At 38.2% G+C, this 101,334-nt stretch overlaps 5 protein-coding genes across 13 annotated transcripts; 4 read left to right on the top strand and 1 right to left on the bottom strand.

Annotated features, from left to right (window-relative positions):
- Positions 1 to 6,274: 6,274 nt before the first annotated feature.
- rfx1a (regulatory factor X, 1a (influences HLA class II expression)) lies at positions 6,275 to 31,605 on the bottom strand. 7 transcript variants are annotated; one of them, XR_008365794.1, is made up of 21 exons: positions 31,477 to 31,605; positions 29,696 to 30,032; positions 28,377 to 28,486; positions 25,676 to 25,771; positions 24,325 to 24,413; positions 22,401 to 22,773; positions 21,274 to 21,473; positions 21,040 to 21,159; positions 19,381 to 19,511; positions 19,059 to 19,177; positions 18,765 to 18,874; positions 18,347 to 18,498; positions 16,895 to 16,992; positions 16,579 to 16,728; positions 15,233 to 15,441; positions 14,229 to 14,382; positions 14,018 to 14,063; positions 13,782 to 13,859; positions 11,209 to 11,441; positions 7,982 to 9,053; positions 6,275 to 7,930 (listed from the first exon to the last, which is right to left on the bottom strand). XR_008365794.1 is itself a non-coding variant. In XM_053514597.1 (18 exons), the coding sequence occupies exons 2-18, from the start codon at positions 30,009 to 30,011 to the stop codon at positions 13,705 to 13,707; spliced, it is 2,628 nt and encodes an 875-aa protein (XP_053370572.1). In that variant the 5' UTR covers positions 30,012 to 30,032; positions 31,477 to 31,605; the 3' UTR covers positions 11,465 to 13,704. The 7 variants fall into 7 exon arrangements, 4 of the variants coding, with proteins under 4 accessions (XP_053370575.1, XP_053370572.1, XP_053370573.1 ...); XR_008365795.1 differs by having other exon boundaries at positions 6,275 to 9,053; positions 11,205 to 11,441; XR_008365793.1 differs by having other exon boundaries at positions 6,275 to 9,053.
- A 4,048-nt stretch (positions 31,606 to 35,653) lies between these two features.
- rln3a (relaxin 3a) lies at positions 35,654 to 36,981 on the top strand. Its single transcript, XM_053515197.1, has 2 exons — positions 35,654 to 35,919; positions 36,467 to 36,981. The coding sequence occupies exons 1-2, from the start codon at positions 35,757 to 35,759 to the stop codon at positions 36,760 to 36,762; spliced, it is 459 nt and encodes a 152-aa protein (XP_053371172.1). The 5' UTR covers positions 35,654 to 35,756; the 3' UTR covers positions 36,763 to 36,981.
- A 936-nt stretch (positions 36,982 to 37,917) lies between these two features.
- il12rb2l (interleukin 12 receptor, beta 2a, like) lies at positions 37,918 to 59,320 on the top strand. Its single transcript, XM_053514716.1, has 15 exons — positions 37,918 to 38,514; positions 39,387 to 39,668; positions 41,581 to 41,713; positions 46,084 to 46,238; positions 46,360 to 46,505; positions 46,671 to 46,821; positions 49,675 to 49,745; positions 49,855 to 50,173; positions 52,187 to 52,381; positions 53,495 to 53,596; positions 54,343 to 54,480; positions 54,873 to 55,013; positions 55,389 to 55,467; positions 55,630 to 55,717; positions 57,750 to 59,320. Exons 1-15 carry the CDS (start codon positions 38,436 to 38,438, stop codon positions 58,080 to 58,082), a joined length of 2,412 nt encoding a protein of 803 aa, XP_053370691.1. The 5' UTR covers positions 37,918 to 38,435; the 3' UTR covers positions 58,083 to 59,320.
- A 5,838-nt stretch (positions 59,321 to 65,158) lies between these two features.
- On the top strand, positions 65,159 to 83,616 carry smarca4a (SWI/SNF related, matrix associated, actin dependent regulator of chromatin, subfamily a, member 4a). Of its 3 annotated transcripts, none has more exons than XM_053514617.1 (34): positions 65,159 to 65,269; positions 69,346 to 69,612; positions 70,074 to 70,206; positions 71,468 to 71,932; positions 72,145 to 72,243; positions 72,413 to 72,668; positions 72,761 to 72,887; positions 73,072 to 73,245; positions 73,442 to 73,615; positions 73,705 to 73,872; positions 73,959 to 74,006; positions 74,339 to 74,469; positions 74,693 to 74,747; positions 74,978 to 75,090; positions 75,212 to 75,359; positions 75,456 to 75,619; positions 76,452 to 76,518; positions 76,628 to 76,738; positions 77,251 to 77,493; positions 77,596 to 77,709; positions 78,081 to 78,188; positions 78,268 to 78,354; positions 78,540 to 78,586; positions 78,685 to 78,851; positions 78,979 to 79,142; positions 79,253 to 79,480; positions 79,657 to 79,734; positions 80,785 to 81,003; positions 81,203 to 81,465; positions 81,635 to 81,740; positions 81,993 to 82,094; positions 82,202 to 82,334; positions 82,418 to 82,557; positions 82,841 to 83,616. In XM_053514617.1, the coding sequence occupies exons 2-34, from the start codon at positions 69,391 to 69,393 to the stop codon at positions 82,871 to 82,873; spliced, it is 4,887 nt and encodes a 1,628-aa protein (XP_053370592.1). In that variant the 5' UTR covers positions 65,159 to 65,269; positions 69,346 to 69,390; the 3' UTR covers positions 82,874 to 83,616. The 3 variants fall into 3 exon arrangements, with proteins under 3 accessions (XP_053370592.1, XP_053370591.1, XP_053370590.1); XM_053514616.1 differs by having other exon boundaries at positions 73,956 to 74,006; positions 81,638 to 81,740; XM_053514615.1 differs by having other exon boundaries at positions 73,956 to 74,006.
- Positions 83,617 to 87,110: 3,494 nt separating this feature from the next.
- Positions 87,111 to 100,446, top strand: ldlra (low density lipoprotein receptor a). The gene is made up of 18 exons (XM_053515198.1): positions 87,111 to 87,339; positions 90,760 to 90,882; positions 91,007 to 91,129; positions 91,219 to 91,593; positions 92,991 to 93,113; positions 93,214 to 93,336; positions 93,416 to 93,535; positions 93,626 to 93,751; positions 93,849 to 94,020; positions 94,590 to 94,817; positions 94,914 to 95,032; positions 95,135 to 95,274; positions 95,423 to 95,564; positions 95,714 to 95,857; positions 95,994 to 96,194; positions 98,328 to 98,399; positions 98,502 to 98,665; positions 98,767 to 100,446. The coding sequence occupies exons 1-18, from the start codon at positions 87,282 to 87,284 to the stop codon at positions 98,797 to 98,799; spliced, it is 2,586 nt and encodes an 861-aa protein (XP_053371173.1). The 5' UTR covers positions 87,111 to 87,281; the 3' UTR covers positions 98,800 to 100,446.
- The last annotated feature ends 888 nt before the right edge of the window (positions 100,447 to 101,334 follow it).

Genomic DNA, 101,334 nt, shown 5'->3' with positions numbered 1-101,334 from the left:
GAGGCTGGCAGACAGATGGCACAGACCAGCGGGCAGGGCTGCGACCATTTTCTGTTCTTGTTGCAGGTTGTAACTTTGCTTTTTTTTTCTTCTTTCAGTAAAGCTCTTGTCTTTCCTCTCTACCAGAATAATTGCACAGGTTAAAGGTTTCTACAGTATCCTCTAAAAACTGTTGTTTGTTTGTAGAGAATACTTGGTGAGTGGTGTCTTGGCCCTTTCGGATTACAGCGTCCGGTTGTAATCCTGCGCCCTCGTCCACTACGTGTCAGAGCAAGGGCTTGTGAGCCGTAATCATTATGTCGTAAGGATTTATCCTGCATGTCCCCACTACTCCACTCCACCCTACCCCACCCCACTCCATTCCTGCTCTGTTCCTCTCTCACTTATCCTGTTCTCTCTTCTCCCACCACGTCTCTCTCTCTCTCTCTCTCTCTCTCTCTCTCTCCCTCCCTCACAAAAGTCCCACACTGTGGTTCTTATATTTCTCAACCTCACACACATTCGATGCACCTCTCGTTTCTTTCATGTTAGGGTTCTCTTTCATTCTATCGATAGAATAGAGACGCGTCCTCTCTTCATTTTCTCTTTCATTCGCCCTTGAGATATGCCACTCATCAACAGGTCTAAGAGACGATGCTGTTCGAGATGTAAATCAATTCTCTAAGACACACACTTAGTCCTTGAAGCTTTATGGTGATTATATGGAAAGAGAAACAGTAGGCATGATTGTGAACACGCTAATTATGGACGTCGAACAGGTCTAATTCGCTTCGCCGAGCTTCCCATGTCTATTTCAAACACATCCCGTTTATCCTGCGGCTAGGACGCTCTGCACGTGGCTAAATCCGTGCATGCAGCAAGTGAAACTGCTTACAGCTATTGATTACATGTCAGAGATTTGGGCTAAGGGAAGGAAAAAAAACAACAACAACAACAGGCTGGAGTAATGACACAAAGCAAAAGAACAATTTACTTTTTCAGGATACGCTATAAATATCAGGCCCTTGGCAAACGTACATCATCCATGGCCAAGATTTTTCATGTGACAGGATCATAAAACCACAAGGTTGTTATTCAGATTCATCACCAAGTTGTTGTTTAAGACGAGCACCAGATGGAGAAATGAGCGTGCGCTTTATTGTCGGGGATGTCTTAGCGCTTTTAATTGAGTTGGGTGTAAATCATATTGTAGGCCCATCTAAGTATCTGCAGTCATATATTGTCTATCCTATATCAACTTAGAATGACTTATAACTTTTAACTTTTTTAACCCTCTTAATTTCCCTCTAAGAGCCTAAATCTTTCAACACCTTGCTTTGCCTAACTGCACAGCTTATCTGTTTTCTGTTCCCTTCTCTTATTTTTTCTAAAACTGAATATTTTTATGCTTGGTTTTAACTTCAGGTGTGAATGTGGTAGGATGTCAGTACAAATTGGTGTCGAGAACTCGTGACAGCCTTCCAATTTAGCTCTATTGCAGACCTGACTGCTTTATGGATGTGTTACGGATGTGCAGGTGATGATGTTTTTTTTTCGAAAGGAAGTGCTCGATTTTAGTGTGATAATGACTATATTAAACTTGATGCTATTATAAGGCATACAAATGCTATTTTCTGTAGCAGCAAAGACACCGAAAGCAACACATTTACCACAACGCACCTTAGATAAGAAGAAAAGCATTCATTATGTTGGGAAATATGGGCTGATCTTCTGTGCATTAGCACAGCTCCAAGGGCTTTGCTTCGTCCTTCTGTCACAGGTTAGAGGCATTAAAAAACCTGAGGGGCCTGCAAATGATTTCAACCCTCTGCTTCCCACACTACAGGCACACAGGCACACAGAAGCATGAACAATCGCTCACGAACCCGTTTTTCTCTTCTTCACACAATGACACATGCTCACATAAATAGCCTTCACCTCACACATATTCTCACACTTGAAAATGGTACTTATGAAAAATAATTTTTAGCAATATTACTCTGAAAACAGAAGGAAAATTAAGAAGATCTACAGTACCTCTCGTAGAATTCTTATACGGACAAGGGTTCAATGATTAACCAGGTGCAGAACAATTAAACCGATCTTGCCCCTCCCATGCAATGATTGTTCTTCACCGGGCGTTTTTCTGGTGTAAAGGCCGTCATTCGTAAATTATACATATATACGCTGCTGTGATTTTTATCCTGTTTTGTCTGCGATGAGAAGTCATGGTTTACGTGTGCCGACTGCTGGGCAGATGTTCTCAATGACCTCATTAGTGATCACTGACAAATATCTATTTTACTGATTTTCACTCTAGGGGACTTTGATTTTGGCTCAGTGATAGGCTCCTTGTCTGGCCATCCAGACATCCTGGGTTTGCTTTCTAAAGAAATTCCCCAGTCCCAAGTCCAGATAAAAATGGGAAGGTTTTGTGTCAGGACAGTAAGTACATTGAAGTGTTTAGTAAGTTTGTCATTAATTTCTCTGATAAGTTAGCAATCGGTGCCTATTACTTATTAATTTGTGAAGAAAGAAAATAATTCACATGGCAGAAACACGACTTGTCATGTTAGCAAAGTACGAATCCATCCATCCATCCAGGAACTTTTTTAGTCCAGCTAGGGGCCGTGGAGGCCAGTGGTAATTACTATTGCATGTATTCCCATTTTACGACCGTGGTAGATTCTCCGGACAACATTCACATGCGTATTCACACACTACCGGCTATTTGGGAACACCAATTAGCCTAATCTGCATGACTTTGAACTGTTGGAGGAAACCAAAATACCTGGAGAAAACTCACTAAGCACAGAAAGAGCATGCAAACTGTATGTACACAGACTCCGAGGTCGGGAATCGATCCCGGACCCTGGAGGTGCAAGGCAACAGTGCTAACCACTAAGCCAAGGTTTTTTTTAGATGAGCAGCTCTTTGCATAATGTGGGAAACCAAAAAAGACCAATAATCCAGTAAAAAAAAGTTTAAACCAAATAAGTCAACTTTAAAGCATTTACACAATTGAAGAGCATGTGCTGATTTATATATGTTAATATATATATGTTAATATGCCAGACAGTTCAGTTTTTTTTTCTCTTTAAACAGGACTTATTATGCAAAATTCACATTTTAGTCATTTTTGAAAACATTCAGATGGTTCTCCAGAGTGTGTAAACAAATGAAAAAGTGAAGAAAAAACATTCCCTGTTTTTGTCCTTTTTATTTTCACTTTTATATTGGCTGGGGCTTAAACGAGGCAATTAGATTTTCCCCTACTGTTCCCTGCTGTTCTCTGGTGGACGTTGCTCAGCAGGAGCTCATTTACATAGACACTGAAATGGTGCATTTTGAGGAGGAGGAAAATAAAGGAAGTTTAAGATATGAAAAAATGCATTATCTGTGGTGTATTTCAGCTGGACCATTAACTCACAAATGAAGGTGCACCTTGTCCAGGGTGTATCCCACCTAGTGAACAAAGTCTCCTGGGACAGGCTCCAGGCCCATGTCACCCTGTACACAGGATAAGCGATAAAGAAGATGAAGACTAACACACTTTTGGGGGATCTTTAAGACCTGCGTTAACTTTTTAAAGAAATAATAAAATTTGGGACCTTTATTAAATGGCAGGTTTTAGTTAAGTAAATTGATAACTAATCAGGAAATTAAACTTTTATTGCTAATGATTCGGAATATGGGGATGTTATCATGACATTTTTTTTAATAAGGATAAAAAACTCATGCACGATTTCATTCATAAGCATTCTGCTCTTTCTGAAATGAAGCCAGATTTCTAAATACGAACCTTACTCATTGCAATGTAGATGGGGTTCTACTGGGTTCTTATTATAAGTCAATCATTATTGACTGTGATAATTAATTAAATGTAATAGCTTTAAATAAAATTTCTACAATGGCTTCAGAACTCGCACTGATAAGAAATAGATTCCGCCGGGAATCTCATAGGAAATTTTTCATTGACACAATTGGAATCTAAAAGAAATAAAAACTGCGATTAAAACATGTTTAATCTTTTGTTAACTAAGATGACTGATCGCCGCTCAGTGCAACATATCCTGTGGCCTAATTGGCTGATTAGTAGTGTTGTCAGGTTTGAATTGTATTACACTGTACTTTCTCCTGATCTGTGTTGTAATTCAAACTGCAGCCAAAACAACTGATGTTTGTGGAGAACTTATTTGCTGTCTGATCCAGTTAGCCTTTATTCAGTCTCTTAGGAAGAGCATGTCTGTCTCCAGGGAGCGCTTCAGCAGTTGTTGCCAGTCATCGGCATTGATTACAGCCGTTAGCACGTCAGCAGTGGCTGCTGGTAACTCTTAGCAGATTAGCACCAGTGTTAGCACGGGCCTTGCGGGAACAGGTGGACACAAGGCAGAGGAAGCCACACATTTCAGCATGGCAAAGAGAGAGAGCAGCAGCATATGTTCCCTCTCCACGGTGCGTCACATGCCAAAATGCCGGAGAAGCACATCAAACAGATAGCTGAAAGGAACCGAGTGGAAATAATAAGAGAAAACAGTAAACAGAGGGCAAAAATAAGAGTGTGACAAGAAGATGGCATGGCTGGCATGTGTGCTGAGGTGTTGATGTCTGAATACACTCTTCTTGCCATCTGTGAGCTGACATTATTTTCTAGTTCTTGTGATAGAAACCAGGGGAAAGGAGGGAGAAAGGCCAAACTCTGCACTAGGCAGACCTCAGGGGAGCCGCCAAATATAGCCAGACGTCTCGGTGTATTGACCAACAGCAACTCGGCTTACGTCCTCAAGCCTGTCTTTTCATCCAACTTACTCCAGCACTTCCTCTCTCTCTCTCTCTCTCTCTTTCTCCCACCTCCTGCTCTTTGTAATTCTTTAAAAAAGGTCAAATGACAGGCTATTGCCTAAACTGAGCAATATAGGGTATTGCTCCGTGATGTATCAACATAGTAATAGATTTGACTTTTAGCCATTCTCTGTTAGGTAAGGTCAGGTACAATATATCCCCCCACCCGTATCACGTGTACCATGACACAGAGTGGTCCATGACTATATTTAGCTCACTGGGAATAGACTACTGTTCCTGTTGGCAATTACATGCAAAGAGGTTATTGCTTGATACCAGCCTTTTGCTGGAGAGTATAAATGAGTTAACATCATTTAGGAAAAATGATCAATATTTGTCTGGAGAATTTTCTTCATCAATTTAATTGAATTATATTATATTTGTACAGGGCTTTTAATAGTCATTGTCACAAAGCAGCTTACAAAAAATTAGGGAAATTATTATGAAATGTGTTCGAAAATGTGTACCTGTATGAATCAGATAGGAAAGTAGGGGAAAAAACTCCCCGAGGTGGTAATAGGAATAAACCTTGAGAGGAACTAGACTCTATTTATGGAGAATCCTCATTTATCAATCACACCGCTGTCATTTATAGGGTAACTACTTGTTTAGCACAAGTTTCATTTTGCATTTTTTTTTATTTGTCAGTGTGAAAGGCTGCAGACTGTAATTTAAGCTTTACATGATTTAAAAAGAATTGCCACACCACAAAATCACTTGACTCACTCTCTGTAACCTTTTGGAGATAACCTTAATATACTGTAGAATATATAAACCTATAAAAAATACAGTATAATAAAGTGTATGTAATATATAAGAATTTTCAATACAGAATATACTAGGTTGTTAGGCTCATTTATAATCTAGTGTACATAGATGTGTGATCAGAAGTTCACATACACTCACTATAAATATAACTTTTATGGCAATATTGGGCTTGCAATGACAGGGTTGCTCTCAAGGCAGCAGTTACCTTGATGGTTAAGGCTTTAGCCTCATGATCAGAGGGTCCCAGGTTCAAACCCAAACACCACCAAACAACACTGTTTTCCCTTGAGCAAGGCCCTTAACTCTCAACTGCCCACAGGTATAATAAGGTCAAGTGTATGTATGGGTGTGTGACAAATGCAGAATTTTATTACATTTTTCTGGGTCAGAATGATTTTACAACAATCAACATAGTCAAAATTATACATACAAGACATATTAACACAGCACCATTACTATTTTGATGTGCCCCTTTGTAAGTTTCGCCTTTAGCAGATGCAGATGCGGAATTCTGGTTGGACACAAATTTTCAGTAATTTCGAGGCTACAAAAGCTTAAAGTTAGCCTGTTTTATCTATTGCAAAAACCAGCTTTGGGGTCATTCTCATGTTGGAAAACTCAAAAATAGATGATTCAATTTATGCTGTAGAATTCGAAGGTAGTCCATCTATTTAATAACCCATTTTGCATTGTATCAGTTCTGCAGCAAAACAACCTGAAAGTACCATCATCAGTTGATACAGTGTTCTTGAGATCAAATGCCCCCAAACATATCTTTGTGATTGAAGTTGTTGATTTTGAAGCACTGTTTGTTTTCCCTCAGATCTCAGCCTTTCAGTGCAAAATGGTGATGTAAAATGTGTTGACTGTTGATAGTGACACTGGTGTTCCAGCAGCTTTCAGTTCATGGCGGACCGTTGCCTTGCTGGTTCCTCTGTTGTTCCTGACCATTCGAACAAGTTTCCTCTCAGCTGAGGGTAATAGTTTGTGTCTTCTTCTAGACCTTGGCTAAGTGGATAAACCTCCCTAAAAACTTGTACTTGCATACAATTTTTTCATGTTGGCACAGAGAAGCTACCAGCTGTAATTAATTATCACTAACACGTGTCAATATAATCAATAACAAGTTGAGAGGCCACTGGCTCAGAAAATTATATTTTTAACCCTGTATGTATATTTTAATTTCAGAAAACCCAAAATAAATTTATGAGAAGAAAAACTGCATTTTTATTTATTTGAATTAGTGTCTTCTTGTTACCAAGACATGTCACAGTAAAAGAGAATTAACATATCGAATATGGTCCCTTTTGATTATTTGTAATAAACCTAGGGGCCCAAAAATGTATACACACTTCAACATGAAAAATAATATATCTTTTCTGACAGTCACATGATAACATTAATGATGGTGCAAAGATGGCTTAAAGGTTCAAGTCCTTGGTCTGTGTGTGAGAAGTTTGCATGTTCTCCTTGTGCTTGGTGGGTTAACTCTGGGTACTCTGGTTTCCTCCCACAGTAATGCAAAGACTGCAAAGACATGCAGATTAGTTTTTTTGGAGTTCAGAGGTTTAATAGATTGACACCTTATCCTGGGTGTATCCTCTTTTGTGCCTAAAGTCTCCTGGTTTAGGCTCCAGGCCCCCTGCAAGCAGTGTACAGGCCAAGCGGTATAGAAGATGAATGAATGAATGTTAATAAAACTATACTCCTGTTAGAAAGATGACGGCAAAACAGAAAAAATAAGACACAAAATCTGCAAGAATAGTTACAGAATTGTTGAGCAAACTTAGAAGTGTCAAACTGTCAGACTGTCAGACCGGTCTTTTTTTCTGTGTATGATGCATGTTGCTGCAGGGTAGGAACTATTTTATATCAATTGATGGTTGATGTTTGGACACACAGCACTTCCTATCAGGCTAGTGAGGAAGAGAAATTTACAGCTTGGGAGTAGTTGTGTCAGGTTGACCAACACCAGATCCAATTCAGAGGTTTCTTTTAATGTGTCATCCTTGTGAATATATGTGGATAGAAAATTGACCTTTTTAATATTTGTTTCTATCATGCTCTATTTTTGGTGTTTAAATAAGCCTCAGATCAGAATTAAATGAATAACATAAAATAGAGAGAGAGAGAGAGAGAGAGAGAGAGAGAGAAGTCACAGATACTTAAAAGTCCTGCAAATAACTCAAAATTATTTATCCTTCTTGAACATTCCCATGGAAATTATTTAATTTAATTGGGCTTAATGTTCAAGTTAAAAATGAGTGCAAAAGGTTTCTATAGGTAAATTGATGCATAAGTGATTGTGTATGTATTTACCCCTGTTTCGTACTGCTTTATCCTGTATACAGGGTCGCAAAGGGTCTCAAAAGGGCACAAGGCAAGGTACAACCTGTATACAGCCTAATTTTCACTGTAGGAGGAAACCCACCAAGCACGGGGAGAACATAAAAGCTTGATTCACACAGACCTGAGATGGGAATCGAACCCGGATCCTGGAAGTCCAACAGTGCTTAAACCTACACCACCATGCTGCCATCCCTGTTTCTGTGAACCCCTCAAATTGTTTTAGTTAAATGTAGTTTAGTAAAATTATCTTACCACACCTGCTTCTGAAAGACCAACAAGCTATCTAAAAAGGCATGGGTTAACACACACTGAAGATCCAGTGTGTACTTTCTCAAATCCAGAGTTTCAGGGATTTCTTATCTGTCAGATTCACCTGTCGGAGCTCAGAGAAACACCTATGAGCTAAGATCTGTATCTGTGTGTCAGACAAAGTGTTTGTGCTGAAAGACATTTCTTCTGACATCAGACTACAGGGAGCCACTAGGTGGCGCTTGTACATTTGAATAATTTAATATCCTATTTCATCAGAAGCATAAACATATGCAGAGTGCCTCATTTAGACTTTAGAGAATAGATCTGATCGAAATTTGAGCTGATTTTATTGGATTATTTTTTTTAATCAAGACGGCAAAAAAATTGACAGTGCTTTAATTTGAGCAAAATAATAATAATAATAATTTAAAAAATAAAAAGTTGTACAGTAGAAATCCTCAGCAGTAAGCCAGGCTTAGGAAGCTGTTCATTTGATGTAACTCAGTACTGCTCTATAGATGCATGCTGATTTGATTGACAGCAGACTCCCCATGTAGTTTCACCTCCGCCAGTGTCTATCTTCTTGTCTTTCTCTCTGTGTCTGCTTTAGAGATCAGCACTTTGAACCATACTTTGGATGATCAGACTTCATTTTAACATCAGTGCTATACTGCCCTCTTTCGGTGCATTGTGAGCATCACCCTGAATTCATCCATTAATGGGAAAAAAAAATCCACACAAATGGAGATGATCAGTAGGAGTGTAGCCTTAAACATTCTTAATCCAGAATTCCAGAATTGCGACTGCTCTCTCGCCATTTGCTCAGGGGTAGTCAGTCGCACTTTTCCCTCTCCATGACGTCTCTGTTGATAAGCAAATAGATATTTTGTTACCAAAGAAAACTAGCTAACTACCAACTAAAGATAAACCTTAAAAAAACAGAATGGGCAAGTATGTTTGAGTTTTAATCTTGCCTGTTTTTCCATGGACAAGATTCATTATTTTCGCTTTGGCTAACAGTGTCCTACACTCACTCACTCATCATCTATACCACTTTATCCTTTATAAAGGGTAGAGGGGGGCTGGAACATTACCCAGGAGATTTAGGGTACGAGGCGGGGTACACCCTAAACAGGGTGCCAATCCTATACACATACACGCTTATTCACACACTACGGGCAATTTGGGAATTTCAATAAGCCTATAAATTTGGGAATTTCAATAAATCTACATGTCTTTGGACTGAGGGAGGAAACCGGACTAACCGGAAGAAACCCACCAAGCAGCAAGAATCAGATCCAGACCCTGGAGGTTCAAGGCGACAGTGCTAACCACTAAGCCACCGTGCCGACTTAGTGTCCTACAGTATCAGGCAAATGTTTCAACACAGATTTAAATTTATTTTCTACATTCCAGAACAATACAATAAATTGATATTTGTTTCAAAACTATGAAACAGTACATATGACATTAGATAATTAAGTAACAACAACAGTCAGTTGTTATTTTAAGACATGAAGGTCAGCTGTTCTGGAATAGTTCTTGTAAGAACAGTATTGTCAAGTGCAGTTGCAAAACCCATTAAGCACAATGATGAAACTGGTTCTCATAAAGACCTTTGCAGGAAAGCAAGACCAAGACCTACTGCTGAGGAGAACAAACAGTGCCTCAGCTTAGAACCGTTATGAAGGCTTTACAGTTTATAAGTAACAAATACACCTCAATATCCACTGATCAAAGCAGATTATTGCATATTTGGGATGCCTTCAGCATTGTCATTGTTAGAAGGTGTGTTCAAAGCTTTGACTGGTAGGGTATGTTATCTACAACGCCTATCAGATCAGGTTCCAAAGCTTCAAAATTTACCTCAGAGTTGCTACTGTCTCTGGCATACAGTAATTCAGCACAACTACTGATGACAGTGATTGCTGTCTCTGCACTTTCTACTTCAGATTTTATTGATATATAAGAGAATTTACCTTGTGTTTGTTTTTATTGGCTATGTTAGCTTGGTCTGAGAGTTACGGTGCAAAACTAGTAACCTTTCAGCAACGAACCATGCTCTGAGCTGAATTGTGGAGACGCAGAGGTAACCTCCTGTTGAGAGAGAGGAAGGAACGTTTTATGTGACTTCCTATTGTGGTCAAACGGAAGTCAGTAACGGAAGTTACCGTTGGCTCCAGGAACAGCAAAAGGGGTGTGTTGGGTGTGTGAAAAACATCCTAAAAATTACACAATTTTTGTTTATTATTTTATTTTTATAACGCTGCTGAATTTTCCTAATCATATTTTTTATTTTCATTTACTCATCTACTGCAGCCAGTCCTGTATGAAAGTTTTTTATATTGTGTAATACAGTATGTACAAATGCATAGTATTGCACACTGATAAAAAACCACATGCCATAGTGTTACCTGGTAGGAGGTGACGTGTTTATAACATTGCTTAATCAATCTGTTTCATGTTGACATAGGCGTGTGTCACTATCGCTTGAGATTTTGTCAGCTGCGTGTTCGTTTTGTGAATCTCTTATTTTAACACATTCCAAAAGTCTTGTACCGAGCCTAGATCTGGTGGTGAGTGGTGATGTCATTACTGAACTTATTGTCTTGTTCATGAAATTATGCTGTATGACATGGTGTGTTATCACCATGATGGAAGTAGCCATTGAATGATGGATAAATTGTGTCAATGATGCAATGCTATTGGTATAGGTCATGGTATTTAAGCAATGCTTGCTTGATATTTAGCGCCAGCCCGGTGTGATCCAGGAAAACAGTCTTCCTACTATTACACAACCCATGCACCTCAAGCCCAGGCTAAACTGCTGACACAAAGTAAGGTAAGTGGAGTCATACTGTTGGACTGTAGGAGATCGCACTGGAGTATCTGAAACACTCAATCCAGTGTATGTATTCAGGGACTGTACACTTTACATATAGCCTACTACAGTAGCATATTCATTATATACATTACATTCACAAGGATAAAACACATGTCTGAGAATAGTTTACCTACTTGCATGAATACTTGGTTTCCGGTCTGTGTTTTTCAGCCATCCTTACGTGGAACCGACGCAGTCTTCTTATTACCAACTTCCTTAAAAGATGTAAAAGGAAACCACAAAAGCAAGGGGTGCACAAAACTTTTCTCGAAATCGTCTATAGACACAAACTTGTTTTTCAGTCAGGTGCCATCAGAGATGAGGTTTGGTTTTTACAGGAAGCACGTGTGCAGCTAAGCAACACGACCTATAAAAAAAAAAGCCACCAGTTCAGATTTAGGCATTTGGCATTTAAAATACTTGTACACTTTCCAAAAGTACGAGAGACAGAACAAAATGCTGGACACATTCACAGTTTTAGAAATTCTTAATTTATTCATATCTTAAATTAAAAACATTTGAATTCCATTTGATTACTCCAAAGGCACAATCATCCTCATAGTTTAGAAGATTAATAAAACACTGTCACTCTTTTTTTAATCTTCTTTTTTTTCCTTTTTTTTTTGTTAAATAAGAAACTGAAATGACCTTAAAAGGGAAATTCTTGAAGTTTATGAAAATGGCTATTTGTACTGAAAGGCTTTTCAGAACCACTTGTGATATGTCTTTTTGTCTTTGTATCAGAAGATCATAAGTGAGGGAAAGAAAAGTACATGCTGGTTTGTGTTTATCAGGATAAGTAAACACGAGTGCAGCCAATGTTGCTTCGGTATCTCGCAAAATATACAGTCTAATAAATAATGCTGAACATGTAGCTGAAGAAAACAGAGATCTGAGATGATGGATTGTAAGATCCCACAAAGAAGAAGAGACGGGTTCGAATTATCATAAAGAAGTTTTCATTACATCACAAGGACAGAATCAAAAAGAGGGTTGCTCAGAGGAGTAGGAGTAGGAAAGCTCAGAAAAGTTCAATCGAGGCATTAGAACTGAAGAGCAATGCTTTACCAAAACAACACTGCACTTTCCCATTCATTACTGCCTGTCCACTTTGCATTAAATGTAGTTATCACACCCTTTCTCTGAGTAAAATAGTGCGTAGGCAGTTTTTTTTTAAGAAAAAAAAGGGGATGGGGGCTTTTAAAACCAGAGTGGATTGAATACACATACCAATATACCATTAAATGTGCACAAAACAGTGCAAATCACCAGTCTAACACAGAGAGAAGGGCTCCACTTTGTGACTCTAGTTAGACAACACTGATACTATCAATCCTATACCAAGTCTGAAATGGTACACCAAAACCGAACAACCAAAAAAGTGCAAAAAGACAAAAAGTCAAAAATGAAAGAAAACATGAGGCAGGTAATGAGAAGTAGTAAGGTTGATGAAAACTCTCTTTAGGCTTTAAACAGAATCTTAACTTGGTAGTGTACAATAAAGGCAACAAGAATGACCCAAAAAATGGAGAATGAATGCATGGAAATATCCACCAACAAAAACAACTACTATCATTTCTTAAGAACAACATACACACATATATACACACACACACTCGCGCACACAAAAGTACCACCTTCACTCAAATTAGCACGGCAAGAAGGCCCCGGTCCACCCACAAACACACAGACAACACACAGCAGGGCTGCCGCAGGAAATACACAGCACACACACACACACGCAAGCACACACATACATGTTTACAGTCATTCTGCTGGCACCTACTTGCTCCCATTTTTACCCTCACGGGAGTTTAATAGACAGAAGCTCACGTGGCTCTGTGGCTCCATTCCGTCCATGAACGAATCTCCAGTGTCTCATTGTCCATGCTTTTCTCGTTCGCTTTAACACGTCTCTGTGTCAGCACAGAGGTGCAAAGAAAAATCATCTCCAAACCCACCCTTTTCAGATCAAAGCGTGTGTTTAGCATCGGTCTGGATTCGAATCCAGCTCTCTATCACGCCGATTTAACAGTAAAATCGTGCCAGCGATTGTTTCTTAGTCCAGGAGGAATGCTCCAGAGTTTTACAGTCAGATATCTACACATCTGTAGTGTATGTGTGATTACACTAAGAATCCTTTCGGCATATTTCCCTGTACTGATAAAAGTGTATAACTTAAAAGCAACTCATATTGGAGGGCTAAGGGTAGGACACAGGGCAGTTGATATAAAGGTTTATATCAACTTTATGGATTTTTTTTTCCTGCCCTGAGACTTCCATTATAAGTGAGTTTAAAGCAAACAGTAAACTCTTCTTTTCTCAGTACAAGGAAACGTGCCAAAGACTGGCATAGGCACATACGCTACAGATTTAGTCGATAGAGATTGGTTTAAAAAAACATTACATAGTTCTTTAAAGGTGTGTGTGTGTGTGTGTGTGTGTGTGTGTGTGTGTGTGTGTGTGCGTGTGTGAGTGAGTGTGAGAAAGAGGAAGTATATATGTAGAAAGTTATGTGAACTGCAGCATGTTGTAAGTATGTGTACATAGCGAACAACATTTGTGTGTGAATGTGCTTGTGTGTGTGTGTGTGTGTGTGTGTGTGTGTGTGTGCGCGCGCATGCTCGGTCTCAGTTCTCTGTGTTACTGAAGAGCACTCTCTGGTCGGTTCGCGCCAGCTTAGCAGGAGGCTCCAGAGATTCCTCACCGAGAGCGGCTCCATCAGCGGGCAGAGCTAATTCCTGACACTCATCATCGCTCTCCTCTTCCTCCTCATCCTCCTCTTCTGACAATTAAACACAGACAAAGAGTTGCTTTACAAACACTGATGTGAGAGTAGGAGTTTTAAGTGTGCATCAGTGTGTAAGTGTGTGTGTGTGTGTGTGTGTGTGTGTGTCTATGAGACAAAAAGAGAGAAAGCAGTGTGATGGCAAGACGGAATACCTTTATCAGGATCCAGTGGGTTAAGACTGCGACCAAGGCTGGCAAACTAATGGTTAAAAGCAAAAAGAGAGAGAAGATCATCACTCTCAAAACCAAACTGTGATAACCTTTTGCTGCACTTGAAAATTTTCCTTTACAGTAAACGTGATCTGGATTTCTCATATTGTGCTTGATGACACATGCCTGTGTGTGTGAGTGTCTGTGTGTGTACCTCTCCCATGACAGCGATAGGGGTCTCCCCTTTGGCCTGAGCCACTCTGTGCTCTATTAGGTAATACATGTACTCATCGTACAGCAGGCGGATGAGATGAAAGGAGCCAAAACTGGCTGCGCTGCGCAGTGTCAGGTCTCTGATTACCATAGAGCTGCAAAGAGAGAGAGAGAGAAAGAAAGAGAGACAGAGAGAGGGGAAAGAGAGAAAGAGAGACTCTCTATTATTTAGAGAATGATATATATTGCTATATTTGTAACCAGTCTACCACCAATATTTAGCCATCATCCATTCCCTACTCTCATAAATACACCAGGCAATCAGCTGAGAAATAAAGAAGTAATTAAAGGTGATATCAGGGACAATCTATTGGTTTTGTTCTAAAAAGAAAGTGGTCCAGAATGTATATCCCGGAGATACCTGATTGTATTGCTTTTTTTAACAATAAACCAGGAGTGGCGATTACTATTACCTTACCTAAAGGTCATTATAATTATTATTATTAAGTTATTATAGTTGTAAGGCTATCTGTCTAATTCGTCAATAACCGGACACAAGTATAATTACTGTTAACTTCAACTTGATTTTTAATGAAAGCTGTAACACATCTGGATGTCTGGAAAAAATCTAGAATGAAAAAAAGTAAATGGTAATTAATATGAAGCTACACAGTAAATGTTGTGATTTAAATCTATTACTCTGGAAAGCTGCTCCATCTCTCCACTACATCTCTAAACATTGCAGAGGTTCTGACACCTCGTGTTGACCCCGCTGCTTACCGAAACCTTATATGTGAGAGTTGCACAGATGCAAAATACCTCATACAGCAATAATGGAAATTATGCAAATTGAAAAAAAGGGCAGTTTATCTTGATTATCATGATAATGATTAAATGGAATCATTTTAAATGGAATGTAAAAATAAAAGTTTTAAACTGGAACACGCCAACCAGAGACACACTAAACTCTTTTCTTCTTCACGTGGGAGCTGAAGGACGACTCACCTGTAGAAGCTCCATCTAAGCAAAAAGAGTTTCGCAGCTTTAGGAAAGGCAGAGCTGGCCTGGTAGGGCTTTAGGACCTGGGAGACTACGCCATCCAGCCAGGCAGCCCACTGCTCTAGTGAGTTCTGTTGCTGCAAGGTGAGCTTAAAGTCCTGCTCTAACCGCTGCACCACACGGTCCTCACACCTGCACACCCAAGAGGCCTGCTCCTGCAGACAGAAAAAGACAGGCAGATTATGCATGTTGTTTTATTATGTCGTTGGCCATGTTAGAAATGACACCTATAGTAAAATGAAATGTCAGCAAACACTCACGAGACCACACATACACACACATGATGGCTTGTCAAAGTGTGGCAAAGCCCTATGGTTTTATCACTAGGCAAACTAGTCTTTAATCTGTCCCACACATAGCAAGTCTGCATGTAAAGTCCTTCTCAGCACCAGTAATACAAAAAATCATCGTGTTTACACCACACACACATATACACACATAGACAGAAGTCACAAGGTGTTATCTAGAGATTAGACAGTGATTGGTTGGTCACACTCTCAGACACACCATGCCAGACTCTATGTTTGGTTCTTCGCCATTTATAATTAAAGGTCCTTAAACTCCAAGGAATCATCAAGCAGATCCAGATGTACATTACTTATTTCCTTACTCACGCCATTACTACACACCATCCCTGATTTTAGCACCACTGACTACAAGGTAGATATTGAATAAACATGTTTCACATTTAAAAATGTGATCGAAAGTAACAAAAACATGTTAATTTTTATTGTTGTGACAGACTTGCACCCCTTGGGATAGGCTCCAGACATCACGGTATAGAGAATGAGTGTAATGATATAGGGACATTTCTTTAAAGGAGATATTTCTTTAGCCTTTTAGAAGGAATCCGGCATAGTTTTCACGGACATGGTGGTATAAAAGGAATAAATCACTGTGGTGTGTGCTGTTACTGGAAAATAATAAACTTTGGTGTTGAAACAGCTTTAACAGCATCAAAGCCACCAGTTATTCACTTCACACATAACGGTTTGTGTGAAATGTTTTATTCTCATCTACTCTATTCTACTCCCATCATTTAAATTTTTGCTTATCAAACAATTGCACATCATTTTTCTAAAGTATTTTCTGTATTTTCCAGGTTATTCAAAGTTTCCAGTAATATTCAGTACCTACAAATGTACCGTAAATGGAAAATATGCTGCACTCCACGAACTGCCGGTCCCACACCACAGCCCACAGAACCCATTGCGTCTGCCTGAGCATCCACAGCCCCCTGTGCACTCTACAGTCTCTCTTTCAAGTAGGCAAGCGAGACCCCGTGCACAAACCTGTACGTTTGCAAAATCAACTCGGTTGAGGTCACTGAGCATCTGGTTGATCTGCGCGGTGTTCTGCAGGACGGCACGGGCAGCCTGGGCCAGGTGGTTCAGAGAGGTGTATCTGCGCAGCGTCTGTGCAAACGCATTCGCACACGTCACCTGCAAACACGGTGAAAAGTGGTCAAACCAAAAAAGTCAACATCTCTTTGCTAGGGCTAAAAGGTGCACAATTTAAGGTGCACACTAAAGTCAAAGTGCCACATAAAGGTCTTGGTACAGGATTGCTGCAGGATGAACTATGTTTTTAAGTATACAGTTGTCTCACTTTGATTCGGACCATCTCCTCGGGAATGTTCATCATGGCGTTAGTCAGCCAGCTTTCCAGACTCTTGGCAAAATTTCGAATGGCTTGAGTTAAGGCACCTGAAAGATGAAAGTGAAGATGAAAGAAACTGTTGAAACCGCTGTTTCAGGTAAAGTGGATTCAGTTACAGTGTGTTTATGGGATGCCTATTATGGGTTGCGAGGCAATGCCTTTTTTCTTTATACATAAAAGCATTAAACAAAATTTTTTTTTCTTTTGTTTAGTAATATTTTAAATCTGTAGGACATGTGTGAAAACCACAGATGATGAGCCAATTTCCTTGTAGTGAGAAAACAACAGAAAAACTGTTTTTTGCGTAAAAGACCTTTGCGTAAAAGACCTTTGCGTAAAAGTTTGCAAAACAGCACAGCAGAAGTCTAAGGGCAGACGTTGGCGCAATCACAGCACATTTAGCAGATGGCAGTAGGAACACTTTACATCAATGCGGAATTGTTGGTAATCGTCTCCCCTATTGGGTCTTAGTGTGCGTCTCTTACTGGTATAATCAACATCCGTGCACGCGTGCACTGTTTACTATAAGACTGTGACCACGTGTGTGTGCGTAAAACATATTTTATTTTGTGTTTGAAAGCGCATGTGTACAGCGAGCATGTATTGTCTTTTATAACACGTATGTGCGCGCGTGTAAAGCAAAAGAAAGTCTCATTAGATATTAAAAATTTATTTTCTCCCTCTCTGTCATGTGTGCGTTATGTGTACGCGTGCATAATTCGACACCGTGCCGGTTCACACACACTCTCTCTCTCTCTCTCTCACTCTCGCCCTCAATGTGTGTGGGTGTTTTTGTGTGTGCAAAGCACCCCCTCACTGCTTCACAAACACACACACAAAGTCTGCTCTACACAGAAACACTGCCCTGTCGCGATTCCTTTCAAAGGTAAACAGTGATTCCATTAGTATGCGCTCACACAAGTGTCATTAGCGATGTTCCTTGCTAATTTTTCCAACAAAACAGTCTTTCCGGTATGTGTGTTTGTGGGAAATTCAAACAAGAGAGAAAAAAGGTTTACTGTGTAAGATGAGAAGGGGAAGACAAGAGTCCAAGGGTCCACTGTATTTCTATTTCGAATTTGTGCTGCATTGGCTTTTCTGGGGGATCAGAACAGACAGGCTGGCCTTTGGTGCCCACTGGCAGAGATGAGCTTTGGGTGCACATGATCCTGTCACCAGTTTACAGGTATATAATAGTTAATGAATGTTATTCATTTCACCTTCCGATGGTATTTACCAATGTCATGGCTGATTTATGTATACAAAATGCAGATTTTAATAAAGTTTTGAGGCTATAAGTTAATTAAGCTCAAGTGATCACTGAGGTTCCGCCTGATGACACAGGAAGATTGCAGAATTTTACAGGATTCTAGTGTCCTAGTGTTTGAAAGGCTAACTCACTGGGTATAGGTCTCAGTACATCTGGGATGAGGATCTCCACCAGGCCCTGGTACAGCGTGTTGTCACAGTCACGGCTCCAACGCAGCGCCGGCTCATACTTGCACAGCAGCACCAGGCATGACTTGGGCAGCCGCTTCTCTGACTCATCATGACTGAATAAGATTGAAACAGAGAACAAGCTTCTTTTACCAGCTTCCTTCCAAAGGCCAAGTCCACTCCTACAGTTTCTCTTTTTGAGCATCTGTATGGTTTGGCTTTGCCACAGCGTGTTGATAGTTATTGATAACTTCCCAATAAATGTGTGTATATAGTATACATTTTCAACCACATTAGCCACAGGACTTCTTTTTGTTGCCTTCATTGTTTCACTTTTGTTTTTAGACATGACATCATGCATCAATGCCTGATGCGTACTCACACAGACAATGTATCCGGGTCTCCCGCCTGGCTCTCGCTAAACCTCCAGAATGTTTTCCAGAGCGTCTCCACTAATGTGAACTGCAGGTTCACCATGACGTCCAGGATGGCCTGAGGGAACGCAGAAAGCAGCTCACTTACACACAACATACCCACAGTCTGAACTGTTTAAATCTCAAATACAATCAAAAAAGAAGAGATCAGATTTAGTGTATAAAGCCTGGGCTATAAACGGTTTTGTCTGGGTCTCATTCAGATACAGATGCGGACTGGAGACAGCATATTGCTAGGTTACCTCGCAGTGCTCTCTGTAGAGTAGCTGAAAGCTCTTAATGTGTTCTAGCTCAATTCCCTCCGGCAAAGGTTTGCCCTGCAAGTCAATTTCAGGGAACTCGGGGAGAGCACGGGATGCATCTGCACACACAGGAACACAAGAGATCAATAAAAAAAACTGAGATAATTTATTTGGTTTGCTTTCACACTGTTATATATTTTATTTGTTACAAAATATTTAGCTCATGCACATTTGTACAGACTTTACTATTCAATTTTATATTTTAACTTGTAAACTCGCTTGTTAATGATCTAGGCTGAACCGAATCAAGGTGTGTTTTTACCCAGGAACTGTTGGTACTGCTGCACCTGGGCACTGATGTCAGAAAGCCCTGAAGTCTGTTGCTGCTGCTGTTGTCCTGCCCCTGACGACATCCCATTAGTCATTCCTTCCATCTTTTGTACTGGCTTCAACCTAAAAGGGTGTGACATTAGGGGTAATTGACTGATAATAAATAGAAAATAACACAATGATATTGTGATAAGGTCTTACACACATGAAATGCATGTTTGTTGTATTTTTCTTACCAACAAATCAAGTCATTACACCTATTTCCTACCTATTTTTGCTAATACTCGTGTGGTTGCTGTGTGAAAAATCAGAGTAAAGTGGCATGTTTAATGTGTGTCCCCAAAACTGTTAGCAGTTTGAAAGCTGGAGCGTCATGGATTAGACATTATAGTCCAGCACATCCCATAGATGCTCCAATGGATTGAGATCTGGAGGCCTAATCAACACCTTGATCTATATGTCATGTTCCTCAAAACATTCCTTATCCTGCTGAAAAAGGCCACTGCCATCAGGGAACACTTGGTCTGCAAAAACCTTTGGTATGTATCACACTTAGTGTCAAAGTAATGTGCATATGAATGCTAGTACTCAGGGTTTTGCAGCAAAACATGGTCCTGAGCATCACACTGTCTTCGCTGACATGCCTTCGTCCATAGTTCAAGCTGGAAATAATTGAGTAAGTGGGCACTCTGACCAGTCTGTGACTGCGCAGCCCCATAAACAGCAATCTGATATGCACTGCCAGAAATTGTTGCACTTTTTCGTTATATTGTGCTATAGTAGCTCTTCTATGAGATTGGCCCAAACTGGCCACCCTTGGCTGCCTATGCAAATTAATAATCCTTAGACGCCGATCATTACATGTTCACCAGTTGTTCTTCCTTGGATTTCTTTTCGATAAGTACTAACCATTTCATACCAGGAACACTTTGGAAGACCTGTTTTGGGGATGCCCTAACTCAGCTTTTTAGCCATCAAAGTCTCTCAGGTCCTTGTGCTTGCTAATTCATCCTGCATCTGAGACTTCAACTTTGAGAACTGACTGTTGACTTGGTGCCAATGTACCTCATTATTTGAGAGGTGTCAATATAAGGAGCTATTCATTGTTACTTAGTGTTTTTAATGTTATGGCTGATTGGTGTAAATCTGATACGTTTACAATTGTATAACATCTATAATTCCATGAATGCATACATGAGGGTTCTTGAAGTGCTTTCGATTGTCAGATTTGAATCTGTTTTAAACGCATCTTGACTTTCTTTACACCTGTATATTAAATTCAAGCAGGGGTCAGGTTCAGTTGAAGGGATGCAAATCAACCTCTTCCATTACACTTAATAAATATTGCAAATAAGTTTTGCCAACCATTATATATAGTTGTGTATTTAATTTTAAAATTTTGTTATTTTCCGAATGGTTTGTGCTGAGTTTGAGACCTTGTCAACATTTTTGCTGTGTTCTTTGAATATTCTGTTTTCACTACATTTCCTGTACTGTATTTTGTATTTTATTGTCTGGATTTGTAGAGCCTCTGCACATGGATCTTAATTCACTCTTTCAGTCTGAGTGTGATGAATCAAAGACATATTTTCTCATGGACAATACAAAGAATAGAAATAAATTAATTAATAAATAGACAGATGAAGATCACCTCTGTTTTTGAGAGAAGGGCTGCTGCCTCATTGCCAGGTGTTGTTGGTCTTCCATCAGCCGGAGCAGAGAGGAGCTGGCTTTAATCCTCAGCCCATAGTAGTGATATTTCGAGTTCCCTCTAAAAATAAAGCAGTTACGTCTCTGCCTGTGCATACATGTCTAAGGATAGAGGTCTGAGTTTTGGCTGCTTATGAATCATCTATGTTTTTTTCTGTTTTTTGTTTTTTTTTACCGAGTACCCAGGCGCCTCGTCCTCAGGCCCATAAAGACGGAGCGGATGAGTTTCCCGAAGGATGCAGCGTTGACGGGCTCCAGCTTCTGCTCCTGGCAGTGCAGCAGGTAGTGGCAGTAGAGAGTGGAGCGCGGCAGGCTCACACCCTCCGCCGTTTCATAATTATCCAACAACCACTGCACCTGAGGGCCAGAGGACAGCTGCAAGGATGAGACACACACACAGCCACACGCACTCAGACAGAGAGCCCAGGGTTGACCTGACGCACACACGCAGACAAGGACAGGACAGATACAGAGACATGTTCGCATGCACTTTCCCACTCGTGCATACGCATGCTGACAGAGATATGTCAGAATGACATGACATGTGAAACCCAACTGATCATATATGAATTTATATGCCGATTACAGCTTTAATTTATACAATATCACCATCCCGTGCTGTTTACATAAATCGATGCAGTTACATGACATCATGTACGCACACACACACACATACATACACACACACAGACATGCTTATCAGTCATAACTTTCAGCGTGCCGTCGCATACAATATGGGTATGCAACAACATGTAACCAATGGGATGCCTGCGGCTTTGTGCGTTTCTCCTCACAGCCGGGTTTGAAGGCGTTTTGAGTGAATATGAATATCCAAGGTGATTCTCTTCTCTCATGCAAATCATGATATGAAACGTGATGAAGTCATGATTAAATTCTATACTTGAATTCGATGAACATGACAGCACAGTGAAAGAAGGAAATCTGTGCTATTGCTGTGGCAGAATATATTTGAATTAATGAATATTTTATGCTTCAAGAGACTTTGTTTTTCCACTGTAATAAACTTAACAGGTTTGATAACTGCAGTAAATTTCATATTCCATTGCACCAAATGGCAGAGGGTCAGGACTCCCTCTGCTCTTTGACTGTGCTCTCTGATGCGTGAAAGGGAACGATGAGCACATCATCGTTCTGATACTGGAACAGGTGAAGGTGGCGGAGTGAGTGACAGGTGCAGTTGAGCGGTCAGGCTCCGCTCTTTTTCTTGGTGGATTTTTTCCGCGGTCATACCTTTTTGTCTGCAGACGGCACGCTATTCTCCTCTCCCTCGCTAATACTCACAGTGGCCGGGGAGACGCGAGCATTTTGTGAGTAACTCTGGCCGTTTCCACTGCTGCTGCTGCTGGAGCCTCCTCCGCTGCTCAGCATGTAGCCTCCTTGAATCACGTAGCTGCCACTGCTCCCGTTAGCCCCTCCTCCTCCATCTCCGGAACCGTTAGCGGCCGTTCCTGATACTGCGATTACAGCCGTGGCTCCACCTCCTGTGACAGGCGTGCCACTGGTCACAATTTGCCCCGTCCCTGTCACAAAGCCCGTATTCACAGGAGAGGCAGCCTGGGAGGCGGAGACACTGACACTGGTGCTTTCATAGTACTGAGCACCGCTGGTCTGCGTGTACAAGGGACTGTCAGTGTACACAAAACTGCCGGAACGGCTAAGAAAAAGTGCATAAAAAAAACAGGAATTAATATCCACAATTATTTTTTAATTAGCAATTTGCAATTACAATATATTGCATTCTCAAAAATGCCCTTTATAGCTCATTCAAGCTACCTTTACTTGATCCATATTAAAGAAGCAATTAGTGATTTAGAGCCCTCTACTGGCTAGGATGCAAATTACATCCTGCCTTAGGAGTTGCCTTTTAAAGTCTGATAATTCCTTCTACATCTTCGTAACATAACTGCTTGTTACATGAGTGTGTCCAGTAGGGGGCAGTGTCACAATGCACAAACTACAAGTGGCATTCAGTCAAACTGGAAAATTCTTGTGGACAAAGGCGTAAAACCGATTGTCATTTACAGAAGACTTCAAGCACAGTACGGTGATAAGATACTTAGCTGCAGTAAAACATTTGAAAGGTGCGAATGCTTTAAAGAACGTTTTAAAGAAAGATATGACTGATGATCCTGGCCAAGGTGTCATGGAGTGGAATGCTCTCAGAAAAAAATGGCCTGTTTTGCAGGACACTGCACAACCTCACACTGCCCACTGCACCACAGGAACTCGGTAAGGAGTTATAGCCACATTATCTACAGTCCTGACTTTACTTCAATACAATTCCATATGTTTGGCCCATTGACGGAGGTCCCAAGACATAAAGCAGGCCGTCCCATCATGGCTCTGGTGTACTGAGAAAACTTTCTACCTTGGTCTACCTTACAATGGTAAAAACTGGAATACATGAGTTTAGGGAAAGTGTAGTAGGGAATTATAAATAGAGAAGGAAACTAAAAGTTGATTTAACTCTCATAAGTGTGTTCTGTTATTCTACACAATCAAAAGTCTCAGTTTGACTTGAACACAACTGTGCTCAGTAAAGGTCTGGATGTAATGAAGTTGAAGATATCTAGTTGCAATATTACCTAGAAATATGTTATCTATTGCCCTATTTCTCCAGGGAAAACAGTCACAGATGCTGTAACTTTTTTTGCAGATTCGCAACATCAGTGGTAAATGTGATGCAGATACGCATACAATACATGTAACCACGTAAAAGTATAAATCAGCCTGAAGCAAAAAAGTGTGATTGCCATTGCTGTTGCCGTTGGGGGCAGAGTTAAATTCCATTCTCACTCACTCATTGTCTATACTGCTTTATCCTGTATACAGAGTCGCAGGGGGCCTGGAGCCTAGACAAGGCGGGGCACATCCTGAACAGGGTGTAATATTTTGTTTTGTTTTTGGAACAGTCTAGCACAGCTAGCTAAACGCCATACCATGAATTTATTTATCTATCCTTACATTTCAGTAGTTAATATTAGCCTGAAACATTATATCATTTTAAATGATGTTTAAGTAAGACTGTGGTGAATAACGAGGATTATTTTGCTAATGACCCGGAATGAGCCAAAAAGGAAATTATGTTTTCCGCTTTATATACTGCATATTTTTTCAAATTGACTTGTTTTTTTTCTTTGACATATTTTATGTCCTCCCGTGTCCCTCTGTAAGAAATGAGTGTACAAAATGTCCTTAAACTTACATTGTACTGGTAGCGTAGCTTGTGTCTCCACCCTCCACATACTGGACTTGGTTGGTGTACACATGCTGCACGGGAACTTGCTGCAGTTGCTGCACATCCAAATGTGTTGTTGAGAACACGCGCGCACACACACACACACACACACACACACATAGAAAAACACACTGACATTAGAACATCCCGGCTGAAATAAGAACAATTCTCACTTCCTTCCTTGATGCTTTACTTCCTCTTTCTAAGCATTAGGGTTATGAGGACATTCTTACCTCAAGGCTCAAGGCTCTTCTTAACAATGACTACCACATATACACTACATGGACATAAGTATTTGGCCAGACCTGTTAATTATTACATTTGCGTATTTCAATCAGGCCCCTTATCACCAGTGAATGAGAATCTTAATCCTTCAGCATACCAAGACATTTTGGACAATGCTATTCTTCCAACATTTTAGGGAAGGCTCTCCTCTATTACAACATCACTGTGCCCACATGCACAAAGCAAGGACTATAAAGACATGGTTTGATGAGTTCAGGGTGGGAGAACTTGACTGGCCCCAGCACAGAACCCTGACCTCTACCCCATTGAACACCTTTGGGGTGAAGTGTTATGGAGATCGCGAGACTTCTTCTCATTCAACATCAGTGCCTAACCTAATAAATGCTCTACAGAATGAATGGCCATGAATAGAACAGAATAGAATGTCATTGCAGGTTTGGTCAAATACTTTTGTCCATATAGTGTACTGAGTTTGGAAGAACTACAACCTACAGTATGAACCCCTTCCTAGTAAATCTACCTACTTCATGGTCAGGGGGCACCTCAGACTGCTGGGAATATGCAGCGATGGCTGTGGAGGAATCAGTGTAGAACAATTGCTCTGGCTTCCAGGCCAGAGCGCGAACAGGAACTAAGAAGACACATACTGGCATAGCCACAGGCTGCCTGAGGGTTAAGATGGGACACAGTGTGATGTTTTTCATCATGCAGTCTGGTCTGCTGCTGACTAAGTGAGCGTGAGCATCCACATATTTTCCTGCATGTGTTTCCTCTATCACTGCTCCTTCTGCCCTGCTTTCCTTCCACGTGTCTATCTGTCTCTGCCATTCCTCTCTCTGTATGTCTGTCTCCCTCATTCGCTGTCTACGAGGACTCTGGAAGTACACATGACAAAACTGCATATTTCTCCAACTACGCTCCTGCTGTACTAATGGAAAGCTCAGACAGTCTGTAAGCATGTAGGAGAATGTGTGAGGTTGAATGTAGAAGTATGAATATTTTCTTAATCATGTTCTCGTGAGTGAGAGCCAAAGGAATAATGAGGCTTGTGCATGAGAGAGAGAGAGATCACCTCCTGAGTCAAGTGTACAGGCTGTAGGTTGGTGACGCTCATTTGTGTGCCCTGTTCAGTCTTGGTAGGCTGAGATGTGGCTTGGACCACAGACTTCTGTGGGCAAAATACAGAGAAGCTGAACTCTCTTAAGAAAAGAAACAAGCCTTCACAGGACTGTGCAGAGTGACAATATTGTCAAATAGCATCACATCCGGGCCAGCGTGAAAAAAAAAAGTTTTGCCCCATTTATCACGCCTGATAGTAGGTGTCAACTGCTATATGTGTTTTCAGGGCCGATGCAGATAACGATCGCTAGTATTTAATGAGACCTATAGCCGATATATGAAACCGGAAGGGTTGTGCAGCGAAAATGTAATTCTTGGAGTCAAAAATGTTGAATGACACAAACTGCTACAAAGGACTTCGCTGAAACGCCTTTAAGCACATGTTTATTTCAAGGAGAACTTTTTGACATTATCTTAAAATAAAAAGTAAACTATCTTTTTTAAGGTTTATTAAGTAAAAAAGTACAAATAAAATAAATAGCTAAATTTACTGAACCTGTATTTATAAAATTCAGTTTAATTAAGAAAAATGTGATTGATAGGCTTAAGATTATATAACTGGTATGTGGTGCGTACCTTTATATATAGACTATCAAATTTAGGCTTTTATTATCATTATTATTATCATTATTTCAATTACATTAATGTTTTCATTTATTTATCTTCCATACCGCTTTATTCCGTAAAGGATTACGGGGGCCTGGAGCCTATCCCAGGAAACTTAGGGCTCAAGGCGGGATACAACCTGCACAGGGTGCCAATCCATCACAGGACACACACACATTCATTACAGGCCATTTGGGAAAGCCAATTAACTTAATCTGCATGTGTTTAAACGGCGGGAGAAAACCAGAGTACGCGGAGGAAGCCCACAAAGCGCAGGGAGAACATCCAAACTCCATGCACACAGACCCGAGGCTGGAATCCAACCCTCATCGCTGAAGGTGCGAGGCCATAGTGCTGACCCATACACCACTGTGCAATCCAGTTACATTAAAATCAACAACGTTGAATAAAAGCATTCTGACAATCTGTAAATTTATATTAAATAAGACGAGCCATTCCATTAGCACAGGTCTGCTCTGTGTTAATGATACCTGACACACTACAGTGGCTGAGATACATTACTAGAAGATTTAGCGTATTAAGTCGTGAAAAGCCATTCTTTTGCTCTTTTACTGATAAGGTTTTGTTCCAGTTCTTCATGAGCTTCTTGTCTGTCATGAACTAAATGTAAATCAGCTATGCCACGAACGCACTTGATAAGACAATGATCAACACATGCATGAGCACAAAGAAAGAAACAGCTTCTAAAAAAAAAAACTAAACGCGCCAGAAATTTTAATTTGGTTTGGCCTACAAATACAATTCACTAAAATATTCATAAAAGCCCATTTGTGCGTGTGTAGAAGTGTGTGGTGTATGAATTTCCATCCAAATACTAGTTTGTTCATTCTTGTGTCTAAATCACATTAATTACAGGATATCAACTCAGAGATTCTATCAGAGCTGTTCATCATCTTGGGTGTTTCTATGACAACGCACAAAGCAGATACACTGACCATTATAATACAGTTGACTCTATAATTATTTTCACCCTTAATAACAAATACGTATAAAATACATGAAGATATGTAGTGAGTGTTATTTCGGAGTTGTAAATTCTTAATGCAATATTCTTTAAAATATTTTTTAATAAGTGGAATTATTTTATTCCAATCATCCTTCACGACTTTATTATTCACATTGTACAGTTTCTCTAAGAGAATAATATAGTTCTGGGTTTAATAGTTATTTCTGATACTTGAAACGTCTTGAGTGTCCAATCTTCAGACAATAATCCTTAGGTTTTATTATGGCCCATTGTGAAGTGTTCGTGAAATTAGGATTAAGAGTGAACTATATACAGTTTCAGATGCCAAGCACAAGCTCTGAACGACTTTTGTTTTAAACAGCTCATTTCAAAACTAAGAGTTTTAAAGTTTGTAGTTTACAAATTGGCAATCCGATAAGTCTATTAGTGGTATCCCGTCAATCTACTGTGCTGCTTTGCTGACAAAGTGCAATATAGACACACCAATGACGATTATGTGAATAAATTCATTCATTCATCTTCTATACCGCTCATACCCTAGACAAGGTGCCAAGCCATCGCAGGGCACACACACACACTACCAGCAATTTGAGATCGCTAATTAACCTAACCTGCATGTCTTCGAACTGTGGGAGGAAATCCACCCACCACGCACACAGACACAAGGCAGGAACTGACCCTGGATGTACCAGGCCATCCATCATTATTTGACATTCGCTTTCAATTGTGAAAAAAAGGAAGAAATCCTGAAGATAATTAAACGTAGTTTCCCTATAAATTATAACTAGGTGAAAGAAGTGTGTAAATGATTCTTCACAATATAAAGAAGTCATGTCGGAGTAGCTTATATTTAAAGATGCACGCAGATTAGACACTTTGTGGTTTTGGCTTGTGATTGATTAACACAAACTTTTAATGTATTCAATATAAACAATAACCATTTTATTATTTTTTCAAGCTGTGGTTTCTATAGTCTTTTTCAGTTTAACTGTGTGTGTGTGTGTGTGTGTGTGTGTGTGTGTGTGTGTGTGTGTGTGTGTGTGTGTACGTGTGTGTTTACCTGTTGGGCTGACTGCACCTGCTGTACCACCTGAGTGGGAACTCCGGTCTGTACAACTGCTGGTGGAGGGCTGGAATCTGAAACTGAGTCACTAGAATGGATAGATCCCTCTAAAGAAAAAGTGAAACAAAATAAGTCAGAGGTGGCATAAAACAGGAAGCTGAATTATCAAAATTGAAGGAAAGTACAGTAAAACCTCAGATTGCGAGTAACGCGGTTTGCGAGTGTTCCGCTAAATTTTTTTTTTTTTTTTTTTATAAATTTTTAACAAGTCTTGGTTTTGACGCCGAGCGTCACGTGATCACAACTTAGCCAACGGTTTTATTCTCTCTTGTGCTGCGGAATTGTCGGTAATCGTCTCCTCTGCTGGGTCTTACTGCGCACCTCTTACTGGTATAATTATCATCTGTGCATGCGTGTACTGTTTACTATTACACTGTGACTATGTGTGTGTGCGTAAAACATATTTTATTTAGTGTCTGTATGCGTGTGTGTACAGCGCACATGTAAAGCAAAAGCAAGTCTCATTAAAGAGGTTAAAGATCCATTTAATCTCTGTTCAAGGCTCAGCTTGCTCTTTGTGTCAAACACACACATGCACACTCTTTCTCTCTGTTCTACACAGAAACACTGCTCTGTCGCGATTCTTTTCAAATGTAAAGTGCAGGTTAATTTGTTTCATTTTTACTTTACAGCAATGATTCCATTAGTATGTTGCTTAATCAAGTGTCATTAGAGAGATTTCTTGTTTATTTTTCCGATAAAACAGTGTTTACGTTGAGTGCTCGCGTGTGTGTGAGAGTGGAAAAAGGGTAACTGTGTAAGACGAGAAGGTGGAGAGGGGAGCTTACTTTAGAATCACACACACACACACACACACAGCGCCTGCGCGCACAAACAGAAACACTTATCTGTCGTGATTTATTTTTACTTTTTTTTTAAAGGCAAAGTGCAGGGTTTTTTTTACTTTATATTTTGTTTTAATTATTTTTATGTATTTATTATTTTGGGCTCTGGAACTGATAATTTAAGTTTCCATTATTTCTTATGGGGAAATTCGATTTGGTTTACGAGTGTTTTGGTATACGAGCCCACTTCCGGAACGAATTATGCTCGTAATCCAAGGTTCCACTGTATACAAAAGCCTGACTACAATCACAATACAAATATATGATGTAATTATAAAATGTCTAACAGTTTGTAACCTCTTGTTATAATGTAGGTATAATAAGTATATAACAATAAGTACATAAGTGTAGGCAGTGTATAATCAGTATTTATTATTTTTATGTTTAGCCTAGGGCGGCTCTACACCTTACCTGTAACCGTCACCACGATGTACTGCGGCGTGTTCTGGGCATTGTTGGATTGTGTGGGGGAGTTCTGCATCTCAGTTGGCACATACTGCGTCTGTGTGGGTGGGGGTTGCGTGGGCGGGGTTTGTGCCGGAGGGGGAGTGACCTGGCCGGGGGTTGCTGAGGCCGAGACGGATGTCACGGTGTTTTGTAGCTCCGACAGGTACTGCTGAGGCGCCGCTGTCGTGACAACAACAGGCTGGCCTGGTGTTACGGTTACAGCTCCTGCTGGAGGCTGAGAGGTCTGCTGCAGCTCCCCGACATAGGCTGGAGTCGCCATCGAGATCGCCTGGCTGAAACGCTAACCAAACCAAAAAGAGCGTTTCAAAACGTGACCTTATAATGGGGCAGCAGGTACAATTGTGGTTTCACAGCTCCTAGGTCATGGGTTCAATCTGATGGTTTTCCTCCCACCCCCCAAAAACCCTGGTTATTGTAAACTTCTGTATGAATATGTGCATGATGCACGCTGATATATCCATAGTGTATTCACCTACTCACGTACGCACTCACTCATACTGCTTTATCTGGCATACAGGTTCGCGGCAGGCCTGGAGCCTACTGGATGGGGTGCCAATCCATTACACACACTTACACGTTCATTCACACACAATGGGCAATTTGGAAACGCCAGTTAGCCTAATCTGCATGTTTCTGGTCTGTGGGAGGAAACCAGAGTACCCGGAGGAAAAACCACCAGGCATGGGGAGAAAATGCAAACTCCATGCACACAGACCCCGAGGCGGGAATCGAACCCGGAACCTGGAGGTGCGAGCCACAGTGATAATCACGATCAGGAAATCCCTGCCCTCAGGTCTTCCCTTAGGAGGCAATATATTGCAGTTGTTCTCAAAGAGAAATGAATATCAGGTAGAGGAGTTGGTGTCCTGTTTGCTAGTAACATGATCGCTTTGTGCTCAGGCTCGGAGCTTGCACTGAAGGACTGAAAGCGTTTCTGAAAGCTTAATACCGCTCAGGAAAATGCCACTTCCTTATTCTGCTATTTATAGTTTCACTGTCTCCATAGACACACTTTTTTTTTTCATATTAGAAAGCAAACCCCTTGGCAACACCACTTCCCTTTATTAACTGAAGTAAATGTCTTTATGTATAATGCCTATTTAATGAAGAGAGATGGTTTCTTTGGGAAAGTGAAGTAAAACCGGTTCAGTAATAAGGAGACTGAATCTAAATGAACAGATGCGTATATTTACTCACATATGAATGTGACGGCTTTATATTTCCATTTGAACCGCAAATATTTTATATTAGTTGTATTTAAATAAATATCTATATTTTTCCCTTCAGCCGGAAATAGTGGATCCGGTGTAGCTATGCCAACGGCGTTTATTTGGCTACCTAGCAACGCTCGCGAGCTCCTGAGAGTGAGCCAAGGTTGCTGTCTCGCGCTGGCTAGCTAGCCCAATGTGCAGACTCGCGTATCCGCGCTAACAACCCGCCATTTTGTACAATCAGTGTAGCGTTTGGCATCGCCATAACAACGAGCAGCTCGTACGAGGCCGACAGCAGTTTTGCGTTGCGCTCGCAAGTGTTATTTCGCATCGCCGCTAGCCCGCGCCTGTGCCTTGCGCCGAGCGCCTCTCTTAGCAGGGCAAGTGCAAATAATGGCTCCTGACACATCACATCCAGTCTAGGGTTTATATATAAGAAAACAACCGCAATCGTTTCCCTTTCGTTCGTAATTGTGATTTGGAATGGAAAAATTAAAAAAAACAAATATTCACCTTTTTAATCCGATTGATTTTTCCACCGCTATGTTTGATTTTTTTTAGCGTTTCAGTGAATCGGGCTGTTGTTGTTGATTCTTGTTGCTGGGCTCTTGTCGCCAGGACTACCGTGGCTATGGCGCTTCGTCCTCACCCGGGCAACTGTTGCTACCCACCCGCTTACATCCCGCCCCCTTTGTCATCACTGATTGGTCCAATTGGAAACACGATGCTGGAGTCGTGTCTCTCCTATAGGGCCGGAGAAAGTGGCAGTCTTGTCTCCAGCTCGTTATTCGTCCGGATTTGGCGTCGGTCATAGCTGTGAGCAGCCTTAAAGGCGCACGAGCGCGGAGCCGGTCTTCGTTCGGTTTGAAATAAAATGGCAGAGAATGCTTATAGTGGGGGAAAATAGTCATTTCGTCCAATAAATTTCCTTGTGAATGTTTTAACACGACATTAGTAGTCTTTAGAATTGTTCTTCACTTCTTCAACTTGTACAAATGTTGTACAATAACCATAAAAAGCCAACGCAGCTGGTCAACTGTTAACCAAATGCTAATGGAACAATATATACATTTCCCGCGAGGATTAAACTAAATAATTAAATTATAAATAATACTTTTATATGTGTGTCTGGAAATTTGAGGAGTATTTTATATCTTTGGCCCTTCACAAACACTGTGAGGATATTTGGTGAATGTCCCTCAAAATGTCATGCCGTTTGTATTATTATCAGAATGCTAATAACAAATTCATTTATTCGCCTGTCATTTGCAAAATTGGAGACCTTTGTCTGTGTTCATTAAAAGATAGGTGGAATGTGTTATCGCCTTTTTGAAAATGTCAAGCTCTCTGCATCGTGTCTGGCTTTCGACCTCGTCCCCTCCCGGCCTGTGACCGTCAGCCCTGCTCACCTCTCTCATACTGCTGTGGGTTCTGTGAATGAATGTAAAGACACACACACACACACACACACAAAGATAAAACACCAGGATTAGCCCAGTGGAAATATTGTTGCAAAAATAATACAAAGAAATTAAGAGTTTTGATTTATACACAGTGGCTACTCCATCAGTCCAAAACCATGCACAGTAATTTAATTGGCATTTCCAAAGTGCAGAAAGTATGTGATTGTGAGATTGTTTGCTTGTGCCATGCAATAGATTAGCACCCTGTCTCTACCCCTTGTACCCTTAGTTTTCTTATAGTGTCTAGTCCCTCTTCCACCCTACACAGGATAAGTGTTATACTGTAGATAATAGATGGATGGATTTCTGCACAATTATTGCCTCTTTAATTTGCTTCAGGTTGCAAATTTTTAAAGGCGATCTGTTTAATTTATGACTAGTGTAGGTCTCCGTTGTTGATGGGAAATGAGTTTGTAGAAATAATTAAAAAGTTACAGCTCAAAATAAGATGCTCAGCTTTAATGTAATCCATCCATCTAGGAACATTTAGAGTCCCACTAGGGACTGTTGAGGCCAGTAGGGACCATTGTATTTATTCCCATTTGTACGACTGTGGTAGGACTTCTAGTCAACATTCACACGCTCATTCACATACTACAGGCAATTTGGAAACACAAATTACCCTAATTTGCATGTCTTTAGGCTGTGGGAGGAAATTCACCCAGCATGGGAGAACATGCAAACTCCATTCACACAGACTGGACGCAGGAATTGAACCCGGGACCTGGAGGTGCAAGGTGACAGTGCAAGGACTAAAGTCAATGATTATTTATATTATTATTGATATTATTATTTTTTGAAGTTGAAGCCCATGTACATGTGTGCCTTTCTTTCTGTATTGGAGAACTTTCTGAATTACTTATTAATACAAAGAAATACAATATTATTAGGGTTGAGTATCTTCGCCAGCCAAATACGCTTTCTGTTTAGTAATCGGAGAGTAAATCACAGATGAGGAATCAAAAAAATAGGATGGATAAAGATTAAGTTTTGTCTTAGAACAACTCCAGCACATTAAAATTCACTTTTACTACTTCAGTGCTGTTATTTCAGAAATTAAGATGTTCAGTTTGGATTTTCTAATTAATCTCTATTGGTGCAGGTGTTTTTTTCCATTGACTAAGCTTATTAGTAGTTTATTAAGTAGATTATTACATCCATCATATAGTTGTTCATAATAACACTTTTAATAAACATTTTATGGAGCAGGTTGAACATCAGGCAGATGTTATTAATTACTGCTTAAGTTTCATTAAAATCTGTACAGCCATTTTTGTGTAATTAAGTTGTAATATATATTTTTTTAGTGATTATGAAGAGGGTAAATCCATGCCAGGGGGGCATTTTAGGGGATAACACTGCACTCTCAGTTTGGGTATTTTTACATGCCCTCATCTTGGAGTGCTGCACATATGTTTGCTTTTAACGACCCATTTTATCTCATAGTTGTGCTTCACATTACTACTTTTTACTAACAACATGGTTTCAGAACATATGAGACAAACAGGTTTTAATCTTCTTGCAGGAGGAATAAACATAGATTGATCTGTCCATTCATCTTCGAGGGTTCAGTTCATATACTGTACTTTCCTTTTTTTTCTTTTTTCTTTTTTGGAGTAAGTCATGCCGTGTTGTGCTTTTGCTTCTGTTTCTTGAGGATTTTGTGTCTTCCGCATACTCTGTCTATATACAGTAAAGTATCGTGTTGATTGGCTCGGTTAATACTACCACACCCACCTTGAGGATAAAAACGCTAAATTGAAATAAAAAAAGGGCTAGATTCTGTGATTGTAACTGCTCATAACTTCACTTCTACTTAAAATTTTTATTTAATTTAAGGTTCAGGTTAAACTTCAGGTTTAACTACAAATACCTAAGTACTGCCAAAGTTTCATAAAATTTTGTCCAGCCAGTTTTACATGATGCTGTGCAAATTCTGGCAGGACTGACATACCTACATACAGACAGGCAAACAAAGAAAGAACACTTTTTCTGGTTTCAGGTGCTCCAATATATGAAACATAAAGATCATTAAAAGAGCAAGCTCTGACCAATGTACTGTACAGACATAAACCATCTTCAATTTATATAGATATAGAGGTGATTGACTGCCAAATGTCAAATCACGTACAAAACACAGTGACGAACTAAAATCACCACAGCACATTACATTAGGTCACTACAGTACAATCTACAATGTCAATCTGACATGGAGATACAGGATATAAGACAGTGAGAGGAAATCAACAAAATCTTATATTTGTGGTTATGGTAAACCAGGATATACATGTGATTCATAGTTTATTGTTAATATGTTGTCAACTTAAATTACGAATACTTACTTAAAGGTTAGATTAGGTAAGTATGTAAATGAAGAAAAGCCTTGCTAAAGAAAGCTAGAATATTCAGAGGAAATAACTACTCCTCACTATAACAAAACATTTGGCATTAAATATTTTTTTCTAGGGTAACTAGATAACAGAGTGAAAAGGTGCAGTGAAGTTTTATTTGATTTTATCTTTTGTTAAAGTAATATACCATGTCTAAATATCGGAGAGCATGTGATGAATAAGGATCAATGCATTAAGTTTTCTGATAAATTTGGTGTCTAAAATTGCAGGTTTTTTTGTTGTTGCTGTTTTTCAGTTTGTTAATGCATTTTGCACTTACACCATGAACACCATAATAATGTGTATTCTGAACCAGAATATTAAGGTGCAGTTTTGAACCTCGCAAAGATATCTTCTCAGTCTTGCAAAATAGTTGATTTGTCATGTTTAAAAACATTTTTAGCGTAATAACAGTAACTGGAAATGAGGCTTTTTGGGATTAGTGAGTTCTGACTAACATGACTAACATATTGTAGATATCTGTGTCCGCTTTAAGTAGGTTGGGGAGTAAGTGGGGTAAAAAGCACCAAACAATGAAATCCAAACAAAATCAAATGCCAAATGTGTTTACGTACATAAATGTTCTTGTTAATCTACTGCAACAGATTCTCTTGTTTTTCATTTTGGGTGCTAGTTAATTATGCCTTTTCAGGTCACTTCTTTGTCCACGGAAAGGTCTCTGGTTTTGTATCATTGGGTTATCTATGACTCTTCTGTCAGGTACGTCTGTATGACGAACACTGTGGGGGTGTGTGTGTACTTGTGTATCTGTCACACTCCGTTATAAAAGAGATGTGGTTTTAGGGACAATCAAAAATCTTTTCTCCCAAGAAAACACTAGCAACAGCTAGCATTAAGAGACTTAATTTTAAAAGATTAAGAGATTTACTGCCAGCCTTTATTTAGGTCTTATATTCTCTAGACTTTATCCAACTTTTTCATGATGTTGAAGGCCACTGTGCTGGCTGTGTGTATGCTACTAGCTGAAGTGAGGGCATACGATGGACCATCATATGGGGTGAAACTGTGTGGTCGTGAATTTATCCGAGCAGTCATCTTTACCTGCGGAGGCTCACGCTGGAGGCGATCCATCACAACCGCAGGTAAGATAGCCCAACACTTGCATCCGCATGTACATTAATACTAGTTAAATTATGTTTATATTGGAGATAAGGAGTTAACATCCTCTTTCATAAATCTTTCTCTGAGGAATGTCTTCTTCATACCAGTTCCATTTTTTTCTTTGACATTTTGCTTCAACTGGGGTTACATCCTCTTTCATGTACATCTGCTTGTATACTGACTTCTCTTATTAGTCACGTTATACAGACCAAAGTCCAACAAAGTTTGTCAAAGTCACCACTGTAAAACATCTACTAAGCCCCAACTCATGGATTGAATCAGGTATTTTTAAACCAGGAAATCAGTGTCCGGTGCTTTGTGACTAACTGGAAGTGGAATGCATCTGATGTAATTTCCCACCCATTGTTTAATATAAATAAGAATATTAATAAATAAGAATATTATTAGATCAATTCTAAATATCTAAGCAATGAGTAAAACTTGCATAACTGGCTGAACGAATGCGCTCAGAAAAACAATGAAGTAAGCAAAAACCCATGCTGATGCTAACCCATGCTTTGTCTACAGATGACCTGAATCTAGACCTGTTTGGCTTAGACATCAGAGATACTGCAGAAGGCTTGGTGCTGCCATCTCACCCAAAGTTCTCCCTCCAGCATAATACAGAACCCGGGGCTCTTGAAATGGTGCGAGGAGGACAGGAAGCCTCTGAGTTCATTCGGCCTGCCCGCTCCATTATCTCAGATGAAGTACTGGAAGCCCTGCGCACCTCCAGCAGGAAGGGTCGGGATGTGGTAGTAGGACTGTCCAATGCATGTTGCAAATGGGGCTGCAGCAAGAGCGAAATCAGTTCCCTCTGCTGATACCAATCATGCCAACTCCTGTTTGTGATTGTGTGGGTGTGTGTATATTCCTTCCTGTTTTTGGAAAATCATAGCCTATTATTTTGCATGAATCTAGATTAACATTTTTCCACAAAACTTTTATTTCTATCAGTCTGTATCAGGACAACAAATGTTACATTCAGTTGTATTTTATTGTTTTTGTTAACTAAAATCTTGAATAAAGACTATGTTAAATCATTCTCCACCCTTTTCTGTACATGTAGAAAATATAAAGAATAATTATATCCTAATTTTAGACCTAACCAGTCACAAATACACAGGCACAAAAGTATCCATTTATGTCCAGTTCTCAAAAATACTGATGATATTTCTGAATTTCTGGAGGTTGACTGGAATATACAGACATGCAGGAAATAAGAAAAGAAGAAGAGCAGACGCCCACATTTTTTATGATTCACATGATCAAAAACATTAACATTGACTAACAATTATATTAATTGATTTACAATTATATACCAGTGAACTGATCTAAATTCACCAGATCTGTCCAATGTGCTCGACGATCAAGTCTGGTCCATGTAGGCCTGACCGTGCAACTTACAGGACTTTTTTGGTGTCACAAGGGAAGGCTATATAATATTGATACATAATATTAATATCATAGATTTAATATTGGGCATAATATTTAAAGGTTTTAATCTGTGTAAAATGCATGCACCAAAGTTGATTGCATGATTAGTATGACTATTTGTCACCCATCTTTAAGCACATGTTGAAATGACAATTTTAAAGAAACTATCCCAGAGACAAATATACAGTATATAAACATTGAAATACTTCCTTTTAACATTTAATGAAATGTTAAGTAAAGCACACAATATTACGAACTAGGCCATGTGATGTGAAAGTCGTGCAAACCCTCTCCTCAATCTATCTCCTTATTGCTCTTAAAGCCTTAAAAGGGAAGTCAACAAAGTACGTATTAACAGCGTGTTATGGTTAAACAGCTAAACAGCACTGGCTCCAAAAAAGAATTGGTTGCGAAAAGTTTGATCTATTTACGTCCTGCAATTTCAATCTCGCGTTCTACGTCAATTTCCGTAAGAGCACTGACGGAAAGCCAAGCGGCTCTTCGGGACAGAAGAACTTAGTTTGGCCTGAATGTGAAGGGTTTCACGTCCTAAACGTCGTCTTTTTAAACCGTGAAACGCCTCATGTTTCTTAAATCATTTGACTGTTTGGGATTACAACTGTAATAACTAAACAGGTATAAGACGATAAAAGTGCTTAGCGGACATCATTTGCGTGTAGAAGATAAACGCTGCAGGTCAATAAACCCCGGAAATGTGTTGATTGGTACAGGCGGAAGTGAACGCGTGTAAACATGCGGAGCGAAGAATACAGAGCTGAGAGAGCGGGCTGGCGGTGGGAGACTGACCTACTTGAGTCATTTACTTGAATGAAGGAAACTAACTTTTTCTTTTCTTTTTTCTTTCTTTGTAGCGACTTTTCAATTGACGAAAAGAAAAAAAAATTGCGTGTAGACAACTTTACATATAATTTCCGGGAAAGTTTGAAACAGTTTGATGAAGCGGTTGTGAGCGTGTTGCTGGTGTGAGTGGAGAAGCTGCGCTCTCGGGAGTAACAGTCGAGTCAGTTATGCTGGTTAAGCGAGTGCCATGCTGTGAGTTATGATGGCAGTATGGCAAACTCAAACCCTAATCCTAATACCTCTCCTTACTGCACACATCATTTGGATCTTTCCTCATGGTGAGTAAATAAGTAAATATTTATTTTTTTTGATTGATGTTAAAATATGACGTACTGCTGTATCTACGTTACTCCGAGTGGAGTGGAGTGGAGTGGAGGCTGGGTGTTTCCCATATTGCGTTATGCTTTTAAAGTTACAACTTATTCATTAAGTTCGTCACAGCTTACACTACATTTATATCTGTTATAATCATTTATAATCATTTAATACTCTGATCACGGTATCAATTTAGCAACCGTCATTAGTAGTTAATTAGTTATTCTTCATCTATTAACCATTAAATCTCAATGACACTGGTTTTTGAGTTTGCACCTCCTTTTTTAATCTTATAATATAAAACTCAATTAAACAGGAGTCCTTTATTTTACCCACAGTTTAGAAAGTAAACGCAATTATTAGAAATCACTTTCCCATAAACAAGTATATAATCATATATACTTATAATTAGTATCAGTGTATAATCAGTATAAGCATATAAATCAGTTGATAGTAAAATATTATAATATGAGTATACTATAAGGTTATAGTAGTATTCCATGTGAAAATAATAGAAAAAATGATGATGATGATGATGAAAAAATGTATGGGAAACATGATATGGTTTGTCAGGACCAGCAAGACAGACCTGACTATGTACAGTATGTACACGCACACACACACACGCAGACATGTGTATATATATATATATATAATCTGATAAGTCACACAAACAAGGGGATTTTCTCTGTGTGTGTATGTGTGTGCACGTGTGTGCGTGTGTGGTTTTTGTTGGCTCTCAGCCTTCCTGAAGTAACTTAGCTGCAGACACTTCTGTTCTTACCATTTGCTTTTTTTCATGCTTTACACATTTCATTGTCTGCTCTTTATCCAGGCTCATACGGAGTTTCTGTCTCATGCCGGTGGCATAAAGTTTCATCGCCCACTTCCAATGTGTCCATCGAATGCCAAGCAGATTCTCAGGAATCCACATTAAAATGTGACTTGTGTCCCCTTCTTGTGCCCTTCCTTGACCCAGCGGCGCACGTCTCTCAGACTGAGTGCAGTCGTACGAATGTGAGCTTTAGCGAGCTTACAGATGGGCATGACTGTAAGCTGCTCTGTCCAGGACACATGCCAGAGCACATACCTTTGTCCTGTATACTACAGGAAGTCTGTGAGTATTAACACTGCTTTATTGAGTTTATGGAACTAATCCTGTGAAAGAATCTTGAGAAATTATTAAGTAGGTGAACAATGTATTGTTGTTGTTTTTGTTAAGCAACTTTGTGAGAAAGATTTCTTTCAGGTGTAACTACACTATTGTGTATCCTGACTATGCAGGAATATCTTATCTCATAAATGGCTATGGAATTAGTAGTGATGATTAATGAAGATGTGTTATGGATTGTTTTCAACATATATTAAAGTCTAAATATCCCCAATGCATGAAGTGTACTGCTTGAGCCACCATAAAAGTTTTTTCAAATGTGACCAGTGGGAATCCAATGATGTATCAGTTCACAAGCCCTAATTGTTGATAAACTACCTAAAAGAGTAGAGTCAGAATTTATTTATAAGTAAGTAAAAGTATATAAGACTTGTAAAATATAGATAGCATGAAGTGTCTCATGTGGGGTTGAGTGTTTTGCACGAATCCATACATAATAGTTCATGTGTTAGTCGAGTGGCTAATTTTCACTAAAACTACTGTGACTAAGAAAGGACAGGAAATGTATAGGTCAATATTTGTAATGAAATCAAGAAGGTAAATCAAAAGGCCACAATAACCAAAAACGTTTTTGATTCATCCCACTCTAAGATTGCACATTGATATCATGGACATTTAAGTTTACAGTATGTGTAAAGCTTGATACAATGACACATTTGACAGATCACAGATTTGAACTCTTGGTTTTCATTCATTCTTTCACCTGAACAGATGAAGTGAAAACTCTGACAGTCATCTCTGGTTGATTCAGATTTTAGAAAAGATTTAAATAACATTTAAGGAATACAACACTTTATTATGTGCTTTACTACTGTATGTAACATGGAAAATATTATAGGAAAATAATCACCAATTAGATTTAATGAACAATACTAGAACTTTAAGATGTAACAAGTTAGTAAGTTAGTTATAGCAGTTATTGCAGTTATTATGCTGTATATCTGTGTTTGTTATATAACTCCAATTATGGGAGTGTCCGGCATGAATGTCCCCAAAGAAGTTGGCAACTTTACAGGGAGCACAATGATATAGTAAACCTGAGATTTGAATTACAGCCAGCACTACTGTCAGAGCAATTTAGCATTACTATGTTACTATGTCTATATGTTAAAAGTAATGATACCTTTGGGTCTGCTTCACTTGTCTAAAAAACCCAAATGCACAGTTTGTCTTGAGCCAACCTCATCGTCACTCTCTGGCAGGACTTTTGTATGAACAGCTGTTTTTTTTTTTGTTTTAAATCGATCATTGACCAGTGCAGCGTTGCTAAAACTGATCCATACAGCTTGATTTTTGGGGTTAACCTTTATAAACGATTGTTGTAAAACTTTGTACAGAAAATATAGAATGACTCATACTGTTTGTATTTGGTATGTGCATGGTTCATGTGTTGTGTGTGGCTAAAAAGAAGGAAGGAAACACTTTTATCAATGTAAAACAAAAAAATAACACCAAGATAAAAATGACGTTATGCGAAATAAAGAAAGGCCTGGGCACAGAGGACATAGAGGACAGTGTAAAACAACACTACCAAGCCTGTCAGTCTTTAGAAATCTATATTTTGTAATGCGTTCAAAAATATTGACACACCAGAGGTGGTTTTGAAGTGGAACAGTTGTTTGGGTGTATTGAGTGAGCGCGTGCACACTGAGATGGGCCTGTAGTTTGCCCACATAACACAACTTCCTGTTCGACTGTGTTGTGCATGGTCTGCAGTATTATTTAACTTTTATGTGGGAAGGGACTTTCTGTCTTCCTCCACTCTTATTGCAACCCACCTGTTACTTATACATTGTTATAATTATACTTCTAACGCTCCCACCAATTCCTATCTACTATTTTTTTTATGTTTTTGCAGATCCCCCTCCTACCTGCTTAATTCCAAATCAGGATCTGGACAAAAATATACATTGCAACTGGACATGGTCAAGTAACCCACTGATCCCAACCGACTTCACCCTACACTGGACAGATGTTGATGATGACCCTAGGTACAATTCTTTCATGTTGTCATGGTATTACTTTTCATGCCATGGTGTGAAGTTGCAATGCCTTTAGAGGGAAACAAGGATATACAGCACTAGAAACGTTAAACATCTTAAATATAAAATGTGTTAAAGAAGCTTTTGATAGTAGCTAATATTAAAATTAATTATATAAATTATAGTTATTTATTACAGATGTTACAAAACTACTAAAGATACTTGTGTATGTATTGTATTGTTTATTGTACAAAAAATCCTGCATATCATATTATTTACTTTATTTTTGGCTGCAGTACATCAGACTTTTTACTTTTCTCCAAATATGGATTAATGAACTAAAAGATCTGATATTTTTTCATCACAAAATATGGTTTATTTATTCAACATTTGTATCAAATTAATCATTTATATCTCAAAATAGTAACTTTTTCCCCTTAAAACTATGATTTAATTTTATGTTGAAATATGTCATTTACTTTAGTTACAAAAAATATATAAATCCCAGACTTCTAAATGCAAAACGTATTATAAAATAAATAAAATTATTTAAGTTAATGAATTCTAAATACTGTCATTTATAAAGAAACTATTGTGGTTGCTCTTGGTCTTGAGACATTGATTACTTAGCTGTACCTTTTATTTACAGGAGGAAAGCAGTTGAGGTAGTATCTGGATAGTGTGCAATGGTGTTGGTACTAGACTTTTGAGAACCGTTCTATACCAGCATTTTTAAATAATTAATACTTTTATGCGTATGTCTATATGGTCTGACTAATAGGGATCAGTCTCTTTAACCACAGTGCTAATAGCAGTAATGTGAGTGTGAAATACAGGAAAAAAACTGACTTTGTTATGAGTTTGTAATCAGCCATATAAATAAGTGAGTCATGAGGAACAGTAGTGAGAGCGGAGCATTTTTTATTTTTTTAGTTTTATTCAGAGACTTGTCTTGAAGGGATTGCTACGGTAATAAGGTTGCCCAAATTAAAATATGGAGATATTTCAGTTATAAAGTGGGTGGAAAAGATAAGCCTCTAATCACAGCATCACCACTGTACACACTCGGTTTTAAAGTGTGGGAGAGCTGGTTTATGTATGGGCTTGCAACTGCTCAACAGATGCGTTTTGTCAAGTTGGCTGATATCGCTTTTTTTTTTAAACTGGTCAGTCTTTATTAAAGACGTTGATACTTACACACTGCAAGAAAATGTAAGTAAACAGTGCAGCTGAATAAAAAGCCTTATAATGTTTATATTTCTCAAATAATTTTATTTATGTTTTTCAAAGATTTATGATCTAACCCTAACAGCACACATACTGTATATTGTGTCTGACCAATGTCAACCCTGTATACAAACTTTCGCCAAGATGTAACACTACAAGGTATCGGCAATATGTAACACTGAGAGCGTTAGAGATGTCTTCTCCCTTTTATCAACAACTCTACACCATCCTCCCAGATAATCATTTACGTCACTCGCTTCCTTGTTTAGTGGCAACCCGGCAAAGATCGAACCCCGACCATCCAATCAGCAACCCAGAGCCTGAATCACTTTGCCACCATATATTTATCGTTTTATCTGTTTCTTTTAGCCAGATTAATAGCTTTAGTCTTTGAATGTCTGGATCTGTCTGAGTTTGTTTTGCAAACAGCGTGTACAGCACTGCTCGTATTGGCCATCACATGTGATGAACCATTCTTTAAAAAAAAAAAGGGCTGGTTACCAAAATGACTGCTGGCTGGTAGATCAATCTATATAAGATCCAGAAATCCAAAGACTAAAGCCCTTAACATGGCCTAACACATGATGCATGCAAGTACGCGAATGCAGACGCTTTCAGCTCCGCATCGCTGGTTATATGCGTCATTGCGTTCACGCGTGACCTGAAAAATCCGTAGTCGCTAGGCATGTATAGCATAAAACAACACAAGACATTACTTCTTCTTAAGTTAACTTCCCTTTGGAAACAGTCAGATCTAAAGTTCTTTTTGCATCGCAAGGGGAAGTGGGACCATCTAATGCGAAGGATGATTCGTGAGAATGGTGTAGAGAGGAAAGTAAAAGGGAAAAAATGCAGAAGCTATGTTTAGATGTAATTTTTTTCAACTTGGATAGTATTATCTTTGATTTGTCACCCAAAAATTGTCTAGTGGGCATTTTGGATTAAATGCAGGCATCGCAGCGGCATATTGCAAATTAACAAACACTCAAATATGTCAGCAGCATATTGTGGATGCTTGTCAGACGTTAGTAATAGGAGACGGACGTGCTGTATGTGTGCTGTCTGGGTATAGTAAAATAGTTTTATATTTAGCTACTTAGAATCTTGATAGTTCGGCTATAATCCTTGCCGGACACTCAGAAGAGATACAGGATTTATTTACTTTTTCAAACATATGAATTTTGTTGATTATAGTTCTGATTATTGATGATGCATATGTTTAAATGAGTGATTACACATATAAAATCAGTGTGCCTCTCAAAACACAAAATAGGCTGCTGTTAGAAAGTTTTTACTGCTACTTTTTTTCTGCAATGAAAAACTTATTTTATTATTTTCACAATGCCATTCTTCCTTCCAAAGACAGCTCAATTTTGAAAATAATTTTACAACATGACATAGGGAAGGCCTAGATGATGATGTACAGTATCTAATGAGTCTCATCAAAAGTACACTATCTCACAAACTAATTAGACGTCTGATATAACACAAATAAGAAACAGCAAATAACAATTAAAAAAATGACAGATGACAATAAATGTTTTTCCCAAAAAGTAAACCAAGTTTTGGAAACCAGATGAAGGAAAAATAGTACACCCTCCCCATGTCTACAATCATTAAGAGTGTAAATAGCAGTCAGCATTAATAACAAAAAGCACAACCTTAGTTAGTCAAGTGTGATTACTTCTATGAAAGCAGAACATTTGGCGGTTTGGTTGTCTAGAGCACTCATGGGTGTGGGTGCATCATGCTAAGCAGAAACAATATGACTCATGACCACAGAAAAGCTACTGTTAGTGCTTATAAATCTGGGACTGGTTATAAGGCCATCTCCAAATAATTGGAAATGCATCATTCTACAATAAGATGGATTGTTTTCAAACTAAGGGCCTTGAAGGCACATGCATGTCTTCACGTTAGAGGAGGTCACAGTAAATTCAGCCAAAGGACAGAGATGTAGCCAAAGAACAGTTGAATGCAAGCCCCAAGAGCTACATCACATGACTTACAGGCCTCTGTAAGTACACTAAAGAACAATCAGATTTATGACCTTATGGAAGAGTAGCTGCAAAAAGTGTTCTCTTTAGCAAGAGTATAGAGCATGACCTACTCTAGATAAGCAAACTTGCATATAAACAAATTGTATTAACACTTGAAGTTCTTTTAGACTGGTTAGATGTTTGCTAACCATGGCACTGTGCATGATGATCTAACACAGCATATCGTCACCAACCTCATAACCTCATAACAGCTGGCGAGCTTGTTTTGTAGACACGTGAACTGTAAAACATGCAATCATAGACCCAACAATGAACTCAAAAAATACATATATAGCGTCTTAAGCTGCAGCACAATTGGGTCATGCAACAGGACAATGATCCCAAACACATCATTAAAACAACATTTGGACTGCTAAAGAAGTTTAAAAAAATGAAGGCAAGTAAACCCTGTGTAGAAGATGTGGGTGGATCCAAATACAGCTGTGCATAAATCAATGTAACTGAAAAAAAGATAAAGAGATGTAAGAGACTGATAATCACCTACAAAAAAAACTTCCAGGTTGCTGCATGTTACTGAATTAAAAGTTGAAGTTTTTTTTTCCAGCTGGTTTCCAAATGTTGATTAACTTTTTCTCCTTTTTTTCATTGAAATATTTCTTTTTTTTTTTTGGTTATTTGTTTGTTATAGACGTTGGTGAGGACTACCCAATTATCACTGTTATTTGAGCCAGGCTAACTAAAAACAGGAATTGAAGTTGAGGGGACTTTTTTTCCATAATCGGATAAGTCAGAATTACAAGAAGTCATAACATGTCGAGATAGTTATATAATGTTTTGAGATAAGTCAAATGTTTGAGTCAAAACGTTTCGAGATAAGTCGGAAATAATACGCGAAATGTTTGCATATTACGTTGAAATTAAGTTGTAAATTACGAAGAACTGATATTTTTGATTATAAGAAACCAAACGTTTGACCTTAACCAAAAGTCAACTCAGATTATTTTTAGTTTAAGGTACAATATGATATAATGCATCAAATATGGGTTTTAAAGTGGACATGTCAGTTAATGCAAACCAAATTACTGTTGCAGATGAATCTTGTTCTAGTGTGTGTACTGTATGTGTGTGTTAACAGTGTGCATTTTAATGCAGGTACAGTGGCTCTATAAACGTAGGGCAGAAAGACAGAGGCATTATTCCACGGGATAAATACCCATCTCATGGTGACATTAAGGTGTGGGTTTCCGCAGCAAACATTTTGGGGAAGATCGATTCAGAAACCCTCATAACCAACACCGAGAGTATCAGTGAGTTCTTTGAATATAAACTTTCATCTGACACTGGTTTCATTTCTAAAACATTTTACATATAATTTAATTGGTTTATTTGTACTTTATTTGTCTCCTTCTCTCTCTCTGTCTTTTCCAGGCCAGCCAGCACCTCCTTCCATTACCCATCATGATGCTTCTGAAGCTTTGGAGATTTTTTGGAACTACAAGGACCAAGGATACTTGTCCAATCAATGGCCGTGTAAGGTCCAGTACAAGAAGCAGTGTGACCAGGCCTGGACAGAGGTGAGTCAGAAAGGGGCGGAGAATAAAAGAGTTTTTTCAAAAACTAACTATTTGAATTTAGTCTTTGTTTTTGAATTCTAATTTTAATTACATTTTATTGTTTAAATAGGTGGTGATGCATGTTTTATTGTACTTTTTGTGTGCATGTTTGTGTGATTTTTGTAGGTTGAGGACACTTTTGATACAAGCTTTTTATTAGATGAGGCCGAGCCTTTCACCACATACAACTTTCGCATCCGCTGTAGGCATGTTTCTGACGAGAGACCAGTGATGAGTGACTGGAGCTCAGAGTACACTGCTAAATCTCCTGCTGCAGGTCAGTTATTGAAAAAACAAATAGCAATAAAGAGAGAAAATGTCTTTAGAATATGATGGACTTTAGTCTGCAGTTCTTGTTCTCGTATAGAAAGTTCTGGGTTATGTCTAGTAGATTTAGTGTCTTGTTGTAAGATTGTTGTACAGTACCGGGACACTATGAGCCTGTGTTGACACCAGTGTTTTAGTGTCTGTCACATCTCTGAGATTAAGGTACTGTCAGAGGCAGAAATCATAGACCACACACTGGCTGAGAGTGCTGGCATTTTTACACCTGTTTATATACATATATATATATATATACACTATATACATCTTTGCATTGAGTGATAGATACAGTAGGTCAGGTCGTCCATTCTGTCATCTGTCTAAGCTTGCTATTAGCACTGCAATCGTAAAAATTAATAGCTGAATGTTTGGATAATTTATATATAATATAATATAATTTTAATCAGCAATTGACTCGATTAGGAATTCAGAATTGATTCAAACATGAGGAAGGTCATGCTAAGGTCAAATATCTGAAAAAAGCTTTTCTACTATAGCGTCCTTGCTGTTAGACATGTGAAGTTGCTGCTGATCTGCTGTCAGTCTTTCTGTGTGTCTGTCTCAGATTCGAGATTTGCAATAGCTTGATATTTCAGGGACAAGTGGTTGAATGTTTGTAGGATTTCTATGACTTTTCTATTTTACTTTAGACTAAAACTGAACAATTTTTTTAAGGTGGTCAATAAAGTATTCACAATGCCAAGCCAAATAAAAGTCACAATTTTAGAAGGGCCTGTATTAAGAAAAGGAAAACAACTAAGAAGATTGCCAAAAAAAAAAAAGGTCAGAGGTTATTTAGATGCTTGACCAAGTTTTATCATAAATATTTACAGTAAAAATCACAGTTATGTTTAATAGAGAGAGTATGAGCATTTCCACACACACACACAAACACACATGCACACTGTGTCAAGGACTGTCATTAAACAGCTATGTGACCATAACAAAACTACTTTTTAGTGAAGACAAATCAGAAAAAAAGGATTGAATTTGTTATTAATGTAAAGACTGGACTTTGGAGAACTAGAACTAAACAACAGACAAGGTTGACCCAATTCCAGTATGATGGGAGCATCAGAGAAGGGAAGCGAAGCTCATGGAGCAATGCACCCATCATGCATAGTACCCTCTGTACAAGCCTCTGGAGACAGTGTTTTGGGCTGCGTTTCATTCCGAAGTGTACTTCACACTTTGTTTGTAGTGAATCTCTGTGAATAGAACTTCCCACAGCAAAACTCCACCATTTGGAATACCCTGCGAACTCACCAGCAGTGAGGTTACTTTCTCTGTGCGTTACCATGGTGACATAAGCACCTCGGATACCTGTTGCTGCTGCTGTGGAAATTAAATATAGAATATTTATCGATACAAAAACTGATACTATTATAAAACGTATGATTTTTAATATGATGTCATAGATAAATAAATCATTTTTCGAACTTTTTTTCACGCTCCAGTGAGATGCAGTGACTTATGGGAAAGTTTTCATTCCCTTTTCCTTTTCTGTTGTTTACTCATTCCCAACACCATTTCCCTTTGAACTGAACATTGCTTCCCCTACACCAATTCCCTTTTGAACTGAACATTTTCACTCCCTGCGGTTTGGAATCACACTTAACATGGCTGAACACCCTTTGAAGAATAAACGTGAATTGGAACGCATCTCTAGTTTGGGTAGGGTAAAAAAAGGTAAAAAAATGTTGCTCTGGCTTTAAAATCCGGCAGGTGGCATGCTCCAAACTATTTGCACAGCACAGCACCCTGTGTAGTAGGAGTGAATTATTGGCTAAGTTTGTTTAGAATTATAACAAAATCTGAAAAATAAATATTGAATATTCATAAAATTGTAATACAAGAATCGCAATATAAATCGAATCAAAGCCTAGGTATCGTGATAATATTGTATCAACTGGTGATTCTCATCCCTACAAATGTGACGGTAAAAGTGTCAAGTATTTGTAGCTAATAATGAATAATTAATTTTTCATAATATGTATTTACAGTGATGTCCTCAATATAAGTTTACCATATGAACATTCAATTCAATTCAATTTTATTTGTATGTATAATTTAACAATTGTCATTGTCGCAAAGCAGCCTTACACAATCAAAAGAATTATTTAAGTCTGTATGGAATGTAAGTGTGCATGAATCAAGATGAGCAGATTGTCCCAGAAATTGATCTGCATTTATACAGTGTGTTAGATGGCAGGCAGTTCAGCTATACCAGTTGATGTTAATTGATGTAAATATGGAGTCCAGGTAGTTATTGGAGACAATTGCAATCTTGTCAATCAACTATTGGGCAACCGTAGCCAAGTCAAGTCCTCAGAGAAACAGCTGTCAACACCAGTTGAGGCCAGAACCGTCTTTTTGGTAAAGTGAAACCATCCCCAGACATCAGACGCATTCCAAAGAGACACACGGGGCATCCATGCAATGAGATCTCCAACCAGAAGCGGGGCACCAGGATGGGTCAGACAGATCAGAATATTATACAAACTTAAATAATTCTTAATAATAATTCTTTAATAATTCTTTTGACTGTGTAAAGCTGCTTTGCGGCAATGAAAATTGCTAAAACGCTATACAAATAAAATTGAATTGAATTGAATTGAGATCCGGAGGGCAGAGGGAGTCTGGATCACTGGCAGCTCAGGAACGACATGTGTAGCTCGACAGAGAGAGGGAAGAGAGAGAGGGGGAGAGAGGGAAGAGAGTGGAAGAGAGAACAGAATAGGGGAGAGCAGAAGAGGGGAGATAACAGTTAGATAATATGAGTTTTCTTTTGTAACCACTTCCTCAGCGCCGACGGGAACGCTTGATGTTTGGTGTGACTGCGATTCTACTTCAGATGAATGCACCATCCTGTGGAAGGTATATTTCTACCACACACTATGAATACACTGTCAGCATTTGGCTTTCAAATTCTCACTCTTTTGGAAGATCCTGACACCATTGTGTTGTTTGTGTTTTTTTTGTCTAGGAGTTGCCCAAGCAGCAGGCTAGAGGGAACATCAACAGCTACGAGGTGTCTATGAAACTGAGCAATGGCTCTGTGTTGAACATAACTGAATCAGCATACACATCTGCAGAGACGTGTGCACAATGCAGAATGGATAAATCATTAAACCTGGATCCACAAGCGCAACAGAGCTATGTGACATGTCCTCAGGAACAGGAGCAAAGCTGTTTTCATTACTGCCATCTCAGTGTTTCAGTTAAGCAGGTGACGGGCATTGGAGTGACTGCTGACGCAGCAGGGGGCAAGTCAAGTCCCGCACATGTTGCATTACCCAGAACTGGTGAGTCATTGAGAATGAAGAAAATGTGAGGACGCTAATGCTGAACGCTTACTGGTCTAATTTTAGCATTTAGCTATTGCTCTTGTGGTTTTGTTCATAGCATCTACGATTTTCATTTGGTCAGTAATCGTTCTGTTAGATCATCAGTGCATTTTACATCATCCAAAACTTGTCTTAGTGACATTTTAAAAATGTTAATTAATGAACAACACAGACATAAGCCCTCATTTTACCCACATTGCAAAAAAATCCAGATGATATAAAATACGCAAATCAGCAAACATGCACCATATGAATGAACTGTTGTTTGATCATTTACTTTTGCATATTGAAACCTGATAACCCTTGCCAGTAAAATGTTAAATGTTAGTTCAGAGTTCTGATAAGGCGTCAAAACCACAGCAGTGAGAGTACTTTAATCTTAAAGACTTGAATAATCCCCCAAAACACCCTTTACAGAGAAAGGGAGATTCAACAGTCAGTTTGAATTTTTTTAATAAATAAAAAAGTTTAGGTGTTGAAGCATTTTTATTTTATTGCCAAGTCATGAATTTTTGTTGTTTGATATTTCTAAGTGGAAGAAGTCTTCCTCAAAGCCCAAGGCACTAGACTTGAAAATTTTAGACTTTAAAAAAAAAAATTTAAAAAAGGTTTAAGAAAAATGATACATTTGTCATAGGGGAGGATTTAATTAGTTTGTAAGAACCCTATAAGATATATACTTGCCTATTTTATTTGTGTCTTTGTACTGTATGTATGGTAAATGGTACATATAACAGTTTCAAAATTCCTCCAAACAAACTAGAATGTTGAATTACATAAACCGAACAAAAACTGGTTGGAGTAAATACGTTTGAATTGTTCTGCATTGCAATTTGATCTGAATGAAAAAAAAATAAACATTTATAATGCTTGAAATTCTCAACGTGTAACACGTTTATGTTTAGTTCATGTAATTCAATATGAATTCAACATTCTATTTTGCTTTGAGGAATTTTGGCACTGTTGTACTTCTATAAAATGGCCTATGGCCAAATTACTCTGTATGCATGTGTGCATTAATGCATTCCTGTTATGATGACTTGTTTCTTGTTTTCTGGCCAAACTGCAGTGAAGTGACAGTCACTGACATTTTCTTTACGTAGGACGTCATGGCACTTTCCGTACTACACAAATATATAAGCTATGTAAGATTATTTATATTACTACTGACTTTCTTTTGTGGACATAACAATGGAGTGAACTAGTGAACTCTCGCCTGCTGTTCTATGAATTTCTTGAAAAGGTTTGTGGTTTGCTGGCCAGGGTTCATGCGTTTCCTCCCTGTGTGAAAGAAACTTTTAAACAGCGTTCACACAGCACTGCTGCTATTTTCTTTTTTTGGTTGTTGTTTTTTTTCCAATTTTATAGCCTAAATATCTTCATAATTTCATTTGAGGCCCACTACGATGTTGGGTTTCAATTTGATTTACCCTTATGCAATTTTTTGCATAAGTAGTCATGGCACCTAGTACCAGATTCAATTAAAAATCGTTGGACACAAAGCAAGCATTTGCATAAATCACATACAGAAATTCAATTCAGGTTAATTTTATTTGTATAGCGCTTTTAACAATTGTCATGTCGCAAAGGAGTGTTACACAATCAAAAGAATTATTTAAGTTTGTATGGAATGTGAATGTGTATGAATCAAAATGGTCAGATAGTACCTAATGAGCAAGTTGAGGGCAACAGTGGCAACGAAAAACTCCCTGAGATGGCAATAGGAAGAAACCTTGAGAGGAACCAGACTCAACAGGGAACCCATCCTCATTTGGGTGAAACAGAAAGAAGAAATTTATCTGCATTCATACTGTGTGTTAGGTGGCAGGCAGTTCAGCATAACAGTTGATGTTAATTGTTGTTAATATGGAGTCCATGTGCTTTTATTAAGGATAAACACGAATTGGGGCTGTGTGTTTTCTGGAGTTAGTAATGCACTAAACATATTAATAGAAAAATTTGTTTTGGTAGATCTGCAGCAACCAGCCATATCATTGGAGGTCAGAGGAAAGAGTCAAGAGCTTAACGTATCCTGGTCAGTGCAACCTCCGTTCTCTGACAGTTTACAAGAATATGTGGTGCAGCATAAACCAGTTGGACTACCTCACAGCCCATGCCTTAACTGGGTTAAGGTGCACAAAACCCAGACCTTTGTTAAGCTCACAGGTAGGTGTGAAAAATGACCCGGCAAAATACTTTATAAGGTTGCGCACGGCTAGGACTATGTCTCAGTGCTCTACATGTTTATCATGCTAGATGTCAAAAAGATATTAACAGGAGATAACAGATTTGGAGGGTTTCTGTAAATAAGGAGAATGGAATCGAAAGGCCCAGATGGGAGTCTACGTCTAGTCCTGTGTGTGTGAGATCTTCTGAAGTCAGCCAGTAGCTCCTCAATAAGCAAATCACCATGGTTGGCACAGTTAGAAGGAACAAGCTCCCCTGTACTTTGGTCTTCTCGAACACAGTGCATAAGAGTTTAATGGTCATGATGTCAAGAAGCCAGCCGTTATCTTGTCTTACTGTATATGTGCTAATTAAATGTGTTTATTATTATTATTTATTGTTGTTGTTTATTATATTTTGTGGGTGTGGGGAATTGTTATAAATGTGGTATGACTAGTATTTAGCCACCAAATTCCTCATTTTATACTGTATAATAATATATCACTATGTTGTTAAAAATAAGTTCAAGATGATGCTTTCCTTTCTAAATTCTTTCTAAAACCATTCTCTATATTGCCCCTGGGTCTGAAGGAGTGCGCGTTGTTTTGAGATAGACTAAAGTAGACAGTGGCTTTCTCATACAGTGCGCTCATTCAGTTCTCAGATGTCAATTCAATTCAATTCAATTCAATTTTATTTGTATAGCGCTTTTAGCAATTTTCATTGCCGCAAAGCAGCTTTACATAGTCAAAAGAATTATTTAGGTTTGTATGAAATGTGAATTTGTATGAATCAAAATGGTCAGTTTGTCCCTGGTGAGCAAGCCGAGGGCGACAGTGGCAAGGAAAAACTCCCTGAGATGGTAAGAGGAAGAAACCTTGAGAGGAACCAGACTCAACAGGGAACCCATCCTCATTTGGGTGAAACAAAAAGCAGTAAATGATCTGCATTTATACAGTGTGTAGGGTGGGAGGCAGTTCAGCTATAATAGCTGATGTTAATTGATGTTAATATGGAGTCCAGGTAGTTATTGAAATGATGTCAATGATGTTCAGAGGTCAGGGTGATGGTGTAGCTTGTTGTCTCACATGTAACCTTTGTCTCCATCTTCAGGTCAACTGTCAAACTACACAGCCTACAATGTGTCTCTGTTTGCTATTGTCAACAACAGCAGCTGTTTACTCAAGTCTGTCATTGCCTACACTGTTGAAGGAGGTATACATTACTTAATATCTTAATTTCATTCATAGATTTGCTTCAGATAATAGTAGCCATTTGACTTTATTGACTTAATATTTTTGGAGTTGTACAAGGTGCTTTCATGTAAAAAAAAAATCTGTGCTTCTGATTGTGTAAAACAGCACCACGATTATGAAAGTAAAAATTAACTTTAGTTCTGTATATAAGCCCCTGCTACAATAATGCACGTATCCCAGCGTTTCACTAAAGCTCTGATACCATAAAGGTTTATCAGAACACCTAAGATCCAATCATGGCTACGGCGTACTAAGGAAACCTTTTACCTTGATGGTATCAAAGCACTAGTGCAATGCTGGGATGAGTGCATTAGTGTAGCAGGAGATTATATAGAAAAAATTAAGTTGGTTTTTACTTTCGTAGATGTGTTTTGTTATTCTTTTCGGGTTTGACTTGAATGCCGCTGGAATTTAATTTATAGCAGTTAGGCACAAAAACAGTTTTTTTCCCCAGGCAATCTACCTCATGAACTGTTAAACATCATTCCAACTGTCAATAAATATATGTGCAATATTGTGAACAGTACCACAGGGCGATATACTGTATAATACCACAGATTTCAGATATTTATGTAACTTATTTAAAAAAGTATCTCACACCCTACTCCATTTCATGTAAACTTTTTTTTTGTGTCATGCTGTTTTGTCTTGTCATTTGTTTTTTGTTATGGAAGCTCTGTCACTAAAACATTTCTTCTTCTGCAGTGCCTCCAGAAGTCACAGACTTCCAAGCTGTACCTACCTCTCCGACTAGTGCAAACCTGACCTGGACGCCTATTCCTCTTAATATTAGCCAAGGACGTATCTTGCTATACCAAGTGGGCTTTTCTCATGATGCGGTTGGTAAGTACAGTACATAACTGTGCAAAGTCCAATCAGGAAAAAAAAGTTTTTAATTTACTGTTGCCTGGTGTACCAGCCAGTTCAGTAGATGTTTTATAAAAAACTTTTTTTTTTACACCATTTAACAAATAGACCAACTCTTTGTTCACTTTAACAAATTAATAATTAAATGCAACCACAAATAGGTTTATACACTCCCTAAAATCTTTTAGAAACACCTGTACACCTGCTCATTCATGCAATTCTCTAAACAGTCCATCATTTTTATAATGATTTAATATTACCATCTCAGCTCTGGTATTAATGAGAACTTTTGGGCTTTTTTTTCAGAAATAGCAAGAAATAATAGTTTGGGTTTTTTTATGAGTAATTGGCTTTTGTCTTTTACACAGTGTACAACGTGAGCAGCAATCAGAGCAGTCTCCAGGTCAATAATCTGTATCCTGGTCAGCAGTATGTAGTGTGGATCACCGCTGTAACAAGTGCTGGAGAGGGAAAGAATGCAACTTCCTACTTTACCACATCTTCCCCTGGTAGCTCTCTCGCCTTAACAGCCTCTTTTCCTGTTTCTACAGATTTGTCAGTTATGCTAACCAGAGTGCTATAATGCTCAAATAGCCTTAATAAAGTTAAATTCTGCAGCTTCACTTTAAATTGACCTTGGTTATATTCACGCAGTCTGTTCTTAATCCTGTAGTAATTCTTTAGTCCTGTCATTCGTTTATAAGTTTAACACGAAGCCATGTCACATGAGAGAAAGTCTGATGCAGCTGTGTGTGAACTTCTAATTAAACATCATTTCACCTTGTATATATTTTCCTACCTTAATAATCCTGTTTATGCTGCTGTAAATGTTAGTGTTGTGAATGGGAAATAATGTGTAATCAATCTTTTGTTTTGTTCTTCAGGCAACATTACGGCAGCAGTAGTGGGCATTGTCATAATTGTTTTTATTGTCCCTTTGGCCTTATTCATTTTAGTTTTGTGGTAAGTATAAAATCAATTTCATATATCTTTAATTTATATAATATATAATTAAATAAATCACCTTAATAAAGTTATCTGGGTTGTATGTTGTAAGTTATTTTTTGACAATGACATGTAATTAGTTCCATTATTGCAAAATCTGAATGGATATCGATTTTTAAGGTGGTGTTCAAGAGGTAAGGGAACCAGGTGGTTCTACAAAATTCCAGACCCCATCAACAGCAGCTCATTTAAACAGATGAGCAATCAGGTAAGAGTGATTCTAAGTATGTTAAGTGTATTGTGTGTACTGTACTGTGTGTACTCTAACTCTCCTGGATCAGTTCACAAAGAGCTTGGTAAGTATTTGTTGAATTATGTAGACTATATGGCCAAGGTTTATGGACACCTGACTTTCCTACATGTGTAAGCTGCTACACTGCTTACTGTACTGGCTACTGTCTATGGTGTAGCATTTTATTTTCCTTTCACACCCTCACAGCTGTGCCCCAAAATCTGGAGAAAGCCTTTCCAGGAGAATATTACAGGAAACGGGATGGGGTGAATCTGGAATCGAAAGGTTGTAGGTGTGCACACAAGGATATAGTGGGCATGCATTTTTAAATCTTTGGCCTTATTTAGTTTATATAATTTGCAGCTGTTCTTCTAGAACACAAGGGATTGACAAATAAACTATTTAGCTAGTTATTGAATTTAAAATTACATTTTGACTGCCTGGAAGCTGACAGACAAACATTTAATCCCAAAATATAGGTTTTAGTGTGGACTGTTAATTGGTGATTTTTGATGCTGGTAACTCTAAATGAACTTCTCCTCTGCAGCAGAGGTAGGTTTTGGTCGTCTTTTTTAGGGATGGTCTTTATGAGAGTCAGTTTCATCATGGTGCTTGATGGGGTTTTCCAAATGCACTTGACAATACTGTTCTTGCAAGAACTTTTCCAGAACAGCTGTATACCTTTATACATTTATAAATGTGTGTGTGTGTGTATATATATATATATATATATATATATATATATATATATATATATATATATGTATATTTATATACCACTTTCACAAATGTGTAATATTTAACCATGAAACTTTTTTCACCACAAAACTATAAACAAGTACAATTGCTGGTACAATCATTCAGAATAGCAATTTAGATCCAGCCTTTTAGAAATAATTTTGCATCAAATCTGTACATTCATTACATTAAATACTTGATGCATTTAGCAAATCAGCTGTAAACATTTTATCTTCTTTAATAAGGGCATATAATTACATCTTAGCAGGTGAAATATCTTAAATATATTGTAGTCAAATTTTACCTAGTGTCAGTGTTTTATGAGTGTTTTTTTAATTATTAAAAATGTATAGACTTTTTTACTCATTTCTATACAAAAAGAAAAAAATAACATGTAAAAACATTTACAACAGGTTGAATAAGATTGTTTGATTAACGTAAATGATTTAAATATTTTAGATTCAAGAAATATTGTTGCACATATTTAAGATATTGTTGCTTTCTTAGATATGTTTTTGTTGTAGTGTGACTACACCAAAATCGGCTCTTCAAAAGTAAATGTGTTTACAGCTGATTTACAAAATCTATAAATTAGTGTAGGTGCAAACCTCTAACCTTATGTTATTTGTCATAATAAAATAGTGTTGCTTTCAGTTAATAATTTCTTCGGGTAAACTGCCATTACTCACTAGACTTTTAATCACTACAGTTATGTGTAATTATGCTTGAATGCATGAACTGTACATGTTAGACAAATGAAAAAAGTGTGTTTCTTAAAATAAAATGTTAATTATTATTATGATTATTATTATTATTATTATTATTATTATTAAAGATATCTAATTGTAAGAATGAATAAAACACCTATTACTGTAATTTATCTGTTGCTGCATACACTTGCATACACTGTATTTATCAAGGCAGTATGTATGATTACATTACTATTGGCATTCAGCAAGTTTGTATCATCAGTTATTGTTATCTTGGCTTTTATTTGAGAAATATTTTAACTAAAGTAATTAAATTAAGAATGGTGTAAGGCAGATCTTTTTTTGTTGTTATTTATTTATTTAGTTATTTTTGGATGGACATTTTTCTCAGACATTCACCTCAAGTAAATCTAAGAGTTTTTACTTTTAACTTAGGTGAATAATTTGTGCCTTTACTTTTGCCAGTGTGTTTATTTAGCAAACGCATGTGGGATCTTTTTACCAGCTGTGAAAGATTATTATAGTTGCTTTGTAATAACTAACATTGTGTGTGTTTACAGTTCTGGCACTCATGGCCTGTTACTTCATCCTCCATGGAGTATGGACTAACCATCTCTCAGATCGAGGTAATTCCTGAGCCAGAAGTTGAACATGAACCTGAGATGGAGCAGCCAGAGGAGCACAGAGAACAGGAACAGAGCAGAGGAAAGGAGTTGCAAAGACTTGGGGTGTTAGAGCGAAACAATTCCATGCTACAGCATCAAAAAGAATACAGCCAAATGATTGACACCAGTGATGAGGAAGGCAGGGAAGATGAAGACAGTGAGTGGGACGAGGAGCCGTTTCCTTCCGACTATGAAAAACATTTTTTGCCCATCACTGTGGATGCATGAATCTTCTAAAGTGCCTGGAAATGATTGTGGCCTGTCATAGCTTTTTTTCCTTTATATTTAAAATGTGTTATGAAAGGCATTTTGGTGGTCTTGAAATTTATTGCAATGCAGAATGTTTTGTAAAAAGCATCAGGAAACTCAGCCATAATCAGCTGACTCAGGTGTCATTAATGTGCCATTTAGAATTAAAAGAATGAGCACAACCTCATGCACATCAATGCATTTCAATCTTTTGGAAGAACATGTGCCTAGATATATAACAAAATATATGTCAATTTTGCACATGAGTAGCGTTCAGTTTGGAAGTTGATCAGAAATAGCTACTTGTGGATAACACCTTGTGTGGTTTTACATCGATATAGATATACAGGACTGTGCAAAAGTCTTAGGCATCATGTGCTTTAGTAAAGCTCTTTATAGATTTGTTTTAATGACTATTATTGAGTTGGCACAAAACATTTCTGATTTTCAACCAACAGTATTCCAACACAAAATTAAAAGTTACAGAAAAATATTTGTGTGCTAGAAAAGAAAGCAGCATATTATATAAGCAACTACTTTTTATGCAAAGAACAAAATGAAAGCTGATGGGATTTGCATGCAAAAAAGAAGTAGGTGCAACAGTCAAAGTCCTCAGAAGAACTGTTCTGTAGGATGCTCATTAAACGTAGTAGCTAATTTCCTTATAAAACTGTACAAATTGTACGTGACACTAAAGGATCCTCAAAGCGTTGTTACACCAAAGACTAACTTTAATTTTTATTTTTTATTTTTTTTACATCCTTGCTGTACAGCCTTTATTTGCATGTGCCTAAGACTTTTGCACAGTAACTGTAGATACATCACTCTCAAGCCATATATACTGGATTGGGAACGCTTCATGGACCACTGGTACAAGCCAGCAAAGGAAGATACAAGTGCCTTTTCAGCATATATTCATCTCTGACTCTACAGAGGGATTTACAGGAACTGACAGACTGACTCTTACCGACTGTAAAAATCATGGCTTGAACTTTTTCCATGTGCAATTTGTGTTTTATAGTATTACAAAACTTATACAGTCATTTAATGACTGTATCACAGTGTCATATTTTTTATTTCTAACTTTTTTTTTGTCTTACAGAGGAATGCATATTTTACTCAAATCAATGTATTTTTCTAAACATTATGGAAAATTATACTTGACAAAATGTATTAGAAACTTTTATTAAAATTGACAAGAGAATGTCAAAGGTTTTGTAAGACTTTGTGGAAAAAGTATGTTTTTTCTTTTTTATCTAATAGTTTAATGTGGTAAATCAGAAACAGGAACATATTTTTTTATGAGAAACCTTTACTGTAACTTGGGTAAAAATATTTTAGTTTAGTTTATTAATGCCTGCTTTTAGACATATTTACAACCATGACAGGTAGTGCCAGGGCATGGGCACAATAAATGCTATACTTAGGAGATTCTCCATAACATCAATGATGTATAATGTTAGACCAATTTCCGGACATTTTTGTGTCACATAAGTATCTTCCAAATAATGTCTGTGATTAGGTCACAACCACTGTTGCCAGATTGCACTTATGCAATGCTGAAAAACTGCCATTCATATGTACGGGTTAAATATAAACCTTCAGAGCTGTTGTTGCTTATTTTCTGTAAAATTCTCCTGAAAATAACAAAAATTTGTCCAAAGATGTTAACAAGTAGCCAAGCTGGGCGTAAATGTCTCCTAATCTGGCAACAAGGCTTACTTACAGCTTTTTTTAAGTAGAGTTGAGAAGACTGTGGAGATTGGTGGGCCCCTTTATACAGCATGTAAAAACATGCTACATAGCTAGATCTTAAACTTGAGTCTGCCTGTGTCTTAATGTAACTGCGTACCATTCAGCCAAATTGAAAGTCATCTAGGAATATTACTAGATCCAACCAAGATCATTGCTTTTAATGGAAAGGTTAACAAGGTGCTCATTCAGACATAAAAGTGACATGTTAATTTGTTGTCAGATTTACGAAAAGATGTCTAAAAACATTTGCCATTTCATGCCTGCCATAGATACTTTACTCATTCTCTATACTGCTTATCCTATACAAGGTCGGGGGGAGGGGATTCAGGGCACTAAGTGGGGCACACACTGGCAGTCCATTAGAGTGTACAAGCACATGCACACTTTGAAGTTTGGAAACATAAATTGGCTTTCTTTGCATGTCTTTGGACTGTGGGAGAAAACAAAAGTACCCAGAGGAAACCCACCATGCACTGGGAGAACACGCAAACTCCACGTACACAGACCTGAAGACCGAACTCAGAACACTTGGCCATGGAGGTATGAGGCCACAGTGCTAGCCACTACACCACCATCCCACCTACTTTCTACCATAGATAATACCACTAAACCAAATGATGGAGAATCACTGGTTAAATTGACCTCCCAAAGATTTTATTCACATCATGACAAGAGATTCACAGAGGTGTGATATGAAATCTTTTTATTACTGATTTTTTATTAAGCTAAATAAAAGTTTATTATGTATTTTTTGTACTCGAATTCAGATTTCACAAGGCATGTGCCAAAAAAAGTTCCATTTTGTTTTATTTAGACTTTGAAGTTAAGAATTACAGGATGACCCAGAAGTCTCCATACTTTTTTTCAAACATAACTTTAACAAAACTAACAAAACATTCTCTAAATGACTTTTTTTTTTGTAAACACAGTTTGGCTATCCTACTCATGAAAAAGTTGAGTTAACACATCTGGAGTAAAGATTTCAGAGCCTTTCACGGTTTTTTTTCCGCACACATCTTAAAATAGAGTCAAATCCTTTTTTTCTAATTATCCCACACAATATTTTACAAGGACAAGGTAAAAACAGATATTTGCAGTGCTTTGTTTAAAAAATGACTGAAATATCCTATTTACATAAGTATTCAGACCCTTTGATATAACACTTGCAATTGGTGCATCCTACTCCTATCAGTTGTTCTTGAAATGCTTCTACAAATTGACTGGAGTCCCTCTTTGCCTGTAATGTGATGCATTGGACAAAATTAGGAAAGGCACTCACCTGTCTATATAAGTACACTGTAGTACTTATTCTTAAGTACTGTACATGGCATACAGTGATGTGAAAAACTATTTGCCCCCTTCCTGATTTCTTATTCTTTTGCATGTTTGTCACACAAAATGTTTCTGATCAAACACATAACTATTAGTCAAAGATAACACAAGTAAACACAAAATGCAGTTTTTAAATGATGGTTTTTATTATTTAGGGAGAAAAAAAAATACCAAACCTACATGGCCCTGTGTGAAAAAGTAATTGCTCCCTGAACCTAATAACTGGTTGGGCCACCATTAGCAGCAATAACTGCAATCAAGCGTTTGCGATAACTTGCATAGAGTCTTTTACAGCGCTCTGGAGGAATTTTGGCCCACTCATCTTTGCAGAATTGTTGTAAGTCAGCTTTATTTGAGGGTTTTCTAGCATGAACCGCCTTTTTAAGGTCATGCCACAACATCTCAATAGGATTCAGGTTAGGACTTTGACTAGGCCACTCCAAAGTCTTCATTTTGTTTTTCTTCAGCCATTCAGAGGTGGATTTGCTGGTGTGTTTTGGGTCATTGTCCTGCTGCAGCACCCAAGATCGCTTCAGCTTGAGTTGACGAACAGATGGCCGGACATTCTCCTTCAGGATTTTTTTTAGTAGACAGTAGAATTCATGGTTCCATCTACCACAGCAAGCCTTCCAGGTCCTGAAGCAGCAAAACAACCCCAGACCATCACACTACCACCACCATATTTTACTGTTGGTATGATGTTCTTTTTCTGAAATGCTGTGTTACTTTTACACCAGATGTAACGGGACACGCACCTTCCAAAAAGTTCGACCTTTGTCTCGTCGGTCCACAAGGTATTTTCCCAAAAGTCTTGGCAATCATTGAGATGTTTTTTAGCAAAATTGAGACTAGCCTTAATGTTCTTTTTGCTTAAAAGTGGTTTGCGCCTTGGAAATCTGCCATGCAGGCCGTTTTTGCCCAGTCTCTTTCTTATGGTGGAGTCGTGAACACTGACCTTAATTGAGGCAAGTGAGGCCTGCAGTTCTTTAGATGTTGTCCTGGGGTCTTTTGTGGCCTCTCGGATGAGTTGTCTCTGCGCTCTTGGGGTAATTTCGGTCACCCGGCCACCACTGTTCCATGGTTTTGCCATTTGTGGATAATGGCTCTCACTGTGGTTCGCTGAAGTCCCAAAGCTTTAGAAATGGCTTTATAACCTTTACCAGACTGATAGATCTCAATTACTTTTGTTTTCTTATTTGTTCCTGATTTCTTTGGATCTTGGCATGATGTCTAGCTTTTGAGGTGCTTTTGGTCTACTTCTCTGTGTCAGGTAGCTCCTATTTAAGTGATTTTTTTTATTGAAACAGGTCTGGCAGTAATCAGACCTGGGGGTGACTACAGAAATTAAACTCAGGTGTGATAAACCACAGTTAAGTTATTTTTTAACAAGGGGGGCAATCACTTTTTCACACAGGGCCATGTTGATTTGGAGTTTTTTTTCTCCCTTAATAAAGTAAACCTTCATTTAAAAACTTTTTATTTTAACTTTTGATTTTGTGTTCAATTATGTTATCTTTGACTAATAGTTAACGGTTTTTGATGAGCAGAAACATTTAAGTGTGACAAACATGCAAAAGAATAAGAAATCAGGAAGGGGGCAAATAGTTTTTCACACCACTGTATAAGGAATCAGGAAATCAGGCACAGTATATCATTAATACCATCCCTACAATCAAACATGGTGATAGCAGGACAATGCTGTGGGAATATTTTTCTGTGACTAGGCCTACAAGACGAGTGAATATAGAGCCCAAAAATGGATTTAAAAAAATGAATACCTATCCCGAGTCAAACATTCCAACTAAACAAAGAATTGCATGTACAACAATAAAAAAAGAAGATTTAAGTCAATTTTAAGTTGTGTGAAACAAGTGTAAACTTAAAAAGGTCTGAAAACTTTCCATCTTCAGTGTATAATTGATTAATTATATTTATTTCCTCTATGTATTGAGACGTATGAGAAACCCTGTAGATAAGGGGTACTAAATTAAAATTTAAGAATGGTCGGTCAATAAAATCTTTTTTGAGGCATGGTTCAAAAATAAGTAATTGAAATTTTCCATAGCACTACAATAATATTTATTGTCAATTTTCACCAACTATGTTAAACATGTGGCTAGTTTGAACTTCGATGGCCTTGTATATTTCCTTGTAATTGTACGGAATACGAACAACAATCTTTCATCTTTAGTCAATCTTCATTTGCATGCTGCTGAGCTGTAAATTAATGTGAAAGGTCTCATATTGCTCTGTCATACTGGGCTCTCAGTTCGGATATTTTACACGCCCTCACCTCAGACCACTGCAGTTATGTTTGCTCTAACGACTTGTGTTTTGTCTCATAGTGGCGCTTCACATTACTGCTTTTTATTATCGCCACAGTTTCAGTACATATATATATATATATATATATATATATATATATATATATATATATATATGTCTATTCATCTTTAAAGGTTCAGTTTTCCTCTTCTTCTTTGTTTTTTACCTGCTGTTGGAATCCAGTAGGTTGGTTACATTACTGGCAACTGTAGTTCTCACTCTCCCTCTCTTAAAGCCGATTTTCAGACCAGCCTTCTTTTAAATGTCTAATGCTTCCTTCCCTAATCTTGTCTTGACTTGTTCTGTGTCTTAATCTCCTCGTCTGCTTTATCCGGTACTTTTACACACTCTTTCTTCCTGACAGGTTTTTCTTTCACTACCACTCAGCATTCAGTTAGACTTCGCACTCTCCACAGCTTCTCTGTTCTTTAAGCCTTCTTTCCCCAATCGGTGACTTCCTATTCTTCTAAAGAATCTTAACATTGCTTTCTAATCTCCCTAGTTCTTGGAGCTAGAACTATATCTATATGCCCACCATATCTAGCCTCTCCTGCATATATTTTCTGCACCAGAACAATACATGCTTAGCATTGCTGTGACAAGTTTTTATTCTGCTAATACTTTTTTCCGATTTTACTTTATCACATTTCATTTGTCCTGTATTGAATGCAAATGTCTCACTTTTGGTTTTAACTACAATTAGTTTTTTTGGTTGCTTCTTTTGACAACTTGGACAAATGGGCTCTGACCCAAACATTTTTCCCTTGTCTTGCTTTTGAGTTAGCTAACAGTATTTCATACACAAGATCCTGTTGACTTCTGGTTATACCTGTACTAATGATAATAAGTGCTGCTGTTGAGACATTGCAAATTACCACATTCCTTTGATTAAACTTCTCAGCCCATTCTATTGCCATCATAACCTTTAGCATTTAATAAAGTACAAGCAAGCTCATGGGGGAAACCGATCATAAAATAAAGCAAGCTGGTAAATGTTTATGGAAGATAGTGATTGATGGTTATGCCAGATCAAGGTGAATATGAGGTAGAAAAAATGAACAGTATAATAAAACAAGAGATAAAAAGACAGCATTAAAGTCTAAATGAAAAGTAATAAACAGTAATAAACCTATCAGTCTGTTCATCTGTAAAGGTTCAGTTTTTAACAGTCTGCGTTCATTTTCTGGGAATTATTACGTTGTTTGGCTCCGTTGAGTGACGCGAATAGCCACGCCCACCTCGAGTGAAACAGCGATAGCGTACTAATATAGAAAAGCATCTGGGACGGAATGCGGTCCGGATCCTCAAGTCCGCTATTTAGTAATGCCTGGTGTAGAGGCTCACCAACTAGTAGTATAGAATAATACATTTACTATATGACTTTATACCAAGAGCATGTCTAGTACAGACACGATATCTCCCAAGAATAAAGAATCCATTACATTTGTTACCTATATTATTTTCTATGTAGTTATTAATAGAACTCTGCATGTAGAGCGTGCGTCCCCATCCCCCTATTCGCTCGCGCTGACTATTCGCTGCGCGCATGCGTCATGTCTCCGCTCTCGTTGGTGGGGGGAAGGGGGCGCTAGTGAAGCGCAATGGCGGCTTCAGGCTCTGCCTAACCATAGCGGGGGGAGGAGAGCGAGCGAAAGGGGGGAAACGGAACAGCCTGAGCTGCTCTTTGTTTCTAGCTGAGATAGCTAGCCGAAGAAAACTGGGGGAGTTACCGGCGAAACCTGACTTCACACAATGTAAGTTGTTTACGGCGTCCTCATAACTTCAGCACATAAAACAACACTGGAGGGTTTAAAATGTGTTTAAAGAAATAAAATGCGGAAATGTGAAAAAAGTTTGGTGTATTGAAGTGATCTCGTTTTGCTTTGGGGCTTCGTGAGACCGACATGATGTCCTAACCGACAGAAAGAAATGAATGAATGTAGTTTTGGAGGCGCGCTTTGAAGGCAGGACTGAGTTTAGAGTGTTGAAGGAGCGCTGTACAAACAGATGGAAAAGTACAATTTACTCACACTTTGATTATTATTATTATTTTTTTACCCTTTCTAAAGCGTTTAACTCGACTGGTGGGGGAGGACGGCATGGCCGGCTGCGTTAACAAACCGGTTACGTTTACTATTTAACTCTTTTAATGTATAAGCGCATGTTTAAAAGTGTAATATTTACCATCAAACATGTTTTATAATTATAATAGTTCGATGGAACGAAGTCCCCAGATAAAGACTAAACACTAAACTGAGCATCTGGTTTGTTTTGTGTCTTGTTTTCCGTCCCAATGGACTCCCACGGTTAGCTGAAGCTAACTGGCTAATTACATGAGCTTGCTAAGCCTGTTTTCACGTAGCTAGCATTAGCTAGTTCCTTCTCAGCCTTGCTTTACACGTTGGTAAACTTCATATTGTATTTTTTTAAATCGTTTGTTTGGTCAATAATTGTATAAAAACGAAGCTTGGCGGAAGTCACACTGTGTAAGGTTCAAACATTTTGAATTTATAAATAACTTGCCGGGTCGCTCGGTAACAGCGCTTATGTCAGGCTGATAAAGAGGTTATTTGATTAATGTGATTATTGCTTAAGTATTTAAAACTTTTTAATGCGTAGGGGTAAATCACAAGTTATGAACGTTAACTTATGTTTCTTTAGAAAAGTTAATTTTATGTTTATTCTTCTACAAATCTATCTAAACACTTGCTAACAATTGTGCTAACTAATCATATCAGCAAACGCTGAATTAACTACACTAACTACGGGGGCTGCACGATTTAATCCTAAAATTCACATCGCGATTATTTTGACATTTATTTAAAAATACGATACGTAACTATCATCTGTACTACTTTTTCAAACGTGTGTATATAGGCTTCAAATTATGGCACAAATGCTCTCATTAAGAGGATGTTTGCCAATATTTACTTTTTCACCTCAAGGTTTTATATATATAAACAAGTACGTAAATTATTCACAAACTGTAAAAAAAAATAAAATAAATAATATATATATATATATATATATATATATATATATATATATATATATAAAGACTATGCTTATATTATTTGTAATAAATTAAATTATTGCAGTGGTTCATATTGCAATAAAAAAAAAATGCCATTACATTTGTAGCACTATTAACTAATGCCACTGATTTAACTCACAATCTCTTTTATTTCTACCAAAAAAGAAAAATTGTATTTGTTATTAAATGTTCCTTATATAATTTCAGGCATAGCTAGCTTATATACTAGGTCAGCTTCTGCTGGCTTTTTGCTTTTTCGGCATGCAGACAGCGGTTAAGGGTGTTCGGCTTCTTTCACTCTACCCAGTTTTTTGAAAAGCTGGGATTATGTCGCTCCTCTTTAGTTTTACAGCGGACTGAATAATCATCCAGGTTAAATCACAAGCTAAGAGAGGGAGCTACTTCTCTGACATTAGTGACATTGTTATTAAATTGCAATTCTTATGTGTTGGATTTATGTATCGCCAAAGTGACTCCCAAATAGATTTTTTTTAAATGCTTTATTACATTTATAATAGGGACGCACCTGGCGATCAGTCATTGGCTGTTTTTCAGTTTGTTCAACCATGTTGGATATAACGATTCTACTTCTACGTGGTGCAACAGAAACACATTTTTTATGTTATGTAATTTTATGTCTGCTTACAAATTTGTTTCAAAACCGACTCATTACACATGATAATTAGTCCCATTAGAATCTGAGAGCACTCCCATAATTGCTCAACACATGCTCCTGACTTTAGGGGCACTGGTGGCTCAGTGGTGGGTGTTTCACCTGCCATGCGGAAGGGTTCGATTCCCAGCCAGTGCCAAGTTGTAGTGCGGACTAAATATTCCGCTGTGGCAACCCCTTGCCGGGAGCAGCCGAAAGACCAACAACATGCTCCTGACTTTAGTTGGGTAAAACACTGCCATTTTCTTGATAATTCTACAGGTTGTTGCCTAAACTATTTCCACACCTGGCAAACCCCGAGGAGTAGTGATATCGTATCGGGCGGTGACTGGGACTGGTAATTCCCTTCTCTATCTGACATCGTATAGAAATAAGTGGTTATACTTTCTTAATTTATTAACTATAATGTTCATCTTTTAAGTTCTCATTAATGCACTATAATCTACCGTATCTTAGGCTGCCCACCTGGTTACACTGATTTGATCATGTGCTTTCATTCTCTATTTTTTTATAAATATTTCAACTTGCTGGTGCACCTTATGTACAGGTACTTAAGTACGCAATCATCATGCACACAGAAATAGTATAGTCTTATTATGTAACATTTTACCTAATTAATACATCTTAATGTGCGAGTTTTATTATCCAACCTGACTGCACTATTGTAAACAGTTAAAGTATAAATAAAGTATACCCTTTTTCTTATAGTGATTTTTAAAATATTTTATTCTAGCCTTTAATATTCTGCTATATCATATTTGTTTGTATCTTGTCTTATCTGTGAACTAGCTGTTATACCATTACAATTTCCCTTTGAAAGTTGCTTTGTGCCCGTCTGTCCGCCCATCTCTCTCCCACTGTTACTCTACTGATTGCTAACAAAATATTGATTAATTTTCTAAAAACGACATGACTGACTATTTATTATGCTGAACCTTTTTTAAAATTATTAACTAAAAATTAAATTATTTTTAAGAACCACTAACAGAAAAACCTTTAGGACAGGGATCTTTAATTTATAATTAATCATCAACTGATCCAAGACAGTTTGTACCATGATGGAATTTCCTCATCAGTGTAACTCATCAAAATAATAAATAAAAATTTTATGGAACATTTATTAACAGTTTGGTTGAACCAGAATCACAGAATGTAACTATGTAAATTAAATTAGAAAATGGCCCAAAACATATTAATTTATAATAGCATATTAGATACTAAAAAGCTGTTTGTTTTCTATAAAAAAAAACGTATAGGCGAAACAAAAGCTTTTGTTTTAGCAGCAGAGGAAGGGTTCACAGACGGGTCAAACCTATCCACTAGTAACTATACAGCACACCTTTGTGCCATGGAGAGGAATTTCAGCATGTTTTGGCAAACTGAGAGAACAGGAAACCATTGAATCTCAACAGAGTTAGATTCTGTCAATAAACATTTTAAGTATGGATTAAAAACACACGTGTTGTCAACGGTTATAACAACAGTTAAAAAGAAAAATACCATACTGTGTAAAACCTAGAAGCCTACATTGTTTCTTTGTTTGTTTCTGTTTGAAAACTAGCCTGTTTTGCTATGTTTTTTTTGTCTTTTTTTTCTTTTTTTACAGGCAGGCAAATCTCCTGTCATGTTATTTATTCATTCATTCATTCGTTCATTTAATGAGTTTGGATGTATGTTTGGACATAGTAAATGGTTTTGAACCTAGTTAATATAGGCATGATAAATATTTATAACAAAGGTTGTGCTAAAGATATGGTGCCTAAATGCTGTACTTCTAACTAACATCTTGTGCAGCAATACACTGTACACTAATTAAAATTCTCACAAACAGTACAATCACACATATGGTCTTAAAAAGTAGATAAATCTAAAAAAGAGCCAATTGCATTAATTTAAATGCATCCATTAGTCCTGGAATAAAAATATTTTTTGAAGCTGTTGTATAGACACTCGGTGCCTTAGACCTCCATTTTAATAAATTGCAGGGCAGTTGGTTGTCATTTTGTCATTTCACTGTTTTTAGAAGTGATATAATTTATGTACATTTTATCATTTCAACAAAATACTTTGCCTCATTCGTTAAGCCAAGCTATAACCGTTGATCTTTACCATTTTCTGTGCAGAGCAATACATTTCTTTCCTTTTGGTTCTCCCGGCTTTGCTGAGAGATGTCCACTCCGGACCCCCCTATGGGAGGGACTCCTCGGCCCGGCCCTTCTCCAGGCCCTGGTCCATCTCCAGGGGCCATGCTGGGTCCAAGTCCAGGACCTTCACCTGGCTCTGCTCATGGTATGATGGGCCCCAGCCCGGGACCACCCCCTACAGGACACAACCTACCTCCACAGGGGCCTACAGGATATGCACAGGAAAATATGCATCAGATGCACAAGGTGAGCTTTTACAAAATTATGACAAAGGTCTTTATCTGTACATAGGAAGTGACAAATTTATTTTGGGAGGTGGTGTTAATAATTAACGAGATGGAGACTTTGTACTATATAGTTTTCTCCTTTATACTCTAAATTTGATGTGTGATAATTCTCTAGTTGTCATGTAATTTATGGCTACATTCATTTCTTGCTTGATTATGTTCTTTTTCTAGTTACTAGAAAGTTCAATTCCATTTTTTTTTTCAAACAATTGACTGTTATAAGACCACAATGCACTCAACTACTATTTTTTACCTTTTTTTAAGGTTCTATTTTTGTATAGAAATGATTGTCACATTTGTTCTAAGTGTATTTGCAGATTGTGTTTTATTGTTACTACCTTTTTTTTAATTTTATTTTTTAGTTTAGTCAACTAATATAATTGTTTAACCTTTAAACCTGTTTTTTCTTTTTGTCTACAGCCTATGGAGGGCATGCAAGAGAAGGGCATGCCAGATGACCCTCGCTACAGCCAGATGAAAGGAATGGGCATGAGACCGGGTGCCCACCCTGGTATGGGACCACCTCCCAGTCCCATGGACCAACATTCTCAAGGTATATTCTTAACATGGTGTAGTTTTAATATTGCATTTTGAGGTATCTTTTAATTACCCACTTGTGGTATGAAGATTTATGCCCAAGAGGGAAATCTTGTATGCATGTAGTGGTTCTACAGTTTCCTTGTTTTGTTTTTTTATTGATTGACAGAATTTCTCCACCCAAAGTATTTTTCTTCTTTTTCTCTCTATTATAGTTCATAATTTATTTAATCTAGGAGTGCACTAATCACTTTTTGTCAGACTGAGTAAGAATATAACTCCGTCCATTTGGGTACTTGCCAGTACCGATACGACTACCTGGCAATGTCCCAGAGTACTGTCTGAACAGAACTTCTAGGAATGCCCCATGTCTGAAGCTTATCTCTGCTTTGCTAGTGCCTGAACCCCCAAACTGCTTTGCAAATAAAGCAACTCTTAGTAAAGTCTTTATTAAGCCACTGTGCAGTTAAACTGATAAACTGACACTGCTAGTCCAAATATCTGTGATAAAACTGAAGGCCTAAATGCGTTGCAACAGACTTTTTGTTTGCTTTCTCACAAAGTCAAGCAACTGTTGTAGTATAAAATTTTTTAGTGTTCTGTAAACTATTTACACAGCACATCATCCTGTGTGGTAGAAACAATTTTAATTGTTTAAAATTGTAACAATATCTGGATATTTATAAAATTAAAATATTTAATATTAATAAAAGTTACCATACAAATTGGTGCCTAGATATCAGGATAAAATTGTATCAGAAGGTTCATGGTGTTTCTTCTCATCCCTAATTGCCATAGAACACGGTCCATGTCAAGCAAGCAAACATGGACAGACCAAGAATTGCACTGCTAAGCTTAGTTAGCAAGAGGGACAGACTACAGTGCTACAAGTTAGCATGTCTGAGTACCCTTTTATTTACTTTGCTGACAAAAAGGTAAGAGGAGAAAAATAAAAGTTGACCTGAATGCTGTTCTTCCTTACCACATAGCCAAGACTTGGTCTTTTTTTCCTGGGGTCGTCTTAATGGTCATCGTGGTGCTTAATGGTTTTTGCAAATGCACTTGATTATACTGTTTCTGCAACAACTTTGCCAGAACTGGCATATATTAAAATAACGATTAATTGTTGTTTATACTTAATTACCTAATTCCGTTTGTGTTATTTTATAGACTTAAAATCACCAGATGTGGAAAAGAAATCAGGAGTTGTGTCTACACTTTTGACTGGTACTGTTTATTCATAGTTTTCTTTGACCTTGTGTGTTTAATTTTTTCAGGTTATCCCTCTCCCCTTGGTGGCTCTGAACATGCTCCCAGTCCTGTGCCTGCCAATGGCCCTCCCTCTGGCCCAATGATGCCCTCTGGCCCTGCTGGTGTGCCCATGGAGGGTGGTGACCCTCAGGCTATGAGCCAGCAAAATCGAGGTGGGGGTACTGCACCTGGTCCGGTCACAGGGCCTAATGGCGGGCCTGCGGGTCCTAGTGGCCCGGGAGGCCCCGGAGGCCCCACACCATTCAACCAAAACCAGCTGCACCAGCTCCGTGCACAGATCATGGCATACAAGATGCTGGCTCGTGGCCAGGCTTTGCCTGATCACCTGCAGATGGCTGTGCAGGGCAAACGGCCAATGCCAGGAATGCAGCCAGGAATGCCCAATATGCCCCCTGCTTCAGGACCTGGAGCTGGTCCTCCTGGACCTGTAGGCCCTGGCCCAGCTGGCCCCAATTACAACAGACCACATGGTAATGCTGCTCTTTTATTCTTTTTACTCCTTTACTGCACAGAGAAATAAAAGAAACATGTTTAAGATATTAAGATTTATTCCTGTCACTATACAAAAAACAACCAAAATATAGGTTAGAACAGTTTAAAAAGACAACTGCTATGCTGCTGTTTATTGCATGGTCCATGGATTACACCCATAGAAACCAGATGCCTTTGTCTCCTTTTACAGGTATGGTAGGACCAAATATGCCTCCTCCAGGACCATCCGGAGTTCCCCCAGGTATGCAGGGACAGCCTCCCAATGGACCACCCAAATCATGGCCTGAGGGTGAGCACCGAAAAGTCTTTTTATTCTAGTCTTTTTATATATTATGTGATAATTAGATTTTTTTAGGTACATGTTATTTTCAAAGCACTATGATCCTGAGGGTGTTGGCTTAGATTTCAGTAAGAACTGTGTGAGATTTTATTGGTGTGCTAAACTTTGTGTGTCATAGGGCCAATGGTGAATGCTGCTGCCCCAGCCAGTGCTCCTCAGAAGTTAATCCCGCCCCAGCCTACCGGTCGCCCCTCCCCTGCCCCACCCTCTGTACCCCCAGCCGCTTCACCTGTCATGCCCCCTCAGACCCAGTCTCCAGGCCAACCAGCTCAGCCGCCTCCCATGATGCTGCATCCTAAACAAAACCGCATCACGCCTGTCCAGAAACCCCGTGGCCTTGATCCTGTGGAGATTCTACAGGAGAGGGAATACAGGTGAGAGAGAATTGGAGTGATGAGGAAAATAATTTGCATGCCTATTATAAGTGTTTGGTCCTTTAACTTCTCCAATCACTTCTTCTTGTCAGATTACAAGCTCGTATATCCCATCGTATCCAAGAGCTAGAAAACATTCCTGGCTCACTAGCAGTAGACCTGAGGACCAAAGCCACCATTGAGCTGAAGGCCCTGAGACTTCTTAACTTTCAGAGACAGGTAGGTTAATTTGTCATATCTAAAAAAAAAAAAAATATGTTGTCTTCCAGCCGCTGCTTTTAATTTCTATCATATCAAATACTTTATGTTTTTGTAAAGATAGTTACATGCTAAAAAACAGAAATGCATCATGTGTCTAGCAGCGTGAATCTTTGTTAACCTCTAATGATTGTTGCTCTCACAGCTGCGACAGGAGGTAGTAGTGTGTATGCGACGTGACACAGCCCTAGAGACAGCACTCAATGCCAAAGCCTACAAACGAAGCAAGAGACAGTCTCTTCGTGAGGCTCGTATCACAGAGAAACTGGAGAAGCAGCAGAAGATTGAGCAAGAGCGCAAACGTCGTCAAAAGCACCAGGTACTTGGATATATTATCTTAGGCTTATGCAACAACTGAATGTAGAATTTGGTTGGCATTTTTAGCCTAGAGCTTTGTATAATTTTGTATAGGTTGTGGTTTCAATTTGACTATTTTGTTGAATGTTCGTGACTGCAGGCAACTGGTTTATAAAGCCTGAAGAAAATACATGATCTTTCTTTCCTTTTTTCTCCAGGAATATCTCAACAGTATCCTTCAGCATGCTAAAGACTTTAAAGAGTACCATCGCTCCATCACAGGAAAACTTCAGAAGCTCACCAAAGCTGTGTCCACCTACCATGCAAACACTGAGCGTGAGCAGAAAAAAGAGAACGAGCGCATCGAGAAGGAGAGAATGCGTAGGCTGATGGTGAGCATGTAAACAGTTTAAAAAAAAAAAAATCTAAAACAGTCTAGCTTTTTATCCACGTTTAAGCATATTCCCAATCTGTCCCCTAGGCAGAGGATGAGGAGGGTTATAGGAAGCTGATTGACCAGAAGAAAGATAAGCGTCTGGCCTACCTGCTACAGCAGACAGATGAGTATGTGGCCAACCTCACAGAGCTTGTGCGTGCCCATAAGGCTGTTCAGGCCCTCAAGGAGAAGAAGAAGAAAAAGAAAAAGAAGGTGGGACTTTAGGTTATCTTATAACGCGCACCTGGTAATAATGTTTTAATTGTTGCCTAAAATGTCATTTTTATTTGTCATAGAAGGCAGACAATGGTGAGGTTGGAGCTCCAGTACTGGGACCAGATGGAGAGGTAAGCATTCTCCTTTTAATAGTACTCATTACTGTGTATATACTAACAGATCAAAAGTGTAAAAAAAACTTTGTCTAGCAGCAAATTAACTTAAATGTAAAAGGAAATTTGGAGAAACATGTAACAGCACATCTACAAGTTATTCCCTGTCTGCTTCACCTCTACTATATAAGGAAATAGTAGCTGTATCTGTGAAGCATTAATAGTGCTTTACTTTAGTTTTTGTTTAAAGCTTTTAGATATTGTCCTGTTTTCAGTGCTCAGTAGTGTAGCTTCTGCCTTTTGTTTGCATGACATGATTTAACTGGTTTTAACATTCCCCTGTCCTGCAGCCTCTGGACGAGACCAGTCAGATGAGTGACCTCCCCGTGAAAGTCATTCATGTGGACAGCGGCAAGATTCTGACTGGTGTGGATGCTCCCAAAGCAAACCAGCTGGAGGCCTGGCTGGAGATGAACCCTGGGTAAGCATGCGTGTGAGATGAAAGGTCACTTTTGCCATGAACACTAGGTACAGGCGGGTTTTTTTTTTCTTCTTTTTCATTTAAAGATTTAAATGTATATTCATTGAGTTTAATATTAAACACACCAGGAGGTGAAATGCTGGTTAATGTTTTTTTTTTTTTGGCTGCAAATTTTTCTCTTTTATTTATCTTTTTAAAAAAAATTTTCATGTCGTACCTGTAGATATGAAGTGGCACCACGGTCTGATAGTGAAGACAGTGGCTCAGATGAAGATGAGGTAATCATAGTCTGTCCTTATATTCCTGTGTATGTCCATGTGCTTGTACTCTTAGTTGTGCACGCGCACTGCAGACAGCATGTTTGATGATATCTAGCCTTGAACTGTCTCTAGCAGAAGTCGCTAACTGTGCTGTGCATTTGCTGATAACATGACATAATCTATTAAGACATCCTGTTATACGATTACTGTGTGTGCTTTATTATTCACACCACCCTGTTGCCCTGCAGGAAGACGACGAAGAGCATCCTCAACCATCCCAGGCCCCAGCAGAGGAGAAGAAGAAAATTCCAGATCCTGACAGTGAGGATGTGTCTGAAGTGGATGCACGTCATATTATTGAGTGAGTATACAACGGTTTTCATCCTATGTCGTCTTAAAAGTCCATATTATGGGGGGGTGTTGAGTTTATAAGATGCTTTCTGCTTTGAATTGCTAGAAATATCTCTTTCTTTGTCGTGCAGCCATGCTAAGCAGGATGTGGATGATGAGTATGGTAATGCTCAGTTCAACATAGGCCTGCAATCTTACTACGCAGTGGCACACGCAGTAACTGAGAAAGTGGACAGACAGTCTTCACTCTTGATTAATGGGACACTCAAACAGTACCAGGTACAGGCAAGCAGGGTTTATAGATGCTCAAATATTAAGACTAACTATATTATGTTAACCAGAATATTTTTTTTCTTGCTCTGTGTGTGTGGCCAGATAAAAGGTCTGGAGTGGCTTGTGTCTCTGTTTAACAATAATCTAAATGGCATTCTTGCGGATGAAATGGGCTTGGGAAAGACTATCCAGACCATCGCACTCATCACCTACCTCATGGAGTACAAACGTCTCAATGGACCCTTCCTCATAATCGTACCCCTCTCGTAAGTTCACCTCAGTTTTGATCCTGTCTCGAAATTATTAAAACAATAAATATATATTTTAAACAGTTCAGTATTGCTCCCAGCACAGCTGTTTTGGTTTCCTAGTTTACATTATTCCAGTGGGTTCCCAAACCTATTGGACAAATGATGATGATGTAGCAAGTTCAGCTGTCTGTGAAAGAAATCTGTGAACTGTGGTAGCTGTTGTATGTCCATGTTTCACTGTTTAAAAATATGCATAAACAAAAAGAACAGGGTCTTGGCTGCTTTCCAGTGGCTATCATTCATCTACACACACACACGAGTGCACACAAAGCACTCTGTTTCAGCTCACAGGGCAAAAAAGAAAGAAAAACAGCTTGGTAATATAACTGATACAGATAAGCAACAGGTGTGTCTTATTATTTCTCTACTCCTCCATGCTAAAGTTTGCCCTCATCTCCAACTGCACAGACTCTGAGTGAACAAAATCACAGACTCTGAATGAACTTTGTTTGTTCATTTATTCATTCTAATTTAAACCCTCTTTTAATTTTCGTTTGAGCGTTATAATGTCCCCCCAGTTACGCACTTGCTTCCTTCTTGTCTTATGCACATCTGGAGATTTTAACAGTCTTACCCTAGGTGGCATGCCAGAGCGGAAACATCCATTACTGTCAGGTTTCTAACACCTTTTGAATTTAAAGCCTAGCTTCTTTAAATGCAAGTCAAATATGACAAAAGGAGATGTCTGTGAGTTTCTCTGGTAAGTGCAGTGGAAACGGCTTTTAAGTAAACTAAAAGCTTTTAACAGTTTCTGGTCTGTTTTTACGTCAGTGTTTTCTTTTCACAGGACTCTCTCCAACTGGGTTTATGAATTTGATAAATGGGCTCCATCTGTGGTCAAAGTCTCTTATAAGGTGATTAAGACTATTTACTATTTTCTGAAATGAAGAGAGCATTGTCTTCCTCTTGCCCTCTCTCTCTCTCTGTGGTTCCATGGTTCACTGTTTTTCCTTGTCTTTTCAGGGCTCTCCTGCTGCTCGACGGTCTTTTATTCCCATTCTACGCAGTGGCAAGTTCAATGTGCTTCTTACCACCTATGAGTACATCATCAAAGATAAGCACGTGCTGGCCAAGGTAGATCAATCAAACACAGCACATATGTGTACCATTGTTCTTTCTGTTTAGATGAAACTATGATGGGCATTCAAGTCAAGCTGTGGCTTGTGCTTGTTCATAATAACAATACATTTATTAAAGTAAAAACAAACTTTTTAACCTATTTTGGTACACTAATATACTTATCCCAGCATTTCACTCGTTCTTGGATACCATCGTAGAAAGTTTGCTTACGAACTGCCTCCTTCACATTGGAAATGCAGTAACTCCGTTAATAACACAACCATGTGGAAATGTGTGTGTGGGGGGGACATTCAAATGTTTTAATGTGGCTAAGAGTCTTATCAACGCACTATGCTTGAAGTCTTCTGTAAATGTCAACAAGTTTTACTTTTTAATTCATGAGAATTGATCACATGTCCCGGTTTGACTCAAACACTCCCTCATGTAATGCAGGATACAGTATATGTGGTGTTTATAGTATTTTCAAATGCATATGATTTTTAGTAAGCTTATCATTATTTTTTCAGCTCCGCTGGAAGTACATGATTGTGGATGAGGGTCACCGTATGAAGAATCATCACTGTAAGCTGACTCAGGTTCTAAACACACACTACCTTGCCCCCAGGCGCTTGCTACTCACGGGTACTCCTCTGCAAAACAAGCTGCCTGAGCTTTGGGCCCTGCTCAACTTTCTGCTGCCAACAATCTTCAAAAGCTGCAGCACCTTTGAGCAATGGTTTAATGCCCCATTTGCCATGACTGGTGAAAAGGTAAAGTTTTGTATCTGTGTCATGGTTATGATATCATTTCATATGTGGTTGTGCAAATTTAAAGAGGCAGAATGATGGTTATTTATTATTTTCATTCTGCAGGTTGATCTCAATGAGGAAGAGACCATTCTGATCATTCGCCGTCTGCACAAAGTGCTCCGCCCCTTCCTGCTCAGAAGGCTCAAGAAAGAAGTAGAGGCCCAGCTGCCTGAGAAGGTTTATTTTTATTTATTTTTTTACATGCATGTTTGCATTTTTTCATCTTGAAGTGTTTTGTCAAAAAAAAAAAAAATCTTGGAATGTTGCATTATACTCAGCACCAAGGCCTGTAGTCATTATTCAGTATTTTCTGTTTGTATAGACAGCAGCACTAAGTGTCTTCATTAAATCCATAATCTATTGTTTTGAATTTTAGTCACCACTCTACTTACTAGCTAACTTCTTACTTATTATTGGATTTTATTTAATGTCTGAATAGTAACAGTTTGTTGAGCATTTAAAAAAAGTTACATATGGTGCTTAAAAAAAATCTGTGTTGACTTGAAATCAGTCAATAACTCTGCTGATTTATATTGGTTCCGGTGTAGGTTGAGTATGTGATCAAGTGCGACATGTCAGCACTTCAGAGAGTACTGTACAGACACATGCAAGCTAAAGGAGTCCTGCTTACTGATGGCTCTGAGAAAGACAAAAAGGTAATGATGGAAACCAACAGCAACCAAAAAGGAAGTGTATATTTGAGGGGTAATCAGTAATGTGTGTTCTGTATTGCAGGGTAAAGGTGGAACCAAGACGCTGATGAACACAATCATGCAGCTGCGAAAGATCTGTAACCACCCATACATGTTTCAGCATATTGAGGTATGCTTAAAGACATAAGCCAATATTTTTTAACAGTTTTTACTGTATAAGCCAACCTTTTTGCTATACTATGAAGATCAATTGCATTTTTGTATAAAGGAAACAGTGTCCAACCACTAAATCCTTTCAATATAGCAGTACATTAGAGCTATGTAAAGTTTACTATGATTATTTAATTTTTTTAGGAATCCTTCTCTGAGCACCTTGGCTTTACCGGAGGTATTGTTCAAGGGTAAGTTCTTTTATAAGCATACAGATAAATATGCATGTTCTTCCTTCTATCACTCTATTTGACTTCTTTTGGGTTTTTTTTAATCACCTTCTCTCCAGGCCAGACTTGTATCGAGCCTCTGGAAAGTTTGAGCTTCTGGACCGCATTCTTCCCAAGCTGCGTGCAACCAACCACAAAGTGCTACTTTTTTGTCAGATGACTTCACTCATGACCATCATGGAGGACTATTTCGCCTACCGAAATTTTAGTTACTTGCGTCTGGATGGTGAGTTCATCTGTCTTTGTTTTCATATTATAGTTCTATTTGAATAAGTTGTAGGTATGTATTTTAATAACTTTAAAATTTAACTGTTTAACTTTAGTTAAATAATTGTTTTAATTCATGTACAAAGGAACCACTAAGGCTGAGGACCGTGGCATGCTGCTGAAGAACTTTAATGACCCTTCCTTTCAATACTTTATATTCCTGCTGAGTACCAGAGCTGGTGGCCTGGGACTGAACCTGCAATCTGCTGACACTGTTATCATTTTTGATAGTGACTGGAATCCTCATCAGGTATGAGGACAGCCAGGAGAGAGATTCACAGTTTTCACAGCGTACATCTTCTCACAATTCACAGCACCACTCAACCTCATTTTCCTTTTTGTCCCGCTCGTTTTCTGCAGGACCTACAAGCTCAGGATCGTGCTCATCGCATTGGGCAACAGAACGAGGTGCGTGTTTTGCGTCTTTGCACTGTGAACAGTGTGGAAGAGAAGATCCTGGCTGCTGCCAAGTACAAATTAAACGTGGACCAGAAGGTGATCCAGGCTGGTATGTTCGACCAGAAGTCTTCCAGCCACGAGCGCAGAGCCTTCCTGCAGGCGATCCTTGAGCATGAAGAACAGGATGAGGTAGAGCCTCTAAACTCATTCTGTCTATTTTTTTAAACAAAAATTGTTTGACTCCCTTTTATAGTATGTAACCTAATTGTTATGCAAAAAAATACTTTGCATGTATAAAGAGGAGAGATTTTAGTGGTATCAATGAAAATCGTTGTTTGCTGATTTGAAATCTTGTCCTATTTCAGGAGGAAGATGAGGTACCTGATGATGAGACTGTCAACCAAATGATTGCCAGAAGCGAGGAGGAGTTTGATCACTTCATGGTAATTATTGTATCTAATTACTGTTGAGATCTCTTAAATTCATACTGCACCCATGTATTTAAATTTTTATTTATTAACGCATGTTTGCATTTGTATACATTTATTTTGCACCTAACAATTATATCCTTATCGACTTATCTTTTTATTTATTTCTCCTTCTCACTCTCCCTCCCCAAAATAGAGTTGATTATTTTTCCAGTAATTAAAATTTTCTGATTGGGTGATTTAATAGTTTTTTTGTTTGTTTGTTTGTTTTTAACAGCCCAGTAGATAACCATGACTTTGCTGGTTAAACTTTTAACCTTTTCAACCATTCTCATAGAAATTCTATATTGATATACAATGAATTTATTTTCCCCACATGAAAAAATAAGTGTCGGGAATTAATAAGCAGCTGTAATAAACTGATCAGTGCACAGTGACACTTAGGCACTCTAAGTTTAAATAAAGTTGTTAGTCCAACTAGTTGTTAGCCTGACTAAAACTGAACCTTTTTATTTTTTTATAAAACGTCAAAATTGGACTAGCACACCCAGATAATGCAGTGGGGTGCCATGCTGGTATTATGGGACAAGGACAGTAGTCCAGTTAAATGGCCTTGTCAAGCTATAACTTACATGCACAGTAAATTCGAGCTGCAAAGTCCTGACACCCTCCAACAATAAGACTAAACTCCTTCTAATACATACTAAGGCTGCTGACTTGTTCTAAGGTCAGAGAGTGTTTTCTTTTGAGATGCTCATGCTGTGTGCATGCTTATCTGTGGTAAGTCATTTCACACAGTAAGCACAGCATTTTTTTTTAGGTGGTTTGTTTAAAGAATTACTACTCATCTGTCAATCAGCTGGAGATTTTTTTAGAAATAAAGTCTCATTCCACGACACAAGCAAAATTATGGAGGAAATAAAAAGATGTGCATCAATGCACGACATGTATTTATGTAATACAGCCCTACATGTGTTCTCTCTATGTGCTGTTGTCTTTAATTTTGCTGTTTCACCCATGCTATGTTTTATTGTTCCTCTCCGTTTATGACCTGCTTCTCTTCAGCGCATGGATCTAGACCGGCGCCGAGAAGAAGCACGGAACCCCAAGCGTAGGCCACGTCTAATGGAGGAAGATGAGCTCCCCACCTGGATTATGAAGGACGATGCAGAGGTAGAAAGACTCACCTGTGAGGAAGAGGAGGAGAAGATGTTTGGTCGTGGATCACGGCAGAGGAAAGAGGTGGACTACAGTGACTCGCTTACTGAGAAACAGTGGCTTAAGGTGAGATTAATGCATAAGAACCTGTTCGGTCCACATCTTGTAGCAAGCATATATTTCTCCTTAGCTAATTTTATTTATCCTTAATTTTTTGCATTTCTTGAAGCATTTTAGGCATGTTTGTTTGTTTGTTTGTTTGTTTTATTTATTTTAGATAATTAAATACTTGGTAAAATTATGGTTTGTCTCAATCACTCCTTAGGCTATAGAAGAGGGCACACTCGAGGAGATTGAAGAGGAAGTACGGCATAAGAAGACGACCCGGAAGAGGAAGCGAGACCGTGACTTGGACCTTCCAGGCCCAGCTACGCCTAGCTCCAGTGGACGAGGCAGAGATAAGGATGAGGACAGTAAAAAGCAAAAGAAGCGTGGTCGTCCCCCTGCTGAGAAACTCTCTCCCAACCCACCATCACTCACCAAGAAGATGAAAAAAATTGTTGATGCGGTCATCAAGTATAAAGACAAGTAAGCTGTACTATTAACACTATTTACTGACCTCTGCTAGCTAACTTGCCGATGGTTAAACTGCATGTCTGACAATACATTTAATGTTTTGTTTAAATGTAGCCAATAAAACAAATGTAATTCTGTATTTTGTCATGTTTGCATTATATTTGATCTTGCTTTATGTCAGCAGTGGTAGACAGCTGAGTGAGGTGTTCATCCAGCTTCCCTCTCGTAAAGAGCTGCCTGAGTATTATGAGCTTATCCGAAAACCTGTGGATTTCCGCAAGATTAAGGTACGTTACTTAAAAGTCCATAATAATTGTTTGGTAAATATTATTTTCCTTGTTTGTCCATTACAATGGATTTGTACACAAGGAAATTCATATATTTGTACACTTGGAAATTCGTTTATATACGGAAACTAATTATAATAGTTTGTATTTATATAACAAGAATTTTTCGACACTTTATTGAAAATTAACTAACATTGAAACTGTTCCCGTTAAGACGGCGTAATTATATATGTTGTGACTGTTGGTTTGCAGGAACGCATAAGGAGTCATAAATACCGCAGTCTAAATGACTTGGAGAAAGATGTCATGCTGCTCTGCCAGAACGCTCAGACTTTCAACCTGGAGGGTTCACTGGTAAGATGCTCCGTGAAATCTGGATCAGGCCTAGTAAAATGTCTCATATGGGTTTACCACAAATAAGTTTGTCAGCCAAGTCACTCTGCTCTGTCTGCATGTAACAGATCTATGAGGACTCCATCGTGCTTCAGTCTGTGTTTACCAGCGTACGGCAGAAGATCGAAAAGGAGGAGGACAGTGACGGAGAGGAGAGTGAGGAAGAGGAGGAGGAGGCAGATGAAGGCTCAGAGTCTGAGTGTAAGAATTCAGTGACTGGTACTGTAACTAGAATCCAGTCTGTAACAGGCACAGTAACGTGTGTGTGTGTGTTTGTCTTGTAGCACGCTCTGTAAAGGTGAAGATCAAGCTGAGCCGTAAGGAGAAAGCTGTTGAAAGAGGAAAAGGCAGGCGACGCACTGGTCGAGGTTCAAGACCTAAACCAGTAGTAAGCGATGATGACAGTGAAGAGGAGCAGGAAGAGGTAACACACTTGGTCTTGTGTTAAATAGTTATACAGTGACTGAGTTTCTTTGAGTAACCTCAAAGTCTGTATGAACTGCTTATTAAGAAGGGATGCAATTTTTCTTCCCTATACTTTGTGCAATCCATTCTTTCTTTTACACAAAATTGCCAAGGATACCAATCAGATCAGTGCATCAGTGATCTAATAAGTGGTGGTATTTGCATAGCTAATTTATTCACACGCCTTACAATTTCCTGTCTTTCCTAATCCATGTTTTTCTCTTTTAATTTTATGTTGACAGGAGCGCTCTGCCAGTGGGAGTGAGGAAGATTAAGCCCCGACACGGACCAAACTATTCTTTCTCTCTGATCTGTTCTAGACAAAATGTTTCACGTTACCATTACAGGACCAACAGGGCCTAATAACAGGGCCTAGTTATACCTTCTATGAATTTTCAGTGACGCATCAAATCTAAACGGTTTAACTGAAACATTATGCAGGTTTGTGCAGACAGTTTAACCCTAGAATTAAGTGTTTTTAATGGTGGGTCCATGTAATCAAAGTGCAGCTTTGATGGTGCTGACTCAGACAATTGAATTCAAAGAAGAAAAAAAAACACTTTATTATTTAAACAGGCATTCCCGGTTTATATATAGTAGGAATGTGTCTCTTTCCTTTGTTGTTTTTTTTTCCTTAATGAAAGTAATGTGGACAGTGGAATAACTAGCTGACAGACTATGGACTATCAGGAAAATGTGTTTTCCTGCAATTTCATGTTTTTGTGAGCAGAGTACAGTTGTCACTGGCTTCTGTGTTTTTTAAAGCATCTCAAGAGTGCATGTTGTAAGTCTGTTAAGGAGTAAGGTTTATGGGTTTTTCTGTCATTATTCTCTTTTACTTTGACATTTCCTGCCTTTCAATTTCTTTCCTAAGGTTAATTTAAGAATGTTAGCAGGATTATGGTACTTTTTCCTTTGTTGAGCTCCATTTGGCTCGAAGGAGGAGTAGCGCTTAGGACTCAGTACTGTGTCAGTGTCACTGGATTCCCAAGACAATAATAAAGGCATCTTACAACTATCTCCTATGGCCATAACTGGGTTTCTTTTGTCATAAGTTCAATCCAAACAGTGCAAGTCTTTTGCAGCACTTAATCAAGCTAAATTTTCTTAGAAATCTTCTGCTGGAATAATAATGTTTATTTATGTAGTTTAATTTAATGTAATTTATTACATTTATAATTTATAAAAATTTACATATTCTTTGGGAAAAATCTTAACCTGTTTACTGTTGCACTGGTCATGACATCAGACGACATATTGACGCTGACGTTTGTACAGCAAGTTTCATATTGCACCATTCTTTCCTCTGAAAATAAAAATGGTCCCTGTGTTGAGTCCAGTAGGATTCCAGTCCCAACTTGGGAGAGTCAAAAATTGAAAGAGATTTTACTTAGTGTTCATACTTACCACATTTCATCATGATTGTTTTAAATGCAAAATGTTCTACGTAATCAGTGAGACACCTAAATTTTCCTTACACCAAACAAAAGCAGTGTTGCATCTGCACTGGCAAAGCAGCCCAATAAAAACTTTAACAGTACAAAATTCCAGTTAAGTTGGACAAACAACAAAAAAAAGGCTGGTGTTTAGCATCTTTTCATAGTGTTCTGACAATTTGAAGGATGGTTATTAAACTGCTCCCAAAACTTTATGGAACTTTTACCACAGTGTTCACTTAACTAACAAATTGCATAACTTTTAACTACTTACTAATGCATGTTGCATCAAATTACAACAAAATGGTTGCTTTCAAGTCTAGTAACCTTTTAAATAAACATGTATTTAGACATAACTGCCTCTTTTGTAATCCGAACAATAAATAATTAAGCTGGAGGTTTTTGTGATTATATTAACTTATTAAATTGAGCCACCCTTCATTTCTTCATATTAAAGTAAAGCATGTCAAATAAATGAAAGAAACAGGAACAAAGGTTTTTTTTTTTTTTTCTTCTCTCTCCACTTGTTTGTTCCAACAATTCGACATTCAGCATCACAAGTATACTAATCACCAGCCGAATCATCTGTCATCATCTGCACCTGTTTCTCACTGGTTTATGCCTCAATTTGTTTTTTAATGCTTAAATGGTTCATAGGTGAGGTGGCTTGGTGGTTAGCACTGTGGCCTTGAACCTCCAGGGTTGAGGGGTTGAGTCGCACCTCAGCTGTGTGTGTGGAGTTTGCATGTTCTTCCCCAGCTTGGTGGGTTTCCGCCCACAATTTAAAGACATGCAGATTAGGCTAACTGGTGTCTCCAAAATGCCTGTAGTTAAAATGTGAACCAAAAAATAAATAAAAAGAACATTGTTGTTTCAACTGGTGCTTAAGCTCTTGTGAGTAACAGTGATCATTTAGCATTTTGCACCTTTACTGCACCTAAATTTAACTGTATTGATAATAAGACTTGTAATTTGGTTATTTAAAATTCATTCAATAATATAAATGTCCATAATCATATTTTTAGGCTTGGTTATTAGTGAGTAAGTGGTTTATTTAAAAGTGTTAACATTCTGGTAAACACGATCGCTTAAGAGAACATTCTCCAAACCTTAATGTTCAGACAAATGCCAATGTTAGCAGTTATAAATCTGCTTGCAGTTACTGTGACACTGATGCTGATTCTCCTCTATAATCTGCTTTTTAAACTAGTTTACAAAAAATGCTGAAATTGTTTAAGGATTTTTTTCATTTGTTAATTTGCATTGTTACAATTTTATTTATTTTTTGATGATTGAGAGCATGCCCAGTCGAAATTGCAGAGTTCCTGAAAAAGAAGGGCCAGCACTGCAAATACTGACTCTTTGCATAAATGTCATGTATTTGTCGATAAAAGCCTTTGAAACGTATGAAGTGCTTGTAGTTATATTTCAGTACATCACAGAAACAACTAAAACAAAGATCTAAAAGCATTTTAGCAGCAAACTTTGTGAAAACTAATATTTGTGTCATTTTCAAAACTTTTTGTCACGACTGTACACACACACACACACGAGTGTTCGTTTATTTGACACTAGATGGCGCACTATGTTTAAAGGAAATTTAGAAAACAGCTGTGGAAATCAGATGGACCTTAAAAGTTTGCCAGATGTGTTCAGTAATATTCTGGATATTTATCAGCTCCATGCAGCTGTTCATTTGTGAACTTTACACAAAAAGAAGACATTTTGTCCAGGTTGATGCCTACTTACTGTTGGATTTGGATTGGACCTATTTATTCTAGTAACCAGTAGTATTTTGATGTCGTTTAAAAAAAAGGATTGTTGCATTGCAACCTCAGTGAGTCTAACAGCCATGTAGAACTGCTAAGACACAGGTTTAGATAAGACATTAATTTTTGCTAAGGTTCTCTAATATAATATGGACTTTTTGTATTAGCTGTTCTGCTCTCAAATAAAGGTCAATACTATCTCTCATATGTACACATACTGTCAACTGCAACTTACCCACGCTGAAAGCTTGTACCAATAACTTCATTAATATAGCTTACTCTGTGCAATTTTTTTTTAAAAGAAATTATATATACTGTATATAAAATTAATATGTTTCAGTGGTCTTTAGCAAAAAATCCTGATAAAGAAAGAACTCCATTTATTACTTTGTTTTTGCTTTTCACCACAGAAATGTGACAGTTTGATCTGTTTCAAACTTTATGATTAAAAAAAATTGTTTGGACAATAAATTAATGCATGTTTTTCCCCCATATTAAGGAAAAAGACTTAACTTTTATTAAGTTATTTATGGCTTTGTAATGGCTCAGATATACACTGGTGATTTTGTAAGGACTAATCTGATCTCAAATCCTTCTGTGCCCCCAGAAAGAAACAAAAAACAGTACACAACTGCAACAGATAGCGTGACGAAATACGTCATGATGGGGCCTGGAGGTGACTTTGCACTTCCAGGTACCTTTGCTCATCTGAATTTGCACACACCTTACCAGAAAACCTCACAAGAGTTTAACGCCACTTAGTATTTGAGTTAAAGCCACTGCAATAAACAATAAAAAAAAAAAATGTATACATTGTATCCGTGCATTATGTACAGCACAGACACAGAAGGAAATAATCAATATCAGATACAGATATTTAACAGTGAATGACTATTAGTGTTAATTTGTTTTTAAAAGTTTTTTTTACCATAGTTAAAATGTTAATGTATATAGGCACTCTGTTGTTCTGCTCATATTATATATTATAGTGTAGTATATTGTATTATAGTATAGTACAACCAAGTATATCATAATATAAAATAATATATCATTTTGTATTGGTCTATTATATTATAGGTTTTATAGCTTAGTATATTATATTGTAGTTACAACGTAATTCTTCACTGGACTGGGTGGGTCTACACTGTTGGGGTGGTCGCTCAGGACACGCCCCCTTCCCCCATGAAACCAGGATACCTCAAAATCACACCACCTAGCCCCGCCTCTTCGTGGTTAAACCACGCCCATTCTACAACCCCATTCAAATTTAACTGACTTTACCATAACACCAAACCCAGAACCGGCATCGGCGAGTGAAAGTGTACTTTTTCTTGTAATAATGATAATTTAGAGCATTATAATAATTCAAAAAGCACGGAACTTACAGGTCTACGAAAAGACTGAGAACACTTTTAATAATTACTGTAAACTTAACGTGGAGCAACGTGGAGGCGCTGCTGACAGTTTATTAGGAAACTATGGAAAAGGCTTTATTTTTGTACTTCGTGGTATATTTAACGTGTCCTGTTACAACAGGTAAGATCATAAGTTAATTATTAGTATAAGCTGACTTTGCACTCTGTGGAGAATACGCGTTTTATTAAAAAAAGATAAATAATATCTCTCCCTTTAAAAAGAAATATTATATATGTGGGTTATCAGTTTTTAACGCAGTGTGAACTGCCAATCATCTCAAGGTTAATAGCTTGTATAACAGGTTTAAGGTTGCATCACTTCACAGAGCTCTACGCTATCTCGAGACCCACGGCACACAACGCGCATGCGCCATTTTTTTAGCCTATATATATATATATATATGTATATAATGCCTGTGACCGCTCATATGGCTGTTCAATAAACAACAAACAAATATTCTGTGACAAATTGCTAATACTTTATAGTGCAAAATAATTTGTGTGCATATTAACAGAATAAGCTAAAAAAAAAATCCTATAAACTTCCATAATCTCAGTCCCCTTTATCCCACACCCCCTTTGTTCAGTTCCAGGAGCTGGACTTCTGTGTATCTGGGCCGTGCCTTTCCAGCCTGCTTAAAGCCCAGCACTCCACACTATGGTCGCCCCCTACCACTTTTCCAGGAACTCCCTCCTCATTATTTCCCTGAAAAATGCATGGAACATTTTAGAAACATTATCCAGATTAATAGTCTACAGTAGAGTTTTTTTTGTCCTGTGGAGTCTCCACCTAATCTGAATGTCTGAGATGACCGCTGTTTATTTTCCCACTGCTTTGCTTTTACTGTACTGCTCCACATATTGCTATACAGTGTGTGTATGCTTTATTCCAATGTGAACTAATGTTTCTGTGCAAATCCCAGACCTTTTTTCATTTGGAATCCAGTAAATTGTGCCTTTCTAAGGATTTGTACTACATTTAATTCTCACTAATTGCAGTAGTTTCTTTTTTCATACTGACGTGGAATAAATATTTTTTATTTTAATAAAACTCAAAACACAGTCTCTGTTGGTACATGTGAGAGGTTTTGTGTGGTGCCTAGATAAATATTCTCAAGTTATTTAACTAATGGCAGCAACATATTTAATTATATCCTACATCCTTAAGACTACTGCATTTTGACTATGAGCTTATACTATACATCCAACATTGCTGTTAGAATGTTAGAGTGATTGTAGCTCTGATCAAATGCATGACTTCCAGAATAAGAGCTATTTTGCAATTGAGAATCACAGAGAATGTGTTCCCATAAAGTCTATACTAAAACACTGTGTGAAGTTTAATCTTTTCCCCTATGTCAGAAGTGTCGAATCTTATCCATCAATCAAGAGCCATTGTGGGTGCATACGGACGCATGTGCATCAGATGTGGCTTCTGCTTGGTTGAAATGGAAATCTGCACCTACACCAGCCCTTTCTGGATAAGATTTGATACCCGTGCCTTATGTCATGAGATGAAAAAGGCAGATGTTAGTCTGCTTAAAATATACCGGATACCTTTTTTGCATGACAAAAGAGCTACTTAGTTGCACACAGGACCCTCTTAGTGACTTGTGCCTTCTGTCTTTGGTGTGCGAGAGATTAGAGGAATCAATGACTAGATTGGTCACTATTGATTGGTATTAACAGTTAAATTGATTTCATGTGAAGATTAGTGAAATACTCTGTATAATAAATTTTATTAATATATTGTCATCATTATACAGGCCGAATAAATTATGCACAGCCTTTGCGCATCTTTTTTTATATTTGTAAAGTATCTATGACATAACTTTGTGTACACTTAACCCAGTGGGCCAACAGTGGTGTGATCCGTCATGTCCCTCCCTTTTGGTCATGTCACAAACAGGTGACCCTGCTGCCAAATGTGCAGAGCGCCAATCATCTACTGGCCCTGACAATATATTGATAAAATTCATTATACAGAGTATTTCACTAATTTTCACATGAAATCAATGGCAAACCAATTTAACTGTTAATAACAATCAATAGTGAACCAATCTGTCATTAATTCCTCTAATCTCTCGTACACCAAAGACAGAAGGCACAGGACAACCATTTCATTCATACACTTTAAGAGCTTTTCCTCCACAGAATACACAAGTTTGTGTGTTTCTCTCCCGAGATGGAGTAAAAATACACAGATCAAAATCTATACTACTATACATTATAGTACTATACATTAATTTTTTGTGGCTGATAAAATGATAACTAGGTTCAATATATAGTTTATAGTAAATATAAAAGAAACGCCCTGATGCATAATTTTACTGCTAATAGCAGTGAGATATATGGGATCATCCTTTGTTCCTCTTTGGTGTACCAGAGCCTATCCCAGGAGTATACCCTGAATGGGATGTAATTCCATTGTAGAGCACCATGAACACACATAGTCACACACTTATTTACACCTTGGGCCAATTTAGGGAGAACAAAGAGAAAATGTCATGGGAACAACTGAACATGGGGAAAAAATGACAGTCATTTCATTTTAACATCAACACTGGGACCATGGAGAAGTGTGGTGGCAACAATAACTGCTGCACCAGATTGTTTTGGGTTGGGACGCAAAAAAGTTCCTTTTGGTTTTGTTTCTATGCTGCTTTATGAACAAATACTTGATAGATTATATGCTAATGAAATCTGTTTTCTTCTGACCTTAGGTAATGTTAATAGTATTGTTTTTTATTAAGAAATGGTTTTTTAAATCCCAGATTGTGACTCTTACACTCCTCGCATCTTCAAGCCTGCAAAGATAGTTCCCAGATAACATGGATTATACCCATGAATCACTTGTCCATAAATGAACTACTAAACTGGAAAGACCTTGTGTTAGCACTGTTGCCTTGCACCTCCAGGGTCTGTGTTCAATTCCCACCATGCATCCCTGTGCATGGAGTTTGCATGTTCTCACCATGCTTAATGGGTTTCCTCTGGGTGCTCCAGTTTTCTTCCACAGCCCAAAGACATGCAGATGAAAGAACTGCTGCGTAATCATAAAGAATGGCCTGTGCTTATTTTAATAGAGCACGGTGGCTCTGTTGCCTTGCACTTCCGGGGTTGGGGGTTTAAGTCTTATCCTAATTCAGTGTGTATAAAGATTGCATGTTATCCTTGGTGCATGGTGGGCTTCCACCAGTTCCTCTATTACAGAAGGTTGAGGTGTTTCCAAATAGCCAATGGTGTATGATTGTGAGTTTGAGTCTTATAAGAGCCTTTGAATTGACACCCCATCCACAGTGTACCCCTTCCTTGTGCTCTGAGTTTTATGGGATAATCTCCGGGTGAAAGAGTAATGACTTGTTATCCTGCTCTCCGGTTTCATTTATAAGAGGAAGGGTTGTAACCTTGGATTTACTAATTAGGGATCAAAAACCTATATCTACATAGCTGTAAACCCGCTTTGTGACAAACACTATTGTTACAAAATAACAAGACAAATTGAATTAAAAATAGTATTAAATATTTTCTTGTTCTGCAGAAGTTGGACCCTGCGGCTCCAGGAACTTCCAGTGTGGCAATGGGAAGTGTATTACAATGAGATGGATATGTGATGGTACTGATGACTGCGGTGATGGCACTGACGAGCTCCCTGCTTCCTGCTGTAAGTATATCATTAACATGCAGCTACTCATGCATTTGTGGTTTTACCAGAACAACAAAGTTTGTTAGGTTTAAGATACGATAGGCATTTGTTTTAACACTTACATTCTGCGCATTACTCTCAGTGGCAAAGACATGCAAACCCAGTGAGTTCCACTGTGGTGGACGGCTAAACCAGTGTGTGCCCAAAAGCTGGAAATGTGATGGCAAGGCAGACTGTGAGAACGGAGCTGATGAAGCCGGCTGCAGTGAGCAATTCTTTCTGTTAACCTGGTGATAGAATTCATATGTTTAAAACTTATTTATTTATTTATTTAGTTCTTGACTTCTTTTACAGGTCCCAGACAGTGTCTGAATAGTGAATTCCGTTGCAGCAACGGTCAATGTGTGTCTCAAGCCTTTGTCTGTGATGAAGATGCTGACTGTGATGATGGCAGCGATGAAGCAAAGTGCCAGCCCAGGACTTGTAGTTTGACTGCTTTTCGGTGCAACTCGGCGTGTCTGCCACGCCTGTGGGTCTGCGACGGAGATACTGACTGTGCAGATGGTTCTGACGAGTCGCCTCAGAACTGCGGCAACCAGCCTTCTCCATCTCCCAGCAGGCCTTGCTCCAGTATGGAGTTCCATTGTGGCACTGGGGAATGTATTTCAAACAGCTGGAGATGTGATGGGGATCCTGACTGTTCGGATCGATCAGATGAGAACAACTGCAGTAAGTCAAAAACCTTTTTGTTTTGCCAAATAACAGATAGAGACATTCTAGGTAAAATATTATGCAGGTAAAAGTAGATGTCCTCAGTTTACTTGAGTAAAAGTACAAAACTTAATGCATTAAAAGCTCATTAGAGCCTTTATTATAGTATTTCTTTGTCTGAAACCATCTCCACTTCTGATTTCCAACATGACTTTTACACGATTAAGCCTTGTATAGAGTGAAATCAAATCACGCAATTAGGTATAAAAGTCAGCAGGTACCACATTAAATCTCAGGAAACTGGAGTACCCAGTGGAAACCCACCAAGCACGAGGAGAACATGCAAACTCTATACACACAGAGGTGGGAATCGAGCCAGGCCGGGAATGTGACCCTGGAGGTGTTTGTTTGGGCAGCGGGTGGTGCATGGCTGGTGGGTGGTGATGTTTGCACAGGTAGTCACATGTGAAATGTGATTATTAGCTTTTATGTTGTGTTGTGGGCGTGTCACAGGCAATTATCAGCTTTTGCATTATACTATGGGCAGTAAATTAACAGTAAATAACTATTAACAGGAAATTAACAAAAACTAATGTTATGCTGAAGAAAATGTAAAAATAAAAATGTAAGTAGTGAAATAAAACCAACTTTGGATGTATTTGTCATGTTGACAAAATTCCATGCTATGCTGAAATACAGAAGCCAGTTAGTTTATGCATAATTTGCATAATTTGCTAGATGCATATTTAATAACATTGAAATTCATAGATTTTTACTAAAACCTACCCCAAATTTAATATCATTTAAGACAAACGATGTTGACATGTTATGGTTGTGGCCACATCAGTATCAATGTCAAATCTTTAAAAACTTACAAGAACCTGAGCAGTTGGGAACAGGTTAAAGAACCAACAGGGAGTTATGAAGAAGTTCTTAGAGTTTCATTTGACCACAAGACTGCCTGACTGTATTTAATACTTTTTTTTTTTTTTTTTTTTTTTTACAAATGTCTGACAGTGTTTTGGTAGAAACTCAGGACACAAATTCAGCCAGTTAAAAATATGTACTTATTTTACTTAGCATGCAATAAGTAATTTCTTCATATATTTTAATCACTTTTTTTTAGCAATTTAATTGTGAACCCTTGTTCTGGACAAGGACTGTTTCAGGTCTAGTTTATCAAATAAATTAAAAATTATTTTAAGTAAGATTGAAAAAACTATTTTATTATGCTGAGTTGCTTTAACTTATAAAATTGATCATAATCAAAATATTAATTATTTCAAAATTTTACTGATATACATTAAAACTGTACTTATGAACAGTAACAAAGGTAACTAAATTATTGTGCTAAGTTCTCTGGCTATGTGATAAACATGATTTTTAAATAAATAAACTCTTTTGTACTTGAACAGCCGTATCCACATGTCGTCCAGATGAGTTCCGCTGCAGTGATGGATCGTGTATCCATGGTAGCCGCCAGTGTAACCAGGTGTATGACTGTCAGGATATGAGCGACGAACTGGGCTGTGTCAATGGTGAGTCAAAATGATCTATTTCAAGAGAAAATCCTCTAATTTGCTGCAATTTGCATTGTACAGCATGTTTACACGGGCGTATCATGACGATGTTTTTTAGAAACCCATTGTGAGGCACCATCCAGATTCCAGTGTCGCAGCGGTGAGTGCATCAGCATGGACAAAGTTTGCGACAAACATCGTGATTGTAGGGATTGGTCTGATGAGCCCCTGCGTGAGTGTGGTGAGTAATAAACCTCAAGTCAAATCCACAACTAAAACAGAAGGGGGGATTTTAGTAACAATGTCTTGCATCCTGATAGGTTCTAACGAGTGTCTGTACAATAACGGTGGCTGCTCGCATATCTGTAATGACCTAAAGATTGGCTATGAGTGCTTGTGCCCCAGTGGATTCCGCTTGGTAAACAAGAAACGCTGTGAAGGTAAGACAGTGAAGATTTGGGAATTTTAAACTACCTACTGTACATGTGAACATTAGGCTTCAACCTTTGTCCTGCTGTTTTATCACACAGATATTGATGAGTGTGCCAATGGGGACACGTGCAGCCAGATCTGTGTGAACCTGGTGGGCAGCTACAAATGTGAGTGTGCTGAAGGTTACCAAGTCGATCCAGCAACCAAAGCCTGCAAAGCTGTTGGTATGTCTTTGACCTCTAGGCTGCACTGCGTATCACTTATGTCAACCTGTTTTGATGTTTTTTGATGTTTTAAGGTGGTTTTCTCTATCCTGTTCAGGAACTGTAGCCTATCTGTTCTTCACTAACCGGCACGAGGTGAGGAAGATGACTCTGGATAAGAGTGAGTACACTCAAGTCATCTCCCGTCAGAAAAACATAGTTGCATTGGATATGAACATCGCCAACAAGGAGATCTTCTGGTCTGATCTGTCCCTCAAGAAAATTTATCGGTAATAATCGAATAAATTTCAATTCCAGAATTTAAAATTGACAGACAGATTGAAGACTAATTTTCTGTGCCTTATGTTTTGGAGATTATTCCTCTTTATCATATGCAACAAAAAATACAGTCAAGTAACTAATACACAATGCACAAAAAGTGTGTGCTATTTGTGTAGTGGAAGAAATAAAGTGATACAGTTAAATGAATACTGTATTAATATTCTTTAATTATTGACTGTATATACCTATACTATACAAATCCAAGATTTTTTGTATCATCTCATGTGCAGTTTTGGATGGACTTATGTGTAATTCACGTGACCAGTTCTTTCTGATAGTTCTGTTCTACCAGTCTATCAAATACGTAGATGAATCACTATTTGCCTTCACTTCCCGTCCTACACTTTCTTTTTTTAGAGACACAAAAGAATAAAACCTAGTTTTGTTGGCAAAACATTAGTTTCAAATCAACTTTTCTGTGTTTTTTTCCCCTGATGTCCATTAGATTGTTATTTAAAGACGCACAAAAATACACAACTTTTGCCCCATTATGTATAAACTGCTCTGTATTTTCTAGAGCTCCCATGGATGCTGCGTTAAACTCATCTCAGCATAACATTGTGATTGACTCTGGCTTGGATGCTCCTGAGGGCATTGCAGTGGATTGGGTCCATGGTAATATCTACTGGACAGATAGTGTACGTGGTGCCGTCTCTGTAGCCACAGCAGATGGAAAGAAACGCAAGACGCTCTTTGCAAATAATATGACCAAGCCAAGAGCTATCGCGGTTGACCCGATTAAGAAGTGAGTCGCAAATTTGATGCTTAGAGTACATGTTTAACTTTATTACTATGTTGGCTTAGCCTGATATCGTATGTCTAAATTTGTTATACTGTCTAGTTTTGTGTACTGGACTGACTGGGGTACACCTGCTAAAATTGAGAGGGGTGGCCTGAATGGAGTTGATCGCAGCACTTTGGTGTCTGATAACATTATCTGGCCCAATGGACTAACTCTGGGTAAGACATTTCTCCTCATGTAGTTCTGTGTGCCTTATTAAGGTCATATATGTATTTTGTTAATATGCTTTGACCTGTTTCTTTTTCTTTCCCTGTACTCAGATCTGTTAAACGAGCGCCTGTACTGGGTGGACTCTAAGCTGCATATCCTCGCCAGTATTAATGTGCAGGGAGGTGGCCGTCGTACACTTATTATTGACCAGGGCAGACTGGCACATCCACTAAGTGTCACAGTGTTTGAGGTTAGTTTGCCTTTAGAATGACCTAATTGAACGGTATTTAGTTTAATTGAGTTTTAGATCATATTAATAACGGCATAGCCTCAAACTAGGTATTAAGAGGATATCTGGATAAGTTAATAGACATGGTAATTTCATTTTCTGCCTTTAGGAGCGAGTATTCTGGACTGATGTAAGCAACAATGCTATCCTGAGTGCTAACCGCATGACAGGGGGAGAAATCACAAAGCTGGCAGAACATATCACATCTCCAGAGGACATTGTGCTGTTTCACAACCTGAAGCAGCCCAGTGGTGCGTCAGATCTGACATGATGAATCTCTATACCTGTACATCAAAGTGTACAGTGCAGGGTTACAGTACTATACAAACCTAGTAGAAATTCCTCCACCTTTTTTGTGGTTTTGCTCAGCATTTGTATTGAATAATGTTTTTTTTTCCAGCTGTGAATTGGTGTAAGTTTAACAATGGTGGATGTGAGTTCCTGTGCTTGGCTGCACCACAGGTCAGCGTCTCCTCACCAAAGTATACATGTGTTTGTCCAGACAACATGATGCTGGACAAAGATATGAGGAAATGTATTCCTGGTAAGATCAATTTTACCAGTCTTAATGGATTATTTAAGATTGAAAATATATCAATGGAGCGATCATTTAATTACACTGACTGCTGTTTTCATTCTAGTACATTTCATGACACAGATTTTATATATTTTTTGAACAGCTGTTCCAACATCAGCATCAACAGCTCAGCCCAAAGTACGTACCACAGGCCACCCACATATAACCCCACATAATACACCAAAAGCCTCCACTAAAACCTCAGCTCCAACCATCACCTCTGTGGTGAAGACACAACCTACAGAAGCTTCCAGAGCAAACCCGCCCACAGTCAACACACATTATGAAGTGACCACACAGACAAGTAAGGGATGATTCCTTTAAATCACTTTTTCACTTTTTTGAACAATGACAAGAGTTTCGGAAAAACAAAAGAGATTATGTGATTATAATGTTAATATCAATTATTTGACAAAAGCATTCTCAGTACCTCTGCTGTGTGAATTATGAGACAGTCAATGTTAGAAACTGTGGTCAATTTGCATTTAAATATAAATAAATGTCAGGGACATAGTAGTGAAAGCTATGGATAAAATATATACACTACCGTTCATAAGTTTGGGGTCACTTTTTAACTCTATGATTGTTTCTGATTTTTATTTCTTTTCACATTGTAAAGGAATGCTGAAGGCCTTCAAAAAATGCCTTAATATCCTTTGAACAGTTAATATTGAGATGTTTCTCCTACTTATGCTCTGTAAAGACTTCATAACGCCTCTAATCTGAGGTGCTGTTAATTGGTCATTTTTCAGGCTGATAACTCTAAATGAACTTCTCGTCTGCAGCAGAGGTAGGTTTTGGTCTCGCCCTCCTGGGATGGCCTTCATGAGAGCCAGTTTCATTATGGTGCTTGACGATGGATTTTGCAAATGCACTTGACAATACTGTTCTTGCAAGAACTATTACAGAAAGGCTGACCTCTGTGTCTTAAAATAACAACTAACTGTTGTTTTTGTTGTTGTTACATAATTACCTAATTCCATATGTGTTATTTTATAGTTTTGAAATCCCCAGTATTGTTGTAGAATGTAGAAAATAAATCACTAAACAAAAACAAAGAAATTTGCAAGTGACCTCAAACTTTTGAACGGTAGTGTATATATATATATATATATATATATATATATATATATATATATAAAACTATGTTTTTCCAACAACGTGTATATGGAAAAAGATGGGACTAAGAACTAAGCCTTGGGGTACATCTAGAGTTGCAAGGGCAAGGGATTATGTACATTTAAGGGAATTATATACAAGTAACACACTGTATTATGTTGGACTAAAACTTGGACCCCACATTTACTGCGTTCATTGCGGTTGAGCCTTAGTTACCTCAATTCTGATTTGCGATTACCTCAGATCCCAAGGATGCACAAAGCACTTTAAAGTGAACTCCCAGGAAATGCCTACCAGCCTACCAGCTGGCTTTCAATGATGAGTATGTGGTACTTATAGAGATTTCATTCATGGGCCTCCCTCTGCACAGTCAGCTTGAGGAGCACCATTTGTTTGGATCTTACACTGACAGTAGGGATAGGCAATCAGACACTTGCACTGATCTTGCATAGGTCTTCCTTAATCCATCTACCTTCAGGGACTGACAATGTTAATATTGTCAAGTTGTTTGTAAATACCATAATTGGACCCTACTGGATGCCACTTGCTGGAAAAACACCTCATCTTGGCTTTTTCCATTGCTTTGACCAAGAGGTCATTGTGGCTGAGAACAGGACAACAGACATTATACACCTACAGTCTTTTTCCAACTGATGCTAGTTAGTGTGGAAATCTCCACAGGAAAGTCAATTTGAACATTGAACTGATGGGCATTACCAGGGACATGACATGCTTGCAAAATGAGCTCTACTAGCTTATGGGGGACAGTTCCATAAGCATTGTTAAGGTCAAGCCAAATGTTTGCAAGGTCTCTTTAATTGTGCTTTACAACCATGATGATTTTTAAGATGACACTTGTGTGCTCAATAATCGTGAGACTCCAGGAACTCTGCCGTTCTTACCCTATTTCATTTATCCTGTAGTTCTTGTTGGGCTACAAGGTTGATCAGGTCCTATCTGTTTCCTCCCAAAGTGTTAACACCAAATGATGCTTGACTTCACCTTCATCTTCCTATTAAACTTTCCAGTGAGGACATTCTCCAGGGCATCAAACTTTTATATTTGTTCTTGGAATGCGCTATTAACATTGTTAATTGCAGTTTTCCTGGCTTCCAGTCTGTGCTAAGGGCATTTTCTAAGGTCATAACTGTAAGCCATTGTGTAGGCCGATCATCCTCCCCCATTGCTCGACCCTGTGGATTATCTTATCATTTAGTAAGATGGAAGAGAGAAATTTTAGGAATTGAGCATATGAATTCTGCATTTTTGTCATTTTATAGCTGATTTTCTTTCATGTTACATTTTGTGACTTTTATAGACGGTCATAGTATTGTTGCTGCAGTGAGAAAAGAATCAACACCGCTGGCTCTTTACATCACATTACCCTTAGGTGAGTATAATTAAATCAATTTGTTTGTATTAGAGATTATAAAGAGACTGAATTGCATGGGCAGGATTTTTACTTTTTGTAAAACTTGTCCTTCTTTTTAAGTGGTGTTATGTCTTCTGGGATTGGGTGGCCTGTTACTGTGGAGGAGCTGGAAGCTAAAAAACACCAACACCATTCATTTTGAAAATCCAGTCTACCAGAAAACCACAGAAGATAAAGTTCACATCTGCAAGAACTACAGTTCTGAAGGCTACTCCTACCCACCGGTATGACCCAAACTCTTTTTATTGTGATAAATCATTATAACATCAGGATCTGTACCTTTTAGTAGCATTCTTCATGAAAGTCTACTATTTATTTTTTCCAGAGGCAAGTTGTGAGTCTTGATGATGAATTATGAGCTTTAACATCTATGCTAGGACTGACTACACAACCTGCTCCTTTGAAAAGCTGTAACAGGCTCAGTGAATGGACATTTGGAGATCACTGTGTCCAGGGTCACAATCCAATTTTTAGAGACAGTTCCTGAGGCGAGCTTGTCCATGCTCATCTTTCTAGGAAACACAGGGAAACAAAGCAACCTCAAAAATCACTGACCTCTTCTAAGGAGTAAGGGAGAAAGTAATTGGTTATGGATGTGGAATTGTGTGTATGTAAGACAAAACTGCAGTATTGTTAAATGGAATATTCTCACTGAAGATGTATTGTAAATAATTTGTATGTGAAGTTTATGAAGTATTTTTTAATGGATTGTAAATACATACACCACTATATGGTATACACTATATGGCCATATGATTCTTCATGTGTATTGCAGATTTACTCCTCATTTGGTGTTATAATAATGTCTACTCTTCTGGGAAGGCTATTAGATTTTGAAATCTACATTGAGGGATTTGCTTATTCAGCTGAGAACATTTTTGATGCTAATGTTGAGTGAGGAGACCTGGTGCACTACCAGCGTTCCAGTTTATCAGAAAGGTGCTCATGAGGCTTGAGGTCAGGGTTCTTTGCAGGAGACTTTGCAGTTCTTCCACTCCAGGAAAATCATTTCTTGATAGACTTCACATTGTGCACAGGGATATTATCATGATGGGGCAGGTTCGGACCTCTTAGTTGCACAGAAGGGAAACTGTTAATACGAATAAATTTGTGGAAGCAGTCACATGGATGTGATTATCTTGTGTCCACAATCTTTTGGCCATATAGTGTACCAACGTATTAAAACCCCAGGTCATATACAGATTTATGACAAAAGTGGCTTTTGTCAGTACATCGGAACCTCAAAATGGTGCTCTTTTAACTTTTTACAACAATTGTACAGCAAGAGTGGATTGATAAACCAAAGTCTATGAAAACTATGTACCATCGATAAGGCTCTGTAGTTTTTTTTTTTTTTTTCTAAATTTTTTTATAGAAACCCCATTCAATACAAATCAGTAATGCAGCCTCAAGTCCTGGCTTAATAGAAACTAAAGGAATTTGGTTGAGGTAAAATAAAACAATGCTACTCAAATCAGTAGCCATACACATCCATGTGCTGGATGTGTATAGATAATTTCTATAATTGTGTTTTTGCCATTTTGTAGTTTGTTCTGTTTGTTTGCCTCTGCAGGCATATTTATTTGTATTGTTTTGTTCGGTAATCCCTAAGATTAAAATGTGAGACCAGTGCATGTATGCCATTTATCCATAAGGAAGTGTAAATATATTTGTGTAAATGTAATTGCATATGTAAATACAAATTTTTTGTCAACCCTAGTTGACATTTTATTTACATAAACAAACTTCTTTATTTATTGTAGAATTCACATGCCTTAACTGACATTTGTAATGCCCTCGTCTGCATCATCCCCTCTTCCTAAATCTTAAAGAGTCTGCTGTACCATAACGTATGATGCTTGATTTTTAGCAGATGTTGTTGTACACAGAAAAATCTGACTGTATTTTTTGTTCCTAAAGAAGGAATGAAATGTGATTTGTATTTTTTGAAGATGTTTTAAATATATTTTGAGCTTGTTGATTTTGGTAAAAAAAAAAGGAAATAAACAAGGAAATAAAAGGATTATTTTAATTTGCTGTGGAATTTATTTATTTATTAGCAATAATGAGGGTAAATAATCATAGCAGCCTTATCCTAGTGCAGATTTACTCCACATTTGGTGTTATAATAATGTCTACTCTTCTGGGAAGGCTATTAGATTTTGAAATCTACATTGAGGGATTTGCTTATTCAACTGAGAACATTTATGATGCTGATGTTGAGCACAAATAGTTGTCTTTTGGCATTTCCCATGTGTATGTTCAATGCATAGCCTGCTAAAAAAATATGTATGTGTTGATATATTGCATTGATGTTTCCAAATGTAAACTGTTAAAGCTAGGCAAAAATAGCACAAGGTTTGCTAAATTTAGAAATAAATCTAAATAATATAAATAAATTAGAAAGTGAATTGGATCCCAACTGCGTTGTAGTATGATGGAATGCCTACAGCTCGGCCCTCTTCCCAATTACACAATCCTCACTCGACCAGGAAACCAAAACCAAAGTGGGTGTTCAGCACCATGGCCAGCTCTGGCGCCCACCCTAATTCACCGTAGTTGGCAGCAAAATATCAGACACCATCCTGCTGTCATAAGCTGCTAATAAAGGGACAGCTGAACATTAGTCCAGCTTGTCCTGGGCGCCCAGCTTATTTCCTACTTTTTATCTTTTTTTTGGCTTAGACAAACCATTTACACTTTTCCTTATTGAGACCTTATATAAGAAAACACCCTCTGTTGACTTATTGCTCAGCTGTGCTGTTCTCTGGTGGGCGTGGCTCTGCAGAAGCTCATTTACCTAGATATAGACACAGTATAGATACTGTTCGCACCTTTTACATACACACTAACAAAAACACTGCTCTGTCTGGAAACTTTTTTAACAAGGAAC

Source organism: Clarias gariepinus, chromosome 16 (assembly GCF_024256425.1).
Source record: "Clarias gariepinus isolate MV-2021 ecotype Netherlands chromosome 16, CGAR_prim_01v2, whole genome shotgun sequence".
In the NCBI taxonomy this organism is placed as follows: Eukaryota; Metazoa; Chordata; class Actinopteri; order Siluriformes; family Clariidae; genus Clarias; species Clarias gariepinus.
The sequence above is the reverse complement of the archived record's forward strand: the minus strand, read 5'-3'. Positions and strand labels throughout refer to the sequence as shown.

Coding starts and splice junctions, on each gene's coding strand:
- ldlra (XM_053515198.1), top strand. CDS start 87,282: ATGGAAAAGGCTTTATTTTTGTACTTCGTGGTATATTTAACGTGTCCT. Junction 91,130..91,218: donor AGCTGATGAAGCCGGCTGCA/GTGAGCAATTCT, acceptor CTTCTTTTACAG/GTCCCAGACAGTGTCTGAAT. Junction 95,858..95,993: donor TATGAGGAAATGTATTCCTG/GTAAGATCAATT, acceptor TTTTTTGAACAG/CTGTTCCAACATCAGCATCA.
- rln3a (XM_053515197.1), top strand. CDS start 35,757: ATGATGTTGAAGGCCACTGTGCTGGCTGTGTGTATGCTACTAGCTGAA. Junction 35,920..36,466: donor GCGATCCATCACAACCGCAG/GTAAGATAGCCC, acceptor CTTTGTCTACAG/ATGACCTGAATCTAGACCTG.
- rfx1a (XM_053514597.1), bottom strand. CDS start 30,011: ATGGCGACTCCAGCCTATGTCGGGGAGCTGCAGCAGACCTCTCAGCCT. Junction 18,499..18,764: donor GACCCGGATACATTGTCTGT/GTGAGTACGCAT, acceptor AATCTTATTCAG/TCATGATGAGTCAGAGAAGC. Junction 13,860..14,017: donor CCCACTGGATCCTGATAAAG/GTATTCCGTCTT, acceptor TTTAATTGTCAG/AAGAGGAGGATGAGGAGGAA.
- il12rb2l (XM_053514716.1), top strand. CDS start 38,436: ATGATGGCAGTATGGCAAACTCAAACCCTAATCCTAATACCTCTCCTT. Junction 46,506..46,670: donor GTGACCAGGCCTGGACAGAG/GTGAGTCAGAAA, acceptor TGATTTTTGTAG/GTTGAGGACACTTTTGATAC. Junction 46,822..49,674: donor TGCTAAATCTCCTGCTGCAG/GTCAGTTATTGA, acceptor CCACTTCCTCAG/CGCCGACGGGAACGCTTGAT.
- smarca4a (XM_053514615.1), top strand. CDS start 69,391: ATGTCCACTCCGGACCCCCCTATGGGAGGGACTCCTCGGCCCGGCCCT. Junction 75,360..75,455: donor GGACACTCAAACAGTACCAG/GTACAGGCAAGC, acceptor GTGTGTGGCCAG/ATAAAAGGTCTGGAGTGGCT. Junction 82,335..82,417: donor TGAAGGCTCAGAGTCTGAGT/GTAAGAATTCAG, acceptor TTTGTCTTGTAG/CACGCTCTGTAAAGGTGAAG.